This window comes from Aedes aegypti, chromosome 1 (genome assembly GCF_002204515.2).
Source record: "Aedes aegypti strain LVP_AGWG chromosome 1, AaegL5.0 Primary Assembly, whole genome shotgun sequence".
Classification (NCBI taxonomy): Eukaryota; Metazoa; Arthropoda; class Insecta; order Diptera; family Culicidae; genus Aedes; species Aedes aegypti.
The window spans coordinates 171,176,795-171,320,973 of NC_035107.1; the positions used below are offsets into that span (position 1 = coordinate 171,176,795).

At 36.0% G+C, this 144,179-nt stretch overlaps 3 protein-coding genes across 6 annotated transcripts; 1 reads left to right on the forward strand and 2 right to left on the reverse strand.

Moving 5' to 3' along the window:
- Positions 1-212: 212 nt before the first annotated feature.
- Positions 213-111,574, reverse strand: LOC23687431 (mucin-5AC). 4 transcript variants are annotated; one of them, XM_021853495.1, is made up of 9 exons: positions 110,986-111,573; positions 101,721-102,303; positions 10,844-11,013; positions 10,539-10,781; positions 10,073-10,477; positions 3,585-10,009; positions 3,245-3,482; positions 1,789-3,172; positions 213-1,380 (listed from the first exon to the last, which is right to left on the reverse strand). In XM_021853495.1, the coding sequence occupies exons 2-9, from the start codon at positions 101,758-101,760 to the stop codon at positions 797-799; spliced, it is 9,489 nt and encodes a 3,162-aa protein (XP_021709187.1). In that variant the 5' UTR covers positions 101,761-102,303; positions 110,986-111,573; the 3' UTR covers positions 213-796. The 4 variants fall into 4 exon arrangements, with proteins under 4 accessions (XP_021709187.1, XP_021709177.1, XP_021709172.1 ...); XM_021853485.1 differs by having other exon boundaries at positions 213-3,172; positions 101,730-102,303; positions 110,986-111,574; XM_021853480.1 differs by having other exon boundaries at positions 213-3,172; positions 110,986-111,574.
- Positions 111,575-136,610: 25,036 nt separating this feature from the next.
- LOC110674297 lies at positions 136,611-137,198 on the reverse strand. The gene has a single exon (XM_021838578.1). It carries the CDS (start codon positions 137,196-137,198, stop codon positions 136,611-136,613), a length of 588 nt encoding a protein of 195 aa, XP_021694270.1.
- A 5,080-nt stretch (positions 137,199-142,278) lies between these two features.
- LOC110679265 (isochorismatase domain-containing protein 1-like) lies at positions 142,279-143,813 on the forward strand. The gene is made up of 2 exons (XM_021853508.1): positions 142,279-142,527; positions 143,244-143,813. The coding sequence occupies exons 1-2, from the start codon at positions 142,396-142,398 to the stop codon at positions 143,712-143,714; spliced, it is 603 nt and encodes a 200-aa protein (XP_021709200.1). The 5' UTR covers positions 142,279-142,395; the 3' UTR covers positions 143,715-143,813.
- Positions 143,814-144,179: the final 366 nt, after the last annotated feature.

The window sequence follows — 144,179 nt, forward strand, 5'->3', positions numbered from 1 at the left end:
CCACAGAATTAACCGTGTAGAACTAGGACAAAAGCAGCTTGATTGTGTGCAAAACTGCAGAACCGGGCGATCATTTCAATCATTATTGGTAACCACGAGAGAGTGATGGATTCCCATGTATGTTGTTGAATATCATGCTTGAAGGTGTTATGTGTAGAACCGTGCTTTACAGCCGGGGTACGATTTTCACGAGATCCGATCAATTTGCTTGCTTCGCGGTAGACATGGATATTATTCGTATTGAATTTCAAACGCTTTATTACGTAGGTTATGCAATCAGGAGTATCCTAAATATTTTGAAAAAATTTACGCTATAACATTACTTAGGAAGAAACAGTCAACAATTTACGTGAATTTTAAAATCATCATACCAACATGCTAGTATTTCTTATTAAAGGAGCAAGTAAGTTGTGTTTTGGTTGAAATACCTATTAATATCTTGTATTGAATTTGCCAAATTCCTAACATTTTGACTTCGAATAAATTGAAAAAAAATCCGAATAAAATGATGGAGATCTCAGAAATGCACCATTTTTCTGCACTTTATCCAGAACAACTAAATATAAAAAAATAAACGAAGCACCTATTTTGTTTCACTGGAGATCATGAACCCTCCTTTGTTCCGTTAGCACTGTGCTTTTAAAATATTCAAAAGTTAATCATCATTAATTGATGGTCATAACTTGAACACACAATTGATTCAAACCGCCGCCGTTGGTGCTGATGCTGGAGCAATAGAAGGAGCAGTAACCACAAGCATGCTACCTCCAACACTTCCGGTTATCGACGAAAGTTGTCAAGATTTGATGATCGTCTTAACTGGAAGGTCCGTATTCGCTCTACCATCGCCAGTCGAAGTGCCAGCTTCGTCGACCACTGGAGATGCTCCTTCGGTTTGCGCTTGATGATGCTGATGGTGATGAAGTAGCTGTTGATGATTGTGCGATTGATGGTGTACGTGGTTGAAATGGTTCTGGAGATGCTGTTGTTGTTGCTGTTGATGATGGTTATGAACACCGTGATTGTCACCACCGTCATCCATTACCGCACTGAGGCAATCATTGATATCGTCCATTCTGTTGATATGATGGTACTTTCGTTTATTTGACGACGGAGGTCGCTGAACAGATTGTGGACTATCAGCTAGGAACGATTGATCGAGAGAAAAGTGCAGAGCTGCCTCGGAGTCGTTGCTTTGGAGATTCAGAATTGAGTCGATTGCATTTTGAACCTGGCGATTTATGTCATCGTCGAAATTTAGCTGACCACCACTTGCATCGAAGTTAATGTGACTTAGTTGATGTTGGAGATCATTAGCCACGGAGTGCGGCATAGACTGTTGGTGGGATGATTTGGAAGTGTCGTTTGATCCATCAAGTCCTAAAATATCACGATCGATATAATTTAGCTTACTGCTTTGACTATGAGAATGACTAGAATTGTTAAGACCACCACCAGTGCCGAGACCAATTAGATTAGTATCATCACAGTTTTCTGCACCGAGAACCGGCGAATGAAAGCAATTTTTAGACGATTTGATAGATCCATGATGCGACGAAGGGGCGTCGCTTGTCATAATACCCACTGAGCCACACATACTGTTGAGATTATTCAGACTAAGACTCAGGTTAGTATCGAGCATATCAAGATCACCGGTCGCCGAAGCGAGAAGAATATCACCATTCCAAGAAGTGCGCTTTGTGTTAGTTGAGCTACCACTAGTACTTGTATTAGTGTTAGGTATGTGCCCGTTACCATTACCATTATCGTTAAGAATGTGATTATTACCTGCATTGAGTGCATTGACATCCTGTTGAACCTGTGTATGACCCCGAAGTCCTGCAATATGATGATTTGAATGGGATTGATTCTGAGCCTGAGTGCATTCGAGTAACCATCGGTGATCATCGTCGTGAGCTCTACTGGGGTTCCCAGGCAGACATTGTCTCTTACCGGAACTGCCACTATCTTCCCAGTCACACTCTGATGTGTTCCAATGTCGTTTTTGAGTTATTTGTGTCTGGATCATCTCAAAGTTATTGGTTTTGTGTAGGAAACTAGAATTGTCCAAGGCGCTCTCTCCAGATTGGAACAACGCTTCCAATCTAGTTTCCATCAAATTGTTCTGTTTTTCATCGACTGCTTCCGGTGAGTTGTCCTCTGAACTTCTGTTATGCAAAGGTGTGCTGCCGAACAATGCCTCTAATCGATTCTCAACAGACTTATCTGAGGGCACGCTTGATCCCCCTGCGCTTCCACCAACACCCGAATCCTGTTGATGAGCGTTGAAGAAATCGGCGAGAGGAGAATCTACTTGACTACGACTAACTTCGCTATCTTTACCCTCACTCGAAGGGTTGAACAGATCATCTAGTTGCTTTTCTATGATTTCTTCCTCTGGGCTTTTTATATTCTTAGCCAGGTGTTCCCGCCTCTCACTAGGTAAGTTGAGTTCTTTTTGAATACATAGCCACTCATCGTAAGACTCACTAGCTCTGTTCACATCTATCCTAGCTGAAGGGTTCTGATTCACGTTGTGACTTTCCCCAACATGGTTAAAATAGCTCAGAGAAGGTGGTGCAGGAGGAGCTTGTTGTGCAACTGTTACAGGAGGCACACTATCACATTTTTTCATTATGAAACTCGGAGTAATCTCACTCTCAATATCATCGAAGCTGTCCATCTCTTTCTTGAGTATCTCGGATGAAGGTTTCATTGCATTGCTTTTGACTATCGTTGATGCCAGCTGGACAGTATGATGCTGTGAAGAAGAACTATGATGCCTGTATGCTACCAATTCGTCCGTGGGATTCCCTTCCGATTTTATTTCTGTTTTTATCGCTAGTAAGCTAGTATTTGAAGTACTTGGCTGCATGCTACAGGAGTTGGATCCTTCCGGTAGATATTGTGGTGCATGTGGAGAGCCGATATTTTGAATTTCTTCCTTTTTAACTTTATATTCTTCAACCGTCACTGGTATTGGGGGTTGCTGCAATGCTTGGCCTTGTAGGTGCATAGGATGTGCCTGTTGAGATTCAACGTTCATATGGAGCTCATTCAAGCTTGGGTTCATATACTCGTTGATTTTCAATTGCATTTCGAGTATCTCATTCTCAACATCCGAGTTGAGCATTCGGTCAACCATCATCAACTCTGCGGTTCGAACATGACGCTGAAAATAGAAACATAATTTGTTTAAGTACACGCTTAAAACAGATAGCGATGCAATATTGTTGATCCTTACCATTGATTCCTGCATTAACAGGTATTGGTACTTGTTGACCATGTTTCTGTATATGACTGGAAACTCTTGCGCCATTGCCTTGAAAGCATTTTCTTCGTCCTCGTTTTCCTCACATCGTTCCTCGTACATGCAGTGATACCTAATCAATCGTTTTACTGCATCTTGCTTGTTCAAAAAAGGCGTCGTTGTGTCAGGTCTGGTGCAAGCATCTTGATCTACCGAGATTTGTCTTTCAAATCTGATGAAGAATAAAAAAATACAAAAAAGGTATATTAGAAATCACGTTCATACGACGAATGCACTACATTGATCAATGAAAAAAGTTCAATATCACACTCACAAACTTGATCGTGCTACTACCACTACAGGCTTGTGGTTGCCTGGAATGGTCGTAGTGACTATTGGTGGCGCTGATGGTGTCACCGTGCTGCTGCTGAAACTGCTGCTTGTGGTGGAAGTGCTGGTAACACTACACGAAATGGGAACTGGAATACTGCTGCACGGGACGGATTGTTCTGGTCCAGATATTCCATTGTTAGAAGCAGACGTCGACGGGAGTGTTGAAACGGGCGTGACCATAACGCTACTCGATGCTTGCTGGATACCAGCAGTAGTTGTTATCACCGAAGACGCAGCCATGGCGGGAGCTGAAGCCATTGTTATCAGAGGAGGTGGAACAATATTCATCGGTTGTTGTGGTTGCTGCAGTTGAAATTGGAGCGAAGGGTTTGGCTGTACGGTGACGTTACCAACCGATGTTGGAATTATGGATGTCTTAGAATTGATACCGACACCAGTGACATTTTGTGGCAAGGAGTTAGTCAATATCGCCTGAGATCCACTTACTATTACAATGGATTGGCCGGTGAAGTGTTTGTTCTGGTTGTTTATCGACATGGACGTTGGTACCAGAGGAGGTGGCACTGGAGTATTTGAGCGATTTTGGCTGGACAACAATGATGGTGGAGGTGTCGGTGGAAGTTCGATTTTGGTAACGCTCATAGACTGAGGATGATGAGGTTGTGTCGGAACCAATGAAGGCATCGGGATGTTACTGGGCGTACTGGTAAGGGTGATGTTTTTGTTGTTCAAGATTATTTGATGTTGAGGAGGTGCAATTTTTGCATTTGGTTTCACAATTGATGGGCTCACCATCTGAGGAGCTTGTGTGATAGTAACGCTTGTTTGGGGTGGCAAAGCAGTACTAATAGGAATGATGGAGGTACCGGATGTACCAGATAGCTTGGGCTGAGTTCCTCGCGCTTGCTGGATTGGCAGACTGTTAGTGATGGTAATCGACATTGATGAATTGCTACTGGTAACGATTGTACTTGCATAGTTTGATGCCGATGTAGTAGGAATCATCGTATCTTGTTTCACAACCTGCGGTGAACTAATCTGTATAGGCGATGGAATAGTTTGTATGTTGGCTCCACCTTGGTAAACAGCTGCATTAGCCGATGTTGGTGTAACGGTTATTGGGGAAACAATTGCTTGATGCGGCTTAAGGTCATTGCTCATGACAGCTCCTCCGGAATTTGGCGCTCCAATGATTGGAGTAGGAGGAGGTGGAACTGGCAGAGCATGCCCTGTGGTTATTGTTGGAATGATCTTTCCTGTTGCAAGTATCTTTTGCTGCTCTATAAACAATCGTTGAAGTGCCAGCGTGATTTCTGAATCTGTCATACCTTGGATGTTTGAAAGTATCGGCAGTGGTTTGTTGTAGGTTGGGTTATTATTATCAAAATCTGCTGGAATGTTCAGCGTCGAAAGCAAATTTACATTTTGCAGTTTTGCTGACAAAATTTGAATCTGCTGTTGCACGTTTTTCAGGAGTTGTTGTTTTTGTGGTGTCAACTGGATTGTTTGAACTCTGGGAACTAAACTGGGTGCTCCGATTGTTGAATTGGTGGTTGGTATCGATCCCGAATTGACACTAACCAAGGGAGGCATTTGGTTCATCATCATCGATTGCGTTGTTGGTTGAGGATGGACTTTTCCTTTTTTACTACTAGTAGTACTTAAACTGCTACCACTTAAAACATTATTCGGTTGAACACACACATTTACACTACTGCTACTACTGCTGCTATTGTTGCTGCTAATACTAAGGTTACTGCTGTTAATAGCGGTTGTACCGTTGGCCGCATTACTAGCATGAGTCACAATAAGATTATTGCACTGGATTGCTCCCGCAGCACTGACTACCGATGTGGTCAAGGTTTTATTGTTCGTTATTTTGGTACCGATTTGAATTTGCTGTTGAGGTTGAACCTGTGCAATAGGTGGTGCCGACGCTGTAGGAACTGGATTCGTTACAAAGTTGTTCGGATTCACCATTCCTACTATTTTCGTTCCAATTTTGGTGCCATCTTCGGCCAGAATTGGCTGGGCATGTTGCCCTGGTTGAAGTATTACGTTGGGCGGTAGGCCACTGCTCACCGGATTTACTTTAACCAAACTAGTCTTAGCTGGTTGTTTGTCAGATTTCTTGGATCGACTTCGTTTTGGTTTTTCCGCCTTGATTTGGTGGTTGACCACTTGTTTGTTGGCGACGGCAGGCACAGTTGATGGAACTTGATTCGGTTTAAAATTTGGATTATTTTGAATCACAAGCTGTTGTTGTTGCTGCTGCTGCTGACCTTGGAATATGGGTTGCTGCATTGGGGGAGGTTGTGGTGGTAAAGGTGGTGCTGAATGTAGCTTGGGATCACTGGATTGCGTTACTGGCCCAATATTATTGAAATGAATTTGTCCCTGTAGTAGACATTGCGCTAATTGTTGGGAGTTAATCCCTGTTGGAACTATCAGGAGACGCTCCATTGGTCCTAGAGCAGCGGTAGTTTGACCTGGGCTTAGCTGGGTTATTTGATTCGTTAGAGTATTTAGAGAGAACAACTGTTGATTGGGTTCAATTTTAGGCAACTCCACGATTTTTGGGGCATTCGAATTTATAACTATCGTCTGCTGAGGAGGTGGAGGTTGAGGTGCCGGCTGAGGTGGCTCAACAGGAATAGACTCATGTTTTCGCACTTCTTTGAGACTTTGAGTCACATGTGATGGTTGGGTATGGATTGCATGATGCTGATGAACTAGTTGCGGTGGTTGCTGATGTTGCTGGGGTTGTTGAATAATTGGTGTTGAACTTGACGACGTAACAATGCTTGATGACTGGGGACTGAAAGATGGCATAAACTGACCGCTGGCGTTCGGATGATTCTGCGTATTCGTAACAATAACATTCTTCTGCTGTATTTGACCGCTAACAGCAGCAATGGTTTTGGGAGGTTGTTGAATTGCTGTTACTGGTGCTGGCTGAGAAACCATTGGAGCAGGATTCGATGGCGGTGTGGGTTTCGATGGTTCATTCACCAAACTTACGTTTCCTAGCGCTCCGGATAGGATTGCTTGAAGTATCATCTGAGATTGACTGTCCTGAGGACTGTTTATGTCATGCTTGAGTATTAAATGGTTGTTTTCTGCAAGCGACAAACTCAAAGCCCCCGTAAGTTGCGAAAGAATGCCTTGTGCAGACGGTTGTTGTATTTGGGGAGGTGCTGTTGGTAACTGCAAATGTTGAGGTTGCAACGTAGAATTTTGTTGTACTGGTTGAGGTAAGGTCGATGCTTGATTAGGAATAGTTTGTATTGGCTGCGTTGGTTGCACAATAGATGTTGGGTTTATCTGAACCGTGTTTGTTGATTGCATGTGTCCTTGAAACTGATGCCCAGGAGCTTTGTTATCCAGTATGGGTGTTATTTGAATCTGATTGTTAATTGCTCCTTTGGTTGTCTTGTTATTATTTACCGTTGTTCCATCTATTTGTGAGATTTGAATGTTTCCAATTTGTGTTGGAACTGAAGTGTTGATTGTTTCGAATGTCTTATCAACCAATTTTTTGCCATTCTTCTTGCTTCCCCCAGATTTCTTTTTAGATGGTGTAACTGACGGTTTGCTTGGTGAAATAATCATAGAAGTTGTGACGGGCGAAGTGATGGTAGTTGTCACAATTGGTGTAGTTATGCTGGACGTCGATATCAGCGTATGTGGGTGAGTAGTCATATAGCTTTGACTTATCACAGGAGCAGAAGTTGGTGCTAGAGAGACTGAAGATGCTGCAGCTTGTATCAATTGGTTTTGAATTTCATTGATTTGACTCTGTAAGTTTGGAGTTACTTGTGTATTCAATACGTTGTTCATTAGGCTGTTTACACAAAACGTGTTTTGCGAAGAACTTGTGATCACTGATGTGCTTGAAGTAACCGTTCCGGCAGTTGGTGTTGGAGCAACAGTAGCAACACTAATCATTTTTGTTTCTTCTGGACTGCCTCCAGATACCCGAGGTATTGAGATCGTGTATGGTTGAGCTGAATTGGGATCATTGGAAGGATCGATTGTTATCATGAAAGGTGGAGGTTCCTGTCCAGACTGGTGCAGCACTTGCGATGGTGGCAGCTGCAGTGGCTGTTGAGAACTTAGTGATTTTGGTTGAAGATCATTTGACAAAGATGTCTTTGATTGCACATCTTGTCCATCAAGCCCAGAAGTGGGAATCGATATAGTATAGGGAAAATCAACATTCGACCCGGCAGCACTGGCTGGAATTGTAATCATAATATCGGTGGTAGTTGGCGGCAATGGTGCAGGTGGGGGAGACATTAATTGTTCTTTAACCGACGATTCATTCTGCATCACAACGTTAGAGTAATCTGGAGGCTGTTGGTTCGTTGTGGTTTGCACCAAAGGTGGAGGCGGTGGTACAGGTGGCGGTTCATCAGTGTCCATAAAATCGTCGTCTTCAATGCCAATACCCGATATTTTCATCAAATTAGCAAGATCTAATTTTCCAGTAGAAGTATGAGTATTTGTTAATGTGGGAGATGTTGGAGGCGACGTCATTGGTTCGGCGTAGGACATTGAATTCGAAGTAGAAGAGATCGTTGAAGAACTGATTATTGGAACTTGACTCGTGACCATAGGGCTCGGAGTAACAATAATGGGTGCTGCTGTAGCTATTGGAGGTTGCGTAACTTTTTTCTTTTTACTTTTACGCTCTTTTTTGGGCTTTTCAGTTTCAAACTTTGGTTGGAGTTGCTGAACAGGTTGCATCTGTACAGGTTGCTGTTGGATTGCGCTTCCGCTAAAATAATGTTGTGTTTGGGGCTGATTTTGTATTTGGTGTTGCTGCCCTTTTGAATCTGTTACGAAGACTTGTTGCCCACTTGCCGTCGTCATAATTGGTGTTGGTTGACGAATTGGTTCGGGCGTTACCGAAGTATTAATTTGCAAATGGGATGCCAGTTGTCCTTCTACAGATGAATTTCCAAGTATTTGTCCTTGTGATGAATGTTGTGTCGCAGAACCTACAGGTTGTGCCGTTGTAAATTGTATACTCTGTGTGTTCACAATATCGCCTTGATGGGTAGATGTTTGGACCGTTGGTGGAGGAGGTGAAGTAAACGTAGCTCCACTAGCTGCAGCCGCAGCTGCAATTTGTGAAAAGTTCGCATTCCCAATCTGATTAAGGTTGATATTTTGATTTTGCAAACTGAAGCTTCCAACACCTTGTTGAAACTGTGCAGGTAAAGTTGTCAACAGTTGCCCATTCAATCCATTTGGCACCTGAATTTGGGTTAAATTTCCATTTAACTGCAAATTTTGAATTTGAGCTACACCCTGACTGAGCAAATGTTGATTAATAGCTGCCGTAATTTGCTGTGGCTGCCTTTGTCCTTGTAGTCCTTGAATTTGAGCTAACGGTACACCTTGGTTAGTTTTCAACCCTGGTATATTCTGTTGCACTAGGTTTCCCTGAGAAGACACGATGAAGGTTGGAGCAGCAGCCAATTGCATTGCCCCATTAGTGTTCAATATCCGTAAGACTTGCTGGGGTTGTGCTTGCTGAAGTTGTGGCCTAGTGTTATGAATAACCAAGCTAGGGGCAGCTAATTGTGGTGTGGGAGGTCTCAATATCAACTGGACACCTTGTGGAGTGTTCTGCTGTACAATTACCGGCATTTGATTGAGCAGGAGAGGTTGTGCGTTCAAATTCCCAGTTGGTAGAATAATTGAACTTCCATTTTGTGGTGCTGCTGTTGGAGCTTGTGTCGGAGTAGCAGTTGGAGTTGTTTGTGGAGTAGCCACCAACTGAGGTTGCTGTGCAGAACCTTGTTGAGCTTGTTGTTGGCCTGCCTGAGTCACAAATTGGCCACCAGTTGTTGTTTGTGTTACTTGTATTTGGGTTGGCATGTGATTTACCATCGTAGTTTTGGGCTGTGCCATCATTGGTTTATGAATAGAGGTACTCAGCGATACGGGACTGAATGTTGGTTGCATTTGTTGTTGCGGACTCTGGTGTGCCGATCCCGGCGATGGAGATACTGAAGGAGTCACTGGTTTAGGCAAGATCTGTTGATGAACTTTCGACTGTTTATGCCCTCCGATTATGACTGTTCCTCCTGCAACGCTCATCGATGCAGATGACGACGGAGATGTATTAGCGGACGGAGAAGACGTAATAATCTGCTGTATGAACTGCTGCTGTTGTGTATGTTGATGCTGAGACGTATGCAACGGCTGAGAAACTATATGCTGCGGTTGTGGGGATTGCGATATGATCGTTTGACGATTTTGAAGTTGTTGGGATTGCCCTTGCGCAGAATGTTGGTGTTGTGCCTGATTTTGTGACACAGCAGGTTGTTGAGTAATGAATTGAGAACCTTGGAATATTTGCACTATTTGATTGCCGGCACCCATAACAGGATACTGAAAATAGAAACTATGTTGTAGACTTTAACGTTCATCATATGCTCTTCAAATGTTACATACCTGTTGTATCACAGGCTGTGGCGTAGGAGGCCTTAATTGTGCTGATGCCCCAGGGCCAGCCGACGTTGATGCTGTTCTGCCGGGAGTATGTCCAGCGCTGCCAACAATAATACTACCACCCAAGCCGCCGTGGCTACTTGTTGTAACCAGAATCGATCCGTTGGGACTCGCAATCGGACTGGGGCTCGCAATCGGGCTTCCAACGAAGGAAACAGTTTGCGCTTGTTGCTGCTGATGTTGGATATGCGGTTGTAAGGCTTTTTTCGCCGCTTTCGGGCTACATGCAGGAGCACCGATAGTTGTCCCATGTCCATGACCTGCATGTGACTGGATAAAGGTATGTTGCTGCGACTGGATAAGCGCAGGTTGATGGATCACACTCGCTGAGGAAGATTTGCGACCCTTCTGAGAAAATGAGATAAATCATGTAGAAAATGTTGGAGAAACTGGTTATTCTGTAGACTACCTTATTTAGCGAGATATTATTGGACCCTACAAGTGTAGTGTTGAACTCATTGCCAGGTATAGTTGTAATGCTATAGGTTGCCGCTCCAGCCGGCGACTGCGTTGGGCTCGGACGATAAACCACCGTGCCAGCATTAGGACTGCTGTTACTGAACTGTTGCTGCTGCTGCTGGAGTGGCTGTTGCTGCTGCTGAGGGAACTGATTGAAAGATTGACGTCGATTGGTGATCCCAAGCTTCCGGTCCTGGCGATCAAAGAAAAATAACAGTTATCAAAATATTTCAAATAATTTTGCTAAGTTATTACCGGCTCCTGAGTCAAGCTGCCTACAACGTTGCTGTTTGTTACCAGCAGGACATCTTGCGGTTGATGTTGCTGAAATGGTGACTGAGATGGCGAAGGTTGCAACCTTGGGCTCGCTGGTACCGATGGCGATGGACTCGGCGTTAAGAATGGACCCGGAGGAGACAAAATACCTGGAAAGGGAATAGAAATAGGGAATTTTGAATAAAAAATAATGACCAAACATAATCAAATGTGCTATAATTTTAAAATAAAGGAGTGTATCGAATTACCATATATCATTTTCAACTCAGATGGTCCATTAGATAAATTTTAGCTGATGTACGCATAAGTCATAACATCCTCTTTGATCTGAACGTACATTATGGTACAAATTACTAACAAGCATTCAAAGTTTATTTTTTTAGATGCTTGTGTTGCTGATTACTCTAGAAGAAAAATCAGAACTTGCTTCATATACTTTGAGCATTTGAAATAAATTTAATAGATTTTCGCCCGCAGATTTCAAATATGTCTATAAAAATTTAATGACACGTAAAGCTTTTGAAAAAAAAATAGTGTTTTTATTTACAAAATGAAATATAATCATAGAAATTCAACTATTCTGTCCCACAATAATTCATTAAATCCAAACACTCGAACATTTTCTAAAAATTAGTTCAAAACTCTTTACTTATATCATACGCGCCCTCTGAAAATAAAAACTTCAAATAGTTGTAAAAGATAATGTGTTTTATTTTTTATTCTACAAATCTACGAGAGTCAAATTTTGAATAAATAAAAATTTAGCTAAGTGATGAAAACAAAAACCGTAATCTTGCGAAAAGGTATTCATTCTAACGATAACGCAAAGATTCCTAATGGAAAGCTTGAAGTTTAACGAGAAAAACAGTACTTTATGTGTATGTCAAAATAACCTGTGTCAGTTTTTATCATTCTGTTTTTGTTTTCTGAAAAACAACTGCACATGATACACACAATTGTAGGAAGTGTATTTTCCTGCTGGATATTAAGGAACAGAGTTAAAATTTCTACTTGTATAACAAAAAATAGTTTTTTTTTTTTGACAATATGGAATTTTCTGATAAAATCACACTTTTCTAAAAAATAAAATGATCTAAAAATGTTGATGGTTTCAGTAGGTTAATCAAAATCTATGAAAAACTTTCTAAGCATGGATTTCTATAAGCAGATGGAATCGATGTTTGTGGAGCGAAAACGTTTCCATGTATAAATATATACCGTAAAACGGAGTAACTTTAATAGTTTTTTTCGAAGAAAACTTCAATATTTGTGCATGCTGTTTCAAAGAATTACAATTTATGTTTTTAAAACAAGTACTAACATCTTAGCTATCGATTGCACTTGATAGATTGCCAAAAGATTTATTCTGAATGGATATATTATTTTTCATACAATCGAAAGTTGGTTTTCTGTTTTGGGGTAACTTTGATAATGGAGTATAAATCGAACAAAATGGAATGAACTTCTGAACATTTATAGGGCTTTGCATACCTCTAGACGTTTAACGCTATATGGAAATTTCTGACTTAGATAACAAAAATGTTCCCAGTTTGTAAAAATGGGTTTCGCTAAGAGATTTGAGACCGAATTCATGTTCTACTATAACTAGGCTGTCAAGGATAAGTGACGAATTCATTATGACCTCATCAAATATTGATCGTAGAACAGATTGTTTGTAAGCGTTGCAAAAATGCTAAAATCTTGTATTTTTGCATATAAATGCTCAAATTCACTTGATTCCAACGAAAATAGCATTGACATGAAGTGTAATCCTAATACTCTTCACTTATGCATTCGTTTTGCCTAACTGATTAACAGAAACTTCGTTATTTCGTTTAATATGTTGTGGGTCTCAAACTATCAAAGTTACCCGCATTATCAAAGTTACCCCGTTTTACGGTATGTAAATAAGTGAAAAATATTTTTTTTTATCAAAACCTAACATTGCTAAGGTGAATCAACCTCTGTAAATCGAAGCTTTTTCAATTCACCTCAGGCGCATTTTTACTAATTCTCAAACATTTTCGCCACTCTTAGATATGATCTGATTCTTTTCCACCTGTTAACGGTAAAATCCTTTGAGAATCCCACGAAATGCAACTGAAGCGAAGAGATTGAAAGGTTATCAAAGCCAGTTCCCCTTTTCACGTGTTAGTCTAGATTCTAAAAATAATAAATTTATTCACATAGTACATCCAAATGCAACTAAACAACATGTTCCAACAAAAGGGATGGACATAATTTATTAAAATCAATTCCCGAAAACACGGGAACAGGACACGGTCTTATTCACATAGCGTAACCGCAAAGCAAAACAGCCACGCCGTGTTTTTTATCTTTGGTGCGACTCTTGAATCTTCGCCACTCATCACCGCACAAAAATCCACGAGCAACACATTCCACGACATTCTGTCTGACTTTCTTTGTTTATCGATTAGATTAGAAGGTGATGCTGTGTGGTTGTATTTGAATCTTAATAAGTTTGTGTGCGCGAGAACTATATGGTGGTTGTTGATTTCGTTGTTGCTCATAGGTCAACCCAGGAAGAAATTAAGCTTGGGGATCCCTTTTTGGGCTGCTAGTTTCGTCTTATCATTGGGTTTGAGGGAGACTCCGTTTGTAGTTGAACAGTTGATTGAACCATTTTTTTTATGATCTAACAAAAGGCAACATGTACACTTTCATCTTCTAGTATGCATCATTGAACATAGATATTTTTTTTTTCAACATGACAAACTACTATCAGGCAGATTCTAAAATCTTTCTATGTTATTACAATGTTGATTGAATAATGAAAAGAACATAAAAATCGTCGCATATCCATCAATGAGCTTCGTTATCGTGATATTAATTAACTTTTCGATGATCAGTCATAGAAGTTGTCCCGAAAAAACTTGGGTTGAACGTCACATTTTCTTTGTTTGTCACTCGCGCCGAGCTAATTTGTCATGAAAAGTTTTCCGATCCGTTTCAGACGGATTCTGTTGCACTTGGAATCGCACAGTCATTATTTTGCTCTGTGAGCGCCGAAATCTTATATGGTCCGCCGTCTATCGAAGCACTCAAATCCGTCTATTGAGATTATTTTTAAAACTAAAACCTAATTTCACGATTGTCGCGGCGACATTTCTTCTCACGCGGGCAAGCTTCAACTTTTTACTACCGTCGCAGCACCGTCAAGTGTTTCACCACCCACCATCATCGAAGACACTGCCATAAAGACTACAGGATGAAAAAAGGGCGCCGCAGAGAGTGCGGAAATTTGCACGCACGCACTCACTGTCAGCAAATCGTGCCGCGGCTGGCACTCCGGAAAAAATGACCCATCAACAATGTTCGGAAAATATGAGCGTGAGAAAGAAGAGAACGGCGTGTGACCGACCGGTAACGATGTGTTGGTGGAAGCCACAGCGCGGGATCCTAGAGGACGAAGTATGGGTGAGAGGCACTGGCGGCGGTAGGCTTGGAGTGTGTGCCGTCTCGCGTAATCGCATCCTGCCAGGATCTCGAGAAGTACATGCCGATCGGACGAGAGAATAAATGTGTTGCTTGTACAAGTGTTGTTAATATTTTTGAATGAACTTGAGGTGAATCATAGATTGCAATGTATTTAGAGCTGTTGGAGTAGACTCTCTGTTTCATCGAAATGCTACAATTTCATATTCTTTCTACAAACTATTGATAACATCACGTACATCGGGACAAGATATGTAGAGTTCCATATCCACAGAAACCACAATTGATAATCATTAATATGAAGATGTGAGCATGAAGTCAGGATTCTGGCAACTCTTTCATTCAATTTTCTCATCATTAGGGTGACCCAGAAAAAAAAACATTGTTCGAAAAGCCATACTGCTCCACCCTAGAATGATAGATATGCTTTTTCAAGCAACAATTTCAACCCATTCAGTTCTTCAATGTAATTTATTGAGGTTTTATTAGAGGTGCAATAAGTCATAACCACTTTAAAATGCTTCGTAGATATGTACATAGAAATGCTTCTGCTAAAAAATATGCGTCAGCCAAGTTTATTCATAATGAATTTTCGCTCAACTTTTCTAAAGGACCTATCTAACATTGAGAGGCTCTCTTTGTTTACTTTCTCTTTAATCAATAACTAAGTCACATTAACCTCCTCTGTTGCGTTTTTTGTATGAAACGCTAGTCAAGGAAATTGCCTTTCGATCTAAAGTGAAAAACTTCCCAAAAGCTTTAGTATTCCACTGTTATAATTGGAAGAGAGCGAGAGAGGAGAGAATCTCTCATTTGTACATAGGTCCTTTAGTAATGTTTAGCGAGAATTGTATTTTGAAAAAGCTGTGTAGTGCTTAATTGAATCTATCCCTGAAATCTCATTTTGCTTGTCTTAGAAATACAATGATGAAGCTCCTAACACTGCATTAAGTAATGTTAAAGTCATCTTAAATCACAACTGTCAGATATAGGAATGCAGTCTGCATGTGGTTATCCAATACCATTATGTCGATTGATGATCACAGAGAAAAAAAAATCATTAGCATCTTGACGGACAAGCGTACCGAGAGACGGGCTCGGCCAAGGTACATGTGAGATCTGAGCGGCCGCGTTCGGCAAGGACGCCAACAGCGACCAAGGTGGTGAGGGTGCGGGTTCGCCGATAAAAGAACTGCTCAATCCGGAAGATCGCTGCTGACCTGGGCGTGTCGATCGGGACTGCTCATACCATCATGACGAAGGACGTGGGATACAGGCCGTACAAGAAACGCAAAGTTCACGTAGTAACGGAGGCTACAACAAAATAGAGGCTGGACAATCAGGAGGCCGCAGGTCAGAAGTTCGTGTTTTCTGATAAAAAAGCTCTTTGTTTTGCAACAGCCGCACAGTGTCCAAAATGATCGGCTGTGGGCGCCGACATTCGCCAGAATCCCCCTGTCCCTCATAAACATCCCGCAGTTCAAAATCACCGTATTATAAGACCGAGGTTCTGGAGAAGGTTGTGGCCCCGGCACTTCGGGACCTGTATGGGAAGGATCATTAGGTCCTCATTAATCGATTTTATCATTAATCCCCTGGCCTTTCTATATGATCGTATATGCCAGCCAAGTTGAGCACTATGAACCAATTTAAGGAAATGAAAAATATTTGTAATCTCAATTTTCTTCGAAATATGTAGTTTAACAATGGTCGCAAAAACATGAAAAATTCAAAGCATTGTAAAAATATCTCTCAAAAAAATTGACAAATCTGTCAATGTGAATCAATACCAATGTTAACAAATAGCACTTTAATTCGCCTTGCGTGCTCATACAGTGCTGTTACAAAACTCACATGCCCTATATTAACGGTTTAGCCCTATAAGTCTAAAAACGTGAATTAGCGGGTTAGTGGTTACTTGGGTACAGGATAAGGCAGCGTTTTAATGTGAACAGACAGACATGTGATTTGTTTGTCGAACGATTCTGGGACACCCTACTTATCATGCTCCCGTACGAGAATATGTAACCCGTTCTCTCCATCCACCTCTGTGCGACTCTCAAACTACACGCTGGCACTTTTCATTCTCTCGCCGGGAAATTCTCACATCCTCCACCGTAACCGACCGCATGAATCAGTGAGTATCAATCTACGTAGCGGAAAGACAACAAAGCCTTCCGAAGGCCCAATTCGAAAAATAGTAGCCCGGAGTCCAACCGCTATCGCAGGGATAGGTTGGATGCATCGACAATGGGTGGTGAGTGGTACTCCTAGAAGCGAGAACGGATTTTACACACCTACACAGAGAAAGGAGATTGATTTTCTCGCGCATTCGGACAGATAAGGTGAAAGTTCTAGAGCACTGTGGGAAAACAAGGAAATGCTTGCCTCCCACTATGCAAAGTACACTGAATGATAGAGCTGCTTTCGTGTAGTCTGTTGGGATGTTTTTCTTTTATCGGTTTTTTCTCTTGTTCAATCGGGTTGAACTGTCGCATAGTCTGGACGACGGAAACTATGTATTCGGAAAAACGGGAGGAGACTAATGAATCATTTAGTATTAGAGATTAAGTGATGTTTTACCACAACCTACTTGATGGCAAGACGAATTTGCCGGGGCCACTAGTCTTAAATATTGATCATACCAGAAAAAATAAACACTTTCTGTAGTGTTCCACATTTTATTGCATTTGTAAAAAATGATGAAATTTTGGGTAAAACTAGCTAAGAGCATATTATTCACATGTGCAAAACTTCGTCGCATTCTGCCAGAGCTAGTATCACAGGTGGGTTGTGAAACAGTGGGGAATGGACAATTCGATCGTTTCCCTTCTGGTAAAACCGTTCAAAAACATCTAGACCACCTAGCGGACAAAAGAGACGATATGCCATCCCTTGAAGGCAAATAATATGAAAAATAATTTCAAGCGTACAGCGAACCTTTTAATTCAAGACGTGACCAAGAAAGCCAATTCTGTCGTCTAGTTCGTTCAGCAGACAACGGAGGGGACTGAACTTATTTTCAAGGTAATGTACCGAATCGAACCTAATGCACTGCTTCAGCATTCGGATCAAAAAGCGCCCTGGAAGAGATGGCATGCCAAGTGTCGTTCTCATTAAACGCGGAAGTTCTACCAAAAGCTCAACGCATCACTAATTGGCTTCGTGCTTGGAGCGGGAATATGCGGGATAAGGATGTGAGCATCTTGACGGAAGGGTGAAAAAATCGAAAGGTGGAAGCAGCACTACGATAAACACCAGACACACAGACACAGAGGGTTCGAAATGGAAAACAGCCAACTCCTACTATAGCGGACGTTAAGGTACCATTTAGCTTAAGAACAACTACGACACAAAAGATGGTATCAAAGTCGAACTCGTAAAGATGGGTTTGAAGAGGTTGGCAGCAGTATGATAACGATAATTCAGAAGACAGAACAGAAGGAAACCCGTCACAAATCATACATTCATCATCAATGCGGCAATGTATGGTACCATAGTCCTACTGTAGGCACCTGCGGTACTGCGTACGGTTCTGGAAATTGATTCAAGGCTACAGGAAATTTGTCTAATGTTACGCTCAGAACGAGAGTACGATGCGCAGCCTAGCCTTGGAAATTGTTTTTAAATCTTGAGATATCTGAGTTCAAAATATTGCCTGCTTAATAGATATAGCTGGTGGCAAAATATTCAAGTTCAAAAATAGTTCTTGCTCAATAGTTTCGCTTGTTGGCGTAATTACCATTTTTTTTTCTCTGGTGATTTTTTTTTCGAATGTGTCACTGAGCGCTGTATTTTAGTCTGTTGTCAAGTATGGTGCTTCTCTTAAATCGCCTACTGGGAGCGTAAACGTGTAAACGTGTTTTTTATTTCTTTTGTCAAGCTGGTAATCTTCCATACCAACAGGATCACGATCTTCCCACTTACAATATGCAGCTTCCCGTGGTGCATATGAAAGGATATTATATCTGACACTGTCTTAGGTAGGCTTCCAATTAATTCAATGTATAGAACGATTGAAGTAAGATAAAACGGGGAGTTGCCATGGTAAAATTCAATCATAAAGAAATATTAAACTACGAAATCACAAAACCAATCTGAAAAATACTCTTAGCTCGCAATTTACATCAATCAAGCAACATCAACCACCATTCCAGCTCCGCAAAACAGACCCGACAAAAGAAAACGTATTAGTGCTTAGAGACTAACAAAAGAGTACAGTCACCCAACTCCTTTCTACATTCTCTCATCCCAATCGCCCGACAGCAGGAAGTGAGCAGATCTCAAGCCAAAGCCGCGAAAAACAGCAACACCCATCTGATGAATCTGATACACCTTGCCACCGCACAACCGTCATCGTCGGCGAGTCCTTTTGGTCATGTGTATAGTTTCCAGCTCAAAACGCAAATAAAAATGGTATTTTCAGACTGACTGCTTTCAATGAAATAAAGATTTGCGCATTTTCAATGTAAATAAACCATGACATTTCTACTTATAGTTGTGATAAATTTCCTATTCTACTTTTTGACGAGGACGTATCAAAATATACGAAATATCAATTCTTTTGGAAGTTCATCTAAGATTATAAATTGAATCACTTTAGTATCAAAAAAAATCCACAGCTCTCTGGGATTCTTCTGAATATCCTCTTGAGATTCTTCGGAAAATCTCACTGAGATTCTCCCTGGGGGTCGTCCATAAATGACGTAGCTTTTTAGGGGGGAGGGGGGTCTTCGCGAATTTGTGACGAAGTGTGACGTGGGGGCGGGAGGGGTCCTAGCTAGTGGACGTAGCATTTTCAATCAAGTCCGTAAAAAGGAAGGCGCTGAGAAAAATTGCATACAATTATTTTTTATGACACTTCTTTTTTTTACTTATAAACTTGGGTTATAAAATTATGATTAAGCTTCAAAACATTCATATGACAAGATTGAAAAAATATCCATGAAATTTCAGATTTTCTTGATAAATGCAATCAAACAGATGTTTTGAAGCTTTAAATAATTATGTGAACATTATATTATATTCGTGTCCAAATTAATAAATTTATAAATGAACGAAATAAGTTTAATGAATTGAATAAAAATCAATGCTCTAATTACTTGGAGTACATTTTTTTGCCATTTGTTAACATGACATAAAGTTAGCCGTTTTAGTTTTATCCATGTTTTCGGTTGGGGCTTTATTTCTTCAAGAAAATAATATATGCTCTTCTTGGCAAATATTACATTCAAAGCAAGATATTTATTCCGTGAATTATGCCTTCAATGTTGCAGGAGATCTCCACCCAATCAACTCATCATTTGTTTTGATATATCAATGCTCTTGATGTAATGGCCTGACTATTAATGGGGATAATAGATTCGAGTGTTAATAAAATTGCCTTATCATTAAATTTTGTTAAGAACTCGGTAATTTGTAAGATTAATTCAGTATGGAAACGATAAGGAAAATCAACTGAAATATTAATAGAGATTATTGTATTTGTATAATAATCGCTAAAATTTTCTAAACATTCCAAATATTTCAAGTTTAATCTTTTATGTACACTGTTTGCTAAAATGATTTGAAATTGGATAATATTAACGATGATTCATTTCAAATTAATATATTTTCTTGATCATCTTCATTGAAATCTATTTCCTTACAACGAATAATAAAAAATACAATCCTCTAATATAACGAAATTTTTGTTCAATATATTATAAAATATAATGGACCCTAACTCGACAGTAACGAGCTTCATCAATCCAATCAATTTGTTTTCACATTTTCTATAGTAAACTTGTTTTATATGGTAAGAACAGCAATAGTAATATAATTTAGTCTTTAAGAAACTGGAAACCAAAACCAAGGAAAATGTTTATTTAAAACTTTTCCAAATCACTTTTGAGCGCTACTGTATATCAAACTGTTAGAATAGATTATCCCTTCATTTCAGTCAGTAATCAATATCAAACTTTGTATTGAACTTCTCAATTCCAATTTTTTGTTTCAACCCAGTCACTATGGAAATTAAAAAAAAATGGGGGGGGGGGTGCTCGATATGCTACGTATTTTCAAGGGGGGAGTACCAACATTTGTGACGAAATGCTACGAGGGGGGAGGGGGGTGTAAAAAATCTGTGGAAAAATGCTACGTCATTTATGGACGGCCCCCTGGCACCCCTCATAAATTCTTCCGTAAATTTCTTTGGAACTATCCCAGATATCCCTGAAGTTCTTCCGGTAATCCTCATGAAATCCTTTATTTCAAATCCTTCTGAATTTTATGAGAAAATCCCTCTGAAATTTATCAGGAAATCTCTCTGTAGTTCTTTCATAAACTCGAACAGTTCCGTCCAAAAATCCTTTTTTGGTTATTCCGAAAATGCTTCTGGAATCCCTCTTGCAATTTATTTATGCTACTACAGAAAATGGGGCCTTCCTAAGCCGACTGGTTAGAGTTCGCGGCTACAAAGCAAAGCCATGATAAAGGTGTTCGATTTCCAGTCGGTTCAGTATGTTTTCGTAATGGAAATTTTCTTGACTTCCCTGGGTATAGAGCGATAGGCGTGAGTTTCACTGGCTTCGCTGACTGTGATCGGCTTTGTTTGTAGAGTGAATTTCAGATTTTTTCCCAACCCTGATAGAGATCCTCCTCTCCCACTGATCCACATCTGTGGGGTGGACATTTTTTGAAATTTCTATAGAAATCGACACTTTTAGGTTTAAAACCGGGAATTTTGAGGTGTATTCTCCAAAACAATTATATTCTGCAGTGGCAGGGAGGTAATTTCCTTTGGTACAGCGTCACCATGATTTTTAATCATATATTGTTCTGAAAAATGAACCTTAGTTGATCCATAACTGTGGGGTGACTGTAGTATATTTTCTATCTCTTGGCGTGTTCAAGTTATTGCCAGTTTTTGAGTAAATTGTACATGTTTGGACCAATTCGAATGTTATTCGAGATGTCCTTGCTTAGATTGCGCAGAACTTCGTTGTAAGCACTATACAACCATCCTTGGTTGTACTCAAAAGTATGAGCAAGGATTTAGGCTTTCTACTAGATTAAAAAATAATAAAAAAATAACTTGGAGGATAAAGCATTGAAAAATCTACTTTCTATATTATCCTTCGTAGTTTTACGAAGATGTGTTCTCACAGTGCATATTGTTTCACCTAATTTAGTATGAGGCTCAAGCGCATAAAAGCATGACGGAGCCGATGGCTAGTTTTTACTAACCTACACTTTAAGGGAGTAAATTAAGATGAAAATCATTCTCCCAAAATTTGAAATGAATTGGAACAATTTGGTTTTGCACAAGCCATGTGATGTTCATATGTAAATAACTATGGAAAAGGCAAACCTTTTGTGTTTAGTCTTCTAAAAGCTCATCATAATATTCTATGGAAAAGTGAACAAACTCTGCTCATGTAAAATCTTCCTAGCTACAACTTTATCGAAGACCACATTTTGATGGGACGAAAGGATAATTTGTTATTATTGATAACAAAGTCTAAATTAAGCTGAGATGATCATTCAATTACTTTCAGAGTAACACTGATTGTTTAGTTGTAGAACATAGAAGCTTGGATTATTTTGATCTCTTTTTCTCGCCAGGAGCACCACTGTTGTCTGCTGAATAGTTGGTTAACCAAAATGTCCAATCAAAATGTGTTTTTTAGCAAAGTTGTAGCTGGAAGGTGAAAAAATGAAATTGATCTGAAACTCCAGAAAAAAAGAAGAAGAAAATATGTTTTCTGTTCAAATAAAAACTACACTGAGAAAATTATATCGTATCCTAGTTAAAGATTTTGTTGAGTCGATTTTTTTATGTTAGACAGCATAACCCTTGCCGATATTTTCAAATCCATTCTATGATGTTTCATCAGTGCTTATAAATCAATATAAGCTCAGCACAAACTTGTATGCCTCGAATAATAATCGAAGTGGAACAAAAAGTTTAAATATTTTGTGGAAAGTTCACATCAACGCGATTTGCGATTTGAGATGGAAATGCTCCATAGTAATTCCAAATATCCCTTTCGCCGCACGGTGTTTCTAGATTTCGTGGTAACGTACGCGCAGTTATATTGATCGATACGGCTTGCTCTCGCCTTGTCGCGTTTTGGTGCGCCGTCGTTTCCGCCCGTCATGGCAATCGATGTCCTGTTTGCCCGGTTTTAGCTCTGGCCTCGGTAGGTACACCTATCCATTTGGTTGAACTCTTAAAAATTCCACCCAACGACGTATGATGACGCGGATTTGGCTTTTTCCAGTTTCGGTTGTCGTCATCATTGTTTTTCTTTCTCGTCAATGATGATGAGAATTAGTTAGGAGTCTGAGAGTTTAGAAGAGAGAATCGTGGGAGATTGCTTTTTCTCTGAAGAGCAGGGCTGATGTAGGTCATTGTTCTTGCCTAAAACGTGGAGTATACTAAATGCATCCCATTTCTGAACGCAAGATACTGTCTAGTAAGACTGCCTTGTGCGCTCAAATAAGACTTCAAAAAATTAGTTTCAGTTAAAAACTTTGTTTTCAAGGTATTTTTTAATAAGTCTTCACATAACAATGAATATTGAATTTGTAATCCGTAATGACATTTGAAACCAAACTTTCACGATGACTATTTCCGTATCGTGGAATTGCCTGTTGAAAGAGAAGTGCGTTGATACACTAGTCATTCATGAGCGCGTGCAGAATTCCGACCCACACATACACATAGAGAAAAGTTTGGTTGGTAAACAAGGCAAAATACAAACGAAGGAAGGAGGCACATCCTTGGTGTGAAATTACGTTTTACCTATGCCAGACAATGAGATGTCCATGTTTTGTGCCGATAAGTCTGTTTTGCTCGATGTTTGGAATCAAATCAACATTTCACATGTCTGGAGCAATGTTTGGATGTAAAAAGGAACTTTCTTTTTTCAGAAAATCAAGAGGGAATCCTTGAGAGAGTCCTTTTTGACGCATCAGCATGGACATGATTAAATCAAAGGAAAAGCATGAAAACGTTTCAAGAATTTGATATTTGGATGCGAACTCATTATCATTGCGCGAATATTTAAAACATAAATCGTTTTTATATCATCTTTTATTTCTATATTTCTATGAGGATGTAATTTATACTAAGTAAGATATATCGATATTTATATTGGTACCAATATTTGCCACTCTGAATAATAAATTAAATACTTCTCTATGATTTTTCTGTATTCGTCGCCTCCCGTGAAAATCGATGTAGGTAGCAAATTCGAAAATAAAAATTACAGTACTGAAAACATTTAACTTGAAGATTGATATAATCAAATCGTATGGAGCCTGATCCAATACAATTGTTTAGAAAAAACGCAGCACATCAAGTTTCATATTAATACCACTTTCAACTCCAACGTATCTTAAAGAAAGGCAGATAAATAATCTGAATCTGTGTCATCTTCTTTTACTTAAGTTTACCTAATACTTAAGTTTATTTACGTAATATTACATATGAAACTATGCAGCATCCGTTCAGTACATTCTTATGAATGTTTTATAAGCTTAGAACATTGAAGATTACATTGCAATAAAAGAACATCTAAGCCCATGGCGAATAATTTTGTATATCCTCATCAAGATATATTTATCAAATGTTTTCAGTTGTTATATTTTCCAGAAAAAAAAATAAAAGAAATACCATAATTAGACCTATTTTAAAACCGGACAAAAATAATGCTAAAGCCGGCTCTTTTAAAAAAGTTGAAAAAGTTCTTTTCAAAACAATAACGGCTCACATGAATAACATTGAGGCGGCTGGTGGTTGTTACCTATGTGATAGGTCGCAATAATGCATTTGCCTTTTTTGTATTTTTCTTTTTTCGTTTTGTTGTATTTTTTCCTTTTTTTTGTAAATAATTATGCTTAACATTAGTTCAAATGTATATTTATAAATATGTAAATAGTATTCCTATATTCCCTATCCTAAAATATCAATTACCCTTAATATAAAATCAATGAAATAAAAAATAAATTAGATAAAAACAATTTGTAAATAAGACAAATTTAAATATTTGAATTCAAATCCCCGTCCTATAAAACCCTACATCATCATTCCTTCCTTATGCACTGCATCATGGCGCCTTGTACCAACTGTACGGAAACAAATCCTTCCCATGGGTTTTGCTGCATCATCCTAAGCGAATTAAAAAGGATATGCAGGCCAAGGAAAAGGATCTATTGGTAACTAAATTTCTAATGGTCGGTTCGTTCAAGACCTAAAACCGCAATTTTATCAATTCAGGAACTAAATTCCTAACCGTGTCTCGTGAGTGCAACCGCCGATCTCTCATACCAGTGCCGAAATAGTGGAGTCATCATCCAAGTACGCAATTGAGCGGAACGAAGGCGTCCAGATCCGGCTTCAGGTGGCCCAGACACGAAGTGACCCACATCAGACGACCCAGAGGTCGGGTAAGCCCGCAAAACGTTGTAATCAAGTGAAATTAAATGTGTACATCCTGTGCTTCCTATGAATTCCCCTCCAAAACAAATAAATTTATTGTTTAAAATTTGAATTTCCAAGTTATAGTGTTTAAGCTTAATTATTTAATACTAGTGCAATTCCTCTTCTCTATCTTTTGATGTGATTACTTTTTCTCGCGCAGCAAGTGAGGGTTGTGAGTCCGCCCTGAACGATTCTCCCGGATAGACCCTGAGAGAGCTAAAGTGTAAATAGTTTTTAAAAATTTGCTTGATTAATTAGTTTTTTTTTTAAATTTTGAATTGAAGTTTTTTCTTAGTGTTAATTTTCTTAGTTTTCTAGTTTTCCGTTTCTTTGTATTATTATTCTTACATTTTAAATACCATATGAATTAATGATTAAATGAATTAGATAACTGAATTAGTAACATGGTTTAATGACTATCGCTCCCGTTTTATAAGCCGAAAGTCATGGGTTCAATCCCAGGTACTACACTACCCTCGATCTGTTGAATCTATTACATGGTCCTAACTTCCACTCTTAATATATCACACTATTCTGGTTCATGACAATCGCAAGAGACAAACAAGAAACCCTTTCCCTACATTTACATTCTTCCGTCTTTACAGCACGCCTTTTTGTACGCCTGATTGAAATGCAAATTTCAAATGCGGGAACACCAAACGCGGTAAGATTTTTGACAAGAAATGCGATGTCAAAGCTAGATTTTTCTTGCTAGGGCGACGGTGATTTATGAAATTGTTGCTAACTGAGAGAGACTTTCGAAGCGGAAAAATATCAACGTCATATGCAGCCCAGATTCCGCTGTCACGAAACGTCAAATGCAACCCGTCGTTTTTATGGCTGAAAAAGTGAAAAGTATTGTATTCAAAATAAACTATTATTAAAAACCTCAGTCAGCGGAGCAGTTTTTCCAAAGATGCTGATAAATCCAAACACAAGACAAGTTATTTATAATGTCTGCTGACATGAAATTTCACTCAAAATGCCGTTTATGTTTCGGTGTGATGCAATCGAAATAGTTTTTTGCTAAAATGGTCATGTGAGAGCTTGAACAGCTTACGCAAGATTTATGTAAACACTGAGTAAAATAAGAAAAAACTCAGCAACCGCAGAAAAAGAAAACCGACTCCGCGAGTCTCGTCGCAGGTTGCTAGGTGTCCTTTGATAGTTTGTGTTACCGCATTTGGAGAACCGTTTAGTCAAGATTTGTATCTCAAATGCAAACAGCAATATAAGCAATCTGCTAAACTAACAAGCTTTTCTGCTATAAATAATCTTACCTCAATATACTTATACCCTCCCGCATGAACTGGCGTAGATGCAGTGGTATATACGGTCTACAGTGGGCTAGCTTTAAATGCAGCATCAATTCCTTCCCTTCCGCACATTCGTCCACAATCAATAATCACACCACACCACTCATCAACAAAAGAGAAAACCGCAAACGGCGACCAAGGAGAATCCGAAACCGAATTTAGGCAAAGCCCTCGCTATCAAAACGGAGGAGGCGAAATACGCCGAGGTTCTAAAGCACGGAGAATTAATCGCCATTGGGTGCAGATGTACGGAGCGGACTAGGATTGATGAAATGACCAAAGTCTTAAAGAAAGACGCCAATGTGATATGATGTGATGTGATATCCTTCGACGGCGAAGTATTCACGGAAGTCATGGAACACGCTGGACCTAAACGGTGAAGATCTACTTGCTGTGATATTACGAACGTGTGATGCTTCCATGGCGAGAAAAGCCCCTCCCAGAGAGAAAAGGCCACTGATGTACTGGTTGTGTGAATCAATTGCAAATCTTCCGGCAATCTGCCTTCGGGCTAGACGAAGAATGCAACGCGCACGCACAGAAGTCGAGTATGTGGTGTGACGTCTACAAAGTGGTTTTTTTTTTTTTTTTTTTTTTTTAGATTTCTTTATTAGTATCATTCCAAACATTACATTCATTATTTCTTATATCTAGGTGTTCTGTGTTATTAGACAACACTATCATCCTAATTTGGTAAAACAAATCTAAGATTTTTTTAACATTTTGTTAACAACATTTTACATTTCATTTGCCGTAGCAGTTCAGATTTTTTACAGGTGAGTTGATTTCATCTGCTTATAAGAGAAAAAAAAAACGCTATGAATATACTTAACCTAACTTAACCTAAACATATAACGCATTAATCGTGGCAATAGAAGATTGTAACGATTTTTGCCTGAAATTATTGATTATTTTATTTGACATTTGTTCCAATGTTTCAACATTGGATATTCTATGTAACTCATTGGTACTATACCAGGGAGGAAGCCTCAGAATCATTTTCAAAATTTTATTTTGAATTCTCTGCAGAGCTTTCTTCCTGGTATTACAACAGCTAGTCCATATTGGTACAGCATACAACATGGCTGGCCTGAAAATTTGTTTGAATATCAAAAGCTTGTTCTTAAGACAAAGTTTTGATTTTCTATTAATAAGGGGATAGAGACATTTTACATATTTATTACATTTGGCTTGAATGCCCTCAATGTGATTTTTGAAAGTTAAATTCTTATCAAGCATGAGCCCTAGATACTTAACTTCATCTGACCAATTTATTGGAATCCCTCTCATCGTGACAACATGTCTACTTGAAGGTTTCAAATAAAGAGCTTTTGGTTTATGTGGGAATATTATTAGTTGAGTTTTGGAAGCATTAGGAGAAATCTTCCATTTTTGCAAGTATGAAGAAAAAATATCCAAACTTTTTTGCAATCGACTACAGATGACACGCAGGCTTCGTCCTTTGGCGGAGAGGCCTGTGTCATCCGCAAACAAAGATTTTTGACATCCCTGAGGTAACTCAGGTAAGTCAGATGTAAAAATATTGTATAATATTGGTCCCAAAATGCTGCCTTGAGGAACACCAGCTCTTACAGGAAGTCTTTCAGATCTGGAGCTCTGATAATTAACCTGAAGTGTACGATTTGACAGATAACTTTGAATTATTCTAACAATGTATGTTGGAAAATTAAAGTTTTTTAATTTTACAATCAAACCTTCATGCCAAACACTGTCGAATGCTTTTTCTATGTCTAGAAGAGCAAGACCAGTAGAATAGCCTTCAGATTTGTTGGAACGGATCAAATTTGTTACACGTAAAAGTTGATGAGTGGTCGAATGTCCATGGCGGAATCCGAACTGTTCATTGGCAAAAATTGAATTTTCGTTGATGTGGGCCATCATTCTGTTCAAAATAACCTTTTCAAAAAGTTTACTGATGGAGGAAAGCAAACTGATTGGACGATAGCTAGAAGCTTCTGCAGGATTTTTGTCTGGTTTTAAAATTGGAACAACCTTAGCATTTTTCCATTTGTCAGGAAAATATGCTAATTGAAAACATTTGTTAAATATATCAACTAGAAATGATAAGCTACTTTCTGGAAGTTTCTTGATGAGGATGTAGAAAATTCCATCATCGCCAGGAGCTTTCATATTTTTGAATTTTTTAATAATAGTTCTCACTTCTTCCAAATCAGTCTCCCAAGCATTTTCGAAAACGTTCTCTTGATTGAGAATATTTTCGAACTCCTGAGTAACTTCATTTTCAATTGGACTAGTAAGTTCTAAATTAAAATTGTGCGCACTTTCAAACTGCATAGCAAGTTTTTGAGCTTTTTCGCAATTAGTTAGTAATAATTTGTTTTCCTCTTTCAATGCCGGTATTGGCTTCTGAGGTTTTTTCAAGATTTTAGATAATTTCCAAAAGGGCTTAGAGCCGGGGTCCAATTGAGAAATTTTATTTTCAAAATTTTTGTTTCTTAAATCTGCAAAACGTTTCTTGATTTCTTTCTGCAAATCCTGCCATATAATTTTCATAGCAGGATCACGAGTGCGTTGAAATTGCCTTCTTCTCACGTTTTTAAGACGGATCAAGAGTTTAAGATCATCGTCTATAATCACGGATTCAAATTTTACTTCACATTTTGGAATTGCAATGTTCCTGGCTTCAACAATGGAATTTGTTAAAGTTTCAAGAGCATTGTCAATATCAATTTTAGTTTCTAAAGAAATGTTAACATCAAGATTAGAGTCAACATACGTTTCATATATATTCCAGTCGGCTCGTAAATAATTGAAAGTGGAGCTGATAGGATTGAGAATCGCTTCATGCGATATTTGAAATGTAACAGGGACATGATCAGAATCAAAATCAGCATGAGTAACTAATTGGCTACAAAGATGACTAGAGTCGGTTAAGACCAAGTCAATCGTAGATGGATTTCTAGAAGAGGAAAAACATGTAGGACTATCAGGGTATTGAATTGAGAAATATCCTGAAGAGCACTCATCAAATAAAATTCTGCCGTTGGAATTACTTTGAGAATTATTCCATGACCGATGTTTGGCATTAAAGTCACCAATGACAAAAAATTTTGACTTATTGCGAGTCAATTTTCGCAAGTCAGTTTGGAGCAAATTAACTTGCTGTCCAGAGCATTGAAAAGGCAAATAGGCAGCTATGAAAGTATATTTACCAAACTGTGTTTCAACAGAAACACCTAAAGTTTCAAAAACTTTAGTTTCAAATGACGAAAACAGTTGATGTTTTATACGCCTATGAATGATGATTGCAACTCCCCCACATGCCCCATCAAGTCGATCATTACGATAAACAAAAAAGTTAGGATCTTTTTTTAGTTTGGATCCAGGTTTTAAATAAGTTTCGGTAATAACTGCTATATGCACGTTATTAGCTATAAGAAAATTAAACAGCTCGTCCTCTTTACCATTCAGAGAACGAGCATTCCAATTTAAAATATTTAAATTATTATTTGGATCCATTAGAAAAACGTAATCCAATAACAATCTGATTTGTAAATTTTACACCTACTTGGACTGCTTCAGTCATAGTGGTGGCTTTGAACATTGCATCAATCATTAGATTCAATTGTTCAGTTAGAAAATTAAAATCAGAGGCAGACATATCATCTGATGATTTCCTATTGGAATTTTCGGTAGACGAAGAAGCGGGGTAGGAGTTACCTGTGGCGGTAGGGTTTTTTCCATTTGATTTGAAACAAGTAGAATGGGTACTCATGGAACGAATAGGGGAAGAGTTCAAATTACCTGCTACGATATCGGCAAAGGATTTACCGTGGGTAGATACATTCGAAATTGAAAGATTCGAACGGCTACCCGACGGATTAAAATTTGTTTGTGAATGAGCATGATTATGATCTTCCTGGTGGGTATGATTCCTAATCAAGCGATCGTTAACTGAAAAATGAGCATTGTTCGATACTCTACCAGGCAAATTTCGGAAACGACCGTTATCGTAACGGATATTATCCTTCATCTGCCTGGCACGAGCCTCAATGACTCTTTTGCGTGAAATGCATTCCCAAAAGTTAGCTTTGTGAGGGCCCTTGCAATTGGCGCATTCAAACTTTCTGGTATCTTCTTTCACAGGACAGTCGTCCTTAGCGTGAGAAGAACCTCCGCAAATCATGCATTTAGCATCCATGCGACAATTTTTTGTACCATGACCCCACTTTTGGCACCGACGGCACTGAGTGGGGTTCTGGTAATTTCCTCCAGGTTTCTGGAAATGTTCCCACGTCACACGGACATCGAACATAAGTTTTGCTTTTTCTAAAGCTTTAATATTATTTAGTTCTTTTTTGTTAAAGTGAACTAAATAATATTCTTGAGAAAGCCCTTTCCGAACAATGCCAGATTTGGTTCTCTTTTTCATAATGATTACTTGGACTGGGGAAAATCCAAGTAAATCATTTATTCCATTTTTGATCTCTTCAGGTGACTTATAGTCACTTGAGAGACCTTTCAAGACGACTTTGAACAAACGTTCAGTTTTGTCGTCATAAGTAAAAAATTTGTGCTTCTTCTCTTCAAGATATCTGAGAAGAAGTTCGCGATCTTTAAGAGTTTCCGGCAAAACGCGACAGTCTCCTTTCTTTGCGATTTGAAAGGAAACCTTGATTCCCCTAATGGAGTTCAAGATCTCCTGCCTAAATCCCGCAAATTCGGAACAACTGACCACGATAGGCGGCACTCTTTGCTTCCTCACTTGAATCAAAGAGCCTGGGCTAGAGGCTGCTTCGATTTGGTGTTCGGAAAATTTGTCTAGAGCATCGAACTGATTGCTCATTTCGATACAATTATTCATTTCACCCTTGGAAGAAACTTCGCATTCCGGGGAAGCGTCCTTTCTTCCATTCTTGCCACGTGTAGTGACAGTTTTAAAACCCACTTTTTTGGAAGGAAGTAGTGAATTCAGAGATTCACCCTTCCTTTTGTTAGTTGTTGATACCATGTTTAGTTAATAAACGAGAAAGACGTGACCTTCGAGAGGTTTTTTCCCTAGACGGTGTCCAAGAAGGATTACCACCGCTAGCTTTCGCCAACGGGTCCAACGAAAAATCGAAGGCACGGGTCCAAACAAGGATCGTAAAGGGATCAATAGTAGAAAAAATAGTACTGAAAAGTACTGTTTAAGTAGCACTGAAAAATACCGTTTTTAATTTTAGCACTGAAAAGTACTGTTTGTGTAGCACTGAAAAGTACTGTTTTATTGCTTAGGTAGTTTTTAAGAAAACTTCCAAGAGCAGAGAGAATTCGTGTACGCACAGCACGAAGGTACGATGCGCACTGATCTACAAAGTGGTAATGGCTCAGACCAAAGGTGCCATAGCACCCCAAAAGAATTCGCTCGAATTTCTGCGATCGATAATCTATGTACTCTTCCCGCATCATCCCACAAGCCCATGGCCCCCAGCGCCGTATGCGGCAGACGAAGGAGAAGAAGTGTCGAGGGTGACGAATGCGCGGTTTTCACTCTGGATGTGGAGAATGCGTTCAACAGTACGAATTGGGAAGTGATAGTCAACGCACTTTATCGCGTCAGGGTACCGGCGCAGTTGTGTTAGCTTCTAGAAAGCTATTTTGATGGTACGATTCTAATGTTTGGCACAGAGGAGGGGCAGGAAAGTGTTCGAATTACCGCGGGAGTACCTCAAGGTTCAATCCTGGGCCCGATGTTATGGAATGAGATGTACTATGACGCACTGAAGCTGCCCCTTCCGATGGGTGTTAAGATTAATAGCTTCGCCGACGATAGCACCTTAGTTGTCTATGACGAATCGATGGAGGAAGTAGAGTTGACAGCAGCTCACTCTATTTCTATAGTTGAGGAATGGATGAAGTCTAGGAATGGCCTGCCACAAACCTGAAGTGGTTGTGATCAACAACCGCAAGTCCAAGCAACGGGCGCTTATGTCGGCGATTTTATCATAGAGTAAAAGCGATCTCATAGGCATCTTGGGATAGTTTCGAGGATGATGCACGCTATGTCTGAGCCAGCGGATTAAAAAAATCGAATGTACATCGGATATTTTCTTGCTAAAGATCAGCATTCGGTCCATATTTTCATAATCGGAAATTTTCAAAATATTCTATCGGTGAAATTTTTTGAATACATTTTGTATGGGCAGATTTGGGTCACAAAACGGGATTTCTATAGATTTTAGTATGGAAAATAGCTTAAAAGTGGAAAAAAATAAAATTTCAGAATATTTTAAAACCTTCTGATAATGGAAACCTAGACCAAATACTAATCTCTAGCGAGAAAAAATCCGATGTACATTCGATTTTTATAATCTTATGGTTCAGACATAGCGTGTGATGTCTAACAACATCTCTGCTGGAATTGTCAGCAAACGCAAGCTACTGGCATGCGTGGCGCTATCCATACTAAGATATGGCGGACGAATCTGGTCAAAAGGGCTTAAAACGAGTAGAAATCTGAAGCGGGTGGAAAATACGTATAGGATCATGTGCTTAAGAGTAGCAAGCGCATACCGAACGGTATCTGAAGAGGGCGTGTGCATCATAGAAGGGTAGTGTAATCCTTCAACTAAAGAGGTACCAGAGGAGTCCGCGACACGTGCAAAGAGGCAACGCTCACAGCTTGGCAGCAGGAATGGGATAACTCCACTAAGGGCATATGGACCCATCAGCTAATACCAAATGTGTCAGATTGGTATGGAAGAAACCATGGGGAAAAGAACTTCTACCTGACGCAGTTTCTGATAGGGCATGGTTGCTATAGACAGTACCTGCATAGGTTCTGGCACTCAGAATCTCCTGCGTGCCCCAATTGTGCTGGTGTGGAGGAAACAGCAGAGCATGTCGTGTTCGATTGCCCCCGTTTCATTTCTGTGTGAGATAACATGCTCGCTTCATGCGGAGGGGACACGTCCCCCGAAATTATAATCCAAAGAATGTGTGCGGATGCCGAGTGTGGAATGCAGTAACTACGACTGTCACTCACATTATGTTAGAATTTCAGGACTTTCGACGCGCCGATCATGAGTTGGCTGCAGAGAATTAGCCCTGCCGAGACTGGTGCCTTATAACATTGTTGAGGTCGGCAAGGAAAAGCAATTTGCCTAGGCTACTTCTACTGCATGTTTCAACCCGAGCAAAGTTGAATAACAACAGTATAACATAGTGATAACAAGATGTACATCATGATTTCATTTTGTTATTTTTTGTTATCAATACGAAGAATCTTGTTATCAACGAATTTTGAGCTGTCAGATCGAGGATGCCACCGACGGGTGAATGACGTCAATTGTTTGTTATCATAATTCGGTCTATATAATGAATCTATGACATTTGATCGATAGACATTTGGTCGAATGACATTTAGTCGAATGACGTTTGGTCGAAAGTACATTTGATCGAACGGACATTTCGTCGAATGGATATTTGGTCGAAAAGGTTTAGTTGCAACAGATAGCATATGATATTTGGTCGAACCGACATTTCGTGGAAAGGACAGTGGTCGAATCTAAAAAGTATTAATAAAAGGTTTACGTTTAGTCTAAATATCGTCGAAAGTAGTATTATGTCGCTTATGCAAAAGTGATGGAATAATTGGAAAAGTATCAGTCAATTTACCAACAATCTATATGCGATAAGCTAAATTTTTTAGGGGGGTCTGTAGCCTTGAGGTTACGCTTTCGCTTCATAAGCGGAAGGTCATGGGTTCGATTCCCAGCCCCTCCACAAAAAACCCGTCCAGCCACCAGAAGACGGCTCACGGAGGACCGTGCTTTGGGGAGCACATCCATCCTCCGTCAGTATCAGATGGTGACTGAGACAAACTGACCCTCTTCGCAGGCAGCTAGCCTCACTAACAACAGAGCTCTCTCCTACCTGCTGAGTAAAAGAGTAGGAGAGAGTGAAAATAAGATGTAAATATAGATAAGTTGAAAAAATATCTGTATCGGGAAAAGAGTGCCCTAAAAAAAAAAATTTGTTTTTCAATTTGATGGACGTTCTCCCACCATATTGATCATCAACCTCTTGCGTTTTTTGACGTTGCGTGCTGCTTTTTCGTTCAGGCATGTTTTTTGATTCGAGATAAGCTGATCTTAAACCAACGTTTGTCGCCTCAGTCAACTCTTTTCCCCGATACATAGAATTAGCACAATTTTAATTTTTAATAATCCAAAGCTTTTACTGCAAACTCTGTATTTTACCCAAGGTTATCAATACTTTCAGCAAAGCCATATATTTGCTTGAGGAATATTATCAAGCTGGAAGTCACAATAACCCAATTGGCCATAAGTAGAGTTACCGACACCTTACATTCACTTCACCATACATGTTTTTCTTGAAGTAAATTTTCCCTGCCGTTTTAATTCTTGTTTCTGCACTCAAAAATATTACCCACGTTCGTAAGCTGCAAGACCCGGAATTCAAAGAAAGATCCCGAGCACTTCCTCCGAATGCTTCCATCAGATGAAGATCAGCAGTTCATTAAGAAGAACGATGACATTTCAATAGAATAATAAATAAGAAAAACATTTTCTTCACATCGTTGAGTAATAAAATATAATTTGTTGAGCTGTTTTTAAAGAATGATGATATTTTCAAAGAATAATAAATTCACTAGAGCTAAATACTTTAGTCAATGTACAAAAACCTGCTTCTTAAAAATTAATATGAATAACCATCGAAATCCTTGATTTTGACATAAATTCAAATTACAAGTAAAAAGATGTTTGGAATTTAATAATAAGACTACATAAAATGGCTTTAGGACATTTCGTCGAAAGACATTTGGTCGAATGACGTTTGGTCGAATGACATTTGGTCGAAAGTACATTTGGTCGAAAAGACATTTGGTCGAATTGCTTTGGAATATTTATGTTGGTCGAATGACGTTAAGTCGAACGGAAATTTGGTTGAAAGCTTATTTTCAAATGGTTTCTTGAAAGATCATTTGGTAAATTTGATCAGTGTTTCCTAAGTTTTGCAAAGTTTGTAAAATAACGTAGTGTTTTGAATCATCTTCTTCTTCTTTTTGGCGTTACGTCCCAACTAGGACAAAGCCTGCTTCTCAGATAGATTCTCAGAGTGTTCTTATGAGTACTTCCACAGTTATTAACTGAGAGCTTTCTTTGCCGAATGGCCATTTTTGCATGTGTATAACATCGTATGGCAGGTACGAAGATACTCTATGCCCTGGGAATCGAGAAAATTTCCTTTACGAAAAGATCCTCGACCAGCGGGATTCGAACCTACGACCCTCAGCATGGTCAAGCTGAATAGCTGCGCGTTTACCGCTACGACTATCTGAGCCCGTTTTATATCATATATGTTATTAACTATTGTTAAATAAAAAATGGGACATTTGCTGAAATTTTTGGCTCAAGTGAATTTATTATTCTTTTAAAGTATCATCATTCTTCGAAAAACTGCTCAACAATTTATATTATTGCTCAACGATGTGAACATAATGTTTTTATTAATGATTATTCTTTTGAAATGTCATCGTTCTTCGCAATGATCTGCTGATCTTTATCTGATAGAAGCATTCAGAGAGAGTGTCCGGAATCTTTCTTTGAATTCCGGGTCTTGCAGCATACGTACGTAGGTAAGATTATTACATGCGGATATCAGAATTAAAATGGTAGCAAAATATTAAGGAAAACGGTAACTCTACTTATGACCCATTGGCTTATTGTGACTTCCAGCTTAATAACATTATTCAATCAAGCATGCTGGTAGTGTTGATAACCTCCGGTAAATAACAGAGTTCACAGTAGAAGCTTTGAATTATTAAAAATGAAAATAGTGCTAATTCTATGTATCTGGAACGAGAAGACGAGTTGACTGAGGCGTCAAAAGTTTGCTTGCTTCCATTTAAGATCAGCTAATCTCGAATCGCAGTACATGTCTAAATGAAAAATCAAGATGAAACGTCAAAAATACAAGAGGTTGGTAAATATGTTGGGACAGCGTCTATTAAATTGACTAACATAAATTTGCTAGTCTATATAAATAAAAATGGAATGGTGTTTGTATGTCACGAAATGGCTTACGAACGGGTCAACGGATTTGAATGATTCTTTCTCAGTTTTGTTCGTCAGGGGTTCCGACGTGTTCGTGTGTATAAAAATCCCAGGATATTCACCGGGAAAGTTGAAAAAACGAGCGCGAACGAAACTGTCATTTTATATGGGACGATCAAAAAAGTTTTTCAACAGCCTACTTGATGGCAAGACGAAGTTTGCCGGGACCACTAGTCGAATATAAAATAACTGATACTTTTTTCGGCTTTAGGACACTTCGCCGAATGACATTTGGTCGAATGACGTTTGGTCGAATGACAGTTGGTCGAAAGTACATTTGGTCGAATCGGTTTGGAACATCTATTTTGGTCAAATGACGTTTAGTTGAACGGAAATGAGGTTAAAAGCTAATTTTCTAAGAGTTTATTGAAGTTTATTTGATAAAATTGATTGTTTTCTAAGTTGTGCAAAGTTGGTAAGATAACGTATTCTTTTGAATAATCTGAATCAAAAATTGTTGTTGAATAAAAAAACGGGACATTTTTTGTGAATCTATGACATTTGGTCGAATGATATTTGGTCGAAAGTAAATTTGGTCGAACGGACATTTCGTCGAATGGACATTTGGTCGAAAAGGTTTAGTTGCAATACAAAGCATATGATATTTGGTCGAACCGACATTTCGTGGAAAAGATAGTGGTCGAATCTAAATAGTATGAAAACGAAAGTTTACGTTTAGTCTGACAATAGTCGAGAGTAGCATTTTGTCGCTAATACAAGAGTGATCAATTCATTGAAAATGTATTAGCCATTTTACCAACAATCGATATGCGATAAGAAAAATTTTGTTATTCAATTTGATGGACGCTCTTCCAATATATTGATCAACCTCTTATGTTTTTTGACGTTTCATGCTGTTTTCGTTTCGGGCATATTAGATTCAAGATAAGCTGATCTTAAATGAAAGCAAGACAACTTTTGTCACCTCAGTCAACTCGTCTTCCCTTCCCCGATACTTAGAATTAGCACAACTTTAATTTTTGATAATTCAAAGCTTTTACTGCAAATTCTGTTTTTCACCCGAGGTCATCAACACTGTCAAAGGCATACATTTGCTTGAAGAATGTTATTAAGCTGGAAGTCACAATACATAAGCCAATTAGCCATAAGTAGAGTTATCGACACCTAACATTCACTTCGCCATAAAGGTGTTCCCTAAAGCAAAGAAAGATCCCGAGCACTATCTCCGAATGCTTCCATTAAATGAAGATCGGCAGTTCATTACAAAGAACGAGGACATTTCAAAAGAATAATAAATAATGAAAACGTTATGTTCACATCGTTGAGCAATAAAATAACTTGTAGAGCAATTTTTCAAAACATGATGATATTTTCAAAGAATAATATATTCACTAGAGTTAAATATCTCAGTCAATGTACAAAAAATACTTCCAAATATTTTATTTGAGTAATTCTCGATTTTGACATAACTTCAAATTACAAATAAAAAGATGTATGGAATTAAAAAAAAATACATAAAATGTTCCGTTTTTCATTCAACAACAGCGAATGATTCAGATTATTCAAAAGAATACGTTATCTTATCAACTTTGGAAATCTTGGAAAACAATACTCAATTTTACAAAATGATCTTTCAATAATCCATTTGAAAATAAGCTTCCAACCAAATTTTCGTTCAACTAAACGTCATTCGACCAGAATAAATGTTCCAAACCAATTCGACCAAATGTCCATTTGACCAAATGTCCTTTAGACCAAATATACTTTCGACCAAATGTCATTTGACCAAACGTCATTCGACCAAATGTCATTCGACGAAATGTCCTAAAGCCGTTATCAAGTGCTTCTTGTCGGATAACACAACTTGTTATCATTTTGTTACCCAACTTTGCTCGGGAAGTGCTATATGCACTGGATCCTCCCCGAAGAAATACCGTAAGATGGTTCCGGGAGATAAGGGTCTGAGGTCAAGGGTAATGTCGGTGCACTCTGTACACCACTTAACTACCTATAACTGCATATTTGTAACATTCGACAAAAGTAGGCATTGAGTAAATGGAATACCAAGTGTGCATTTTATGGCAGTATGGGAGAAAACTAATATTTCTAAAAATTACCAGGAGCTTAAAAGTGCTTATTTGAGGCTGATATTTTGTACAATTCTTATCGCATACTAGACAAATAGTCAGAAAATAATTCCAATAGAAATTCCATCGCTATTACATTACGAGGTTCATTTATAATCTCAATGTGACTGTTATGCGGTTATAATAGCCAATGTGACAAAACATCTTGGTATTTTTTTTTTTCGAATTTTCTAGAACAACCTCACAGATTTCAGTAAGTTGATCGAAAGTATTTATCATTTGATGACTCTCCTTGGTATTAACTCCAATTTGTCAAAAATGTCGAATGTGACTATTATGCAGTTATGGGCAGTTAAGCAGTTCAACAAAAATTTGCTGAAGTACAGTGCTTGGGCTGGTTTTAGTGGGTCGTCGTTGGTGCGGCATCCCCACCCACCTTCTTACCCTGAGTCTGTTAGCAGATTTCTCCCATGTAAAAAAAAATAATTATCAGAACTCCAAGTCCTACACGCAACTTTTTAAAATAAGTATTTCTCAAATCAGCATTCTGTGAACAATGTTGTATACATTTTTTCATGTATAAGTTATCTGAGTTTCTTGTCAAAACACTGTTTGCGAAAGACTACCACAACAACACAACAGCCTTCAAGTAGACATCTTGGCACGAAGAGAAAGGCTCCAAGAAATTGGTCAGATGGAATGTATCTAGTAATCATGTTAGATAAAAATGTAACATTCAGAAAACACATTGAGGGTACTAAAGTTCAATGTAACAAATATATAAAATATTTGTATCCACTTATTAACAGAACAATTATACTTTGTTTTAACAACAAGATTTTAATATTCTAAAATTCTCAAATGTTGTATGCTGTACCACTGTGGACTAACCGTTGTAATCCGAGAAGAAGGCTTAACAAATGATTCAAAATAAAGTTTTGAAGATTATTCTAGAGATCCCTTCTCACTAAAGTACAAATGAATATCATAGATCCCTTCTCACTAAAGTACAAATGCATATCATAGATCATCTAATGTTGAAACTTTAGAGTGCATGTCGCAATCAGAATCTTTAGACACTTATTGTTGCGAACTTCTTTTGCCACGATAAGTGCTTCATATATTTAGGTTTAGTAACGTAATTATAAAGAGGCTTTTTATCTCAAAAGCTGATAAATTCAATTCACTTATAAACATTCTGCACTACAATGTAAAATGAAAGTATATTATTACCAGAACTTCAATAACGTCTTCATGATAAAAGAATAAAAAACAAAAGCCGTAAATAATATTTACTACCAAGTATCTAGCACATTTGTTCACAGCATATGAACATTTTATTTTATCAGCAATACAATGAAGAAGAAACCTTATCTGCTACTGGTTTTAATTGTTATGCATATTCATTCATTTTCTTGGAAACGGTGATCAACATCCTTGGTTGCCTACGGCTTTTCCGTTTTTATCATAGGCAATGCGCGATATGTTTACCTAATTAGTAGCTTTTATTCATGTTTGTTTTTTTTTGTTGTTCTCATTTCTCCAAATTCTAGAATGTTTAAAAGTTTTCCACTCTACCTAGTGTCCAACAGGTGACACGCTTGCTCCTCTCTCTCTCGGTCGTGGTCTCAAAAATATCGATTACTTCTCATTACACCGCCCAAGCCCACGAGTGTGCACGTTCGACTCTTCAATTGTGCTTCGATAACGCCACCGACAGCGGCGCGACTTCCCTGAGAAAGAACGGGAAAAAGGTTCATCATCCACCGTCTCTACCGGAGTCATTAATTGCGCATGTATGCAATTTTCGGGCTACTCGTCACCCCCTTCCCAGTGGGCGAGCTTTGGTATTTGATTTAATTTGCTCTCTTCTGGATCCTTTTAGCGTCGGCAAATGGTCAGATTTGTCATGTAACGACGAAAGAAATATGAGCGCTCTTGTTAGGAACGGTTTTACTATGTGTCACAGGTAAACTTCAGTCTAAACACTTTTGAAATTGACATATTTATTGACAACTCTCAATAAAAATGAAAGTTTCAAAGGTTGCCAACCAAATGAAACAATTATGAGAGCCGCTAGTTTATTGAGTATACTAGTTCGCAAGGACCTAGATAGCTGTAGCGGAGAACGCGCAACTAAATATTCAGCTTCACACACTACCAAAAAATCATGTGATTTACGTCTGTTGGGATTCACATAAAAGAAGCGAGCCAAATGACGTAAATTTCTGTTAAGTTTTGAATACGTTAGTGTCTGATTCGGGAAATGACGATCACAGTGCCATCGTTTTCGTGTCCTTTAACATGTAAAATTACATTTTTTGTCCAAAACATCTTCAAAGACACGTTTTTGTGTCGTTTCATCACTTACATTATGTGTCATTCAGTCATTACGAGAATTACGTCCACAGTAATTTTCATTTTTTTTTTAATTTCTTTATTAGTATCATTCCAAACATTACATTCAGTTCTTATATCTAGGTGTTCTGTGTTATTAGACAACACTATCATCTTAATTTGGTAAAACAAATTTAAGATTTAATTAACATTTTGTTAACAACATATTACATTTCATTTGCCGTAGCAGTTCAGTTTTTTTACAGGTGAGTTGATTTCACCTGCTTATAAGAGAAAACAAAACGTTTTTAATATACTTAACCTAACTTAACCTAAACATATAACACATTAATCGTGGCAATAGAAGATTGTAACGATTTTTGCCTGAAATTATTAATGATTGTGTTTGACATTTGTTCCAATGTTTCAACATTGGATATACTATGTAACTCATTGGTACTATACCAGGGAGGAAGCCTCAGAATCATTTTCAATTTCGATTTTTGCCTGAAATTATTAATGATTGTATTTTACATTTGTTCCAATGTTTCAACATTGGATATACTATGAAACTCATTGGTATTATACCAGGGAGGAAGCCTCAGGTCATTTTCAAAATTTTATTTTGAATTCTCTGCAGAGCTTTCTTCCTGGTATTACAACAGCTAGTCCATATTGGTACAGCATACAACATGGCTGGCCTGAAAATTTGTTTGAATATCAAAAGCTTGTCCTTGAGACAAAGTTTTGATTTTCTATTAATAAGGGGATAGAGACATTTTACATATTTATTACATTTGGCTTGAATGCCCTCAATGTGATTTTTGAAAGTTAAATTCTTATCTAGCATGAGCCCTAGATACTTAAATTCATCTGACCAATTTATTGGAACCCCTCTCATCGTGACAACATGTCTACTTGAAGGTTTCAAATAAAGAGCTTTTGGTTTATGTGGGAATATTATTAGTTGAGTTTTGGAAGCATTAGGAGAAAACTTCCATTTTTGCAAGTATGAAGAAAAAATATCCAAACTTTTTTGCAATCGACTACAGATGACACGCAGGCTTCATCCTTTGGCGGAGAGGCCTGTGTCATCCGCAAACAAAGATTTTTGACATCCCTGAGGGAACTCAGGTAAGTCAGATGTGAAAATATTGTATAATATTGGTCCCAAAATGCTGCCTTGGGGAACACCAGCTCTTACAGGAAGTCTTTCAGATCTGGAGTTCTGATAATTAACCTGAAGTGTACGATTTGACAGATAACTTTGAATTATTCTAACAATGTATGTTGGAAAATTAAAGTTTTTTAATTTTACAATCAAACCTTCATGCCAAACACTGTCGAATGCTTTTTCTATGTCTAGAAGAGCAAGACCAGTAGAATAGCCTTCAGATTTGTTGGAACGGATCAAATTTGTTACACGTAAAAGTTGATGAGTGGTCGAATGTCCATGGCGGAATCCGAACTGTTCATTGGCAAAAATTGAATTTTCGTTGACAGTAATTTTTATTATTTTTAAGAGTGCACCACGCTATGGTTCGTGGGTTCGAATCCTGCTGGTCGAGGATCTTTTCGTTATAGCAATTTTCTCGATTTCCACCGCATACAGTATCTTCGTACCTGTTAAACGATATACACACGCAAAAATGGTCAATTGGCAAAGAAAGCTCTCAGTTAAAACTGTGGAAGTGCTCATATGAGCACTTATCTTACAAGTAAGCTCTGTCCCAGTTGGTACGCAAGGCCAGAAAGATTATGTTATTCGCAATATACAACCAAAATTTAACCTGGGTTTTTTTTAGGAATTACCCCAGAAAATTTCACCAAATGTCCTCCAACATTTCATCCAGTCATTGTTATATCAACTTCTCTATGATGTCTAAGAATTTCCTCCAGAATTGTCGTTAATTCACGATGTCAACCAGAAATTTATCTAAGTTTGCCTTCAAAAGTTACTCCAGACGTTCCTCTTACGGTACCTTCAGAATTCATCCAAAGAATCTTGAATAAATTTTCCACAGAATTCCTCAAACAATTTATCTAAGACAACTAGAGGGACCCCATGGTGGAATTCCGATCTATCTAGACTCAGGGAACAATGCAAAAGGAGATGGAACAGACGCCGTTCAGCTAGATCAGAGTCGTTCAAGTTGGGTCGCAAGGCTTACAAGAAGGCTCTTCGTTCTGCTGAACGAGATTTGAATTTGAAAAACCTACTTGTAAGTAGTTTTGCTACTGCGTATATTGCCACACCCTGGTGTGATATTATTGTAAAGTTTATCCAGAAGGGATAACATCACATCCGTGATGTTTATTTGGCAAACATGCCTCTGCGTGTGAATCAACATGCTTACCAATCTATAAAGTCCACAGTGACTCTTTTACGCAAAGTTGTATACGATATCGAGAAACCATTTGCTAACAGCAATCCTGCTGAGGTGTGTTTTGGAAATTAAGGTGCTTTGATAACGTGCCTTTCGATAACATATTGGAAGCTGTACGAAATCATGGGCTACCTACAATGATTACCAATTGGATTCATCAAATGCTCAAAAACCAACATCTCTTCTCCATATTGTGTCAAGCAGCGATTCGAAAATTGAGTGTTTGCGGATGCCCCCAAGGGCAAGTCTTGTCACCGCTTTTGTGGAAGTTCGTAGCAGATACGCTATTGGGTCAACTCAATAATAGCGGTTTTCCAACTTATGGATTTGCCGACGACTATCTAGCATTGATAGTTGGTATGTGCATAAGCACCCTATTCGATCTGATTCAAAGTGCTCTTCAGTAAGTCGAGAGCTTGTATCGCCAATTAACCCGAATAAAACATCTTTTACGAAAGACAAAACCGTGATGAAATTCGAATTTTACTGGTTATTTTGACTGATCAAGTAATGTAGGTCGGATTCATACTAAATTCCAAACATTGATGGACACCTCACATTGATTTCAAAAAAGCTTGCATGGCCTTTGGTCAATGCCGGTGAACCTTTGGTAAAACTTGGAGCCTCAAACCCGATTCTGTTTTTGCACGGGGATGCGTACCGTGCAAAAAAAGTTTTCAGTTCAAAATTTCAAAAACCGTGCACAAAAGAAACACCAATTCTCGACGTTTCATGCAAAAATAAGGTTTTGGTGAAAAAATTTGTATGGAAACTTTGTAACGTTTAAAAAAAATCCGTGCAAAAACAGAATCGGGTGTATATCAAATGGGTTTACACAACAGTTGTCTGGTGCGTTCTCTACGGCTCCCACGGCAGCGCTCGAGGCCCTTTTCGACGTTGTGTCACTACACATACATCTTAAACAGGAAGCACTTTCTTGCTCTTACCGTTTATGGGTACTAGTTCCACAGGACACAAATCCGGTGAATCGTAAATCTACACACACTTTATTGATTCCACTTTTGGTGATTTGGGACAAGATTGTCCTTACTCCAAGTGATCTCACAATTGCTTGTCACTTTCCTTACAGGACATTTCCCACACTACTCCCTTCAAGGGAAGAGTGGACGTCTGGATATTTGGAAAAAAGTATATAAAACAATATAGTATGTTACACTGATGACTCCCTTCTTCAAGGTAGAGCTGGTGCTGGTGTATATTCTCGTGAGCTAAGGCTGAATCCGTTTTACTCACTTGGTAGAAACTGCGCCGTTTTTCAGGCGGAAATATTTGCTTTTATGTGTGGAGTGCAATCAGCACTACAACAGCGCGTAATGGGTAAAGTCATTTACTTCTGTTCAGATAGTCAGGCTGCTATAAAAGCTCTTGCTTCGGCCACCTCAGCTCGAGGCTTGATATCGCATGTCGAACTCAAATTAAGGAGCTGAATTCAGTCAACTCTGCAAACCTTGTATGGGTATCTGGCCATTCTTCCATCGCTGAAAATGAATTGGCTGATGAGCTAGCCCGCGATGGAGCATTGTATGCCTTCATTGGCCCTGAGCCAGCTACTCCAATTTCGAAGCATCAGATAAATTCTTGGGCGGCAACTCAGCACAAGTAATATTGGAATAGTTTGGAGTCGTGTCGTCAAACAAAATTGTACATCACTGAGCCATCTCCAAGGGTGGCGAATTATTTAACAAATCTGTCAAAGTAGAATTGCAGTCTCTTGGTCAGAGCGTTGACAGGCCACTGCCGACTCAACTATCACATGGCAAATATTCAGCGTGCTGACTCATTTGTGTGTGATAGTTGTGACTCCGATTATGGATTATCGTATCACCCTTTCCTCTCCCATCGGGTAGATGATGAAATAGGCTCAATTATAGTGATGGTACAAATCTCTCAAGTGGTTGGGAACCGGGGAGCCGGCCTTCTGATACTGTTTGGGTCACTGTCAGACTAACAACAAGAGAAATCGGTGAAGGATAAGTTAAAAAAAATCTGCAGAATTTTTTTCGTGAGATTACTATGGAAATCATTGGAGCTTATAGAGATGGAGTGTTCTAGAGTTTTCTGGAGAAATTGTAAAGAAATTCCTCTAGGAATTCTTCAAAAATCTCTGAACAAATTTCTGGTAGTATTGCTGAAAGAACCTCTAGAGGGATTTTTGAAGGAATCCCTGGACTGTATTGCTGATGAAATGTCTGTAGAGATGACTAGCAAAAATTGAGCAGCATTACTTTGGCGAATCTTTGAAATTTCGGATGAATTGTTAACATTTAAAAGGCAAATGCCACTGATAGAGGCCATTTTGGTTAAAAAAAAATCTGTTTGACCCGGTTATACCGTAAAACCATAATGCTACAGTGCCTAGCCCATAAATTGGTCAGAATCAATTCAATCGATGTGTTAGCTGAAAACTATAGTTTAAAAAAATGTTTACTATTCTATATTCAATTTACAGTCTGGCTGGAAAAAAAATCACAAATTATAGGTATATCATACATTACTTTATCAACAACATTTTGTTTTCCCTGGGCATAGAGTATCATAGTGCCTGTCACACGATTTACGTATGCGAAAATGGCAACTTTGGCAAAGAAAGCTCTCAGTTAAAACTGCAAAAGTGCTCGTATTCTAGTTGAGAAACAGGCTCTGTCTCCGTGAGTACGTAATGCCAAGGAGATGAGATAAGAAGTTATCGACCAAACCTTTCTACAGCGATTCGCTCCCACCAACGCAAACAGGCTGCACATGTTCCGTCTCAATGGTGTCATGCAGTGAACTCCGTAAATGTTAAATTCAATTTATATAACCAATCCCCGATACACGAACCGGTTCGCGACCCTCCGCAATGTGCTCGCCGTGTTATCCATCGCCTGCCATGGACCAGTGAATGGACGCCAAATCTATCCACTAGAGAAGACAGAAATGACCAAAGGGAATGCAAGCTATTGATGAACAGAATTACCACTAGGGTAATTCGCTAATTGTTGAACGCTACCCAAATGTTGAACGATCTGTACAAACCATGTTAAAACAGGAAATTGAACCATTTTAAAACCGTTTCAATAAATTATACAGATTATTTTGTAAGTTAGCTGTACTATTGGACACAATAAATTTAATTAGCACATCAATTTCTGAAACGAAATACTTATTGAAAATTTTTATCGATAGGTGGAACGAAAATTCAATTCTCTTAAAAAATAACTTAAGCTGGGGCTGCTTTGAAATAAGCTGTGTGGTAAAACATACTACGTATATTGGGTTAAGCACCTATTCACGATATCAGTAAAAGTCTACTTTAGTTATTTTCTAATCATCCGTACAATTTACTCGTATCTATTAATTACATAAAATCATTATCAATTGCACTTTCGTTTCACGTACATTTTCCATTTGTTGAACACTAGCATAACATGAAAGGCTTGGTTCTATCAACAGTATTGCCAGATTTTTTATTTTCGTACCAAACACCTATATTGAAATGGAATATTGCATTACACAATATAGTATTGTTTTTTGCTTTAAATATCTGTTGAATAATTATTATAAAAAATCCTATAATGGTGTATGTTGCAATGGCGAAAAACGCGATTCAGAAAAGTATAATTAATTGCATCCCATTCCCATAGCCATTATGATTCTTTTTTTTTTTTTGAATTTCACTATCTTCACTATGGCATCAATGCCATCACCGTTTGTTTGTTTACACCATGATTGAAATTACGCATCGGCAGCCGATTTATCCGGAGTATAACCTCAATCTCGCGATTGATGCTGTAATGTCGAAAATAATGTACATTAGGAGAAGCCGCTAAAGTCTATGGAGTGTCGTAGGGGACGATTCACTTCCGTTTCAGCCCAGAGTGGTCAGGGAAAGTGCTTCGCGGACCTAACCCTGGCCTCACAACCGACGAGGAGCGCGAACTTGCAAGTTGAATGAATGCGGGAGTAAAACGGTCAACATTTAGCGACAATCGTTCAACATTAGGATAAGATGGGTTATGTATGTGTTCAACAATTGGGTAAAGAACTATCTTTTTAAATATATATTTTTTTCAATTTTAAATGGACATTACCGTGCTAAACATGTTACAGAAACAATGTTAAACAATCGTCTACGGTGTTGAATGCTTTTTTTGCAACCTTTCTATCAAAATTTCCATGAAAATCAAATAACAAAAAAACGTCTATCTTAACCGTTCAACATTTGGCGATTTACCCTACCCGATTATGAAAACAAATTCCACAACCGATTCGATGAACTCTGTTATGGTGCTACGCTAGGATGGCTTATTAGATATGCAAAGATCTATGATTTTGCTTGTTGTTGATGTTCATTCACATAGGGGAAAGTAACCTATAAACTAATAAATGGCGTTTCATTTACCATACACTGGGACATATATTAAATAGTTCGGTGAGAGATGTCTATAAGACTCTTGCTTTTTCATATTTTAATGATATATTTTTAATTGAATAAAAGATCAGGGAATTCAATGTGGGATAGTGTGACTATCAATTATAACAAAATGGCACATAATAATGTAAGCATTTTATAAGCTTGAATATTTTTGTTATGATAGGTACATCATTTATTAGTTAAGCATTACATTTCTTCTCACCATTCACACATTCCCCTATATCTATTTCTGTGTCAATAATAGTATGCCTGTTATCGAATCAGGTGCCTATCAAAGAGGTAAACAACAGTGAAAGCAGTTTGTGCCACTTAATGTTGTCAGCGTGTGTGTGTATTATAGTAGACGCTGTCTCAGCTGTTGACTGTTGCATTTTGGTGTTCATCGAATAAGAAGAAAATGTACTAAAAATGATGAACTGTATTTGAAAATAAACCAGTTCTATTAAAGAATGTCTGATATAACCTAGGCTTAACATTGAATCGACGATACAAATATACATAACAATCATTTACATAATTATTTCTTAAACGGAACCATAAATTGCTTGCTTGCTTCTATTACGTCCCAACTGAGGTAAGAACCTGCATCTCAGCAATTATTTTCATTCCGGTTTGGGTCAGTGTGCACAGTTTTGTCTTCTACAAGTACTTTAACAGTTACTCTCTGAGAGAATTCATCGTCACAAACTCGGCACTAGTTCACATTGTAAATATATTGAAGTTGAAAAATGCTGATCATTGGTTCAATGAATGTCACCTCCTCAGTGTACACATCGCCAGACTTGAACATCTGTCTGCATAACAAATGATTTCACCTGAGATCGCTACGGCTTTTTCTTTTGCTCGCTCTTTCGTCACTGACGATGAACAGCAACAGCCAGCCGTATCTTCATCGTCAATCAGTTCATGCGAATACACGTGCAGCTCACCGCAAAGCGGACCCCTTCAGCTGATAGTAAGGTATGATTCAAGTACGTAAGTAAAACATACAGCAGGGTAGATTTGGTAGTTATTGATGCCCTTTGAAAAATTATATGGCTGCATCATTTGAAGCCCCAAAGGTTCAATATTAATATTTGCTCAAGAAAACAAATTGATTTAGGGACACAATTTCAATAAAAATTATCATGACAATAACGGAGTACAACATTGTTGCAAACTTGTCAACTCGTCAGTTATGATAAACACGAAATCCAATTAATATTATGGTTCTTTCTCAATAATGTAGCCACTGACGCCACCAGTCCAAAACATTGCCCAGGCTCAAAAGCAAGCTACTGGCACGTTAAGCAATCGTATTCTGACATATTCTGCATAAGTTCAGAAAATCTGTTGTCATGGAATATGATTCTCACGACAAGTACAGAAGAAGACAATGGGCGGTATGAATAAAAAGCTTTGAAGGATTCCAATTACTTTTACAAGCGAAAAAATGTCAAACCAACATAAGAAGCCGGATACTGTTCTTGGGACATTTTCCATGATCCATTACTATGCAGTAGATGTTTGATGATGTACGGGGACTGCCCCTTCCGGTGGGTATTAAGATTGTTGGCTTCGCCAAGTAATCAACGGCGAGTCGATGGAAGGAGTAGATCACTCCATCTCCATGTTAAAGGAATGGACGAGGCCTAGGAAACTGATACTGTCTCATAGTAAGACTGAAGTAGTGTCGGTTAACAACCATAAGTATGAACAAAGAGCGCCTATCGCGATAGGAGATTGCACTATAGATCCAAAACAATGCCTTAAAAGTCTCGGGATAATGATCGATGAACGTACCGAAGAAAAAACGGACGAGAAACGATCATCGATCTTACATGGTATAGCCCATCGCTGGCGGACAGCATGAACTGGAGGATCAGTAACAAGTATATCCATAGCGATAACCAGGCCTTCGACATGGACCTTTTCGTCGAAGCACTTCGTGTAGACAGTGAAATCCCGGATCTTGATGCGGTGGAGCTGACAAGGACCACTCTTCGCGCTGCTTGTCTTTAAGCCAGGAGACGATATCAGAGAGCGAGAGACGAGGTAGTCCGAAAAGAGCGGAAAAATGTATTCCAGCAAGGCAGAGCGACTTTCACACAAGAGATTAAGCTGAACAAGTCTAGTTGTTTCACAGAGCTGTGCCGAGCAGCTGATGCTAATCCTTGAGGGGACGCCTACCGAGTGATAATGGATAAAATTAAGGGTGCGTCGACGCCGGTCCAAACGTGTTCGAACAAACTGAGAGTCATCCTCGAGGCTCTATTCCCAAAGCGTGATTCTATGTGGCCGGCCACACAATATGGCTATGCTGAAACTCGTCAGATGTCAAACGATGAGCTTATAGCAGCGGTAAAAGCGCTGAAACTGAACAAGGCCCTGGGTCCGGACGGAATCCCCAACGTGGCACTTAAAGCAGCGGTCCCTGCGTATTCAGATATGATTAGGAGGGTTATGCAAAAATGCCTGAACGAAGGTCAATTTCCAGAAATATGGAAAATTCAGCAACTGGTACTGTTACCGAAGCCAGGAAAACCACCCGCGGATCCAGTATCATACACTCGGTAAACTCTTGGAACAGGTTATCTTCAGCAGGGTAATGAAATGCAGAGAGAGCGGGAACGGGCTATCAGAAAGGCAGTTTGGCTTTCGGAAACGAAGGTCGAAGGTGGACGCAATTCGAACAGTGCTGGAGAGGGCCAAGAAAGCATTGCAACAAAAGCGTAGAGGGAATCGTTACTGTGCCGTGGTAACGACAGATGTGAAAAACGCGTTCAACAGCGCCAGCTGGGAGGACATTGCAACAGCGCAGCACAGAATGCGGATTCCCGACTATTTGTACCAGATTTTGAAGAGCTACTTCCATAACCGATTACTGAAGTATGAAACCGGCGCCAGCCCGAAGGAGTTAAAAATAACGGAAACAAGGCTCCCTACTGGGTTCAACTCTGTGGAATGCGATGTACCACGGGGTCCTGTCACTGGAGCAACCCAAGGAGGCCGAGATCGTTGGCATCGTCGATGACGTCACCCTAAGGGCAATAAGTGAGACGCAGGAGGAAGTGGCAATGCTGTCAACCGAGGCAAATGGCCTGGTCGAATATTGGATGGAGGGAGTAAAACTGAAGAACCCATCACAAAACGAAGGTGCTACTAGTTATCAACTGCAAAGCACTCAAAGCGAAGGCGAGCAATGCGCTTACAAAAATTATGCCACCTATGTCCAAGAAGCAGTCAGAGGAGTCTTCTGACTGGCGTATCAACATCGCTACTAAGATACAATGCCCCAGCCTGGGGCGCGGTGATAAAGTCCAAGCGGAATCGGGCTAAGTTAAACAGCGCGTTCTGACTCATTACCATGCAAGCGGTAAGCGCGTACATGACTATATTGTCGGAGGTAGCATGCGTAATCGCTGGAATGCTCTCGATCTGCATCATCCTGTCCGAAGGCATCGACTGCTATCAGCGAAGAGAAAATAGGCAGGCAGGAATTCGTTCGGCTGCTTAAAGCAGTATCTGTATCGATTCGGCCATGCGTTTTCACCATTTTGTCCTGAGTGTATCTGTATCGATTCGGCCATGCATTTTCGTCATTTTGTCCTGAGTGTATGGAGATTGAAGAAACGCCAGAACATGTTGTGTTCGACTGCCTGGTTCAACATAGTGTGAAACACGGTGGTGGCTGCTTTTGGTGAATACTTCAGCGTAGACGGAGTTGTACACGGAATTATAAGCGATCCGGATCTTTGGAATCTGATGACCAACATGGTAGTGCAAATAATGTCTGGCGTACAGCATAACTGGTGAGCACAGCAGTGACACAGAGACCCAAAGATGCCAGCGTCGGGTCATCGGGGCGCCGATGAACCAGAAGCCAACTTTGCTCCGGAATTGTCGGATCGACCTTGGCACTCGACAAGTCAGTCTGTTGAACAGAGCGCACAAATGACCATCGGGCTCGATCGGAGTAGACAAGATCTTCCGTCGGGGACCGTTGGAATCACCCTCTAACCGGAATTTCAGAACCCACACTGACATTTAGCCGACCACCATCGAGTCTTAGTAGACTAGACTCTCCGCCGGGAACTAGCTGAGTAGATCGCGTAATTGAACCGGCAAATGATCGTCGGGGCGCTTGTGATCCGAAAGCTTTTTTCCACCGGAATAGCAGGACCTACCTTGGCTTTCTTTCGGCCAACAACAGAGTTTGAACAACGTGTAACGTTTCAGGTTTCGGGAAATATCCCTCCGTTGAGGAATCCTCCATGGGAGTAGGCTAGCTTCACCATCGGGAACTACGCCGAGCACGACGAACCGCTGGCTTTGGGTCGTCGAAGCATTTGCAAGCCGGAAGTCAACCCTCAATCAGAATCGCAAGACCGGCCTCGGCATCCAACCGGTCCGCCCATAGAGCATGACGAGCAGAGCAATGGAGTCAAGCGTACCAACAAAGTGTCAAAATTGTATAAAATAAATAATAAGTAAGTGAAACTCCGCAAGACGCACTTTATGTCCGAATATGATTGCTAGAGGTTCAGGCACGCAGAATTTCCAGCGAAGTATGTGGAATACGATACGTGTTCACGCTTCATTGTTGTGAGAGACCGCAGTTTTAAGTGGTTTAAGCGAGTCGATGTCAACCTCACCAGTTTTTTGAGTTATTGTCTCAAGTGTATGTCTACGATACTAAATAGATAAAAATGACGGAATTTTTTATATGCTAAAACGGTTTTGGGACCGTAGAGCAAATCATAGTAAAATAAATAAATCACTATTTTTAAAGCTAAATACGACAAAATATCGAAAGAAACATAGATCATAAGTACCGGTACACCATTACTGAAAAAGTTATGCTCTCCGCAATTCACTGATGAAGTTTAACAGTGCGTACAGCAAAAATAAAACAAGTGAAGAGATAATCGACCAACAGACCAACAGGCGTCTGTCCACACGACTGTGCATGTCCTACAGAGCCGTGCTTTTCAATAACGCTTAAGATCTATCAGTTAAGAGTATAGTTAGTAGAGTGTGTAATCGTAAACGGTTATGGTTATGGATGTGGTTTTCCCCATACGTTTGTCATGTGGAACGTTCATTGTACAATTTGCATGCAATATGTACGAGCGTAACACTGCATGTGTGCTTGTTCGTTATCTAGCATGTTGCTGGTACATAAAAGTTGGTGGGTAAAAAAAGGGAGCACCCCAGTGGAAAGTTTGCAAACCTTTTGAATGAACCTTTGCGGCAAGGTCAACCGCAACAGCTGACTGACGAAAGGCCACGCATGATATTACTCTTCATGTTTCATTTGCCATTAGGTCATGGAAGAGGGTTATGGCCATGAATTTGGACGGTTTTATTGCTTAATAGTCGGTTGTAAAATCTAATCATGTGGAGCAGAGGGAGGAGGTCGTTGTAATAAGCTAAGGGTAACTAGTGTATGTTTCGTTATGAATGAAAGCCTTATTTCGTCACTATTTCATTCATAAATAGGAGGTAACGTGACAGCACACTGGCATGACAAAGTTTCACATCACATAGCAATTGCTGGATGTCATTCGTGTCATTCTTGCTTAAATGCTCACATTTTAGCAGATGATATACGCTCTAGCAGAAATGACAAACGAATAGGAAGATGCTGATAGATCCCTGAAGTTAGAAAATGTCTTACCCACAGAGCTCTTCTAGCATAATCATAATTTCAAGATATTACTGTAAAGTAATACTGAATATTACTGTAAAGTAATTACTGAAGTCACACATTCGATTCATATATGAGTTTTTCAAAAGTAAATGTATTGTATATAGTCCGCTCTGAATTATGTTCTAAAAAGGCATCATTACATGAGGGATGTTAACTATATTCAAATTTGTTAACAAAGCTATTGGAATAGTTCAAAACATCAGTTTGGAACCAACGACCAAAATTCACGTATTGGTTTATGTATACTAGTATGCTGCATACACGGTGCTTCAATTACCGTTATTATCAAATAAAATATACTATCCAAACGGCAGTAGGCAGTTGATTCCTGACGTTGTTCTGCACCTTTGGATCGAATTTGAAAAAAATCTTTAGTCAGAATTTTGAGTTACGCCCTTTTGAAGTTAATATAATAGAAATCACATGCAATATGCCACTTTGACTTGTTTAAGAGATTATTATAAAATTTTGTAGTTTTTTTATATGGTTTAAGATATTAACAAATACATTTTTCTAGTCCGACATTTGAAAAGGACCAATGTTATGTTCAGTTATTACTATAAGCTAATACGCGAAAAATTATATCTACCAATTTAAGGCCTGATAGTGATTTTAGGCAATTGTCCAAGGCATTCAAATACGTATGAGAAATTCTTGGACAGGATATGCAGATACGCCCTTTTGAAGTGTATGAAAAGAATATTGCATGGTGAATTCCGTTTCATCTATAATCACCGGTTAGATCAGAGGTTCCCAAACCTTCTCAGATCGTGGCGCACTTACCAGTTTTCTGGAAATGGCGCGGCGCACCAAAATATAAAACGCGAAATTTGAAAAGCTTTTTCATTTATGATAACTAATAAAATAAGTTTTGTTTTATTTGTTTTCTCTATATCTCATACTTGACATATATATACAGGTATGTTCCGTTTTTATCAACACGATCGGCAATTTTCAGTTGACAAAAACGGAACCGTGACAAAAACGGAATAATTTTCATAGACAAAATATTTTACAAATTTGAAAAGAAAATTGCAGTTCTGTCAGGATAATACACATTTTCATCAGAAAAAAGTACAGAATTGATGTTCAGGAGCTGTGAGGAGCAGTTAGATTGTTCATACTTATAGGTTCGTAATGAAAGTTGATTGCAGACTCCTACCAATCAATATATTTTTGTAATAAATCAATAATAGTTTTAGTTTTCTTAGTTAAAATTTCAATAAATGTAATAAAGAATTTAAATATGAGAATCACAGAAATGTAATTTGCATTATATGGTGCGTCATATTTGTAAAAATAATTACAAGGAAGTGGGTCATCAAGGTGATTATTGTTCTTTTTTCAAGAAAGATTAAACAAAAAACAACTTCTTTTTCTACTATTCATCCTCATCTTTCTGCTTCATCTTCTTTATGGCACTAAATCTCAACTGAGAAAGAGTCTTCTTCTCAGCTTAGTGTTCTTATAAACACTTCCGCAATTATCAACTGGGAACTTATTTGTTTTGTGATTTTTTTGCATTTTTGGCCACACCTGATTGGCGATTGAATGCGGAGTTATGTTGAGAAAAACTGAGAACTGAAATAAATATTCACGGTTTCCTGTGCCAAAATCTTATCAGTAAAAATATTGTGGTAATCCTTCTTCTAAAGTTATTACTACCAACCAAATCGCCAATCTAGAACAGCGTCACCATTGCCTTTTAGCTTTACCGTAAGATAACGAATAGACTTGCAATGAACTAACCTTAACCCTCTAATACCCAACCCCGCCTTTAGACGGGGTACACTTTGGAATTTTGTGTATTTTTTCGTAGCTCGGAAATCATATTCTTCTTCTTTCTGGCATTACGTCCCGACTGGGACAGAGCCTGCTTCTCAGCTTAGTGTTCTTATGAGCACTTCCACAGTTTTTAACTGAGAGCTTTCTATTCCAATGACCATTTTTGCATGTGTATATTGTGTGGCAGGTACGAAGATACTCTATGCCCTAGGAAGTCGAGAAAATTTCCAACCCGAAAAGATTCTCGACCGGTGGGATTCGAACCCACGACCCTCTGCTTGGTTTTGCTGAAAAGCTGCGCGTTTACCGCTACGGCTATCTGGGCCCCCTCGGAAATCAACATGATTTTATTTTTGGCTTAAACCTTGACTCATAACACGCATATATAAAAAAATTATGACTTTTGGAACTTTTTTGTATTTTTGAAAATTGTTCAAAAAATTGTATTCTTATATAACTGTCGAATGCCTGGGGTTCATTTAAGAGCCAGTTCGCGAGAACCGCAACCCCCTTTCCAAGGGAAGTTGTATCGATGTTCTCCGATCAGGCTGAAATTTTCAGGGATTGTTCTTCTATATAAAAGATGATGTTTTGCAAAATATTATATTTTTATATTAGGGGGAAGTGGGACAAAATGACCCCCAATGATTTCATGTCACTAAACATGCAAAATCACAAAAACTTATATAACTATAGTAAAACTGCACGGATTATGTTGAAATTTGGCATGAATACTCTACGTTATATAAACTTTGAGATTGGCATGGTATATGGATTTTGAAAGTACTTCAAATCGAGAAAAATGAATTTTTCATAAAAAATTTAGTGATTTTCAAATCGATATTTTTCCTACCAACCGAACTAGGTCAAAAAACTAAATATGACGTTTTGTAGGGTAACTCATGGGCTTTCATTTGAGGTGTAATCCGGATATGCCGTTTCAAAAATTTTCGAAAAAAATTTTTTTTTCGGGATAGTGTTTGAACTTGAGCCATTTTGCGAGTACCGCAACCACCTTGTCTAGAGAGGTTGTATTGATGTTCTCCGATCGAGCTGAAATTTACAGGAGTTGTTTTCCTATATAAAAGAAGATATTTCGCAAAATTTCAGATTTTCATATTAGGGAGAAGTGGTACAAAATAACCACTAATGATTTAATGTATAAAAAATTACAAAATTAATTAAACTGCTATAAAAGCGATAGAAGAGGCCCAGATAGCCGTAGCGGTAAACACGCAGCTATTCAGCAAGACCAAGCTGAGGGTCGTGGGTTCGAATCCCACCGGTCGAGGATCTTTTCGGGTTGTAAATTTTCTCGACATCCCAGGGCATAGAGTATCTTCGTACCTGCCACACGATATACATATGCAAAAATGGTCAATCGGCATAGAAAGCTCTCAGTTAATAACTGTGGAAGTGCTCAGCTGAGAAGCAGGTTTTGTCCCAGTTGGGACGTAACGCCAGAAATAAGAAGAAGAATAGCGATAGTACCCGACCAGAACCACATAACAAGATTATAACACATTCCTATCAGCAGCAGTTAAAAATAACAGAAGTTGATATAATTTTGTTATCAAAATGGCTTTGTTCTCAACTTGTTATATTTTTTGTAACAAATTTATAACAAGATTTGTTATATTTTTGACATCGCATTTATAAGTTCGTTGCAAATATCATCCGATGTCATAAATAGTAACATAGTTTGTAATAATTTTATTATTTTGTAACATCCTTGCAACACATTCTGTGATAATTTTGTTATAACTTTAATAGGGTTTGTTATATTTTAGTTTCATTTAGAGCAAATTTTGTTAGAATTTTTGTTATTTTAACTACTAACGGTACATGGGTTATAACAACTTGTGATATAAAAAAATCATATCAGGGGAACACAATCTGTTATAATCTTGTTTCTTCCGTCTGGTCGGGTAAAAATGCACGAATTTGTATGAAATTTGGCATGTTTACTTTACGTTATATGAATGATCATTTTGGATAAAAAAATGTATCAAATCGAGAAAAACCTGTTATTTTGTAAAATTAGTTTTATTTTTCAAATCGACTTATTTTTGGTCAACCGAACTAGGTTGAAGTTTTGTAGGACAATTCAAGGGCTTTCATTCGCGGTGTACCGTGGTGAATCAAAATCCGGGCGGTATGAGCAGCGTATGGAGGCCTCTTGTAGGTAGTTGTAATACCGAATATATCATACCGTGTTGCCGCTGCCATATCTGAAAGAAATGTCACTTTCTTGCAAAAGTGATGATGTGGATAACAATAAGTCATTGCACCAATGTTTTCGTTAGCAGCTTCGGCGGTTCAGTAGTAAGCGTTGTTTCTTCTCACGCTGTTTAGATGGGAATCAACTACCGCATTTTTTTTAATTTGGATAATGTTTGATGGGTTTGATTAGGAGGGTCACATGTATGTGTATATGATGTTATTTTTGCTAGAGATCAATTTGTAAATAATTGAGTTTAGCTTAGTTTAGACTGACTGTTCATATGGCTGCTATGAGACACTGTACTGTTTAAATCTTGAATGGAATTTTGACTTTTACTAGCCTTGATGTTTGCAAATTTCTCGAAAGAGTAACTTTGTGTATTATTATGTTACAATCACTACTGCTGCAACGATTGCCTCCATCTAAGCGCCCCTCGAATGCATATATACCATCCATGCGAATTAGTGGGGGAAATGCCAAGTGTGGGAATGTCAAGTGGGGGAATGAGAATTGAAAAAATTACCTTCTCATTGTTGATTGAACGATGTGAATGCAAAATCGTTTATTAAGTGAATTTTAATTCATATATTATTACTATATGCTTATTAAAACTGAATAATTACAGATAGCGCTCTGAACTACCCTATATTAAATTTAAAAATTTGAATTTGTTTGCCTAGTAAGAGACCAAATGTAAGTAATAAAAATATGCTATACGATTATCTCTAACCAATAAATGTATACCTTTGAGCTGATCTCATCGGGGACATTGATGAGATTGTTGAACAGACCTCCGTAAGGCCAATACGTCGTAATAACTACAAAAACAGCTATTTTTTTCATTCAATATAGTTGTATAAATGTTTCATTCAATATAGTTGTATAAATTGGTACCGTCTGAATTTTGATTCACTACGGTACACCGCAAATGAAAGCTCCTGAGTTTCCCTACAAAACTTCATATTTAGTTGTTTGACCTAGCTCGGTTGACAAAAATATAAGTCGATTTGAAAAAAAAAAAATAATTTTATTAAAAAAAATAAAACTAATTTTTTTATCAATTTGAAACTTTTTTCTAATCCAAATACTATGTTCATTTTGAAGTTTATATTACGTTAAGTAAACTTGCCAAATTTCATGCAAATTCGTGCATTTTTACTATCGCTATTATAGCACGTTAATTGATTTAGTATGTTTTTATATATTAAATCATTAGTGGTTATTTTGTACCACTTCTCCCTAATATAAAAATCTGAAATTTTTCTAAATATATTCTTTTATATAGGAAAACAACTCCTGCAAATTTCAGCTCGATCGGAGAACATCAATACAACCTCTCTAGACAAGGCGGTTGCGGTACTCGCAAAATGGCTCAAGTTCAAACACTACCCCGAAAAAAAAATTTTTTTCGAAAATTTTTGAAACGGCATATCTGGATTACACCTCAAATGAAAGCCCATGAGTTACCCTACAAAACGTCATATTTAGTTTTTTGACCTAGTTCGGTTGGTAAGAAAAAAATCGATTTGAAAATCACTAATTTTTTTATGAAAAACTTGTTTTTCTCGATTTGAAGTACTTTTAAAATTCATATACCATGCTTATCTCAAAGTTTATATAACGTAGAGTATTCATGCCAAGTTTCAACGTAATCCGTGCAGTTTTACTATAGTTATATAAGTTTTTGTGATTTTGCATGTTTAGTGACATGAAATCATTGGGGGTCATTTTGTCCCACTTCCCCCTAATTTAAAAATCTAAAATTTTGCAAAACATCATCTTTTATATAGAAGAACAATCCCTGAAAATTTCAGCCTGATCGAAGAACATCAATACAAGAAGGGGTTGCGGCTCTCGCGAACTGGCTCTTAACGTGTATTATAAAAAATCGTACCTATTATATTTTTATACTATCAACCTATCACAGAAGAAGAGCTTGGTGATATCAAAATAATTTCAAACCTGTGTTTCTGTTTATTAAAAATTAAAAAAAATAAAAATATTCCCAGAAAAATATTAGAAATTTAATATTTTCAAAAGTTTTGTAAGAACTTAAATCATTATAATTGCCAAAAATCAGTAACTAGGAAAGGCTTAAAAAAATGAAAAAGGATAGGGATGTTCAAAAATGAAAATTATAAAAATCAAAAACCAAAATTCATTAATTTGCGAATAAAAATGAATCATTGTCCTGTACGTGCTTAGAACGATTTTAGATATCTGAAAATGATGTTGAGACCGAAAATAAAAATTTGGGCATTAGAGGGTTAAGTTCTAGTTTTTTTGTTAAGTAAAAATAATATTAAATACTAGTGGTCCCGTCAAACTTCGTTTTGCCAGTCTATTAGTCCGTTCTTAAGCCATTTCGTGACATTCAAACACCATTCCATTTTTATTTATATAGAAGATCATCGGAAACACAAAAACTTTTTGGTAAGACAATCTATTGTAAAGTTTTATGAATAAACGTATGACTTTTGGTTTAAGACTCCTAATTAAACTTTTAGTCTCCATGTGGGGAAGGGGTTCTGGTCTTTTCAAAGATTAAGGTCCCAGCAAATTTTGGATGTGAACGTGCGTGACGTGGGAACGCCCAGTACCAACAGTTTCTCAAATTGTCAGCCACTTCAGCCCTTTTCCCTCTTCCTCGATGCAGACTGATTATATGGAGGTTACAAAATGTTCTATAGATTGCTAAGTTTTGCTGGACATCTTCTCCTACCCCTTGGAACAGGATCTAAACAATGGATGTTTGCTATAATTTGTGTAATACTATCAAGCTTGAGAGATAGAAAATAATGTCCAAAATATTACGGGGTCGAAAGTCTTATCATAAATAAAATGAACTCGATCACGGCTCTTGCCGTTGCTCAAACATTCTTGAGTTCATTCCCAAGTACAAAAAACTGAACATATATGGGATCGTCTATTAATCACGTAAGGGGTTATGGGGGAAGGAGGGGTTTGAGATATCTTACGTGTCATACAAATTATTTTTTAATCGAGACGTTAATAATGGAAAGCCCCTATGTCTATCATATTTACATAGGAAATTCTTTGATGCCATGTTATATAGAACAAGCAGAGGTCTTTGCAACTCTATTAAGTACGTATTCAACTAGTCACAAATTCTGGTTGTTGCTAGGACGTGACACAAAACAACTCTCGATTGTTGAAGGGTGGGACAATCTTGTCCAACAGACTATGCTAAGTTTGTAAACTCCAATTGATTTGAGGATAATAAGCAGTCGAAGCTTATTGAATCCTATATGACTTGACACCTTACCATGTAAAGTATGTGCTCAACATTAACATAATGTCGAAAATTCAACTCTGAGGTTATTGACAAGTATTTTAATTGCTTCAAAATAAATACGTAGTTTATATTCTAAGCATTTTGAAAATAAAAAAAAACGATTTTGGTGTGTTGATAAAAACGGAATAATTTGTTGACAAAATCGGAACGTGACAAAATCGGAGCGTGACAAAATCGGAATGTGATAAAAACGGAACATACCTGTATATATATATATATTCTGACTAAGGATTTTTTTTTTTCAAATTCAGCCCAGAGGTGCAGAACCACGTCGGGAATCAACTTCCGACTGCCGTTTGGATGGTATATTTTATTTTATAATAACGGTAACTGAAGTACCGTGGCATAGTTTCCTGAACTGTGGGTGGAGATATTCAGGGCGGTCGTGAGCTGGTATTTGGTGGATTACGAAAAATATATTTAGATGACTGCTCTGCAGGTTGTCTGTAGATTGTGCCAACTCGATATTTTCAATTTCTTGGATAACGGCCTCTACTATTTTACGGAATATGCAGCATCTATTTATTACGTAACGCTTAAATTTGAAATTTTTAATCACTTTCCGTACCGCTGTTTGTATGGACTTTTTTATTTATTTTATTTTGTGTAAATCTGCTAGGGCCTACTACCTCTCCCTTACGAGTATTATTTAAGTTGTGGATGGCGCTTAAAATCAGTTGAAACTTATGACAAGACTCTAGAGTTGGATGGTTGAGATTGCAGCAACATCTAAATGACTCTTCTTGGAAAATATGATCATTTTAGAAATCTTCTAAGTGCTTCAAGCAACTGTTCGCACTGCTGACAGATCCTAGCCAAACATTTGACACCATGCACTGGAACTAAAGTGTTTGAAATTTCTGACAAGAGTTACAGAATTTATGTATAAAATTCTGTACTATATTGCTCTGGGTCACGAAGAATACACCTGACGGCTTGCTGGGTCGTGCACCCAAAAAGTTTGAGAACCTATGGTGTACCAGTATACCACTTTCACCTATTGGAATGGTCTTCCCATAATCTCGCACACGCCGTCTGGGGACCATCCACAGCCAGCATTGCCATCGCATGGTTATAACGGCAACAGTCAGACAGAGCACAACGTATAAATAATAGGTTAAGGAGGAATGGCATTCAACTTGCACTTTCTTTGGCAATGGCTCTCGCACCGTCATTTGTTGTTTGGCCCATTCACCTCCTGTAAACATTGATCATGATGCAGCTATCATACAGACGGGTACGGAATTTGGAAGAATTCCAGCGCAATGCAAAGCTCTAGCCAAGGGGAAGGACCTGATGTAGTGGTTAGAACAAACGTCTCTCACGCCGAGGACCTGGAATCGAATCTCATTCCCGAGTCACTTATGACGTAAAAAGTTAAAGTTACGACTTACTTCGTAAGGCAAGGACACCAGTTAGTCCCGAGATAAACTAGCCTAGGGCTAAAAATCTCTTTAACAAAGTTAGAAAAAAAAAGCTGTGATATGCTTAGCATGAAAGGTTTTTTTTATCATATGAATATGGTTTACATCATTTATATAACTGACTTTCAGTAACAATGGATGGTGGGAACGAAAACACAAATTGGTCATGCCGTACGTCATCACAATTTGGCATAATGCGTAGGCAATTAGATTCTGACATTCGGATCATTATAGCTCTCAAAAAATTGAATAGATGGTTGCATAGCAAATAATGCAGTGATTTTGTTTACATTTCTCCCATGTACTGTTGTTTTGTTAGGCGGCTACTTAAAATCTGATGGTATGACAACTTGGAATAATGCAATTTCAGTACAGTATCAAAACATTAATAACACAAATCTCATAGAAGGAACTTAACGTGAATCTAAGCCACCACTACTGGATTTCCCAAGAGTACAAATCTAGCTCTTTAGCCAACTGTTTACTCTAACAATTCGATCGATTGCCAGTTGACTAAATTTTCAGCGCAACAGGTTGTCTGATTGTGTAGATTAGTGTGACTTGTTGGTTAATTATTTCTTGATTACTTTTTCAAATCGACTTAAGTAACTTTCATACGGTTTTGAGAAAACTTAAAAATAAAAAGAAGAATCAAAATCTGTCTTCTAAAACTTTTTTAAAGTGAAGATGAATCCAAGTCAAACCTCAAATTTTCAAGAACACAAATCTGGAGAACCAAACATCCGTTTAAGCAGGAAACTTAATAGATTAGTGAGTAGCTGGTGGTTCTCCAGATTTGTGCTCTTGAAAATTTGAAGTTTGGCTTTGATTCATCTTCACCTTAAAATGAATCACTTTTATACATTTTTTCGCCGTGTACATCGCTATAATTTTGCATACGATCAGCTCGCGTTCAGAAATTTCTTAATTTCTATTATTTATCACGATTTTTTTTCTGAAAAAAATATAAGCCGTTTTATTCAGTTTCTTGCGACGTTTTTGTACCAGTGTAAAATCGACTCAAGCAGCGTTCTGTTTTAATTCGTGGTTAAGAGCCAGTTCGCGAGAACCGCAACCCCCTTTCCAAGGGAAGTTGTATCGATGTTCTCCGATCAGGCTGAAATTTTCAGGGATTGTTCTTCTATATAAAAGATGATGTTTTGCAAAATATTATATTTTTATATTAGGGGGAAGTGGGACAAAATGACCCCCAATGATTTCATGTCACTAAACATGCAAAATCACAAAAACTTATATAACTATAGTAAAACTGCACGGATTATGTTGAAATTTGGCATGAATACTCTACGTTATATAAACTTTGAGATTGGCATGGTATATGGATTTTGAAAGTACTTCAAATCGAGAAAAATGAATTTTTCATAAAAAATTTAGTGATTTTCAAATCGATATTTTTCCTACCAACCGAACTAGGTCAAAAAACTAAATATGACGTTTTGTAGGGTAACTCATGGGCTTTCATTTGAGGTGTAATCCGGATATGCCGTTTCAAAAATTTTCGAAAAAAATTTTTTTTTCGGGATAGTGTTTGAACTTGAGCCATTTTGCGAGTACCGCAACCACCTTGTCTAGAGAGGTTGTATTGATGTTCTCCGATCGAGCTGAAATTTACAGGAGTTGTTTTCCTATATAAAAGAAGATATTTCGCAAAATTTCAGATTTTCATATTAGGGAGAAGTGGTACAAAATAACCACTAATGATTTAATGTATAAAAAATTACAAAATTAATTAAACTGCTATAAAAGCGATAGAAGAGGCCCAGATAGCCGTAGCGGTAAACACGCAGCTATTCAGCAAGACCAAGCTGAGGGTCGTGGGTTCGAATCCCACCGGTCGAGGATCTTTTCGGGTTGTAAATTTTCTCGACATCCCAGGGCATAGAGTATCTTCGTACCTGCCACACGATATACATATGCAAAAATGGTCAATCGGCATAGAAAGCTCTCAGTTAATAACTGTGGAAGTGCTCAGCTGAGAAGCAGGTTTTGTCCCAGTTGGGACGTAACGCCAGAAATAAGAAGAAGAATAGCGATAGTACCCGACCAGAACCACATAACAAGATTATAACACATTCCTATCAGCAGCAGTTAAAAATAACAGAAGTTGATATAATTTTGTTATCAAAATGGCTTTGTTCTCAACTTGTTATATTTTTTGTAACAAATTTATAACAAGATTTGTTATATTTTTGACATCGCATTTATAAGTTCGTTGCAAATATCATCCGATGTCATAAATAGTAACATAGTTTGTAATAATTTTATTATTTTGTAACATCCTTGCAACACATTCTGTGATAATTTTGTTATAACTTTAATAGGGTTTGTTATATTTTAGTTTCATTTAGAGCAAATTTTGTTAGAATTTTTGTTATTTTAACTACTAACGGTACATGGGTTATAACAACTTGTGATATAAAAAAATCATATCAGGGGAACACAATCTGTTATAATCTTGTTTCTTCCGTCTGGTCGGGTAAAAATGCACGAATTTGTATGAAATTTGGCATGTTTACTTTACGTTATATGAATGATCATTTTGGATAAAAAAATGTATCAAATCGAGAAAAACCTGTTATTTTGTAAAATTAGTTTTATTTTTCAAATCGACTTATTTTTGGTCAACCGAACTAGGTTGAAGTTTTGTAGGACAATTCAAGGGCTTTCATTCGCGGTGTACCGTGGTGAATCAAAATCCGGGCGGTATGAGCAGCGTATGGAGGCCTCTTGTAGGTAGTTGTAATACCGAATATATCATACCGTGTTGCCGCTGCCATATCTGAAAGAAATGTCACTTTCTTGCAAAAGTGATGATGTGGATAACAATAAGTCATTGCACCAATGTTTTCGTTAGCAGCTTCGGCGGTTCAGTAGTAAGCGTTGTTTCTTCTCACGCTGTTTAGATGGGAATCAACTACCGCATTTTTTTTAATTTGGATAATGTTTGATGGGTTTGATTAGGAGGGTCACATGTATGTGTATATGATGTTATTTTTGCTAGAGATCAATTTGTAAATAATTGAGTTTAGCTTAGTTTAGACTGACTGTTCATATGGCTGCTATGAGACACTGTACTGTTTAAATCTTGAATGGAATTTTGACTTTTACTAGCCTTGATGTTTGCAAATTTCTCGAAAGAGTAACTTTGTGTATTATTATGTTACAATCACTACTGCTGCAACGATTGCCTCCATCTAAGCGCCCCTCGAATGCATATATACCATCCATGCGAATTAGTGGGGGAAATGCCAAGTGTGGGAATGTCAAGTGGGGGAATGAGAATTGAAAAAATTACCTTCTCATTGTTGATTGAACGATGTGAATGCAAAATCGTTTATTAAGTGAATTTTAATTCATATATTATTACTATATGCTTATTAAAACTGAATAATTACAGATAGCGCTCTGAACTACCCTATATTAAATTTAAAAATTTGAATTTGTTTGCCTAGTAAGAGACCAAATGTAAGTAATAAAAATATGCTATACGATTATCTCTAACCAATAAATGTATACCTTTGAGCTGATCTCATCGGGGACATTGATGAGATTGTTGAACAGACCTCCGTAAGGCCAATACGTCGTAATAACTACAAAAACAGCTATTTTTTTCATTCAATATAGTTGTATAAATGTTTCATTCAATATAGTTGTATAAATTGGTACCGTCTGAATTTTGATTCACTACGGTACACCGCAAATGAAAGCTCCTGAGTTTCCCTACAAAACTTCATATTTAGTTGTTTGACCTAGCTCGGTTGACAAAAATATAAGTCGATTTGAAAAAAAAAAAATAATTTTATTAAAAAAAATAAAACTAATTTTTTTATCAATTTGAAACTTTTTTCTAATCCAAATACTATGTTCATTTTGAAGTTTATATTACGTTAAGTAAACTTGCCAAATTTCATGCAAATTCGTGCATTTTTACTATCGCTATTATAGCACGTTAATTGATTTAGTATGTTTTTATATATTAAATCATTAGTGGTTATTTTGTACCACTTCTCCCTAATATAAAAATCTGAAATTTTTCTAAATATATTCTTTTATATAGGAAAACAACTCCTGCAAATTTCAGCTCGATCGGAGAACATCAATACAACCTCTCTAGACAAGGCGGTTGCGGTACTCGCAAAATGGCTCAAGTTCAAACACTACCCCGAAAAAAAAATTTTTTTCGAAAATTTTTGAAACGGCATATCTGGATTACACCTCAAATGAAAGCCCATGAGTTACCCTACAAAACGTCATATTTAGTTTTTTGACCTAGTTCGGTTGGTAAGAAAAAAATCGATTTGAAAATCACTAATTTTTTTATGAAAAACTTGTTTTTCTCGATTTGAAGTACTTTTAAAATTCATATACCATGCTTATCTCAAAGTTTATATAACGTAGAGTATTCATGCCAAGTTTCAACGTAATCCGTGCAGTTTTACTATAGTTATATAAGTTTTTGTGATTTTGCATGTTTAGTGACATGAAATCATTGGGGGTCATTTTGTCCCACTTCCCCCTAATTTAAAAATCTAAAATTTTGCAAAACATCATCTTTTATATAGAAGAACAATCCCTGAAAATTTCAGCCTGATCGAAGAACATCAATACAAGAAGGGGTTGCGGCTCTCGCGAACTGGCTCTTAAGCCATTTTGTCTCTCCATACAACGGAGCGGTGAAAGTAGCGGTTAGGTTGCAAAAGTTGAAAATCTTGCTCACGCCGTTTTATAAATCCGGAAATTAAACGTTCTAAATGTAAAAAATCGAGTTGGTTTCGAGTGGAACGTGTAGAGTTTAGTCTGCGAAACACATAGGGTCGATAAAGTAAGTTTCTTTTTTTTTTGACTTGAAGCCATTGAAATGTGAATAGAATCTTGGAACTGCGGAATTGTTAATGAACACTTCTGGATCTCATAGGCATTCTGAAATTCTCCCATTTCAATATTTTTGTTTATATGGGAGGCTCGGACGTCATATAATATATAAAATATATAAAATAAAATAAAAAATATATAAAATCATTTTCTACATTATTCAACTTGTTTTATCTTAAAACTTTGTAAGTAGATGCCACAAAATTATGGTTACGAATGACATTCTCATTGCAAGAGCTATTAAGGCTACTAAATTGATGAAGCTTGAGTGAACAGGTTATCTAGAATGCCAATGGAAATGAACAGATACCGTCTTTGGGAATGAGAATGGGTCAAAAAGGATATGTACGAATTATTTATTGAATAACAACTGTTCAAAAAATTTAAAAAAATCCAAGGTGTTTCACAATTACGATAAATCCACTTCAAATTGCGATTATACCTAAAAATTGAGGAGCTATCTGCCAAAAGTAGGTAAAGCCAGCATTTATCGTCAATTTGAAATAAATTTGTTTGTACTTACGTTTAACTGCGAGATGTTTCTATGATATGAAAATTCTAATGCATATTGAATTAAAAAAATCCATTTGATAATTAGTTGTTTCCATAGATTATTCTGCCTTCTTAAAAACAAATCACTGTTTTTTCCTATAGTACTTTTAAAAAGGTAATTTTTACTAGTATTGTATGTTTTATTGCTGTTTGCGTTTGACGTGCAAACCTTGGCTAACTGGATTTCAAATGCGGTAACACAAAGCAATTAAAGGATGCTTAGCAACCATGAGCCATATCACCGCATCCCTAGCAAAGAAAATCACTGCGCCTTTCTTGTGAAAAATCTTACCGCATTTGATATTTGCGTTTCAAACGCACACAGCAATATATTCTCAAAACAAATTGATGTACCGTAATCCGGGGTAACATTTATCATGTATTTGAATATTTCTTAAGAATGTAATTTAAAAAACATATGTTGCAGGTTTTTTTTTTATTTTTAAAACAAGCACTGACACCCATTGCTTGTGTCTATATGCTTTTTTTTCTATTTCTGAAAATATAGAGCATGTTTAAAAATATGTTTTAAGTGATTTTTTATTAGGCTGTTATGGGGTAACATTGATCACCCATGAAAACAAGGTTCGGTAATATTGGAAATATCATTAGGCTGATACAAATATTTATTTTCTTTTATGTCCGAGACCACTTGGAAGGTACGAGGGGGGGGGATAAAAATGAAAAGGAAAAAAAAAATGGAAAAAAAAGTTATTTTTTCGAATTTTATTTTTAACGATAGTTGTTAAACTTTTCCAATTGTCATCTGGATCATTATTTTACCTGATATTTACCCTAAAAATTAAAATAAATACTTACCGATTAAAAAAAATATGAATCTCTTTTTTTCTCCCCTTCCAAATTTTCGGATTTTTGAAGGGGAGGGGGGGTGACATAAAAGAAAATTAATATTTGTATAAGCCTTACTTACTAAAAGCATGGTCCCTAAAGCCGAATATGAAGGCCAATCTCTGACAAGTCGTTTACTTTTTAAGTTTTTTTCCAAATTGAAAACACCTTGAATTGTGGAATACGCCTAAACACTTTCCTAAAGAAATTCTGCATTCTTTGTAGAAATTTGTAAATTATGCTTAACTGAACAAATTTATGAATGTTTTGACCACGGAATCGTTTTTAATGATGTCATTATTAGTAACAGCTGGCACGATGGCGCTCCGGCGAGACAGAAGTGTTGGCGTAGGCCAACAACCGATTACCGAACTCATGTGAAACATGATTCTTCAACCGTGTCATCCATATTCATGAAATTCATTGTTTCCAAAAGTTGGAAAATTTACGCATCAACACAATTCAATTTTCGCAAAAATCAATATTTATTAGCTCATGAATAGAAGAAAGTGAATCACCATTCAAGAATTGAAAATATTTCATTGATAAATGTTGATTCGAACCTTTGTACGAGGAGGGTCATTGCAATCAATGATACCCCAACTGATCAATATTACACCAGATTACGGTAATTTGTTTTGATGCTTTCATAACATATTCTCACTTCTTTTGAACATTGACTGGTCTTCCTAGGTTTATTTTCTTCGGCTTATTAAGAGTAATGAAACCTAATTACACAAGAGAGGTCCGCTTCCCTTTTATAAAGTTTTTTAGAAGATTTGCAACAAAAAATATGTGAGCCACCCTCATATTGATCAGACTGCAACAATCTTACATCCTCCGAATTTGTTTAGCTTTTGGAGGTCCAAGAAGCTACTGTGCAAATTTGAGCGGAATCCATCAACTCTACGAATTCGAGTAATCGGATTCTGGGATCCAAATGAATCAATTTGGAGTGTAACTAACTCGAACATATTTCAAGTTGATTTTGAGTTGATATAGAAATGGACCATCCTAAAAGGAATTTGAGTTCCAGTTGAATCAATTTTCTTTTTTGTCATTTTCCGACTCTGCACTACAAGGAAGATCAAGAGCCATTGAACCTCAAAGTCGGAAACCTGATTACCAAGTGTGGATGTTACGAGATTCTTCAGACGGAGCACCCCAAAAGCCATCCTCTCCCCTGGTCGTAGGCGTAGATAGAAATTTTCCCATCTTCTTCCAACGAACTTTGACAGCAATTTGAAAATTAGGGGGCCCAGATAGCCGGAGCGGTATTCGCGCAGCTATTCAGCAAGACCAAGCTGAGGGTCGTGGGTTCGAATCCCGCCGGACTAGAATCTTTTCTAATTGAAAATTTTCTCGTCTTCCCAGGGCATAAAGTATCATCGAACCTGCTAAACAATCTACGCATGCAAAAATTGACAAACGGCAAAGAACCCAGACAACCAGAAGTCGCATAACAGTAAACGAACAAAGTCGTTAACTTATACAAATTGCATCACTCTCGCTCTACATGGTGGATGAAATCGCTTGATCGATGAGTTTCCTCGCATAAAACGCTATTTTATGAGTTCATGCGTCCATTTCGTTTCATGCAAGGTAAGGGATGGTACACAAATTATATCACGCTAAATTTCAACTTTTTTGAAACCAACCCCCCCCCTTTTCACGTTTTTTTGTATGAGTCCTCCGAATTTTTTGTCACGAAGACTTGTCACGCTTGTCTTGACCCCTCCCCCCTTCGGAGCGTGACGTAATTTGTGCATGACCCCTAAGTCAGATCAATCCGTAGCAGCTGTCAAATCAATTTTGTTATCATAAATTAAGTCACATAAAGGTACAGATTAGTACGCAATAAAATCTGCGCAATCGCATTGCATGCTATTTTCCATCATATATAATATGCACGTATATCGCCTTCACTTTTGTCACTTGTATAAGGCATTTTAGTAACATCTTATACGTTAAACTTTACACATGTAAGCATCGCATTACGCAAAAGGCGATTTCGTTATACGTACATTCTGATTGTCTGGGAAAGCTCTCAGTTAATAACTGTGGGAGTACTTTTAAGAACACTAAGCTGAGAAGCAGGCTTTGTCCCAGCTGGAACGAAACATTAGGTAGAAGTGAAAAAAAGATTTCTTTTTTTTTTCAGGCAAAGGATCCTTGCTAATGCCTGCAAAAAGAGAAACCTTATTTTCACATTGCTTCAAAAGTTAATTTAATATAAACATTGATAAAAATGCATAAAATTTGTAGTAATTTTGAATTTTATTGTGAAAATTAATATACAAAAAAAATCAAAACATTGAACGAGTCAATGAAAATAACTCACTAACTTTTTCCGCACTGAAGTATCAAAACATTACCAATACTGCAAGACACTGTTGCAGATCTCACGGCTCACTAAACGTACGTCGGAGGCTTGATTCGCACTGCTCGAAAGCGTGAGAAACAACTGCTGCAGCAAAGCAAATGTGTATAATAACAAAACTCACGTAACAGTGAAAAACCTAAAATTTTCCTCTGTTGTGTTGGTGTCTGCATCTGGGCACTCCGACAAAAGCCCTATACCTGTATGAGTTGTTGAGATATTTCCGTATGGGTGTTACCCTTCATCTCATCGTAGTCAGATTGCGTCGACAAGCGACGGCCATCCGACGGTCTTCACCATCATGAGGCAGATAGGTATAAATTCCGTTCAACCATTCCGGTGTTGTAGACTTGGGGTGTGGGACGGGACGAACTAATCATTTGTAGCAGGAAAGTAGAAACGAGCGCACGCAGCAGAAACATCAAAAGCGAAGGAAGCAAAAATCGCGCTAACTATATTGTTGGAGGTTCCACCTGAGAAAACCTGTCCGTTGTTCATGTGTTGTGCGGCTACGGTCGTGCTATCGAGTTATGGGAATCAGCCATAGAATCAATTTTGGCGAATCAGTCAGTTACCTGGAGGCGATGGTGTTTATTTTGGGTTGTATTTATTATGCACTATGGAAAATGTGAATGGTAATGGATTATTTAATTATTACTCGTTTCATAAAATACATCGATGGGACTTAAGAATCATATTATACATTGAATAAATGAGTAATTCAAATTCAAAATGCATTTTTTTAGGATCTTCAACTTCTTGGCATTACGTTCTCACTGGGACAGAGCCTGCTTCTCAGCTTAGTGTTCAATGAACACTTCCAGTTATTAACTAAGAGCTTGCTTTGCTAAAGTTGCCATTTTCGCATCCGTATATCGTGTGGCAGGTACGATGATGCTCTATGCTCACGGAAGTCAAAAAATCTCATTATAAAAAGATCCTGGGCCGATCAGGAATCGAACCCAGACACCTTCAACATGGCTTTGCTTTGTAGTCGCGCACTCTAACCACTCGGCTAAGGAAGGCCCCTTTGATTTGGTTGCATGATATTAATTCTGCATTAAAATGTTACAAATATTGTGGAATACTTGGATATTTCACATATATACCTTATAACACCCAGGGTCTTATAAATAGGTGAGTATTTGAAGCGAAATATCTTGAAAATGAAGAAGTTTTAGAGAAAAAATATCCTCTACAAAGTTGATCACAGGACTTTCACCTGGTAAATGTTTTAACTCAGAATACCCTCTACTGGTGACGCACAGACTCGGAATGGAATATGGACCCGGGTAGAGGTGAATAACAAAATAATGGTAAAATAAGAACACATTTTGCAATCATATCTTGTTTGACCAATATTATGTTATTACTATATGACACAAATATCTCATCAATAGCAAAACATACACTCATAGCAAAATTTTTCATTGGTATGTTATACTTGAAAGTCATGTCATAGCTAATCAATAACAAAATATACTATCATGGTAAAATTTGTTATTTGTGCAAAAATACTAAAAAACATTAAATATCTAAAGAATAACAAACATCGCCATCACAGTAAAATATGTCATTATTTTGATATTTGAAAACTTTATTTTTGCTATTCCGTTGCCAATAGCCTACTTTTCATCAATTGAATGAGCAACATAATGGCCTACTTTTCCTAACAAAAGAAACAGAACTGAAAAGTGCTACTTTTCAGCACTGTTTTGGGTGCTGAAAAGTAACACTTTTCAGCACTCTTGAGAATCGCCAACTAAATATCTGAATGGCTTATACAGCCATCCTTCGAATGGTTTTGTATTTTCCTATGACAAGCAACTTGCCCTACATGCATTGGACCATCCGAATCCCACTCGTGTGTGCAATTCTGTTTCGGCATCGAAGACGAAGATGAGGTAGTAGAGTTATCTAGTTCATAGCTTCCCAAACTTGAATTTCGCGACCCCTTACCGTCTCACCAGTTTTTATTGATAAAACAAGCGAGGTGACGAAAGGTCGGGGATCACGAAAGCCAAGTATGAGAAACTGATCTAGTTAATTCCCAAAAAATCCGATGCAGACAACTTAGCACATGAATAGTGAGTGTACAATTTAGTATAAAATTGCAATCAGCATCTTACCTGGGTTGCCCTCGAATATCTTGACCACCTCCACGCTTCTACCTATACAGCGTGAAAATGTGTGACAGTCATGTAGTACGTATATGTATCACAGCCTACCTGATTGAAAAATATTGAGCCTGTACGACGCATGGATGGCCACGTGGGTTATTCTGAAATATGATTGTGATCCTAGATACAACTCGATTAAACGAGTTTTTCGTAATAGCAAAAAATGTTGTATTCAACTCGTTGTAAAACTCGATTTTTTCAGCACTCGTCGTATTTATCCAACTCGACGAGCCTCGTTGGATAAATGTACGACTCGTGCTGAAAAAATCATCATTTTGCAACTTGTTGCATGAATAACTATTATATAATTCATGAGAACAAACCAATATCAAATTTTTCCATTATTGCTCATTTTACAATTCGTAGGGGGAGATCCCCCAGTGCCGGACAGCACCCAATACCGGACAAAGTCGAAAAATTGAGAAATCATGGTCCAATCAAGATGGTGTATAAGAAGAAAAGAAAGCTATTATGGAGACTAATGTTAACGTAGAATAACACATCCTTGAAATATGCATGCCTTTTTTAAAAATGTAGAAAAGTTTGAAAATCTTAAAAACATTGACGTATCGTCTTAATTTTGAGCCTATTTAGTAAATATTTTGAATATGAAAAAATACTTTGGATCAAGCAAGCATGATCGAACATAATCCTAATTTGATAGCATGACTGTATTTTGTACCATAATTGAACTAAATATAGACAAATTACAATTTTGGTTAAGCGACTCCGGTCCCCCAGTTTCGGACAGCTTGATTTGTTATATGATGTCTTTGTAATTATTGCACCAGTGTCTCAAAATACATTAATTTTTCATGTATTTCGTCGATCATGGTATCAAACATGCAATAAAATGAAGAAGAATGAACATTCAGAACAACATTGTAAAATGTGCTATTTTTTCATCATATATGAAAGAGGTTTTTGATGGACATCTTGCAAACTAAGAAAATCTCAAATTGTTCTTGTAAATGTTGCAAATGCATTGAATTGGCAATTACATACTATTCCTATAGTAAACGCATTCGATGATGTTCAAATTTACAGAATTCGAGGCATTTCCAGATCGTGTCCGGTATTGGGTGCCACCTTTCAAGATCGATCAATTTGGTACTAAAATACATCATCAAAATGCAATGTCAAAATTCATATTTATATTTTCAAATTTATTTTTGTACACTATAAAAATGATAATATTTATCATAAATGGGTAACACGAGCACATAAAACCAATATTTTTAGACTTATGAATTTAGTGGCTTAAGTGTCCGGTACTGGGGGATCTCCCCCTATGATATTCATTGAAGATTTAAAAAGCAAATGTTTTTTTTGCAGGGAAGCAAAAAGTTTATTTTCCAATCATGTCAAAGAACTAAAATTTCCATTATTTTGATCTACTCGTGAAAAGCTTATTTTGTTATTATTTTGTTATCAATATCTAAATAATAACATATTTTATTATTTACAGTTGACTATATTTTTGCTATTATTTTGTTATTACAATGGCAAAATATGACATTATTTAGTTTTTATGCCATATAAACTTAGTTATTATTTTTGTTATTTTATCTCTAATTTCAAACAAACAAAGATCAAATTTTGCTATTCAAACATTCTATTTTAATGGTAGGTTTTGTTATTCTTTTGCAATTCTCCTCTACCGGGGAATAGCCTTTCGACGTACAAATTGATTGATTGATTGATTTGACTTTATTAACGAGATTTTTAGCCCTGGGCTAGTTCATCTCGGGACCAACGGCTTTACAAATATTTTATCAGTCCAGCGATGAGATATAAAATTGGTGTCTTCGACAAGAGTGATCAAATGTGTGAGACCTATCCGCCTAAAACCATATTAGTTCGGAAAACACTCAAAAGATGGTGCTACTGAGAAAACATTTCATTTTCCTGTATCACAGCCCAGTGATTGAATACAAAGTTGGTGTCTTCAATAAACCTGTTTACTCAAACCTATAATAGTTCGGAAAACAATCCTAAGATGGCGCTAGTGGGCGAACATTTAATTCGCTTTTATCATCATCCAGTGATAAGACACAAAGTTTGTATCTACTCTACGACAATGTTAATCAAATAAGTGTGACCTATTTGTTCAGAAGTGAACAAAAAGTCCTATTTATTTGATTAATTTTGCCGAAGATACTATTACATTACATTTTGTGCGAGATATGAGTAATGAGTAATGAGATACAAAATTAGTTTCTTCTACAAATGTGTTCAACTAATGGATCATTGAATGTGACTCATTCGGCACTCACCGCATCCAAACAACGGCGCCCCTGTATATGGGATTTAACATTGTGACCGCATTACTGTTCTGTCAAACACCTTAGGACTACGGTGGCGCTATCTATGTATTTCATAGCGGCCGTTTTGGTTATTTTTATGATCCATTGAGATCTATTCAGCTAAAATCATAATAGTTTGGAAAACACTCCCAAGGTGTCTTTAGCATTTATAGGCCAACATTCGGTTATTGCTCAATGAGGCTCTGCACTGTTTTGATTTTGTATGGGATTTTGACGTTTACTGGCCTTGTTGTTTACACATTTTGCGAAGGAGTGTAAGAGAGAGGAGAGTTTTTATGCAGAGCCTCATACTAACGAAAATATCAATTTTCCAGGCCTACTATGTTCTGGAGAGTTTAAGATATGAGCAAAATACATATTTTCTCCGAAGACGTCATACCTCTATAATTTTCCTATGAAAAGATTTAAACGTTTTTGTAGTTTTTTCAGCCACTATTCCAAGCGTCAAAATGGCGCAAGGGAAATCAGAATCTTTCCCCACTACTTGAATAAGCATATCTTAAAGTGTATTTTAAAAAACTTTGGTGAAGGTAGTTTTTGATTTTCGCTAATAATTGTTTTTTTTAAATTATTTTTTAAATTTTACTTAGAAAACAGTTTTTTCAATAACAGTCGAATATTTTATAATACATTCATAAATAAATAATCACTCGAATCGCGAACAAGAAAATTGTAGACGTTTATCAAGCCAATTTTTAGTCACATCGGCAAGAATTTTACTTAATAGAAAAGTTCGGCCATAAAGTTGTGTTGACGTTTAAACAACGTTTTTAAGTTTCATGATAACGCTGCAAATGCAGTGCAAATAATGCATATTGCTGATTATTTTCCTAGTTGGAAAATATGCACGATCATTCAAAGTGTGCTAGTATAGCGTGTGACGTCTAACCCTGATGGTGTATTCGGTGCACTTATTCCTATCGAATTGGAATCCCTGAAAAAATCTAATAGTAAAATTAAGGAATAATTCAAAACATATTTGTTAAAGAATATCGAAAAATACCTTCACCAAAGTTTCTTAAAATACACTTTAAGATATGCTACTTAGGGAAAAGTTATTGATTTCTCTTGCGCCATTTTGAAATGTTTCGCTTTGAAAAGTGGATGAATAAACTAAAAAAACGCTTATATCTTTTCATAGGGAAATTATAGCGATATAGCATCTTCAGAGAAAATGTGTATTTTGCTCATATCTAAAACTCCCCAGAACATAGTAGGCCTGGAAAATTGATATTTTTGTTAATATTGAGGAATAACCGAATAATAATGTTCTAGAAAGTTTTCATATTTTCAATTATCTACAACATTGTAGAATATTTTATTGTGCTATCGTTTAAAATAAAAAAAAGTTTGAGCAAGAGCTTCTACGACAACGAATCGCTAGCTAAGAACAACTAGAAATCAATAACTAAACTAAGTCTTAAAAGTCTAGGAAATGTGCCAAATATTGCTCCGAAACTCCTCTATCTCAGATTCTGGCATGCACTTGTTATTGATTTTTCTTGGGATTTGTTCAAAAATACTTTGTACATTTCTTCGCTGATTATTTTTTTAATTCTTGTAGAAATTTCTCTTATGATACTAGATAGTTGAAACGCCTGCTATGTTGTAGAGAATTCTGCAGGTTTGCATGCATGGATTCCAACAGAACTTTTTCCAGAGTGATTTTAAGCAATTCTTTTATTAAACCCACATGGTAATCTAAGACAGTGAAATTCGTTTTTGACACGCTTCGTTTTTGGCATGCTCCATTTTTGGCACCCCCGATTTTGACAACATTTTTAATACCATTGAAATTTCGTATTTTTTTGTAAATATAGTTGTTTCTTTTGTCTTAGTTGTTTGAAAATCAAGTCAGCTTCGCGCCTACCGCATTCCGGAGCTAAATTTTTATCGATATTTCTCCAAATCGCACTAACTTCTAGGGATCTCGTACGTGCCCTTTCTAATTCTAGATGGTCGTGAGTTCGTAAAAATAAATAAATAAATAAATAAATAAATAAATAAATAAATAAATAAATAAATAAATAAATAAATAAATAAATAAATAAATAAATAAATAAATAAATAAATAAATAAATAAATAAATAAATAAATAAATAAATAAATAAATAAATAAATAAATAAATAAATAAATAAATAAATAAATAAATAAATAAATAAATAAATAATAAATAAATAAATAAATAAATAAATAAATAAATAAATAAATAAATAATAAATAAATAAATAAATAAATAAATAAATAAATAAATAAATAAATAAATAAATAAATAAATAAATAAATAAATAAATAAATAAATAAATAAATAAATAAATAAATAAATAAATAAATAAATAAATAAATAAATAAATAAATAAATAAATAAATAAATAAATAAATAAATAAATAAATAAATAAATAAATAAATAAATAAATAAATAAATAAATAAATAAATAAATAAATAAATAAATAAATAAATAAATAAATAAATAAATAAATAAATAAATAAATAAATAAATAAATAAATAAATAAATAAATAAATAAATAAATAAATAAATAAATAAATAAATAAATAAATAAATAAATAAATAAATAAATAAATAAATAAATAAATAAATAAATAAATAAATAAATAAATAAATAAATAAATAAATAAATAAATAAATAAATAAATAAATAAATAAATAAATAAATAAATAAATAAATAAATAAATAAATAAATAAATAAATAAATAAATAAATAAATAAATAAATAAATAAATAAATAAATAAATAAATAAATAAATAAATAAATAAATAAATAAATAAATAAATAAATAAATAAATAAATAAATAAATAAATAAATAAATAAATAAATAAATAAATAAATAAATAAATAAATAAATAAATAAATAAATAAATAAATAAATAAATAAATAAATAAATAAATAAATAAATAAATAAATAAATAAATAAATAAATAAATAAATAAATAAATAAATAAATAAATAAATAAATAAATAAATAAATAAATAAATAAATAAATAAATAAATAAATAAATAAATAAATAAATAAATAAATAAATAAATAAATAAATAAATAAATAAATAAATAAATAAATAAATAAATAAATAAATAAATAAATAAATAAATAAATAAATAAATAAATAAATAAATAAATAAATAAATAAATAAATAAATAAATAAATAAATAAATAAATAAATAAATAAATAAATAAATAAATAAATAAATAAATAAATAAATAAATAAATAAATAAATAAATAAATAAATAAATTAATAATAAATAAATAATAAAAGCACAGGCATTAACGCAAGGCAACAAAAAGTCTATGAGTCACTAGTGTTTCTATAAAAAAAAAAAATACCGTCTCGCCTCTTCAGCTGTTCATTTATTGTGGAATATCATGAATTGCTTATGTAAAAGCACATCACAACGATAGAAGGAATCAACTAAAAGTTGGGTCTACTTTATTGTTAAAAAGTTAATTTCAATAAGAGTCCACCTATAATATATAACTTTGACTATAACTAGAGAAATAAATTATTCACCGGCTTCTTCTATTTGCCGTTTATAGCGCCATCATGACAAATACAAATACTTAATTCTCAATAAGGTAATCAACCCCTCTATCGGCAGCTTCATTTTTAACCGCCAAAAAATATTCAAATCGCGATAACTTTTTTGTTTCTCGATATTTCTGCACCATTTTTTACAAGATCTTAAAGAACTCTTCTTGTTCGAGAATCCGTGTCGATATAAATAATTGGTGATCTAGTTTTTAAGATATTCCGATGTCCCTTGGGGGACCGACAATCTCCATATACAATGTCTTTGGCGGCCATTTTGTTTTTGGTCAATTGATCAAAAAAAAAAAAGAAATGTGTACTATACAATACCAGGTAATAAGGAGCTACCCTGAAAAAATCATACAAATCGTATCAGCATTCTTGGAGAAATCTGAAACTTACGGTTAGAGGTTTTTTAGAGTTTTCAAGATCTTTATTTGTCCAGCGTGGTACCAAAAACATAAATGCTCATTACTCAAAGACGGCTGCACCAAATTGCTTCATTTTTTCACAACATACTCGCATTAGTGTAGCATTCCGAGGAGTGAATATCCGAATACCGTAATCCGGGGTATCATTGATCAGCGGGTTAACATTGAAACATTTCCAAAGCATGAATGTTGCTTCTCTTTCTTATATTAATGAGCTATTGAAAATTAAGATTTCTGCAAAAATTGCGTTGACTCTTTGTGTTAATTCGTCAAGTTTGCAAAACAATGATTTGAATGGTTAAGAAGGACACTACCGAAGATTCATGTATCACATAAGTTCTGCATGCGATATGAGCAAGGAAAATGCGACTTTCACTAAAAATGGCATCGCCAAAAACGATTCCGCTGTCAAAACTTTTATAAGTATGTTCAAGTAGGCAACATTAACGAATTACTGTTTAGAATGTAGAATTCCCTAAGGAAATTGCCTACCTTCAGGCGTATTCCGCTGTTCAATATGTTTTTAATTTTAAAATAACTCAAAAAGTTGATGAGATGTAAGCGTTTGGACATCATATTCGGCTTCAGGGGCCATGATTTAAGTAAGTAACGACATTTTCAATATCCGAACGTTGTTTACATGGATGATCAATGTTACCCCACATCAGCTAAATGAAAAAATCACATAAAACATTTTTGTAAACATGCTTAAATCTTTCAAAAAACAAAATTCAGTATATAGTCACGAGTAATGGGTGGTAGTACTTGTTTTAAAAAAATAAAGTACAGTATATTTGCATTTTTTAATTCAATATTTAAGAAACATCCTAAAAACTGATCAATGTTACCCCAGATTACGGTAATTCTGTAGCCTGAGATATTTACGTGGGTTTTGGATACGCGTCGGTCCCCCTAGGAGTTTTGGAATAGCTCCGGATCCAGATGACCAATTATCAATATCGACACATATTCTGAAACTAAAAGAATTTTTTTCGAACTTGTGAAAGAATGGTAGAAAAATATCGAGAAACAAAAAAGTTGTCGCGATTTGGATATTGTTTTAGCTGTAATAAATAAAGCTGCCGGTAGAGGGGTTAAAGCGTGAATACGATATAGGCTCTGTATGACGTTCGAATTTTTAGGAAACGAACCAACTGACATAGAATATTCCAGTCGTGTTTAGGCTGGAGCATACTGCGTGTCATATAGGGTGACCATTTCCTGGAGATTCAAAATTAGAACAATTTGCACTTTTCACAATTTTCTTGAACAGATTCCATTTTGTCTCAAATTCTGAACAAGACTCGTATTTTGAACAGCAGCGATGACAAAGTATTTTTTTTATTTTTAACGTTGAGGACTTGTAGTGTACGATCTCAAGAAACTTGACTTGTTTTGACTTTTGTTTTTACTGACAATTATTTTCTCAAAGTTGTCGTTTGAAGTGTGTCAAAAACCACAGTACAAATCCTGTTTGTCAGGCTGTCGCCTAGATCAAGCATCTCGTCAGCAATATTTTAAGAATCTACTGACGGTCTCTGAACATCCATTCATCTATTAAGTCCAGGAAATCCTGCAACAATCTCGCCAATATTAATACTAACTTTACTGCAAGATCAATTGGTCAATACGCTCAACACAAGAAGAAAAAAACACTTTAATTGCAAATTGTATTTTTTGAGAACATCTTCAATAATGACAGCAATCGTACAAGCTATTTTTATTTGATATTTCTTTAAGTTCCAAAAATATGACAAAATAATGGGACCATTACGGTGCATCAATATTTTGAACAAAGATAGGAAACAGTTATAAATTCCCATGATTGCTACCATCTGTGATGAAACTAATAATGTAAGTTTCGGAGATCTCTTTCTTTCAGATAACGATATAATTTTGTGAAAATACTTCAAAGATGATAGCTTGAGGTTTAGTACTAGTTCAAATGGTTTTTTTTTAATATTATATCGTCAAACATCGACTGAATTTGAAGGTGTTGTCACACAGTATGAAAAGCATCACAAACTTTGGATTATGGATGATTCCATTTGAACATTCTTGCTGTTTTTTTTGGCATTAGGATAGCTTTTCCTAATCCTAAATATCTATGACATTCCAAGTGTTCGCCAAGCAGAAAAAGCAGGAAAAAATTTGAAATATGAAAAATAAATCAGAACGCCTCAAAAGAATCATAAAATCAGGACATGTCCTGCTAAATCAGGACGGATGGTACCCCTAGTGTCATATCAAGATTCTTATCAAGGATGCGGGTCGCAAGAAGTAGTCAAAATGTTACTCACGAGATCCTGGTGTTTCCTAGTTAGTCTAGGAGTTTTCTAACTGTATTCTAGAGATTTTTTACTTGACTACATACTCAGCTGCCATGTAGTTTGCTGATTTATTCCTTCTTTTCGATTATTTAGAAACATTCTATTTTATCAATCATCGATGCAATTCATTGCGAAAAATTATTTACGATCAATGATTTGTTGATAATTTAAGTTATTACTTTATTGTATTTGTTTACACCGTAACTATCCCACCAAAAGTATGCACTTTTTTGCATTTTCATAGCCCAGAATCATCAATCAACGTCATTCACCTTAGTATTCTGGGCCAAACAACGTCACAAGCTGTTGGCAGCACTGATAAAGCAAAAATCACTGTACAGTTATTGCTCGCGCTCCTCCGCGAACAAACACTGCTGATGGCTCAATTGTGTCGGTGTGAGTAATACCCTCTTATGTTTACACAAAGCCCAGGAGTGCGTAAAGAGGAAAATTGGAAACGGAATCATTTCTCGATTTTGGCCTACACCTACACGGTCGCGATCTATTCTGATTCTTCGTCTTTAGAGGATGGATGCTTGAAAACGTGATGACCACCAGAGTCTGTCTAGAACTGATTATTGAATGAAATCTTCGAAGCAATGTTATGCAGACAGCTCGCCAGACAGACAAGGCGTCGCGTACTTCCGTCTCCCCCTTCAGCCTGCTAATGGCTTTAACCAAATAACACTAATACTGTGTTGGTAGGACTGAAATCTATTTCGTTTTTTTTCTGCATGCATGGTCAAACCAGATTGTGTGCTGAGGAGCTGCATACACATATAATGGCCTACCTATCTGTATGGTTAGGCACGGGTAGTTCTCTTGCCAGTCATTATCTTATCACTGTCGAATCTATCTGTTATTGAAATCGTATCTAGGAGGCCTGTTCACAGCTTTCTCGGTATTTTCCCCTATCATGTTTGATCTCTGGCACGGAATGAGCAGTACCGAGCAAACCACCGCACCGACGTTTTTATCAGTTGATCACTTGTAAGCATTTCAGTTCATGGTCGTTCCTCTAAGTGTTATTTTTAGCACCAAGAACATTCCGACGACATCCTGTACTGCTTTCGATGCGCGAAAATAATTTCGAGGATTTTTTGTTTTTGAATCGTTGACGGTCGAGTTTTGTTTTCTGTTTTTCAAGTGGCAGTTTTGGAAAGGCTATGATGGGAACGCTACAAGTTTAAGTATGTTTAACCCAATTGAAGAAAGTGGAAGAAATTTAGGTACTAATCCTTATAAGGAACGAATGAAAGTCTTAGTTTTACATTCGTTGTGATATATAAAGTCAAAATAACGTGTCGTTAGTTATTCATATTGCTGTATACGCTATTAAAATTAAACTATGAAAAGCTAATTGAACCTTAACACTTCATTTCACTTTGCATGAAAGAAAAAGAGAATGAAAATACTTAAAAATCACTATTAGTAAGACAAGAAAATTTCCTTTAATTCTAATATTTTGCTCATTTTAAGAAAGAGCATTAGAAACTGGCAATGTCTGTACGACTAGAGTTGTGCGCGGCCGTGTCACGCTGCTGCCGCCGATCCATTTTACGTCACGCCGATGTGGATTGATGCATCGACGGCGCGCCATACGCCAATCAACTTCACGCCGCCGATTTTGTATTTTCGCGCTGATAAAAATTTCAGCTCAAAAAATTTGAACAACATTAAATATTTGGGTACCGCATTAGGAATTCTTATAGAAAATCTTAGATTGACGTTATGTGTCACGGGTTTCCTTGAAGAGGTGAAAAAATGTATCCAGTGGATCCTCCATCGAGTATCGTTTCATAGGATCTTTTGAGAATACCTTCCGGAGTGCGAATTCATTGAAAAATTATTCCTGAGATTCCTTCAGGATTTTGTTTCTAAAGATTTAGTCCTTTTAGCATTCCTTATGGAATTTCATTGAGAATTTCTGATGATTCCACCACGAATTCTTTCTATCAAGAAACTGTTACACCGAAAATCTCCAACTTTGCATTCAGGATTTTAGAAAGAAATTCATTTCAAGGATTTTTCTGATATTTTGTTTACAGATTCCAAAAATTTAAGGAGTTTCTTCAGGATTTTTAAGGATTCCACAGTGAATTTTTCGACGAATTTCTCGTGTAATTGCTCATTTTTCTGGGCTCCAAGTATATTTTTTCTTTCATGAATTTCTTCAACAATTCATTTAAAAAACGATCCAGTTAATATAGTTGCAATTTATCCATGTATTATTTTATGTGAATTCTGCCGAAGCAGAAAACCGACTTTCGATTATATGAAAAATTATACATAAATTCAGAATAAATCTTTTGGCAAACTGTCAACTGCAATTGATAGTTAGGATGCCAGTACTTGTTTTAAAAATATAAATTATAATTCTTTGAAACAGCATGCATAAATATTCAAATTTTCTTCGAAAAAACTATCAAAGTTACCCCGTTTTACGGTACTCAAGAAATCAAATTGGAAATTGCTGTTACATGTCATGGATATCACTGACTTTGATAATTGAGTATGTCGAATATTTTCCATCCCAGTGGAAAATGTTTTTCCTTGTAATCATTTCTGAACTACTATCAGTTGGCCAAATTTGCTGATGCTATACATTTCATGCTATAAACATTTAAAATTTTCCAATATTTAGACATTTTACAGCACTGATGAATGAAATAAAGTTGAGACATTTTGCTGCTTCCATTTAGATCAAATTGAAAACTCACTAAGTTGTAGATATGTTTGATGGATACTGAAACGAACCTGCAGCAAAATAATGGCTTAGTTTAATATTATCATAGTATTTCTACACGTTGTACCGAATATATAATATAATAATATATATATATATATATATATATATATATATATATATATATATATATATATATATATATATATATATATATATATATATATATATATATATATATATATATATATATATATATATATATATATATATATATATATATATATATATATATATATATATATATATATATATATATATATATATATATATATATATATATATATATATATATATATATATATATATATATATATATATATATATATATATATATATATATATATATATATATATACTACCTTTCCCAACGTGGCTAGCCACGTTTCAACAGTATTTGGAAGCCAAAAATCAGCATTGTAAGGTTTACGCACTTTAAAAATTTAAACAAATTTTGCAAATTAAAATTCAAAACATTGCATTTTATCTTGCCCCACCCGTTTCAATTTGCTCCGGTACCTATACCTTATGACCTTGAGCAATTCTCGCTGAAACCAGGCCGCCATCGGCACCCATCGTTAGAATTCCAATTCTATGTCACTGATCGCTAGTTTTCGATAAAACTTAAGGGTGGTCTTTTCTGTTTTCTCAAATTGGTGGACCCCTCGTACGCCAGCTAGCTGAACAGTTTGCGAAAAAGCCCATTTTTAGATAAATCTTGGGTACTTCTTCACGGGATATGTCTCATATTTCGCTTGGAACACATAGCAATCTTAGTGGCATCGTATAGAGAAAAGATATAGCTTTCATTTAAACTTGAAAAAATTTTGGCGGCCATTTTGAATTTGGCCGCCATCTTGAATTTTGTTAGAAAAATCGATTTTTCACCATTAGCGCACCTCTAGTTTTGAATTCTGAGATCACCATCAGAAAGCTGAGGAAAAATTGCGTAAGATAGGCTACAAAAACTAGGTGAGCAATGGTATTTACCCTATCAAATGAACGATTTTCTAAATCATGTTATACGATTTTGACGTATATGGCGAGTGCAATCAATACAAACATCATTTTTTGTACAACAAAGAAACAAGTTTTCAATCGTTGGTGTATTATTTGAGACAGATGAAAAATAGGAGTATTAATTTGAGTGAAAAAATCTGGCGGCCATCTTGGTTTTAAGTAGCAGAATGAGTTTTCACCTTGTTAGCACAATTAGCAAAATGGCCGCCAAAATTTTTTAAAGTTTAAATGAAAGCTATATCTTTTCTCTATACGATGCCACTAAGATTGCTATTTGTTCCAAGAGAAATATGAGACATATCCCGTGAAGAAATACCCAAGATAAGTGTTGCTCAGACTCATTCCCCGAAAATAACATTTTCCGAACTACGAAGCCACGAACTACTACAACCATGCTCTATCCTCCTAAGATAGAAGAGCAGATGGTTAAGCTTGAGTACTGCACACAACATCGATCAATTTTGATCCCAGAGAGCCACAATTCAAGTTTCGGTGAAATGAAATGAGTGAGTGAGTGAGTGCGAATCATTTCACCGAAACTTAAATTGCGGCCCACCGAAATCGAAACTGTCGGATCCCATGTGCAACGCTCATGCCCAATCACCTCCCCCTCCATCTCAGAAATACAACGCAAAATTACAACAGTTCATGGCTTCTAGAGATGGGCAAAATGGTCAAATAATGAGAGTGAATTGTAGGTGACTCACTCGCAAAAGTGAATCGACTCTTTTGATCGATTCAATTACTCGTTTTATAAAATCAAGAATGAATCATGTATCTCGCTCAAGAAACAAAATGTATAGCCATTTTTGAATGAGCACATTTTTTATGAAGCTACTTAAACTATTTATACATAATTGATGTTATTGGAAATGATAAGTCCTGCTCAAAAGAATTATCCCTGATGTTTTTTTTTAATCCAATTCCAAAAATGTTGGTGCTAGTGAATCGTGACTCTTTTGAAAAGAACGGTGATTCGTTCACTCAATTTCAAGAGTCGACTCTTTTGAATGATTCGCAAGTCAGTCGCCCATCTCTAATGGCTTCACAATTCGAATTTCGGGGAAATGAGTCTGGTCAACACTGCCCAAGATTTATCTAAAAATGGGCTTTTTCGCAAACTGTTCAGCTAGCTGGCGTACGAGGGGTCCACCAATTTGAGAAAACAGAAAGGACCACCCTTAAGTTTTATCGAAAACTAGCGATCAGTGACATAGAATTGGAATTCTAACGATGGGTGCCGATGGCGGCCTGGTTTCAGCGAGAATTGCTCCTTTCTAAAAAAAATCTACTAAATGTATGCACCAACCATACTTCTATTAACACATGTTGTCTTTATGCTGTTTAATGTTCTAATCTTGAATGATCACAACCTTCAATGCTGTTGTAGTGTTTCTTCTGCTGTGAAACGTTCCAAAAGTTCCAGAACATTGTACGAATTAGAGCGGAAAAAGATACCGAATATCCACGATTATTCTGCTGTTGTAGTGCTCAATGAAACATTTCAAAGCGTTACTGACAGACAGACAACTCTGGGATTTTATATAGGGTGACGGTGCCATTAGTGGACTACCTAAGCTATAAAATATCATAACAATATAACGAAAAGCCTTAACACTCCGGCGGCTGTGACCCAAAATCAGTAGGAACGGTATTTTCAACTCGCTATATCTCAATGAGTTTTCATTCGATTTCTAATCTTTTTTCACTTATCAATTTTCCCAGGTATCAAGATTACTGCAAAATGTTGAGAACTCAAATTTGTACAGTATTATAATCTTGAGAACTGAAAAACCCGAGGCAAGTCTTAGAAAAATGCTGTTTTTTGCAAATAACTTTCTTTTTATCGCGAAGATCTACACATATTTTTTGCTTAAAATGAGCACAATCTTATAAGACATGAGAATGTGAAAACTTTTTGGTAATTTATCTTGAAAAGAACCACACAATCATCACAAATTTACGTATAATACAGATAAAATGCTTATTTTGTTTGTAACTTGAAATTTATCGCGATGACCAATACATATTATCACCTTTAAATGTACATATGTATTTAGTGAACAACATTGCTGAACAATGTTGTAAGTTTATCTTTCAAGAAACTACAAAATTTTCACTAAAATACGTATAATACAAAAAAAATACTCATATTTGTTTGTAACTTGAAATTTCTCGAGATGGCCAATACATATTATCACCTTCAAATGTACATATGTATTTAGTGAGTAACTTTGCAGAACAATTTTGTAATTTAAACTTTCAAAAAACTACAAAATTTTCCCAAAACTACGTATAATACAAAGAAAATACACATTTCTGTTTGTAACATGAAATTTCTCGTGATAACCAATACATATTATCCCTTTAAAATGTACATATGTATATAGTGAACAACTTTGCAGAACAATGTTGTAAGTTTAACTTTCAAGACACTACAAAATTTTCCCAAAAATACGTATAAAACAAAGAAAATACACATTTTTGTTTGTAACTTGAAATTTCTTGAAATGACCAATACATATTGTCACCTTTAAATGTACATATGCAAATAGTGAACAACTTTGCTGAACAATGTTGTAAGTTAAAGTTTCAAGACACTACAAAATTTTCCCAAAACTACGTATAATACAAAGAAAATGCTCATTTTTGTTTGTAACTTGAAATTTCTCGAGATGACCAATACATATTATCACCTTTAAATGTACATGTGTATATAGTGAATAACTTTGCTGAACAATGTTGTAAGTTTATCTTTCAATAAACTAAAAAAAAATCACTAAAATACGTATAATACAGAGAAAATGCTCATTTTTGTTTGTAACTTGAAATTTCTCGTGATGACCAATACATATTATCACTTTCAAATGTACATCTGTATATAATGAACAACTTTGCAGAATAATGTTGTAAGTTTAACTTTCAAGACACTACAAAATTTTCTCAAAAATACGTATAATACAAAAAAAAACACATATATTTGTTTGTAACTTGAAATTTTTCGAGATGACCAATACATATTATCACTTTCAAATGTACATATGTATTTAGTGAGTAACTTTGCAGAACAATTTTGTAATTTAAACTTTCAAAAAACTACAAAATTTTCGCAAAACTACGTATAATACAAAGAAAATACACATTTTTGTTTGTAACATGAAATTTCTCGTGATAACCAATACATATTATCCCTTTAAAATGTACATATGTATATAGTGAACAACTTTGCTGAACAATGTTGTAAGATTATCTTTCAAGAAACTACAAAATTTTCCCAAAAATACGTATAATACAGAGAAAATGCTCATTTTTATTATCACATTCAAATGTACATATGTGTTTAGTGAGCAACTTTCCAGAACAATGTTGTAAGTTTAACTTTAAAGAAACTACAAAATTTTCCTAAAAATACGTATAATACAAAAAAATACTCATTTCTGTTTGTAACTTGAAGTTTGTCGATATGACCAATATATATTATCACCTTCAAATGTACATATGTATTTAGTGAATAACTTTTCAGAACAATGTTGTTAGTTTAATTTCCATGAAACTACCAAATTTTCCTAAAAATACGTGTACTAAAGAAAAAATATTATTTTTGCTCGTAACTTGAAGTTTTTCGCGATGACAAATACATATTATACATCTCTAATGTACATGTGTATTTAGTGAACAACTTTGCTAAAAAATATTGTAAATTTAACATTCAAAAAACTACATTTTTTCCAAAAATGCGTATAATACAGAAAAAAAAATTCTTGTTTGTAACTTGAAATTTCTCGCGATGACCAATCCATATTATCACTTTCAAATGTACATATGTATTTAGTGAACAACTTTCCAGAACAATGATGTAAGTTTAGTTTCCAAGAAACTACCAAATTTTCCCAAAAGCGTGTACTAAAGAAAAAAATAATTTTTTTGTTCGTAACTTTAAGTTTTTCGCGATGACCAATACATATTATACATTTAAATTTACATGTGTATTTAATGAACAACATTCAAGAACAATTAAGTAAGTTTGAAGCTCAAGAAACTACACAATTCTCTTAAAACTACGTATAATACAAAGAAAATACTCATTTTTGTTTGTAACTTGAAATTTGTCGAGATGACCAATACATATTATCACTTTCAAATGTACATATGTATATAGTGAACAACTTTCCAGAATAATTTTGTAAGTTTAACTTTCAAGAAACTTCAAAATTTTCCTAAAAATACGTGTACTAAAGAAAAAATATTATTTTTGTTCGTAACTTGAAGGTTTTCGCGATGACCAATACATATTATACATTTCTAATGTACATGTGTATTTAGTGAACAACTTTGCTAAAAAATATTGTAAATTTAACATTCAAAAAACTACATTTTTTCCAAAAATGCGTATAATACAGAAAAAAAATTCTTGTTTGTAACTTGAAATTTCTCGCGATGACCAATCCATATTATCACTTTCAAATGTACATATGTATTTAGTGAACAACTTTCCAGAACAATTTTGTAAGTTTAGTTTCCAAGAAACTACCAAATTTTCCCAAAAATGCGTGTACTAAAGAAAAAAATAATTTTTTTGTTCGTAACTTTAAGTTTTTCGCGATGACCAATACATATTAAACATTTCTATTGTTCATGTGTATTTAGTGAGCAACTTTGCTGAAAAATATTGTTAATTTAGCATTCAAGAAACTATTTTTTTTTTTCAAAAATGCGTTTAATACAGAAAAAAAATTCTTGTTTGTAACTTGATATTTTCCGCGTTGACCAATCCATATTATCACTTTAAAATGTACATATGTATTTAATAAACATCTTTCAAGAACAATGTTGTAAATTTAACATTCAAGAAACAGCAGATTTTTCCCAAATATATGTACATACAGGAAAAATACTCATATTTGTTTGTAACTTGAAATTTCACGCGATAACCAAATCATATTATCACTTTCAAATATACATATGTATTTAGTGAACAACTTTCCGGAACAATGCTGTAAGTTAAACATTCAAAAGACTACAAAATTTTTACTAAAGTATGTAAGATACAGAAAAAATACTATTATTGGTTGTAACTTGAAATTTCTCGAGATGACCAATCAATATTATTACCTTTAAATGTACATATGGTTTTGGTGAGCAATTTTCCAGAACAATCTTGTAATTTAACATTCAAGATACTACATTTTTTTCCCAAAAAATTCTTAAATTGAAATGAATGAAATGAAATTTCTCGCAATGACCACCACATATTATCAAATTTTAATGTACATATGTTTGAAGTGCATGTATTTAGCGATATCAAGATACGAAATATTGAGCAAGGGAGAAATGACTTGAACTTGTATTGGTCATCGCGAGAAATTATAAGTTATAAACACAACAAATTTTTTCTCTGTATTATACGTAGTCTTAAAAAAATATTGTACTTTTTTGAAAGTTATTCACACAACATATGTATCGGCCTCCAAAAAAAATGTTTCATTCCAGAATATTTTTTTCTGTATTTCACGTATTTTTGGACAAATATTGCAGTATCTTGGAAGTTAAAATAACATCAATGTTATTGAAAGTCTTTTACGACATACCAATGTATTTTTGGAAAGTTTTTATCACAGACCAATATATATTTGAAGGTGATATTATGTGTTAATTATCGCAAGATATTTCAAATTAAAATTTAAATTTAAAATTTAAAGTCACACTGAAGAAAAGTACATTTATATTACACGTAGATACTAAAGATAATATTTTAGTTAAATGATAGGTAAATTGACAACATTGTTTGAACAATAGTTCACTAAATACATATGGAGTTAATTATATGTATTGGCTATCGCGATAAATTTCAAGTTACTGTAAAGAAGAGTATTTTTTCTGTTTCATACGTATTTATGGAAAAATATAGTAGTTTCTTAAGAATCAAACTAACAACATTGCTCTAGAAAGGTTTTCACTCAAAACATATGAAAATATAAAGTTGATGATATGTATTGGTTATTGTGAGAAATTTCAAGTTACAAGCCAGGGAGAGTATTTTTTCTGTATTATACGTATTTAAAAAAAAAAAAAATCTTCAGAGTTTAACTTGCAGCATTATTCATAAAAGTTCACTAAATGCGTAAGTACATTTCTCTATAAATTTGTCTATAAATTATGATCTCGCTTTAAAAGCCATTGGTAACCAAATGAGTAGCTTGTAATCACTGAGCAAACAAATGGATTTACACGCTATTCAATAATGTTACGATGAAGAGAAGAACATCTTCTATCTCTCAGTGGTAATAGTTGCTCATTCATTTGCTTGAAACAAGGAGCTACACACTCGATTACCATTGGTTTTTGGGGTGAGATCATAAGTCTACGAGATTTTAAGGTTATAACATGCATTGGTCAAGAAATTGGGCTAGAAATTTGAAGCTACAAATAAGGAGGGTATTGTTTTGATATTATAGTTTTTTTTAAGGAAAAAAACTAAAAACATTGTTCTGAAGAGATGTTCACTAAATACATACATATACACATTTATATATGATTTTTATTGTGAAAAAATCCAAGTAATAAACAATATGAGTACCGTAAAACGGGGTATCTTTGATAATGCGGGTAACTTTGATAGTGCGTTACCCACTACATACTAAACCAAATATCATAATTTATGTTAATCGGTTAAGTAAAACGAATGCAAAACTAAAGAATATTAGTATGACACTTCATGTAAGAGCTGTTTTTATTCGAATTGAGAACATTTGAGGCTTTATATACGAATTTTAGAAATTGGAACTGTAGCTTTGTAGCTGTAGCTTTGTATAGCCGTGGAAAAAGTCGATTGTTTGGAGAAGAACCCTTCAACAGTTCATGAAAAATTTCCTAAAAAATCTGTTTTTCAATGAACTAATTAACTTGAACGCCAAACCGAATTTATGAAAATAAAGAGTAGCTATCAGGTAATGCCACAACTCAGAAATTGTGATAATTGAAATCGTGTCATAGCTCTTATAACATTCCATACATGTGGGTACGGGAATGATCAACTTCTCCCCGCTGATCAACTACACCCCGAATTACGGTACTTTTTTCTGTATTTCTGTATTTTTGAAAAACACATGGTATTTTCTTGAAAATTACACTCAGAACATTGTTTTTAAAAGTTATTCACTAAACACAGATGCAAATTTGAAGTTGTTCAAATCGATAAATTTCAAGTTACAAACAAGACGGATATTTTTGTAGTATTAAACGTATTTTTGGGGAAATATAGTAATTTCTTGAATGTTAAACCTACATATGTACATTTGAAAGTGATAATATGTATTGGTCATCTCGGAAATTTTCAAGTTACAAACAATATATATATTTTTTCTGTATTATACATGTTTTTGGGAAAATTTTGTAGTTTTTTGAATGTTAAGTTTACAACATTGTTCTGGTAAGTTGTTCACTAAACACATATGAACATTCGAAAGTGATAATATGTATTGATCATCGCGAGACATTTCAAGTTACATACAAAATAAGTATTTTTTCTGTATTATACGCGTTTTTGGGAAAATTTGGTAGTTTCATGAATGTTAAATTTTCAACATTGTTCTGGAAAGTTGCTCACTAAACACATATGAACATTTTAAAGTGATAATATGTATAGGTTATCGCGAGAAGTTTCAAGTTATAAACCAGAATGAGTATTTTCACTATTAGTATTATTACACGTATTAATTAATTAATTATTATTAATAACGTATTATACGTTATTCAACGTATCATACGTTGAATGTTAAATTTTGAACATTGTTTTGGAGAGCTGCTCACTAAATAAAAATGTGCATTTAAAGGTGAAATCGAGGGAAATTTCAAGTTACAAACAATATCAGTATTTTTTCTGTATTATACGTATTTTGGGAAAATTTTGTAGTTTCTTGAATGTTAAATTTACAACATTGTTCACTAAATACATGTTTACATTTGAAAGTGATAATATGTATTGGTCAACTTGAGAAATTTCAAGTTACAAACAAGGTAAGTATTTTTTCTGTATTATACGTAGTTTTGGGAAAATCTTGTAGTTTCTTGAATGTTGAATTTACAACCTTGTTCTGGAAAGTTGATCACTAGATAAAAATGTACATATAAAGGTGATAATATGTATTGTTCTTAGCGGAAAATTTCAAGTTACAAACAATATAAGTATTTTTACTGTATTATACATATTTTTGGGAATTTTTTTAAGTTTCTTGAATGTAAAGTTTACAACATTGTTCTGGAAAGTTGTTAAGTTGTTCACTAAATACATATGTACATTTGAAGGTGATAACATGTATTGATCATCGCGAAAAATTTCAAGTTACAAACCAGAATGAGTATTTTCTCTGTATTATACGTAGTTTTGGGAAAGTTTTGTAGTTCCTTGAAAGTTTAACTTACAACATTGTTCTGGAAAGTTGTTCACTAAAAACATGTTTACATTTGAAAATGGTAATATGTATGAATCATCGCGAGAAATTTCAAGTTACAAACAATATCAGTATTTTTTCTGTATTATATGTATTTTAGTGAAAAATTTGTAGTTTCTTGAAAGATAAACTTACAACATTGTTCAGCAAAGTTGTTCACTATTTGCATATGAACATTTAAAGGTGACAATATGTATTGGTCATATCAAGAAATTTCAAGTTACAAACAAAAATGTTTATTTTCTTTGTAATCTACGTATTTTTGGGAAAATTTTGTAGTGTCTTGAAAGTTAAACTTACAACATTGTTCTGGAAAGTTGCTCACTAAATACATATGTACATTTGAAGGTGATAATATGTATTGGTCATCTCGAGAAATTTCAAGTTACAAACAAAAATGAGCATTTTCTTTGTATTATACGTAATTTTGGGAAAATTTTGTAGTGTCTTGAAAGTTTAACTTACAACATTGTTCAGCAAAGTTGTTCACTATTTGCATATGTACATTTAAAGGTGACAATATGTATTGGTCATTTCAAGAAATTTCAAGTTACAAACAAAAATGTGTATTTTCTTTGTTTTATACGTATTTTTGGGAAAATTTTGAGCTTGAGCTTGAGCTTGATTGGCCGCCCGTGGATGCACTCCAGTATCGCCAGATCAGCTGCACTTACACAAGGAACCAACCGAATGACTGCTTGGGACTAACAGGCATCCTCAGTGTATAAGTGCTGGTGATCTTCTATTTTTAGGCAACAATGGCACCTGCCACGTCAGAATGCAGACCAATGAGGGGAAGGGGGAGGAATTGATGATGCATTGAACTGACTCCCACGTAGACCGTATATTCCACTGCATCCACGTCAGTTCATGCGGGAGTGTATGGGTTGGGGGAAAGGCATGGCAGAGAGGTTTGCTTTTGTGGTTAGCAGACTGCCTATGTATCAGGCGTAAGAAAGGCGTGCGCGTGGAACGCTTCCTACCGTTAGGGAAACGGTTTCTTGTCCGTCTCTGGTTCTAGCGTTTGCTATGAACGAATAGTTTGAGTGTGATATATTTAGAATGGAAGATAGAAGCAAGTGAGAGATATACAACTACAAAGTACGAGGAAAGGGACGGGCCTGGGATTGAACCCATGACCTTCTGCATATGAAGCAGAAGCGGTAGCCATCAGACCACCAACCCCGTCGTATTTTTGGGAAAATTTTGTAGTGTCTTGAAAGTTAAACTTACAACATTGTTCTGCAAAGTTGTTCACTTTATACATATGTACATTTGAAAGTGATAATATGTATTGGTTATCACGAGAAATTTCAAGTTACAAACAAAAATGTGTATTTTATTTGTATTATACGTAGTTTTGTAAAAATTTTGTAATTTTTTGAAAGTTTAAATTACAAAATTGTTCTGCAAAGTTACTCACTAAATACATATGTACATTTGAAGGTGATAATATGTATTGGTCATCTCGAGAAATTTCAAGTTACAAACAAATATGAGTATTTTCTTTGTATTATACGTATTTTAGTGAAAATTTTGTAGTTTCTTGAAAGATAAACTTACAACATTGTTCAGCAATGTTGTTCACTATATACATATGTACATTTAAAGGTGATAATATGCATTGGTCATCTCGAGAAATTTCAAGTTACAAACGAATATGATTATTTTCTTTGTATTATACGTATTTTAGTGAAAATTTTGTAGTTTCTTGAAAGATAAACTTACAACATTGTTCAGCAATGTTGTTCACTATATACATATGTACATTTAAAGGTGATAATATGTATTGGTCATCGCGATAAATTTCAAGTTACAAACAAAATAAGCATTTTATCTGTATTATACGTAAATTTGTGATGATTGTGTGGTTCTTTTCAAGATAAATTACCAAAAAGTTTTCATATTCTAATATCTTATTAAATTGTGTTCGTTTTAAGCAAAAAATATGTGTAGATCTTCGCGACAAAAAGAAAGTTATTTGCAAAAAACAGCATTTTTTTAAGACTTGCCTCGGGTTTTTCAGTTCTCAAGATTATAATACTGTACAAATTTGAGTTCTCAACATTCTGCAGTAATCTTGATACCTGGGAAAATTGATACGTGAAAAAAGATTAGAAATCGAATGAAAACTCACTGAGATATAGCGAGTTGAAAATACCGTTCCTACTGATTTTGGGTCACAGCACTTCGTGTAAGTGAAAGTAGTCACAGCTGCCGGAGTGTTAACCAAGATCTTTTGGCGTCAACAGAAAGACTTCAACCTCTACTATATGGGAAAAATATAAAAAGAGTGATAAAACTAATTGTTTAACATAAAATCACTTGAGCCACTATTGGTACACGTGTTCCAGTAGTTGCGCTAGTGCTCCAGTAGTAGACGTTCGGGAATGAAACAAGGAATTTTAAACAAAATGGTTAATTTTTAAATAGGTTTAACATTTTTCCCTCGGAACAGCAATTAATATCTTTCGAATGAAGCATAAAGATCATCTCTAGGGCTTTTTTTCTTTTTTATACATCCATTTTAAAAACTGCTTCCATCCGTTGATCCACTACTGGAACACGACGGCCACTATTGGTGCAAGGGAGCAAATTTTTTGCATAAACTTTATTATTTATACGACTTTTTGATAAAATAATAAGCTGAAATTTGGCAAATCGACTTAACTAGAGTCTATCTATTCACAAAAAATAGCACATGTCGTTTTTATCGAAAAATGTTCGTTTTGTTCCATAGTCCAATCTACTGGTACATTACAACCATTGGTACCGACACCCTATATGATAACTATATAAAATTTGTAACTTAAACAAAAATTCAAAAAGATTCAAGAACGAAAACAAAATATGATATCGAATTAGATAATAAAAAAACAACAATTATCAATTAAGGATATCAACTAGCTGTTTAAACAATGGGCAGTATGAATAAAATGTAGTAAAGTTGAGATTACTACATTATCAATAGTAAACGCTATATGTGGAACACGAGTGGAACATTTTTGTGTCATTTCTCTGTCTACATCTTTCGTTGCTATGAATAAAGGTAGCATTTACTACAAAGCTACTAGTAGTTAGCTTCAGAGGTTGTTGTTGTTGGAGTTTCGTTTTCCGTTTGGCCCGAGGAGCTTCAGAGGTTGCTACTCATGCTTTGAGATTGTTGCAATGAATACAAATTTTGATATTTCAAAAATAATTTTGAGATTCCTGTACGGAATTTTGAATTTATTTGAGAGATCTGGTATGCTCTGGTGTAACGTCCAACTGGGATTGAGCATAATTCTCAACTTCTTATGAGTACTTACACGGTTATTTACTGAGAGCTTTCAATGTCAATTGACCATTTTGCATGTGAATATCGTGTGGCAGGTACAAAGATACTCATTAAGATAATTATGTTCAATCTGGCATTACAATAATTATGTTGTTTCTTAGAAATTCTCGGATGTCAGATGGATTTCAGCCATTTAGAAAGTAATTCTTAATTTTATTTGAGAATTCTGACATCCCAGATTGTCTGATTTCTTTTGGAATTCTGGAACCCCTATAGTAGTTATGGATTTCCGATAGGAATTCTAGATTTGTTATAGCAATTCTGGGATTCTGGTAGCCATTCTGGGATTCTTTAAAGAATATTGTAAATCCGGTGTTTAATCTTTTGAAATTATTCGGGTATCTTGTTCAAAATGTGATTTCAAACATTTTTGTTGTTGTATTTTGTTCGCAAATTTTGGTGACATAATTTATATTTTCGAAATTTTCTTTAAGCCGATGTACGCTGCCACCACCGATATTTTTCAACGGCGTGACGCCGATCAGAAATATTTCGGTGCTGCACAGATCTATGTACGACGCAGACTTAGGCCTATGTGTCTTAAGACAAGCCAGATTTTAAAGTTTAATCAAAGGTTTAAGCTGGTCCTTCAATCATTCATTAATAAATTCACTTAGTTTTAGTCCTACGTTTCACCAGAAATCCATGAGTTTTTTAGAGGATTTGTTAAAAGCTTTCAAATGTGTGGATGATAGCATTCCAAGATATTTATAAACAATAAGCATAATTATATTCCTGAAAATCTTTAAGGAATAATCCAGGCATTTCACTTCAGGGAATTTTTGTAAGACTTTATCTAATAGTTTTAAGAAACTTCCATGAAAATTATGATAAAAATGCCAGATGTCTAAACATGTTTTTATTTTGCACAATTTGGATTGTTTGAGTCTTTAAGAATTTTCATCGGAATATTGGGAGAAACTTCTGAGACACTTTCAAAGGATTTTATGGTGAAACTATTCTAAGACATCTGTAAAACAATCTTCCAAAAGAAATGTTATGCGAAATGTTTATTTAATTGCTTGAGAAATTTCTGACGGCATGAAAACTTCTTAAGTAATTTTTGAACACTACTCATAAAAGCATAACTGTCCCATATGGAATAAGTAGGCATTGAGAAAATACCGCTCGAATTTTCTAGTTTGTCTTTCCATACAAATGTTAATAGTTTTCTAGTACATTTTTGCATGCTATATTCATTTGGGATCACCGCACAGATAACTCATTGTACTCATCAAAAGATCAGCAAAACATATAAACATGAGCACAATTCTCGTTTTGCAGTTGCTATTCTGGTTGAAAGCTCATATAGAGACAGTTATGCCTTTATTTTTAAATATGGGACTGCACCAACTTCATATTTTTGCACAACATTTTCAAACAAAGTGTGTTAACTTTTATATGCATAATAAAGTATATATAAATATATATATATATGCATAATAAAGTATATAGAAAATAGGTGTGGGTTCCAAAATCAATATGGGACAGTTATGCTTTTACAAGAGGAACTTCATAAAAATCCTCATTCTGCAGAATTACTTTCGCAATTTATGAGAGCAAACCGGCGGTAAAATAAAGAAGATTTCTTGGTGAAACTCGTACCGATCTTTGACAATTTTTGGTATTTTTGATGTTTTCACTGTCAGGGTTCAGCAAGAAATTTAGAGATTATGAATTTAGATTGTACCTTCTTCCGACATATCCTGGTAATCTTTTTAAGTTTAATATCTAGCCTGTTAGTTATAATTATACACCGTAATCTCAATAGCTGAATATTTCCATGAAGTAAAACACCGTAATTCCTTCCAAATTTTACAGGGTTCGGTGTTTTTTTTTTACCGAAAATTGTAAAAATTCACCGTACTTCGTTAATTTATTTTACCGAACTGCTCAGCTGTTGAGATTTCACAGGAATCATATTTTACTGATTCCTGTGAAATCTCAACAGCTGAACAGTTAAGTGTGGAATGTCAATAATTCCTAACGGTATATTCATTAGGGTGAATTTAACTAGATTCTGTCATATTTTGTGGTGAACTCTCTGAGCATATTTTTGCTGCAAGTTTCGACAACCTCTCTAAGGAAAACTCATTCGTAAGAATGCCAGGTAAAATTGAAGTAATTAAATTCTAACAAACCTCCTCTTCTCAAAAACATCTAATGTTCTCTTTCTAGAAATTGCCTCAAATATTCCACCAAGCTTTTCTTCATGGGTTATGCTGAAGTTATGATATGGAATTTCTCATCCAATTGATAACCAAATCATCCAAAAGTTTTATCAAAATCTCCATTCATATTCATTCAATCATTTTTCCTCTAATGCCCAAGTGCAACAAATTCATCAGGTATTACCACAAATCTTGATGTTTTTGCCAGTAATCTTACCTTGAACTTAAGAATATAGTTCAGAATTCTGCCAGAAAGTCCTCTAAGCATTCTTTACAATACAAATTGTAATTTTCAGTAGTGGGCAGTACTTCTGAAAGTTTTATCCATCTGGGCTTTTAGACGGAATAAGTTTTCCGGCATTTGTGTTCTTCTTCTCGGCATTACATCATCAATGGGACAGAGCCTGCCTCTCAGCTTAGTGTTCTTATGAGCACTTCCACTGTTATTAATTGAGAGCTTCCTATGCCAAAGATGCCATTTTTGCATTCGTATATCGTGTGGCAGGTACGATGATACTCCATGCCCAGGGAAGTCAAGGAAATTTCCATTACGAAAAGATCCTGGACCGACCGGGAATTGAACCCAGCCACCTGCAGCATGGCTTTGCTTTGTAGCCGCAGACTCTAACCACTCGTCTAAGGAAGGCCCCAAGTTTTGTGTTGCAATCCCCTTGCAATTTCATGACGAGAAGACAAGATAAGTTTGATGAAATTCTTCGTAAACATTTTAATGATATTTCGGGGCTTTATTCGAACCAGATCGCATGGTTGATGAAATACATGAAATAATTTGTAGTGTTAAGAAGCGATTTCTGTGGAAGTTAATGTTTCACAGAATTAGTGGAAAAATTTTCAAAAGTTTCTGGTGACACTGTCTTATAAAAAAATAAATAAATAAAGCGCTCTCATCCAATATGAATTAACATCGCTTATCTTTAACAGTAAAATTGAGAGAGTTCTGGAGATGACTTATTATGCATACAACACAACGTATAAAATTGCTTGCATGAATAAGTTTGTGCAATTTAAATATGGTGTAGATGGTTTTGAAGACAAGTAAGAGTGGATTTACAAAATATCATGTTTAGCCAAGTTAAATATCTTCGCAGAAAAAAACGATCTATTCATAAAATTCAGCGTTATATCATGCACATAAAAGGAATGCTAAAAATGTCGCAAAATTTCCGTTACGCATAATGCGAAACTACATCAACATCATGCATGCGAATTGTTCCGTAATCTTAAGAGTCCATGATCGTTTTCATGATGTCGAGCGGAAATTTACATGCTGGTGACGTAATTTTGCACGATGTGCGGTGTAAATTTGCGATAAAACTGGCATTATGTGTTTTTATGCTGTAATTTACATGGGTTTTTCTACCTCTGCATTATCTAACTAATATACTGTTTTCGTCACCGCAATTTCTACTTGACTAAACATCGAAGCCTGTTGACGTTCATGATATCCAAGCAATACTCACGATCAAAATACCCTGAAATCATTCGTCCAGCATCACTAATTACCCACACAATTCCCACTTGCTACCCGTATGATAGGGAATGTTTTTGCTACTTCGTTTTGCTCACTTGCTTCGGTTTTCATTCATTCAGTCAGCCGCTTATGCTCTCGTTTATTTTTACTGAGGTAAATTCTGTACTCTAAAACTGTAGCTACATCTCACTCGACGTTTTCTCAGCTCACTTTTCATTCTGCTCATCTTCACAATTTTCTGACTGTGTGATTCAGGTAATAGCCAATAAATTGAATGAAACGCAAAGTAAATATTTGTCTATTTCATGATAACTACCTACTGCCATTGTAAGACGGATTTATAATAATTATATCAACAGTTTATATATATATATATATATATATATATATATATATATATATATATATATATATATATATATATATATATATATATATATATATATATATATATATATATATATATATATATATATATATATATATATATATATTATATATATATATATATATATATATATATATATATATATATATATATATATATATATATATATATATATATATATATATATATCTTCTTCTTCTTCTTTCTGGCGTTACGTCCCCACTGGGACAGAGCCTGCTTCTCAGATTAGTGTTCTTATGAGCACTTCCACAGTTATTAACTGAGAGCTTTCTTTGCCGATTAACCATTTTTGCATGTGTATATCGTGTGGCAGGTACGAAGATACTCTATGCCCTGGGAATCGAGAAAATTTCCTTTACGAAAAGATCCTCGACCAGCGGGATTCGAACCCACGACCCTCAGCATGGTCTTGCTGAATAGCTGCGCGTTTACCGCTACGGCTATCTGGGCCCCATATATATATATATATATATATATATATATATATATATATATATATATATCTGAAAGGATTGTTTGATTTTTGAACCTCATTCGCAACAGTGAAATTGATCTGTCTCATGGATCATTCTTTTCACAAAACAAAGAGTAGCCATTTAGTATCAGATAATGGGAGTACGGTGCAGACAGGAAAAGAGAGCTCATGTTTTTTTTTTTTTCATTCTGTAAAATCAGTGGGCAATACCAACTACCTTTACCATATAGAATCCCAACAAAAAAAAAAAAGTATTAAAATTTTCACCTTGCTCACCTGGCTTGTCCAATGATTGCCGACGATTCATTGGCGTACGAAGACACGGATGTCAGCCAAGGCGGACGCAAAAGTGCGACGGCCTCCGGCGGACTCCGGGGAAAATTCGGGATTCCTTCGGTTTTACTTTCGTCAGTTTTATTGGCCTCTCTTGGAGACTGGTGATTGTTTCTTGCCTCAGCAGTCAGCCACGTGAGCTGCTGCTGTTGATGTTCTTTTTTCGTACACGATGGGTCAACGCATTTGATCCGATTTTTCACTTCTTGTTTCGTTCCCACACTCGATGATTCCGTTTGAAATTTACATTCACGGTTTTATACACTCAATATACACACCGACGAGAGAACAAACACACGGAGTTAGCCAAAATCCGAATTTACTAATCACTTGGCTTCACCTTTTTTTCTCACTTTTGCATTCTTTCGAGCACAACACTGCTTCGGTGCCTGTGCTCTAGCTGAAGTCAGTTTTGACTATATATTCACTTGTTTTTGTGTACAGTAAGTTTCACTTGGATGTCATAGGTACAGATGTTAAATTAAATTGATTTTTGTTTGCTTTCACATATTTTTATCTGAAAAAGAGAAGATTAAAAATAGAACATTAACGTGTGCACATTTTTTTTTTGGAAGCAAAGCATAGATATTTTATAGTGAGTAGTAATGATAATCTATCACAATTTCATATAAAGAGTAATGCGGAGTAAGGGATCGCGCCTAACTTTTTGCTTCTTCTTGTTCTTCTTAGCATTATTTCCTCAATGGGACAGAGCGTGCTTCTCAGATTAGTGTTCTTATAAACAATTGCACGGATTTTAACTAAGATATTTCTCTGCTAAATTTGCCATTTTCGAGTTTGTATATGTATATTCTATGCCCAGGGAAATCAAGGAAATTTTCATAACGAAAAGATCCTGGAATCGAACCCAGATACCTTCAACAGGGCTTTGCTTTTTAGCCGCGGACGTTATCATTTGGCTATGGAAGGCCCAATAGCGCACTATTACTTCCAAACCATATACCTAACTACATATTGTTAATTGTTTCCTGTATTTCAATGAATGAGCGGCCCAAACAGTGTAAGTGACATTTTGATCGGTTGGAGTTGAATTTACTGAAAAACATACTATTTCCTAGCTTTCTCACGATTATTTAAGGTAATTCATAATGATTGGCTTGTTTTTGGTTTTCATACAAATTGTATACAGCGGGGATTCACTGGTTGGAACACGACTGCCTTCCATCTAGCGAATCCGACCCGTTAGTTGGAATGACTGGCAGCTGGTGAAAATGTTCCAGACTAACGCATCTGGAGAGCAAATCGTCACGAAACGCACATATACATACACATTTGTTCTATATATGGAGACTTCAATGCGATGCACAGTGGTTCCATTTGTTCTACGAAGCGGTCATAAATCATTTTACTTAATATTTGGTGGCAAATACCATCAGAAATTGCCAAATTTATTATTTTTGACTGTTTAACCTCCGTCTAGGTTGATGTCGTAATTCATATCACTTCAAAAATTCTTATAAGTATGCGGAGATCATAATGCGAAGGCTCTGTTATATGAATGATTATATGTCCATAAAATCGACTTTGCAATTATCTCTCCTTCCGTGTCCAAAATTAGCTTAAGTATTTAGTATCGTGAAAAGAACCATGAAATCTAAACATTAAAAGCAATATATCAGGATTATTTTGTTTTTTAAACTCGAGAAGATTCCCTGCTAATAGTTGCTTTACATGCTCAAAAGCCTACTTTCTAGTATGTGGATATAAGAAGCTATTGAACACTTTTCTAAATGCCGGAGATGTATATACCAAATAAATACTTGAAATATTTATCATTTGATTAAGCCAATTTCACATAAAATCTCTACCAAAACCAAATAACGAACATGTCACCTAATGTAATTAACCTTATGTTTCAAATACTTTTAATTATGAAATAATTAAGTAATTACTTGTTTATATATTGTTGCTTCTAAATATATTTTTTATTCTCACAATTATATTTTTAAGCGCTGGATCTATAGATACTGGAATTTTGTTGAAGGTCTTATTTAGATGCACAAAATAAATAACACGTTCATGTTGTTTCTCCCACACTTTGGATAGTCATGTCATATATATTAGAATTGCTGTTATACCATTACTAATATATTAGGGTTTTTTTTTTGTCTAAGCGCCGTCACTAAAACTACTCATTAAATCAAAGTACAATGTTGCAAGTGTATTCATATTGAATTGAAGTATTAGTAGTGCAAAATTTTATTATTTTGTGCATTCATTTCAGTTAGCTACAATTATACTGGTATGTAATAAATTCTATGAATATCTTTATCATTGCCTTTATTGGTAAAAACTAACAACTTCGAAGGCACGCTGCTATCTTATTTGCAAATATTTGCAGCTAAAACCTTCACAGGTTCATTTTCCTACTCAAATATGATTATGTGATGGTAGAAGTTTGATTAAATGTGATTAAGAACATGTTCAAAAACGTACTTCAAAAAAAGTGATGTAGTTTCCAAGTGAGTATATTTCTATCCTCATTACTCACATCAATACTGACTCTTAGATGTCACATAACTCTCTAAAATGTATTGGAAGTGATAGATATACATCTGTACTAAGGTTCTGTAATCTAAACTGATTGATAAATCAATTGATTTTGGTTTGCGAAGACTATTAACAAAGTGCTGAAATCGCTCAATTTTCAACATATTTTTAAGACATGAAAAATACACTCCATCATTCATAGCCGTACTATGAATATTATACAGGAACGGCATTAATGTTTATGTTTTTACAATCTTGAGATCATAATTAATCCATGAAAAGGTAAAAGAGTGACAAACACGACATTTTGTTTTTTTGATTTATGACCTATGGGCGGTACCACTGTGCGATGGTACTCAGACGCAAAAGTCAGTTTGACATCTTCTCTTGACATTCAAATGCTTTTTAGTTGGCATTTTTTACAACCAGTGAACATCCAACCATCGAGTAATTCCATGTAGCGGACCCCCAACGTGTGAATCCCCAGAATGGAAAACGAGGAAAGGAAGTTCAGAATACTAACTTGAGTATGACGTATAGCTTTACTACACGAAAAAATACTCTTGTACTTGACAAGAATATTCAGAATTACAGTTCTTTTTTCCAAATTTCAGTTAATATCTACTATATTAATATTTTGACAATATTTTTTTCCTATTTCATCTATTGCCAGTAATTTTCTTTTATTGATATCCTAAATTGATGTAGTTAAACATGTTTTAATTCTTTTGCTTTAAAAATGTATTACCAACTTTTGCCTCATGGTGGCTGCGAAATTTTGCTCAAAAGCCTCAGTTCTGTCTTCTACATCACCTAAATTTTGCATAAAATTAAAACACTCTGCAATCAGTGGAAATTAGGGTTCCTAGTACCGACCCCTTTTGACGAGTACCGGTTCTACGCTACTGTTACTCTTAGTACTTACTTTATAAGTTTCCCATTAATTCTCAATTCAAGAACACTGAAGGTTCAAACGCAATGATAGTTGAACGGCAACGGAAAGCGGAACAGGTTCGCCAGAATAAATAAGAATATGCTTGTCTTTTTACGACGATTTTGTTCATTGATAGAGCGAACCTAGTTTCTCGTACTAACAGCTGGCAAAATGTTTTTTTCGCTCCAGGTTCAACCCAAACACAACGAAATGTCAAAAATGGATTGTTTACATTTTTGTAATTTTCAAAAGTGGAGTCGATGGTGTAGTGGTTAGTGTGATTGCCTCTCACCCCAGTCGGTCGGGTATCAATTCCCGTCGACGCCGTCGGGATTTTCTGAGGGATTAAATGGCTGAATAAGAAGTCAAGCCGTTGGTCCCGGCCCATGTGTTGAGGTGGCTTAGTACCAGAAATAAGCGGCCGTAAAGCTACAATCGATGTCAAAAGGTGTCAGTTGACCGGAAAAAAACTGAAAAGAATAGGTTATTATCAAATTTAATAATTATAGAAATGTATTGGTAACAAGCCACTTTCAATGTCATACTAAGCTAGTCACTGGGGTATATATTCTAACCGTTGGCAATAAATAAAATAACGAGAGATGTTTACAAAACCATTTGCCATTATTCATTAGATTATTACCAAATGAGTCTTCGACTTTGTCTTTTTGTACTCAAAGAAGTAAGCATTGATAAAATTGTGTGGCTGACAGTTCGAATATAGGAATGACACAGTCATTTTCGTTCATTTATTGCGAGTCTAAGGGTCTAATCTGACCCCGGGTATAAAATTAAAAATGCCAATAGTGTCGGTTCACTTTCATTCGTTGACAACTCAGTCCATTCTGGTCGAACCGGTTCCGGTTCTGTTGCTGTTAGGGCATTTTAAAGTGGTCCGCTGGTTTTTGTAAAAAATCAAAGGGTTCGCAGCTTCATAAAGATTCGCTCTAGCCTATCTAACAACTATCTTATTTAGTTGATCCGATAAAGTTGTGATTCAATTAAACTAACAATTTTGTTGGAATTGGTTATGTGCTGTTGAGCGTGTAGAAGAAATGCACAGTGTGATCACCAATCAAAACATCGTGATTTTAGTTGCGTAGAAGTGCAAAAATCTACAATAAGTTATATTCAAAGTGTTTGAGAAATTGTGTACACCAGTTTTTTTTTGCAAAAGTTCATGTTGCTTTTAGGTTAGGGGGTGTTCTAAACTTTTGCAAGAAACACGGTACTACGCTTTTTCAAAAACATGCAAAAGTGGTTTGTTCATATCTCTGTTATTACACGTAGTAGAAGCATTAACCTAAGAATGCTTATGTCGCTGCTGTTCGTGTTACCAACATCTAGTTTGCCACGAACTGACAGCGTGAGTACCGGGCCTCAAAGCGTCAGATTAATTTTAAGAACCAAAACAACGTCATGGTATTGAACAAACAATAAAAAAACATAATTTAAAGAAATAAAAATTGAAATCAGTTTTGTAACAACTACGCCACTAGCGTTCAACTACTAATATTTCTATTTTACACGTCTAGTTGATGGTTAATCTTAATTCTTAGATATTTTGGCTTTTTTTTTCACTAAATCGTGCAAAAGCCCAAACCCAAAGGTAACTCCTTAAGTACGGTGCATGTTTCGTGTAATAGCTTTAAGTCTCCTCTGACACATGCATATTATTTTTGTTCCATAAATGTCAATAGTTTATGAAGTTGAAAAAACTAAATATTGCAAGATTTAAATTTTTAAAACGTGGAATGTCACCTATCGCTCGTAACTTTATACTATGTATTGTTTTTGAATGCTTTAAGCATGTTTAAGAATTTTGATTAAACTGATATGAGGCAGCATTAAGAGCCAGTTCGCGAGAGCCGCAACCCCTTCTTGTATTGATGTTCTTCGATCAGGCTGAAATTTTCAGGGATTGTTCTTCTATATAAAAGATGATGTTTTGCAAAATTTTAGATTTTTAAATTAGGGGGAAGTGGGACAAAATGACCCCCAATGATTTCATGTCACTAAACATGCAAAATCACAAAAACTTATATAACTATAGTAAAACTGCACGGATTACGTTGAAACTTGGCATGAATACTCTACGTTATATAAACTTTGAGATAAGCATGGTATATGAATTTTAAAAGTACTTCAAATCGAGAAAAACAAGTTTTTCATAAAAAAATTAGTGATTTTCAAATCGATTTTTTTCTTACCAACCGAACTAGGTCAAAAAACTAAATATGACGTTTTGTAGGGTAACTCATGGGCTTTCATTTGAGGTGTAATCCAGATATGCCGTTTCAAAAATTTTCGAAAAAAATTTTTTTTTCGGGGTAGTGTTTGAACTTGAGCCATTTTGCGAGTACCGCAACCGCCTTGTCTAGAGAGGTTGTATTGATGTTCTCCGATCGAGCTGAAATTTGCAGGAGTTGTTTTCCTATATAAAAGAATATATTTAGAAAAATTTCAGATTTTTATATTAGGGAGAAGTGGTACAAAATAACCACTAATGATTTAATATATAAAAACATACTAAATCAATTAACGTGCTATAATAGCGATAGTAAAAATGCACGAATTTGCATGAAATTTGGCAAGTTTACTTAACGTAATATAAACTTCAAAATGAACATAGTATTTGGATTAGAAAAAAGTTTCAAATTGATAAAAAAATTAGTTTTATTTTTTTTAATAAAATTATTTTTTTTTTTTCAAATCGACTTATATTTTTGTCAACCGAGCTAGGTCAAACAACTAAATATGAAGTTTTGTAGGGAAACTCAGGAGCTTTCATTTGCGGTGTACCGTAGTGAATCAAAATTCAGACGGTACCAATTTATACAACTATATTGAATGAAACATTTATACAACTATATTGAATGAAAAAAATAGCTGTTTTTGTAGTTATTACGACGTATTGGCCTTACGGAGGTCTGTTCAACAATCTCATCAATGTCCCCGATGAGATCAGCTCAAAGGTATACATTTATTGGTTAGAGATAATCGTATAGCATATTTTTATTACTTACATTTGGTCTCTTACTAGGCAAACAAATTCAAATTTTTAAATTTAATATAGGGTAGTTCAGAGCGCTATCTGTAATTATTCAGTTTTAATAAGCATATAGTAATAATATATGAATTAAAATTCACTTAATAAACGATTTTGCATTCACATCGTTCAATCAACAATGAGAAGGTAATTTTTTCAATTCTCATTCCCCCACTTGACATTCCCACACTTGGCATTTCCCCCACTAATTCGCATGGATGGTATATATGCATTCGAGGGGCGCTTAGATGGAGGCAATCGTTGCAGCAGTAGTGATTGTAACATAATAATACACAAAGTTACTCTTTCGAGAAATTTGCAAACATCAAGGCTAGTAAAAGTCAAAATTCCATTCAAGATTTAAACAGTACAGTGTCTCATAGCAGCCATATGAACAGTCAGTCTAAACTAAGCTAAACTCAATTATTTACAAATTGATCTCTAGCAAAAATAACATCATATACACATACATGTGACCCTCCTAATCAAACCCATCAAACATTATCCAAATTAAAAAAAATGCGGTAGTTGATTCCCATCTAAACAGCGTGAGAAGAAACAACGCTTACTACTGAACCGCCGAAGCTGCTAACGAAAACATTGGTGCAATGACTTATTGTTATCCACATCATCACTTTTGCAAGAAAGTGACATTTCTTTCAGATATGGCAGCGGCAACACGGTATGATATATTCGGTATTACAACTACCTACAAGAGGCCTCCATACGCTGCTCATACCGCCCGGATTTTGATTCACCACGGTACACCGCGAATGAAAGCCCTTGAATTGTCCTACAAAACTTCAACCTAGTTCGGTTGACCAAAAATAAGTCGATTTGAAAAATAAAACTAATTTTACAAAATAACAGGTTTTTCTCGATTTGATACATTTTTTTATCCAAAATGATCATTCATATAACGTAAAGTAAACATGCCAAATTTCATACAAATTCGTGCATTTTTACCCGACCAGACGGAAGAAACAAGATTATAACAGATTGTGTTCCCCTGATATGATTTTTTTATATCACAAGTTGTTATAACCCATGTACCGTTAGTAGTTAAAATAACAAAAATTCTAACAAAATTTGCTCTAAATGAAACTAAAATATAACAAACCCTATTAAAGTTATAACAAAATTATCACAGAATGTGTTGCAAATATGTTACAAAATAATAAAATTATTACAAACTATGTTACTATTTATGACATCGGATGATATTTGCAACGAACTTATAAATGCGATGTCAAAAATATAACAAATCTTGTTATAAATTTGTTACAAAAAATATAACAAGTTGAGAACAAAGCCATTTTGATAACAAAATTATATCAACTTCTGTTATTTTTAACTGCTGCTGATAGGAATGTGTTATAATCTTGTTATGTGGTTCTGGTCGGGTACTATCGCTATTCTTCTTCTTATTTCTGGCGTTACGTCCCAACTGGGACAAAACCTGCTTCTCAGCTGAGCACTTCCACAGTTATTAACTGAGAGCTTTCTATGCCGATTGACCATTTTTGCATATGTATATCGTGTGGCAGGTACGAAGATACTCTATGCCCTGGGATGTCGAGAAAATTTACAACCCGAAAAGATCCTCGACCGGTGGGATTCGAACCCACGACCCTCAGCTTGGTCTTGCTGAATAGCTGCGTGTTTACCGCTACGGCTATCTGGGCCTCTTCTATCGCTTTTATAGCAGTTTAATTAATTTTGTAATTTTTTATACATTAAATCATTAGTGGTTATTTTGTACCACTTCTCCCTAATATGAAAATCTGAAATTTTGCGAAATATCTTCTTTTATATAGGAAAACAACTCCTGTAAATTTCAGCTCGATCGGAGAACATCAATACAACCTCTCTAGACAAGGTGGTTGCGGTACTCGCAAAATGGCTCAAGTTCAAACACTATCCCGAAAAAAAATTTTTTTCGAAAATTTTTGAAACGGCATATCCGGATTACACCTCAAATGAAAGCCCATGAGTTACCCTACAAAACGTCATATTTAGTTTTTTGACCTAGTTCGGTTGGTAGGAAAAATATCGATTTGAAAATCACTAAATTTTTTATGAAAAATTCATTTTTTTCGATTTGAAGTACTTTCAAAATCCATATACCATGCCAATCTCAAAGTTTATATAACGTAGAGTATTCATGCCAAATTTCAACATAATCCGTGCAGTTTTACTATAGTTATATAAGTTTTTGTGATTTTGCATGTTTAGTGACATGAAATCATTGGGGGTCATTTTGTCCCACTTCCCCCTAATATAAAAATATAATATTTTGCAAAACATCATCTTTTATATAGAAGAACAATCCCTGAAAATTTCAGCCTGATCGGAGAACATCGATACAACTTCCCTTGGAAAGGGGGTTGCGGTTCTCGCGAACTGGCTCTTAACAAAATATGAATGGAAATGGTGTTTATTATTCGTCAATTTATTGCTTGAGTCGTTTGAATAAATCTCAACAAGTCAATGAATTCGTTTTGATGATGAGACTAATTCAACGTTTTTCAAACTTGTTTCACGATTTCAAGGTAATATCAACTAAAAGCAAGCCGAAACAAAAATATTAACACGAAAACATTTTGGTTTACCAAATCAACTTGTGTTTGAGTGTAGGAGTGTACCTTACAAAGTTTTCATTTAAAACAAAAATGCATCAATGTAGTTAAAAACAGTAAACAAACCTTTTTGCTTATGACACTTTGCTATTGAAACTTTCTCGTTTCTTTGCTTTCATTCACCTCGTCACTGATACATTCTCACTGGGTACCATTATAATCGGTTGGTTGGTATTGGTAGCAACCCTGGCATTTCTCAGTGCTCATGGCTCACGATACTCACTAATCACTTCACTTTACCCTAGCTCTACGATATCTCTGCTCACTTCTCACTGCTCTCTATCATTGCGCTGATGTGCTCACTTTCTCACTGATCAGAGCTGCTTTTTCTTTTCGCACACACAAAAAAGACGAAGTGAACCTGGTATTCTAGCACAATGACAGTGGAAAAGATGCATTTTTCTGCCACTTTCGGTATCGGAAAACGGCCAACTTCACGCACAATCAACACTTTGAGCACTTAACTACACGCCGCGATGAAAATCGGATCACAAACCACCGGATTACAGGGTAATATTGCCGATAAATCTTCGACTGCTGCTCGGAACCTGTTCAACTCTGGGAACTCGCACACGGGGCTATTATGGTTGTATGTGGCACAGACTGTCAAAACGGCACATAGGTACCTACTTCGTTTGCTTTCTCTTCGTTCTCTGTGATACTGTAATTTGCGGAGGTTGGCAATACACTGTAGGCTTTACGAGAGTATGAGTTCACAGCCTAGACAAGCGGCGCCATTTTGAATTTACCTAAAGCAGGACAGTTTTTGTAGGCAAAGTTGGTACTAGGATGCTCTGCGTGTAGCGTGCATTCAGGAGTTTCTAGTACAAGAAAGTGGTGCCATCATTATTGATTGTAATATATAAAAACAAAACTTTCGTAGAGGTACGACTGTTATGTTGATGTTTGAGGTTATGGCTTTCAGTCTTAAATAATACTCAGAAACGGATTTTTGCTTGCATCCGACGTTTCGGACACATGTTTTGAAAAAGGCACAATACATGTGTCCGAAACGTCGGATGCAAGCAAAAATCCGTTTTTGAGTTTTATTTAAGACTGAAAGCCATAACCTCAAACAATAAAAACAAAACATTTGAATTATTCTAAAAAAAAAATGCGAATGTGCCGATGTTCTAGAATGATGATAAGTGTATCCCAGTCGACACACATTGACGCCAATAGTCGTAAACATACACACCAAACAAATCATAGATTTACAAGTCACGTAATGTTGACTTAAATCATGTAAAGCCATTCATAATGTTTTATTCAATGAAAAATCCTAGAAACACAGCTATTATATCCAACATTGTTAATAAAATCTTAAACATTTTGCGCAAAACGTCTTCTCTTAAAGAATATTGCCAGAGTCTATAAATGGAGAGTTGCGCAAAGACTGAAACCAAGTCTACCTATTGAACCGTCAAATCGTCTATCTATCGAGAAAAATAAACAAACACGTTTTGACGCGAGAGTAGCATTGTTATCGCGACGAAAAAAAATTTTTTTTATGCTATGGTTTAAGTAGCGGTGTATGACCAGTATGTAACTAAACAAGCCTATATTTTGTGAATGAACTTCCTTCTTGTTACATGTAATATAACGGTAATTTAAGTAATCTCCCTCCATCAGTGGAACTATGTAAATCCATTTCATAGTTGAACTGCAACTAAAATTAAATAAACTACCGTCGATGGGGGTGACAATGGGTCTAGGGGGTGAGATTGGGTCTAAACGGAAAAATATGTTTTATGAAATATTTCAGCTAATAATGCTGATATTACTCAAATTAATAGTTCACATGTTAGGGAACATATTATTACACATAATTCTTCACAATATACATTTTTAGAAATAGTAGTTTATGTTTACAATATCAATAAACTTGTATGTTGAAACTAGATAAAATTTACAACATTAAATTTCTCCTGTGCAAAGTACCACGCATGTACTTTAACCTCTATCGTTATATTAGTAGAAGGTTGGAAGTCTTTTCATTGCACTTCACACGTAGGGTTTCAATGCTAGTAATGGACCCCTTAGTAGCTGACATTCATTCTAGACGCTTTTCCGCAATGATATCTCAGACGCATTTACGTTTTGTGGAGTCTAACAACAAATTCAATGTCTTTACTTTATAGTACGTCTATGAAACATACAAAATCATTCGATTTTTCCAGCGAAATATGCATATGAAAAACTGTTGTCCGAATGCCTATAATGGACCCTCCCGGGGTCCATAATAGGATTGTTTACAAATTTGACGTTGCGTATTATGGACCCTCCATTTGATTCCCATGTAACCCGGCTCGCTGACGACGAGCCTATTATGGACCCACCTGGGAATGCGTATTAGGGACCCTCTTGTGTGGTTTCATTTGCAAAACTGTTCAAATATCTGTATTTATGCGTCTCAAACCAAATATTTTGCCTGAAACTGCTGACTAACAATGTAATCGAAGTTCCCCCGGTGAATTTTCATAGGAATAAAGTTGCTTTGAGTGTTAATTTTATGTTTTTCTGTAGGGGGTCCATAATACGCAAAGGGTCCATAACCGGCATCGACTCCCTATTTTCCGGAATCTATTTAATTTTTTTTTTTCGGTACGGTGTCTAAAAGGTTAGAAATGGGGGTGAGATTGGGTCAAGCAAGAACGATAGTAAATGAAATTGCAAGACCACTTTTTTTACATTTTACGGTGCCGGGTGTTCTCATTACACATTAAGATGTGTTTATTCTTTCTAAATACAGCATCTCTGAAACATCAAACAAGTCTACTTGAGGATTCCGTGCATGGCATAACAATGCAACGCATTTTGACAACCTCTTAAACCAGCAACTGTGTTTCGTGCGCAGCACCATCGTAAAATTTTATCAATTGTTTTTTTTTTTAACATTTAATTATTTATTAGTGTTAGTGTATTATAGAAACATCTCACGAAAGTACGAATGAGTTGTATCGCTGAAATACTGATACTATGACGTCAAAATCTGCCTGAAATTTATTGATCGACGAATGTCGCACCGAAGGGTGCGAGGGTTTAAAATAATCACTGTTTCAGTACACCTCTGGGAAAACTGAATAGGCTCTATGGCAATGGGGATGAGACTTTGAAGATAATTTGAGGGAAACAAACAAGAAAATTTATGTAAACTTGACGATAAACGTTGGGTCTCATATATTTTCTCATAGCTCTTCAAATTTTTGGTATAATCGTTTTTTTAAGTCGGTTTATCATACTTGTGAAACATCTTAGATATCCTTTCGTCTTATTTGCATCATATTTCATCAATATACTTCAGCTGTGAATGAGTGATTCCAAGCAACAGCACCAAAATTTGGTAAATTTTTTAATTCATTTTTTTCTATTGAGCTGAAACTTTGCACAGTTTTCCAGTTCCATCTAAATCGTCATTTTCCGATATCAAATCTTCAAGTTGAGTCACGACTAACTTTTCAAAAGGGTGTATGTGAAAATGGTTCAAAAATATTCAAAAAGCTGCACAGCAAAAATTGTTGTTAGACAACTAAAGAAACAAAGTTAGACAACTAAATAAAGATTCCAAAAAAATACACACAGTAAAAACAAAATTTTTTTTGCATTAAAAAACATAATTTTTGACACAAAAACTCAAATATCTCAAAACCCTATCGGAATACCAACGTAATTTTTTGAGGGAAAACGGTCCATTATATTAGCTATCTACCATAAAAAGTTATGACATTTCAAACATGTCACAATTTTCACATTTAGTAGAAAACAAAAATTTTTTTCGGTGTAAATTATTACGGGAACCGCAGTTTGTTGCTGATTTTTTTGTTAAGGGCCTTGCGTGAATTAAACAAGTCGTTTTCATGTATTCATTAGTATTATGTATAATATATGGGGCCCAGATAGCCGTAGCGGTAAACGCGCAGCTATTCAGCAAGACCAAGCTGAGGGTCGTGGGTTCGAATCCCACCGGTCGAGGATCTTTTCGGGTTGGAAATTTTCTCGACTTCCCAGGGCATAGAGTATCTTCGTACCTGCCACACGATATACTTACTTACTTACTTATTTGGCTTTACATCAATTATCTTGATAAAGCCTCGCCAACAATATTTCGCCAATTCCCTCGGTTCATGGCCGCTTCTCTCCATCCTCGCCTGTGACCCACGCTCTCCAGGTCCTGGTGTACCTGATCAATCCACCTAGCTCGCTGCGCCCCACGCCTTCTTGTTCCGACCGGATTCGTGGCGAACACCATCTTTACAGGGTTGTTGTCCGGCATTCTTGCAACATGCCCTGCCCAGCGTATCCTTCCAGCTTTAGCTACCTTCACGATGCTGGGTTCGCCGTAGAGTTGAGCGAGCTCGTGGTTCATCCTTCGCCGCCACACGCCGTTCTCCTGCACGCCGCCGAAGATCGTCCTTAGCACTCGGCGTTCGAAAACCCCAAGAGCTTGCAAGTCCTCCTCGAGCATAGTCCACGCCTCATGCCCATAGAGGACTACCGGTCTTATGAGCGTTTTGTACATCGTGCATTTGGTGCGGGGGTGAATCTTTCTTGACCGCAGTTTCTTCTGGAGCCCATAGTAGGCACGACTTCCGCTGATGATGCGCCTTCGTATTTCCCGACTAACATTGTTGTCAGCCGTCAACAAGGATCCGAGGTAGACGAACTCGTCCACCACCTCGAAGGTATCCCCGTCTATCGTAACACTGCTTCCTAGGCGGGTCCTGTCGCGCTCAGTTCCGCCAACCAGCATGTACTTTGTTTTCGACGCATTCACCATTAGCCCGACTCTTGTTGATTCGCGTTTCAGGCGGGTGAACAAATCTGCCACCGTTTCAAATTTTCTCCCAATAATATCCATGTCGTCCGCGAAGCAAACAAATTGTCCGGATCTCGTGAAAATCGTACCTCGACTGTTAAGTCCGGCTCTCCGCATGATACCTTCAAGCGCAATATTGAACAACAGGCACGAAAGTCCATCGCCCTGTCGTAGTCCCCGCCAAGACTCGAACGAACTGGAGTGTTCGCCCGAGATCTTCACGCAGTTTTGCACACCGTCCATCGTTGCTCTGATCAATCTTGTGAGCTTCCCGGGAAAGCTGTTCTCGTCCATGATTTTCCATAGCTCTATGCGGTCGATACTATCGTATGCCGCCTTGAAATCGATGAACAAATGGTGCGTAGGGACCTGGTACTCACGGCATTTCGGGAGGATTTGCCGCACGGAAAAGATCTGGTCCGTTGTCGAGCGGCCGTCGATGAAACCTGCCTGATAACTTCCCACGAACTCGTTTGCTATAGGTGATAGACGACGGAAGAGAATCTGGGATAGCACTTTATAGGCGGCGTTTAGGATGGTGATTGCACGATAATTTTCACACTCCAGTTTGTCGCCCTTTTTGTAGATAGGGCATATAACGCCTTGCTTCCACTCCTCCGGTAGCTGTTCCGTTTCCCAGATTCTGACTATCAGCCGATGCAGACAAGCGGCCAACCTGTCCGGGCCCATCTTGATGAGTTCGGCTCCGATACCATCCTTGCCAGCGGCTTTGTTGTTCTTGAGCTGTTGAATGGCATCCTTAACTTCCCCCATCGTGGGAGCTGGTTGATTTCCGCTATCCGCTGTGCTGACGTAGCCATCGCCTTCGCTGTCCTGACCTTCTGTGCCTGTGTTCTCTGCGCCATTCAGGTGTTCATCGTAGTGCTGCTTCCACCTTTCGATCACCTCGCGTCCGTCCGTCAAGATGCTCCCATCCTTATCCCGGCACATCTCAGCTCGCGGCACGAAGCCTTTGCGGGATGTGTTGAGCTTCTGATAGAACTTCCGCGTTTCTTGAGAACGGTACAGCAACTCCATCTCTTGGCACTCCACCTCTTCCAGGCGGCGCTTTTTGTCCCGGAATAGGCGGGTTTGCTGCAGCATTGCAGCCCGCGCTGCATTCTTCTCCTCTAAAACCTCTTGGCACTCCTCGTCGAACCAATCGTTTCTTGAGCTCCGTTCCACATATCCGACAACGCTTTCGGCAGCGTCGTTAATGGCTGCTTTGACTGTCCTCCAGCAGTCCTCAAGAGGGGCCCTATCGAGCTCGCCCTCATCCGGCAACGCTGCCTCAAGATGCTGCGCGTACGCATTGGCGACATCCGGTTGTTTCAGCCGCTCGAGATTGTACCGGGGCGGGCGTCGGTACCGTACATTGTTGATGACGGATAGTTTTGGGCGCAGTTTCACCATCACCAGGTAGTGGTCGGAGTCAATGTTGGCGCCACGATAGGTTCTGACGTCGGTTATGTCGGAGAAGTGCCGTCTATCGATCAAAACGTGGTCGATTTGCGATTCTGTCTGCTGAGGTGATCTCCAGGTGTACCGATACGGGAGGCTGTGCTGGAAATAGGTGCTACGAATGGCCATGTTCTTGGAGGCGGCAAAATCTATCAGTCGTAGGCCGTTCTCGTTCGTCAGCCGGTGGGCGCTGAACTTTCCAATCGTCGGTCTGAACTCCTCCTCCTGGCCAACCTGAGCATTCAAATCTCCTATGATGATCTTGACGTCGTGGCTTGGGCAGCGGTCGTACTCGCGTTCGAGCTGCGCGTAAAATGCGTCCTTGTCATCATCAGTGCTTCCGGAGTGTGGGCTATGCACGTTGATTATGCTGAAGTTAAAGAATCGGCCTTTGATTCTTAACTTGCACATTCGTTCATTGATCGGCCACCACCCGATCACGCGCCTTTGCATATCACCCATCACTATAAAAGCTGTTCCCAGCTCGCGTGTGTTGCCGCAGCTCTGGTAGATGGTATGATTACCTCTAAACGTTCGCACCAATGCTCCTGTCCAGCATACCTCCTGCAGCGCTACGATGTCGAAACCGCGGGTCTTCAGTACATCGGAGAGTATGCGAGTACTTCCAATGAAGTTGAGAGATTTGCAGTTCCACGTACCGAGTTTCCAATCGCTAGTCCATTTTCGTCGCTGTGGTCTTTGCCGATTGTTCCGGTCCGTATTCTCTCGTTGACGTTCCTGTGCTGATGTGTTTTTACGGCTGGCTCGCAGGGCCTGACACCAACCCCCTAGATTTCCGGAGGACCATTCCCCCTAAATGTTCGGAGGGCCATAGTGCGCAGTTTAGCTTAGAGTCCTTCTCTGGCACTCGGACGATGATCAGCCGCCCCTGACATGGGGAACAGACGCTGTTGTGAGCCGCTCCTAACGTGGAGTACAGACGCTCCAGGTTTGCAAAAGCAAACCCCCCCTTCCCTGTCAGCATACGACCAAAGTTCCCACCGGGGGTTGGTTACCCGATCTTCCCCAAGGTTACTCGTACCCCGGCCAGTACCACGAGGAGGTAGGGATAGGAGTTGCTGGGCAAGAGGCTAAGGACCGCACAAAGGGGTCTATTTTATTCCTGCAGGTACGCGAGGTACCAATGGTACGCCATGCCCAGCCATTTACCGCGCCACACGATATACGCATGCTAAAATGGTCATTGGCATAGAAAGCTCTCAGTTAATAACTGTGGAAGTGCTCATAAGAACACTAAGCTGAGAAGCAGGCTTTGTCCCAGTGGGGACGTAACGCCAGAAAGAAGAAGAATGTATATTATATGTATAAATATTATGTATATGTATAAATATTATATGTATATGTATATATGTATAAATTAAAATGAATTAACAGATTACATGAAAATAACATTTTTTTTTACCAGGATATTTTTTTTATATAAACTTTAAAAGTTTTGGATTTGGGTATGCGTTATGAGATCATGAAAACATTTTATTAATACTTATTTATTTATTAATTGTTATTCAATTTTTTTACAATATCGAACACTTTTGCATCATTATCAGTACAGTTCGAGTATAGTTTTGCTTTAATTTTATTTTCTGACAATGGAATGAAACAGTGAAATTTTTGGGTTCCTTGGATCGTTTTCGCGTTATTATATTGCTCGCTGAGCTCTGATGCCGTACTCTTCAGTAGTACCGTCGTTGGGGGTGACAATGGGTCAAAAAGGGATATGTGCGATTTATTTTTTGAATAACTATCGCAATTTAACTCCAATAAACTTCAAATTTGGTGTGTATGTACTTTGATGGTACATTAACAACTGTTCAAAAAATTAAAGACAAATATTTATTCACAGCGGCACCACAAGTGAATGAAAAATGACCCAATCTCACCCCATAGAGGGGGTGACATTGGGTCACTGTAATTGAAATAACTTGTTTTTGAGAATATGATTTCAAAACCATTCACAACTGAAAAATATTGATAAAAAAAACGATGCAAACAAGACAAAAAGATAGCTAAGATGTTTCACAAGTATGATAAACCCACTTAAAAGAAAGATTTTACTGAAAATTGAAGAGCTATGAGAAAAAATATGTAAACCCAACATTTATCGTCAAGTTTACATAAATTTTCTTGGTGTTTCCCTCAAATTGTCTTCAAAGTCTCATCCCCATTGCTAGAAAGCCCATTCAGTTTCCCCAAAGGTGTACTGAAACAGTGATTATTTTAAACCTTCGCAAATAGTTAAATTTCGGTGCGACGATCAATAAATTTCAGGCAGAAGTTGACGTCATAATCCCAGTACTTCAGCGATCCAACTCATTTGTACTTCCGTGAGTTGTTTCTATAATATGAAGACACTGATAAATAATCAAATTTAGAAAAAAACACCCTTTTGATAAAAATTTACGATGTTGCTGCGCACGAAACACAGACACTGGTTTGAGAAGTTGTCAAAATGCGTTGTATTGTTATTCAATGCACGAAATACTCAAGTAGACTTGTTTGATGCTTCAGAGATGCTGTATTTAGAAAGAATAAACACATCTTAATGAAAAAAGAGAACACCCGGCACCGTAAAATGTCAAAAAAGTGGACTTGGAATTTCATTTAATATCGTTCTTGCTTGACCCAATCTCACCCCCATTTTCAATGTTTTAGACATCGTACCGAAAAAAATGATTTGTTTGTGGGAAAATCAAACAGATTCCGGAAAATACCTGTGATGTGTAATGAAAAGACTTTCAACATTCTACTAATACAACGATAGAGGCTAGAGTACATGCGTGATACTTTGTACAGGAGAAATTTATTGTTGTAAATTTTATCTAGTTTCAACATACAAGTTTATTGATGTAGTAAACAAAAACTACTATTTCTAAAAATGCATATTGTTATGAATTATGTGTAATAATATGTTCCCTAACATATAAATTATTAATTTTAGTAATATCAGCGTTATTAGCTGAAATATTTCACAAAACATATTTTTCCGTTTTGACCCAATCTCACCCCCTAGACCCATTGTCACCCCCATCGACGGTAGTAAAACAAAATGATAATTTTGTTAAATCTTCTTCTTTTCTGCGATTCGCCCAATCAAATAGTTCTTTTGCAGTTTTAATTGGATGCTCACGTTCTTTGGCTAAACTTGCTCTTGTGGCCATGCGCTTTATGGTTCCTCCAATAGCATCACAAGGACCTTTGCCATGTGACGTAGCAAAGAAATGCCATTCTGCATCAATTCCGTACTTTGATTTAAATTGACATAGGCTCGAAAAATTCTTACGGTTTTTGTACTGCGATGCTGCTCCATCAGACATGAAATATATCTTTCTGATTTCTTTATCCTTATCAACGCGTAAAAAGTTAATCATTTTGGCAATGAACAAATTTACAGATACTGAGTCGTGTCTTAAATCTTCGGAAATTACAATAAAACTAAAATGTTCAATTTGCGTACTTCCATTGAAATAAATAACGAATGGATGAATTGTAGCTTGTTGTACGTTCCAGTGATGGGACTGCACTTCATCTTGCAATACAAAGCTATAGTTTTCAGAAAAATCACAAATGACTAAAAATTCACCATCTTGTAATGTATTTTTCGTATTTTTTAAAAAGCGGGATTGCTCTGTTTTAATAAAGTCGTGAGGAATTAAACTTTCTAATTTCAAGCAAAAAAATGACACAAACTCATCTTCAGGTTTTACAATAGTTTCTAGGTCACACCTATCCGTGGTCACCCATTGCTCAAATGATAACTGATCAATATAATTTTCTTCAAACTCAGCGAATAAAGTATTTTCCAATGATGAAGAATCTGGACAATCCGAACAAGATCGTAGATAGCAATTTGATGTTGTATTTTCACACAAAAGACTACCAGTTAACATTTTAATATCCTTTGATAAATTGATTCTTTTCAAACTATGTAAGATTAGGTTAATATTTTCGTGTGTTGTGCACACACAAACATTATGTGTTCCTGAATTGGATAGAAGCTTGCATTGCCTTGGACGAAGGCTTGCAAATGAGGAAAAACCTACCTTAATATTTTCGTTAATTTCCTTGAAGCGTGTATACGCTTCTTTCAAAGTAGTCATCATTAATCGTTTTTGGATTGCTTGACGCTTTCCATCTTTTTTTACAGATACATAATCTTTTTGGCCAGGCATAGCTCTTCTTACTTCATCGTCTTCAAAATATTGAATTATTTTTTCTTTTGTCTCATCTGTTAATGAAGTACTCGACCTAGCATTTTTGGTTGCAAGACAGTTATTTTTGAATTGTTTTGCCTCTTTTGCTGTATTTCTATTGGTTTTGAACTCATCAATGGCGTCTTGAATAGACCACGAGCTTGGCAGCATCGACAAAATCAATAATTTTTCTTTCCTTGTCGTGGCTACATTCGAGAACCTTTCCTTCATATTCATAATTACCTCATCGTAGTCTGTATTTTCCACATCCTCAGGCCCTAACTTGAAGAGGTTTCTTCGTACAGCTTCGTTGATTTCACGGTATTTTTTCTCGGGATAATTGAAGTAACCCATCTTCGTCCATTTAATCGGAGTCACTTTTATTCCAGCTATCCCTTCGTTGAAGCGTTCGATGTTGACCTTCTGGATGCACTCATCTTCTGATTGATTTGTTGAAACAGATGTCGCTGATGGTACCGTGGCAAGACTATCTGCACTTGGTACTTCTGGTAACTCCTCAGTTGTTGTCGGTGCATCTAGTAATTCCTCAGTTGTTGTTGTTTTCGAACTTCCTGCAACCTGATCCACCGATGATGTACAGATTGCCCGTTTGTCAACGTTTAAACGGCAGGACGTACAAATGCGTAAATTTGTATTCAATGTAGACATTGGAGCATAACCAGCCGCTTTCAGTTTATCTATGGTGCTTTCGGTGAGATTTCGTAGCTCTTTCGAACACTTTTTTTTCTGCAAACGGCCTGCAACAGTTGAGAAAGCGACTACTCATGTTGCTCGTTAGATTTTAATAAACAAAATCACTTTTAAGTTTTTACTGACTAGTTTGGTGTCGTTTGCTTGACTGAAGAAAAATTTTACAATTAAATCTTTTATAACCATAGTGGTAGTATATTTTTCGTGAGTATGTTCATGGTATGTACCTATCATGTTTTTGATGTTGTTGAAGTTACTCGCTTTCTCCCAAATATGATTAACAAAGTCTATTCTCTACCAAGGCGGGTCTATACCCAGGTGTAATCAGATTTTAACTTTGTGGAGAAAACCAGCGCCGAGAAAACCGACCTGCTTTACGTATACTAGATCACCTGGGTATAGACCCGCCTTGGGCGGCATCCACAAATTACGTAACGCTCTAGGGGGAGGGGGGGAGTAGGCTCAAGCGTTACGGCTCATACAAAAATTTAAAAAATTTCATACAAAAAGCGTTACGGAGGGGGGGAGGGGGTCAAAAATTTCCAATTTTAGCGTTACGTAATAAATGGACGCCGCCTTGTTCTCTACGAGGTAAACTTTTTGCAGGTAAACTAGTCGTATACCTGCATAGAAAACTTTTTTTGTAGCTTTTGTCTTCAATATTAGATTTTTTATAGGTTTCTTTTATCAAAAGGTTTCAACACTATTGAGAGATTTTTTCTTCAGTTACGTACAATAAAAAATATGACACTATCAAGACTTTAGATCACAACACTGGATCGCGTCTAACTTTCTAATAGATGCTATAATAGTCATGAATAATTAAATAAAATATCATGAAAACAACTTGTTAACCTCATGTGGTGCCCTTAACAAAAAAATCAGCAACAAACTGCGGTCCTAAAAAAAATTAACAATGAAAAACAAAAAAAAAATTTCACTAAGTGTCAAATTTGTGAAATATTTGAAATGTCATAACTTTTTATTGGCTTACCATCACCAAATTTTTATGGTAGATAGCTAATATAATGGACCGTTTTCCCTCAAAAAATTACGTTGGTATTCCGATAGGGTTTTGAGATATTTGAGTTTTTGTGACAAAAATGATGTTTTTTAATGCAAAAAAAAATTTATTTCTACTGTGTGTATTTTTTTTGGAATCTTTATTTAGTTGTCTAACTTTGTTTCTTTAGTTGTCTAACAATCGAACGAACCGTTTTTGCTGTGCAGCTTTTTGAATATTTTTGAACCATTTTCACATACACCCTTTTGAAAAGTTAGTCGTGACTCAACTTGAAGATTTGATATCGGAAAATGACGATTTAGATGGAACTGAAAAACTGTGCAAAGTTTCAGATATTTTTGAAATGGTCGATCAGAATCGACTTGCATGCCTCCGTGGAATCCCTCGAATGGTTTTGCAATCATATTCTCAAAAATATGTTATTTCAATAATAGTGACCCAATGTCACCCCCTCTATGGGGTGAGATTGGGTCATTGTTCATTCACTTGTAGTGCCGCTGTGAATAAATATGTTTCAATAATTTTTTGAACAGTTGTTAATGTACCATCAAAGTACATACACACCAAATTTGAAGTTTATTGAAGCTAAATTGCGATAGTTATTCAATAAACAAATCGTACAAATGCCTTTTTGACCCATTGTCACCCCCAACGACGGTATACAAAATTATTTAGTTTGAAAACTATGTAATAGTTATTCAACCCAAACTTACGCTACATATGCAAATGTTTTCGGTTAATTCCCAATGGGGCGGCAGATGGCAAAAAGAAATTCACTGTTTTTTTATCAGTTGCTCGTCGTGCGGAAACCGAAAAAGATCAAATTTTTGGGCTCAAGCTGTTTGTCGAATGTGTTAATGCAATTCTCTATTAAACATTGAATTGTGATTGCTTTATAATTACAAAACCAGACATCAATTTCATTTTTGTTCTTTGCGACTTTGTAAAAAAAAATCGAATGGTGAGTGCATTTGAGTGAAGTCACTGGAAAGCGCACAAAGTGAAGTAAGAGGCCAGCCGAAGCTCCAATCACTTAAGTTTCAAATGACGAAAACAGTTAATGTTTTATACGCCTATGAATGATGATTGCAACTCCCCCACATGCCCCATCAAGTCGATCATTACGATAACAAAAAAGTTAGGATCTTTTTTAAGTTTGGATCCAGGTTTTAAATATGTTTCAGTAATACTTGCTTTATGCACGTTAAAAGCTGTAAAATATTGAACAGCTCGTCCTCTTTACCATTCAAAGATCGAGCATTCCAATTTTAAATATTAAAATATTTTTTTATTGGTTCCATTAGAAAAACGTTACCCAATAACAATTTGATTAGTAAATATTACACCAACTTGGACTGCTTCAGTCATAGTGGTGGCTTTGAACATTGCATCAATCATTAGATTCAATTCTTGACCAAGCGATCTTTAACTGAAAAATGAGCATTGTTCAAAACTCTACCAGGGAAATTCCGGAAACGACCGTTAGTCGGGTTGTTCATATGCCTGGCACGAGCCTCTACGATTCGCCTACGCGAAAGACAAGCCCAAACATTTGACTTATGATTACCCCCGCAATTTGCGCATATGAACTTTTTGGTATCTTCCTTCACTGGACAGACGTCCTTAGCGTGAGAAAAACCTGGTTGCAAATCATGTATTTAGCATCCATGCGACAATTTTTTGTAACATGACCCCACTTTTGGCACCGACGGCACTGAGTGGGTTTTTGTAAATTTCCTCCAGGTTTCTGGAAATGTTCCCATGTCACACGGACATCGAACATAAGTCTAGCTTTTTCCAAAGCAAAAATATTGTGCTTCTTCTCTTCAAGATATTTGAGAAGAAGTTTGCGGTCTTTAAGAGTTTCCAGCAAAACGCGACAGTCTCTTTGGAAGGAGACCTTGATTCTCCTAATGGAGTTCAAGATCTCCTGCCTAAATTCCTGAACAACTGACCACGATAGGTGGCACTCTTTGCTTCCTCACTTGAATCAAAGAGCCTGGGCTAGAGACTGCTTCGATTTGGTGTTCGGAAAAATTGTCTAGAGCATCGAACTGATTGCTCATTTCGATACAATTATCAACAATATCCATTTCACCCTCGGAAGAAGCTCACATTCCGGATAAACGTCCTTTCTTCCATTCATGCCACGTTTAGTGACAGTTTTAAATCCCACTTTTTTTTAAGGAAGTTGTGAATTTAGGGATTCACCCTTCCTTTTGTTTGTTGTTGCAATCATGCTTAGTGAATAAACGAAAGAAGACGTGACCTTTGAGAGGTTTTTCCAAGACGGCGTCCAAGAAGAATTACCACCGCTAGCTTTTGCCAACGGGTTCAACGAAAAATCGAAGGCACGGGTCCAATCAAGGATCGTAAATGGATCAATAGTAGAAAAAATAGCACTGAAAAGCACTGTTTTAGTAGCACTGAAAAGTACTGTTTTATTGCTTTCAGCGGTTTTCAGATCGTGCTCCGCGGAGCACTTGATGCTCCGCGAAGCCTTAGTAGGTGCTCCGCAACATTTTTTTTTTATTTGTACCAATGCTTTAAGATAACTTGACTTTTTGCTTGATATTAATTTGATTATACCAAACAAAGCCATTCCTAGATTTTTTTTTGGAGTGAAAATGTAAAAACAACACTACCAATTTCAAAGAATATTTGATCGATTAGTAATTCGTTGATAGCAACCAATCGATCGAATTTTCATTTAAGACCACTGTTTGACGAAACACGGTTCAACGAGTCTTATACCCATGGAGTGATAATCTCGTTCATAATCAAACTTTCTTGTACCTCGGATATTTTTTTACAACGTTATGAACATTTCCGTGAGTGTTGAACATGTACTTAAATCATTCAAAAAAATTAATTAAAGCTCAAAGAGTCTCATTCAGTAGTTCAAACTAAAAACACAATTCAGTAAAATTTTTATCATAAGAATTCTACTGAATTATTAAAACATTTGAAGAAAAAACAAAAATTGATCCATATACATTAGCCTGGGACACGGTTATATGAAACATTTAGATTCTCGCTCCAGTCCACTTTTTAGATTGCATTTAGCTCCCATAACAACTGTGCAAAATTTGAGCTCGATCGGAGAAACTATATTTTAGCGCCAGCCGTTCAAAATTTGTATGGGATTTACTATGGGAAAACTTACTTTTACAAAGAAAAATCGCCAGAGGTCGCCCATTGTCTACTTGAAGGTTTCAAATAAAGAGCTTTTGGTTTATGTGAGAATATTATTAGTTGAGTTTTGGAAGCATTAGGAGAAATCTTCCATTTTTGCAAGTATGAAGAAAAAATATCCAAACTTTTTTGCAATCGACTACAGATGACACGCAGGCTTCGTCCTTTGGCGGAGAGGCCTGTGTCATCCGCAAACAAAGATTTTTGACATCCCTGAGGTAACTCAGGTAAGTCAGATGTGAAAATATTGTATAATATTGGTCCCAAAATGCTGCCTTGAGGAACACCAGCTCTTACAGGAAGTCTTTCAGATCTGGAGTTCTGATAATTAACCTGAAGTGTACGATTTGACAGATAACTTTGAATTAATCTAACAATGAATGTTGGAAAATTAAAGTTTTTTAATTTTACAATCAAACCTTCATGCCAAACACTGTCGAATGCTTTTTCTATGTCTAGAAGAGCAAGACCAGTAGAATAGCCTTCAGATTTGTTGGAACGGATCAAATTTGTTACACGTAAAAGTTGATGAGTGGTCGAATGTCCATGGCGGAATCCGAACTGTTCATTGGCAAAAATTGAATTTTTGTTGATGTGGGCCATCATTCTGTTCAAAATAACCTTTTCAAAAAGTTTACTGAAGGAGGAAAGCAAACTGATTGGACGATAGCTAGAAGCTTCTGCAGGATTTTTGTCTGGTTTTTAAATTGGATCAACCTTAGCATTTTTCCATTTGTCAGGAAAATATGCTAATCGAAAACATTTGTTAAATATATCAACTAAAAATGATAAGCTACTTTCTGGAAGTTTCTTTATGAGGATGTAGAAAATTCCATCATCGCCAGGAGCTTTCATGTTTTTGAATTTTTTAATAATAGTTCTCACTTCTTCCAAATCAGTCTCCCAGGCATTTTCGAAAACGTTCTCTTGATTGAGAATATTTTCGAACTCCTGAGTAACTTGATTTTCAATTGGACTAGTAAGTCTTAAATTTAAATTGTTTTTCAAGATTTTAGATAATTTTCAAAAGGGCTTAGAGCCAGGGTCCAATTGAGAAATTTTATTTTCAAATTTATTGTTTCTTAATTGAGCAAAACGTTTCTTGATTTCTTTCTGCAAATCCTGCCATATAATTTTCATAGCAGGATCGCGAGTGCGTTGAAATTGCCTTCTCCTCACGTTTTGAAGACAGATCAAGAGTTTAAGATCATCGTCTATAATCACGGATTGAAATTTTACTTCACATTTTGGATTGCAATTCCGGGCTTCAACAATGGAATTTGTTAAAGTTTCAAGAGCATTGTCAATATCAAGTTTAGTTTCTAAAGAATTGTTAACATCAAGATTAGAGTCAACATACGTTTCATATATATTCCAGTCGGCTCGTAAATAATTGAAAGTAGAGCTGATAGGATTGAGAATCGCTTCATGGGATATTTGAAATGTAACAGGGACATGATCAGAATCAAAATCAGCATGAGTAACTAATTGGCTACAAAGATGACTAGAGTCGGTTAAGACCAAATCAATCGTAGATGGATTTCTAGAAGCGGAAAAACATGTAGGGCTATCAGGGTATTGTATTGAGAAATATCCTGAAGAGCACTCATCAAATAAAATTCTGCCGTTGGAATTACTTTGAGAATTATTCCATGACCGATGTTTGGCATTAAAGTCACCAATGACAAAAAATTTTGACTTATTGCGAGTCAATTTACGTAAGTCAGTTAGGAGCAAATTACTTGCTGTCCAGAGCATTGAAAAGGCAAATAGGCAGCTATGAAAGTATATTTACCAAGCTGTGTTTCAACAGAAACACCTAAAGTTTCAAAAACTTTAGTTTCAAATGATGAAAACAGTTAATGTTTTATACGCTTATGAATGATGATTGCAACTCCCCCACATGCCCCATCAAGTCGATCATTACGATAAACAAAAAAGTTAGGATCTCTTTTGAGTTTAGATCCAGGTTTTAAATACGTTTCGGTAATAACTGCTATATGCACGTTATTAACCGTAAGAAAATTAAACAGCTCGTCCTCTTTACCATTCAGAGAACGAGCATTCCAATTTAAAATATTTAAATTATTATTTTGATCCATTAGAAAAACGTAACCCAAGTACAATTTGATTTGTAAATTTTATACCTACTTGAACTGCTTCAGTCATAGTGGTGGCTTCGAACATTGCATCAATCATTAGATTCAATTGTTCAGTTAGAAAATTAAAATCAGAGGCAGACATGTCATGTGATTTCCCATTAGAATTTCCGGTAGACGAAGATGCGGAGTTACCTGTGGCGGTAGGGTTTTTTCTATTTGATTTGAAACAAGTAGAATGGGTACCCATGGATCGAACAGGGGAGCAGTTCGAATTTCCTGCTACGATATCGGCAAAGGATTTACCGTGGGTAGATACATTCGAAATTGAAAGATTCGAACGGCTACCCGACGGATTAGAATTAGTTTGTGAATGAGCATGATTATGATCTTCCTGATGGGTATGATTCATGATCAAGAGATCGTTAACTGGAAAATGAGCATTGTTCGATACTCTACCAGGCAAATTCCGGAAAATTTTAATTTTTTTTTTATTTCGTCAATCAATAGTAGACTACACATTTGCTTAATTCTATGTTGTATTATATCTTAAGGAATTAAAATATTGTCTTAGCTTTGTTCGCGACATGGTCAGATCAATTTCTGTGCAATGCTGATTATAAAGAGACATCATTCGATTCATTGGGCTGAATTTTGCATAGTTAGTTCGATGATTATTTGATGCAAACAAATTCCGATTTCTTAACTGTCTAGCGGGCGTGTAGAAATTCAAACATGATAAAAGACTGGTGGAATCAATACGCTGCGATACAATATCATTGATAAATGAAATCATGGCTATTTCGCGACGCTCATTGAAGGTTTGAATATCGATAAGCATGCATCGAGCCTCGTATGATGGCAGTGGAAACGTTGTCCAGCCTAATTTGAGTAAGGCATATAAAAGAAATTGCTTCTGTACTGATTCGATTCTATCACCATGTATTTTTATATGCGGAGACCACACAATACTACAATATTCTAGAACTGATCGTACATAAGCAATGTACAAGGTTTTAATCGTATATGGATCCCGAAAATTGTAGCTAAAACGCTTAATAAAGCTCAACATATTGGTTGCTTTATGGATAATCGTATTATAATGATCAGTAAAGGTAAGTTTAGAATCTAATATGACACCTAAATCTCTAATTTTATCGCACTTTTGAACAATTTGATTTCCTAAAGAGACAGTAATCTGTGGTGTATTCCGTTTTCTGCTATATGTGATTAAATTACATTTTTTGACGTTTAATTGAAGTAAGCTTTTACTACACCATTTATCAAATATACTTATTTCATTCAGATAAATGTCACTATCTTTGTTGCTATTGATTTCCATATAAAGTTTCATATCGTCGGCATAAATCAGAATTTTAAGATGTTTAAGCACATATGAAATATCGTTAACAAATAATATAAATAACAATGGACCTAAATGCGAACCTTGGGGAACTCCTGATGTAACGTGAACAGGTTTAGACATTTTTCCCTCAAATCTAACTATTTGTTGGCGATCTGCTAAATAAGATTCAATCCAGTTGAGGAGTCTCATCGCAATTTCCATTTTATTGAGCTTGAAAATCAACATAGGAATGTCTAGTCTGTCAAATGCCTTACTAAAATCGGTGTAAAGTGCTTCGACGTGGTTACCTCTATCCATTGCATTCAAAGTGTAATTTACAAATTCCAAAAGGTTTGTTGTAGTAGAACGACCTTTATAGAAACCGTGTTGTGTATTCGTTATTCTATGTTTTATTTGGCTGAACACATTTTTATTTATAATTGATTCAAATAGTTTTGGAATGGATGAAATAATAGCAATTCAACGATAATTTCGAACATCAGATTTTCTACCATACTTGTAAATGGGTATGAGATACGATCTTTTCCATTCTTTTGGAAATCTGCTCATTTCAAGTGACTTGTTGAATAGCCAAAATAATGGTGCTGTAAATTCATTAGCTAAGTTTTTCAGTAAAATAGGTGGGATTCCATCTGGCCCTGATCCTTTGGTGGAATCTAAATTCTTCAGTCCTGTTAAAATGTCCTGTAAAAGTATTTGACTTACACCGATATCGCTTGTAAAATCAGGAAAACTAGAAAAATATTCAAAGTCACGATCTTTATCCGAAAAGTTAGTAAAAGTCTCTTGGAAAAAAGTAGCAAAAAGATTGCACATACCATCTGGATTGTCAGCTGCTCTATCATCCAATGTAATTTTAGATGGAAAATTGTTAGACTTCATCTTCGATTTAGCATAATTGAAGAAATTCCTAGGGCAAGATTTTAAATCATTTTCTATTTTTGTGTTGTACTCTTCAAGCGCAGCGGATATTGCTTGATTAAGTTGGTTGACAATATACAAATAATTTTCTAAACTTTCTCGAGATTTTTGTTGCCTGTAAATTTTATGAGCCTTTTGCTTACGATTTTTTAAATTAGTTATTTGCTTATTAATCCAAACAGGGTTTTTCGACCCATTTCTACGACGTCTTCGCAATAAAGGAACTTCCATTTGAATAATTTCCGACAAAATTGAATAAAAATCCGTCACTGCGATTTCTAAATCTCCCTGGTTTTTCAAAACGGATTGCCAATCTATTCTATTTAATTTTTGTTTAATTCCGTCATAATTAGCGTTTTTATAATCAAAGAAATTCTCAAAGTCACAGTTGTCAGAATTGTGATTATTGTGAACAAAAATTGAGTACTCAATAGCTGTGTGAAATGCTTCATTTTTCCATAGTGGAGAAACAGATTCATTCACACAGAAATCATCCATAATGTTTGAGAATAAGAAGTCCAAATAACAGTTTTGCCGGTTTTTCACATGATTTATTTGATTTAAACCTAAAAATGCAGCTTTTTCAAAAATAAATTGTAATGATTCATTTTCACCGACAACCGGAAGCAGAATGCTTTCGTTTTCGGAATCACGAATAAAATCAGCATTACGCTGATTAAAGTCGCCATAGATATGCACTTTGAATTCTGGAGATAACTGGGATACAATTTCATCAGCAGTTTGAAAGAAAATTTCAAACGGCCGTTATCGTAACGGATATTATCCTTCATCTGCCTGGCACGAGCATCAACGATTCTCTTGCGTGAAGGACATTCCCAAAAGTTAGCTTTATGAGGGCCCTTGCAATTGGCGCATTCAAACTTTCTGGTATCTTCTTTCACAGGACAGACGTCCTTAGCGTGAGAAGAACCTCCGCAAATCATGCATTTAGCATCGATGGGACAATTTTTTGTACCATGACCCCACTTTTGGCACCGACGGCACTGTGTGGGGTTCTGGTAATTTTCTCCAGGTTTCTGGAAATGTTCCCATGTCACACGGACATCAAACAAAAGTTTTGCTTATTCTAAAGCTTTATTATTTAGTTCTTTTTTGTTAAAGTGATTCAAAGAACATATTGCTGAGGTAAAAAAAGCGGACAAGGAATTAGAAAAGGGATTAGCGTATGATTTTAAATCAAAAGTGGCTGAACATGTTTTCCAGGATGGACATCAAATGACAAGCGATAACATAGACATCGTACGAAGCGTATCTTCATCTTGGAAACTAGACGTCGCTGAAAGTTTAGAAATTTACAAACAAAAACCTTCACTACTTCTTAATAGGGATCAAGGAAACGGACAATCAAGGCTGTTTAAGTTTGTACCTAAGAAATATAAACGAGCTTGAATACATAGGTAGACAGTTAGGGATTTGTATAATTATTATTATCCCCCCCTTTTCAATTTTTGACCAAGACATGACAGGTATACTCCTGTCGAAATTGTTTCCTAGGTTGTTTGATTGTGTAGGTACTTATCTGGTGTTAGTATTTAAGGTAGAGAGATGCGACGATTTCTTCAGTGGATACGAGTAACTGACACTGAAGAAGACTGCAAGTGGTAGTCGAAATACGCGTATCTGTCAAAGATAAGCATTTAGGAGCGGAATTAAAAGGTACACGGTACTCCATCTACTTTAAAGTTTCTCTATTTGAGATTCTGCTCAGAGGATTCGAACATTCATTAAAGAGTTATTCTTGAGAAAGCCCTTTCCGAACAATGCCAGATTGGGTTCTCTTTTTCATAATGATTACTTGAACTGGGGAAAATCCAAGTAAATCATTTATTCCATTTTTGATCTCTTCAGGTGACTTATAGTCTCTTGAGAGACCTTTCAAGACAACTTTGAACAAACGTTCAGATATGTCGTCATAAGTAAAAAAATTGTGCTTCTTCTCTTCAAGATGTTTGAGAAGAAGTTCGCGATCTTTAAGAGTTTCCGGCAAAACGCGACAGTCTCCTTTCTTTGCGATTTGGAAGGAAACCTTGATTCCCCTAATGGAGTTCAAGATCTCCTGCCTAAATCCCGCAAATTCAGAACAACTGACCACGATAGGCGGCACTCTTTGCTTCCTCACTTGAATCAAAGAGCCTAGGCTAGAGGCTGCTTCGATTTGGTGTTCGGAAAATTTGTCTAGAGTATCGAACTGATTGCTCATTTCAATACAATTATTCATTTCACCCTTGGAAGAAAGTTCGCATTCCGGAGAAACGTCCTTTCTTCCATTCTTGCCACGTTTGGTGACAGTTTTAAATCCCACTTTTTTGGAAGCAAGTTGTGAATTCAGAGATTCACCCTTCCTTTTATTTGTTGTTGCAACCATGTTTAGTGAATAAGAAGACGTGACCTTCGAGAGGTTTTTTCCCAAGACGGTGTCCAAGAAGGATTACCACCGCTAGCTTTCGCCAACGGGTCCAACGAAAAATCGAAGGCACGGGTCCAAACAAGGATCGTAAAGGGATCAATAGTAGAAAAATAGTACTGCAAAGTACTGTTTTGAATTTTAGCACTGAAAAGTACTGTTTTTGTAGCACTGAAAAGTACTGTTTTATTGCTTTAGGTAGTTTTTAAGAAAACTTCCAAGAGCAGAGAAAATTCGTGTACGCACAGCATGAAGGTACGATGCGCACTGTATGAGTTTTCAATATGGGATAATAAGTTTCTACTTACATTACAGTACTAGCAGGTCCGTCACACTCGAGCTCAGATTGGGTACCACTTCTAGTACTGCATTTGGTCCCTCGGTAGTGCAAAAGGTACCCAAGTTTGACATATCGCAGTACACTTTTCACTGCATTCTAGATTACCTTATGAGCCATAAAATTTTGGGCAACTGCAAGGGACATGGAGGTCTTTAATTTGTCTTTGGTACTAGAGTGATTGGAATATTTCTCAAATTTTTTCCATAGTAATTTGCATATAAACTTACATTGTCTTTGGGCCACCTTTAAATCACCACCTAGAAAGCTGGAAATTTCACAGAACACTATTTTATGGTAAGGATGGTAAGGAGCATATGGGGGATTGGACTTTCAAACTTTTTGAAAATTTGAATCGCCCTAGTGTCCAAAAGAATCTGTTTTAGTAATCATTGAGATTGTGTTTCGTCTCTAACATTTTGTCAACAGTATTTGTTCGATTTTTTGTAAATTTTATAGTGAAGAAAGTTATTGGAGGTATTTTTGTAAGAAATCTCATAAGTCATTTTTTATATCAAACTTTTTATTTTAATTAAACGTTCAAAGGATTAAAAACCTAGGGGATTCGGACTCGAATATTTAGGTCGTTCAAATTGTACACAATCTTTTCCACGAGTGCTAACCGTTGTTTGTTTGCTTGTCTTGCACTGCATGCACATGCAAAGTGCACTCTTAAAATGCTTCGAACAAAGCAGCATCAATTAAGTGCAGGCGATAAACCCAATAAACAGACTTCATCGGAAATTTCTAGACGTATGTTAATTGGAAACATTTTTGAGAAAAGTGGGAGAAGACTTTTGCATAATTTGGACCAAGCACAACTTTTCCTTAACAGTTGGCAGTCTTGGAAATTCAGCAATGGTCAGATATGAGGAAGATCTTCAAGCTCTTGGTGAGCCACTCAAAATCAAGCTGCGGGCCGTAAATTGGGCATAAAAAGTTGAATTGTAGGGTCGATTTAAGCATATAAAAATCTAGATTTCAAACGGAGTGCGGATGAAGAACAGGTGCTCCGCGCAAGAATTTTATTTCAAAAAGTGCTCCGCAAGTCAAAAAGGCTGAAAACCCCTACTTTAGGTAGTTAAAAAAAATATCCAAGAGCAGAGAGAATTCGTGTACGCACAGCACGAAGGTACGATGCGCACTGTGAGGAAGTAAATATTTATGATTAACTCCTGACGCCAACATGTTCAGTTCAAAATGTTTACGGAATATCCATCTGAATTCTACCAGAAAGTTAGCCAGGAGTCTCTATCTTTCTTAGTACATTGATTTCCAAATCACACTTTATTTGTCTTCATAATAACGAATAACTATATCTGTTTGTGTTTGAAAAGCTACTCCAGCCTTAAATTTCATCATCATTACAGCCGTGAATCGCAAGTCAGCCACATCTGTAAAAAAGTAGGCATTGAGAAAATGGGCTGTGAAGTTTCCAAACTCGTTCTCCATGCTTTTATTCAAAAATCCTGGAACATGTTCAAATTTACGACATTTTAATGAAACTTTCACAATTTGCTTTGCACTACTATTCCTGTACAGTTAACTCTCCCTTACTCGATATTCCGTATCTCGATATCGAGTTAGAGAACCTTTTTTTTTCTTTTGTTGGGATTTGAACTACCATAGTAAAAGTTGGTTTTCACGGCTAACTCGATGGTCCCTTGGATCGCAGTTGCACTGATTTTGTGTTCTGTAACTCGATACCTCCCTAACTCGATGGTCCCTTCAATATCGAGTAAGGGAGAGATGACTGTATTTACGACAAAAATATAAAGATGATTAAAACACGGTTCATTTTTGTGTTACACGGTGCGGAAATCTGTAGTGGGACTGATATGCGATTACTTTTCATTATGGGATTTGACTTGCTGTTTTTTTTTCTATTTTTCTGAACAATTCATATTATCTCATTAATGCAGCTTGGAAGATATGTTGAAAACTGATCTCATCTCAATTTTGACGAAAATGCAGATGGGATTGACTTGCGATTTACGGCAGATAAGATCACGAAACAAGTGACTTTAGTGACTTTTTGTTGTAAATAGTGACTTCTTAGTGACCAGGTCAAAAAAGTGACCATGTCACTCAAAAGTGACTTGCTCCTAGCCCTGCAATACTAGCATCCTTTTTAAACACAACCCGGGTAGAGGAGAATTGCAAAATAATAACAAAATTTACCATTAAAATAGAATATTTAAATAGCAAAATTTGTTCTTTGTTTGTCTGAAATAAGAGATAAAATAACATAAATAATAACTAAGTTTGTATGGCATAAAAACTAAATAATATCATATTTTGCCATTGTAATAACAAAATGATAGCAAAAATATAGGCACCCGTAATAACAAAATATGTTATTATTTAGAAATTTATAACAAAATAATAACTAAATAAGCTATTCACGAGTTGATCAAAGTAATGGTAATTTTAGTTCTTTGACTTTAATATCTAAATTTAGCATGAATGAAAAATAAACTTTTTGCTTCCCTGCTAAAAAACTTTTGTTTTTTGAATCTTTAATGCATATCGTACGAATAGTAAAATGAGCTATTATGGCAAAATGAGATATTGGTTTGTTCTCATGAATTAATTAAATAAAGTTTTCAAATATCAAAATAATGATATATTTTACTGTGATGGCAATGTTTGTTATTCTTTAGATATTTAATGTTTTTTAGTATTTTTGCACAAAAAATAAATTTTACCATGATAGTATATTTTGTTATTGATTAGTTATTACATGACTTTCAAGTATAACATATCAATGACAAATTTTGCTATGATTGTATGTTTTGCTATTGACGAGATATATAATGTCATAGATTAATAACATAATAATGGTTAAACTAGAAATCATTGCAAAATTTGTTTTTATTTTACCATTATTTTGTTATTCACCTCTACCCGGGAAGGTTGGCGCAAAAGTCAGTACAGGAAAAGGAAACTATTAGAAAACACCCTCACTTAACAGCCAATATGCATGGACATTATTTGTTGGATAGCTTAATCAATAAAAATGTATGTACGGTATTTCGATCGATCAAATCTTTATATTTTAGTTCATGAACATATATTTCACTATTTTTTCATTTACAAAGAGCATCACAATTCGCTCATCGATGTCACTGACAAATTTTCTTCTCCGTCAGGCAGGTACATTCTGACCGGGGTGGAGGCAGAAACGGAAATTTGAAGCATTCCGAAAACGAAGGAAACGGTGGCTTCGCTCTGATGCAATCTCGGGCCACCTTTTTCGGTTCGCAACGGGGAGGAATTCTAGCTTTCCCGCAGCCGGGCATCGAAGTTCGCGGGCAGAGCTGGGTTTTCACTTTGAAGCAATCGGGAGCTTGCAAGGTAGGTGGGGGTTCCATGCAAGGAGTTTTGGTCGCGACTTGAAGCTTCGATCTCCGTGGGACCCGCTGTGGTTGGATGTCATCGCAGGAGAATTTCTTCGGTTTTGCAGGTTCCGGACAGGTGTGCCACGTTTTGGATGTTTCACTGTAAGATTCAGGCTTCTTTTCCAGGGGTGGCTGGGGAGGCCGTTGCCGGCAAACTTTTTCTTTACAAGCTTTCTTCTTGCTAAAATCGGTTAGGCCGTGATCCTTGCTTGTGGATGACGACGACGAGGGACGCACTTTTGCGAGCTTCCCGAGCGCTTCTAAATTTTTCACAGAAATTCCCTTGGCAGCTTCACTTAGAATTTTATACATCTTGAAAAAGATTCGTTGGTATGATCCGAGAAAAGTTTAACCCAGTATAGGAAAAAGATCAAAAATAAATGGCTATTGAACTTGTAGAGATTTTGACAAATTTGTTACACAGACTACTTGATCAGTTAGTGGCTTTGTTGCTTGGATCATAAATTTAAAGCTAGGTATGCTGTTCCTCTCAAGAAAAGTAAAAATTTCTGCTCAAAAAATGGTCAAGAAATTTCCTACAGTGAGCTCCATACGAACTGACATTTATTTTCGACTGCGTACTGCGATCAAAGAAAAATAGTTTTCTTGAGCATTTCTTGCAAGAAATTTCCTACGCATCGAGATAGGCGATTACTTTTCTGTTAAAGTGCATACTTCGCTTTACGCAAATCTGCAATTTTTGGTATTCTTTGCACCAATAGAATTTTGATTGATATTATCCATTTAGTTTAGCTTCAGACCGAATTTCTTGAGAGAAATGAAACATCTACAACAAAATTTCGCCGACGTTTGGCGGCCATGCAACTAGTGCTACACCGGCAAATGCAAACTTTGCCGAAAATATTGATGGTAAATGAATTTTGGGTCCCGATAGCCGTAGCGGTAAACGCGCAGCTATTCAGCATGACCATGCTGAGGGTCGTGGGTTTGAAACCCGCTGGTCGAGAATCTTTTCGTAATGGAAATTTGCTCGATTCCCAGGGCATAGAGTATCATCGTACTTGCCACACGATATACACATGCAAAAATGGTCAATCGACAAAGCAAGCTCTCAGATAATAACTGTGGTAGTGCTCATAAGAACACTAATCTGAGAAGTAGGCTTTGTTCCAGTTGAAACGTAACGCCAGAAAAAAGAAGAAGTAATACATTTTCTTTTAATTCCTTTATAAGTACTTTCAATCATTACATTTTTTCTGGTATCTAGGTGTTCTGTGTTTGGTATCTGGTAAAAGTGAATTATCCTTTTGATTGGCTTAAACTTAATGTTTATGTTGTTAACATTTTGATATCCCAATATTACATATAATTTGCCGTAGCTGTACTGAATTTGTATAATGAATTACATTTACCTTCTTAAGCAAAGTATGCACTTCAACAGAAAAGTAATCGCCTATCTCGATGCGTGGGAAATTTCTTGCAAGAAACGCTCAAGAAAAGCATTTTTCTTTGATCGCAGTACGCAGTCGAAAAGAAATGTCAATTCAAATGGAGCTCACTGTAGGATTTTTCTTGACCATTTCTTTCGCAGAAATTTTTACTTTTCTTGAGCGGAACAGCATACTTAGCTTTATAAGAGAAAAAGTTTTTTAATGATCTCAACCTGCTATTTATTTATGTATTAAGCCTGATTTGCTGCTGGAAAGGAATCGCTTAAGAAATTTCTCGCCGATTCCTTGCAGAAATTTTCAACAGCGACTCCCATTTGAACTGACATTTCTTTTCAACTGCGTACTGCGATCAGAAAAAAGCGCATTCTTGATCGATTCCTTGCAGAAATTTCCCATGCATCAAGATAGGCCAAGAAATTACTTGTCAGCAGCGAATCAGGCTTTAAGCGTTACAAAAAATAATTTGATAAACCCTCGTTAACGATGTTACACCAATTTACTCGGTCCATGGCTGTGTCCCTCCAGTTTCGATTTTGGCCCACGTTCTCCAGATATTGTTGCACCTGATCAAGCTACCTCGCTGGCTGTGCTCCACGCCTTCTTTGTACCAAACGGATTCGACGCGAACACCATATTTGCAGGGTTGTTGTCCGGTAGTCTTCCAACATGCCCTGCCCAACGCACCCTTTCGGCTTTCGCCACCTTTTGGGTACAGGGTTCGCCGTAGGGGATTTTTTTTTATTATCGTACAAATTGGGCCGAAGGGTCTCAGATTTTCATGAAACTTTTTCCACAGGCAGGGCTCATGGATATATGAATAAAAAAAAATTTAGAAAAATTCAGGGTCGCCTATTTTTCCGGAAAACTCAGGTGGAAATTTTTTGTTTTCCCTTGACACTACTTACTTTGAAAAATCATAACTCAAGAACGAAGCATCGTAGAAACAAAGTTTTTATATGAAAATATAAGCAAACTTTCTCAGAAATCCAAAAAAAATATGAACTGGAAAAAGTTTTCCACAAAATTTTCCACCGTTGGGAAAATTCGTAAAGAAAAGCCGGAAAAACTATGCCCAAACTCGTGGAAAATTTTCAAAAAAATATTTTCGAGAAGGTAATTTTATAAGCTTTAATCACTGAAATTTTTGGAATGCACTTTTTTTTCGTTTTTGAGTTATGGCCAATTTTGTGAAAAATGTCCAGATGTGCCATATAAGACTTTTCTTTGAAAAATCATAACTCAAGAACGAAACATTGTAAAATTTAAAAGAAAAGCTGGAAAATCTATGCCCGAACTCGCGGAAAATTTTTATTAAAATATTTTTGAGAAGGAAACTTTATAAACTTCAATTCTAGTAACTTTTAGGATGTACTTTTTTTTTGTTCCTGAGTTATGGTCAATTTTGTAAAAAATGCAAAGATTTGCCATACATGCCTTTTCGTTTAAAAATCATGACTCAAGACTCATCATGACTTGTCGAACCGGTAATGGAGCACTTCACGCAAATTTTCATCTTTTCCGTAATCCACCAAACTCCATTCGAATGAAGCTTACTGATGAGGCCTTGGCTGATCGATCGTAGATTGCTGATTTGTGGCCGTCCAGTCCGAAGGGGTTACAGCATAAAGAATTGTATTCGTAATATTGAACTTTGTCCATTTCAACAGCTTCGGGAAAACTTTTTTCACTTTCCAAAAATTAATAACGAGGAATATACAGCTGATAGACAACACTTGCACTTTCTCACTGCTCTTTGTTAGTTTTTGGTAAACTTATGATTCTCAAGCCATTTCAACGCTTTAAACTTGAATTGGTAAATACCTATTTGTCATATTGTCTACCCATTTATTTAACTGTCAATTTTATAGTTACCCAACAGGAAAAAATTGCCTACATTCTGATTGAAGAAAACTTTGTTTCTATGTAGTTTCGTTCTTAAGAAATTTTGTTTATGAACTTATAAATTTGTAAATATATAATTCAAACAGCAACATAACGAAAAATGAGCGTATTGAAAAATATTGGAGGATTGGATCTTATTGATCGCTCTTTTCAAATATACTTTGTTTGAAAGCTGGAATAGCTAATCGGGTTTTCATTATTTGTTTTCATAAACAGTGAAAAATGTCCTGGGAAACTGATTCCATTTCAAAAATTTCATATTTTTGAGATAATTTGAGTCCGGTTCGACAAGTCATGATGAGTCTTGAGTCATGATTTTTAAACGAAAAGGCATGTATGGCAAATCTTTGCATTTTTCACAAAATTGACCATAGATCAGGAACTAAAGAAAAGTACATCCTAAAAGTTACCAGAATTGAAGCTTATAAAGTTTCTTTTTTAAAAATATTTTATTAAAAAATTTCCGCGAGTTCGGGCATAGATTTTCCAGCTTTTCTTTGTGAATTTCCCCAACGGTGGAAAACTTTTTCCAGTTCATATTTTTTTGGATTTCTGAGAAAATTTGCTTAAATTTTCATATAAAAACTTTGTTTCTACAATGTTTCGTCCTTGAATTATGATTTTTCAAAGAAAAGTCTTATATGGCACATCTGGACATTTTTCACAAAATTGGCCATAATTCAAAAACGAAAAAAAAGTGCATTCCAAAAATTTCAGTGATCAAAGCTTATAAAATTACCTTCTCGAAAATATTTTTTTGAAAATTTTCCACGAGTTCGGGCATAGTTTTTCCGGCTTTTCTTTACGAATTTTCCCAACGGTGAAAAATTTTGTGGAAAACTTTTTCCAGTTCATATTTTTTTTTGGATTTTTGAGAAAATTTGCTTTAATTTTCATATAAAAACTTTGTTTCTACGATGCTTCATTCTCGAGTTATAATTTTTCAAAGTAAAAAGTGTCAAGGGAAAACAAAAAAATTCCACTTGAGTTTTCCGGAAAAATAGGCGACCCTGAATTTTTCTCAATTTTTTTTTATTCATATATCCATGAGCCCTGCCTGTGGAAAAAGTTTCATGAAAATCTGAGACCCTTCGGCCCAAACTCGTACGGTAATAAAAAAATCCCCCGTAGAGACTAACGAGCTCGTGGTTCATTCTTCGCCAGCACACACTGTTCTCCTGCACACCGCCAAAGATGGTCTTAAGTCGTCGTTCGAACGCTCCAAGTACTTGCAGGTCCTCTTCATGGCACTTAAATATGAAGTGAATTAGACCTGGATCACTTAAATATGGAGTGTCGTAAACCTAATTTTTTTGAATATGCAGTGAAACGGTTCTGGATACGAAGAGAATCAGATCTAAATTACTGTAATATGGGTAAAATAAATCATACTGCATCGACCTAAAACTCTTAAATGTATAGTTATTCAGGCATGAATTAATTGAATATCAAGTGATTCAGTGCTAAGTTACTAGAATTAGAATATGAAGTGAATCAAATTAAATTTACTTGAATATGAAGTGAATCAGATCTTATTCACTTGAATATGAAATAAATCAGATCTGAATAATTTCAATATGAAGTGAATAAGAGCTGAATAACTTGAAAATTCAAGTTATTGTCTATTGAAGACAGCTTTATAATTAAGACAAGTAGGTGAATCAGATCTTATTCACTTGAATATGAAATAAATCAGATCTGAATAATTTCAATATGAAGTGAATAAGAGCTGAATAACTTGAAAATTCAAGTTATTGTCTATTGAAGACAGCTTTATAATTAAGACAAGTAGGTACCAGAGAAAAAAAAACAATTTAAATGTTGACAAGAAATACTAAATTGAATCTAAATAAATACGTACGACTTTTAACATTGAAAACAACATATCCCGGAAAATTGCAGCCAAATCGGATGATATCGCCATATATTTAAAATCTTAAAATTATTGAACACATAATAATCAGATTAAATATTTAAAGTTTGAAAATTAAACAGCTGGAAACAAATGAGAGTAAATTCAGTTTCTTGTTTCCATTTGTAAATTAAATTCTGCTTCCAACACTGCTTAAAAACTGCATCATTTGTTTGTCATTTTGCACCGACGGCACTTGGTGCGGATTGTTAAGTCATAGTTTTATTTTAATATTTTGTAAGATTCAATTTGAATATTCTAGATTGTTTCCAATTACGATTAAATGGCTCGTCAAATCACTAAGCTTGGTTATTTGGACGCCAAGAAAACCCTGTTTATGTTATGCGATCTGCAGGATAAATTCCGACCCGGCATGAAGATGTTCGACCCTGTGATTAAGAACACCAGCAAGTTGGTATGTATTCAGTGATTATTGTAGTTGAAATTCTATATTAAGCAAATCAAATAGGCTATCGTGGCATCCAAAATTATTGTACTATGTGATTATGATAATATATCATGCGAAATTCGTGATTTTGAGGGTGAAGGTCAATTAAATTCCATGGCATATCAAGCGTAGCCACGAACCTCCATTATTAAAAAGAGGTCACGCTAATAAAATGCTACTAATCGCTCTTATATTATTTCTCGTGTTAAGTATCATAAAGGCGTAACTGCAGTGATCGATTTCCTTTCATCGATTTTCTCTTTAGCTAGTTACTTGGCCGTGGAATGTATACAACTAATATTTTTGGTTCAATTGAAAGTTCTTATCATCTTTCGTAATACTGCATCGTAAAATGTTCCGAAAATCGATTGAATTTTTAGTATTAATGCAAAGACAGAAGTGATGGATATAATTCGATCACTGTAGAAACGTCTGTATAATTCTAATCGCGAGATATGTGTTTTTTTTTTGCAAAATTGTATTTTAGTCATTCGATATCATCAAAGGTAACACAACACATGGCAATTTATTAGCGTGGAACAAAACATTTGGTAATGAAAAGTTGGTACACATTTCCATCGACAGATTCTTATTGGAGTTGAACCAGTATGACTGTTATACAAAATGGCTAACACGCTTATAAAATTCTATTATAAGTAAAATTAATATTACCTATGTTTTAGCTTCAGGCTGGAAAAGCATTGGACGTCCCATTGATTGTAACTGAACATTATCCGGAGAAGCTGGGTCATATCGTTAAGGACTTGGACATCAAACATGCTAAAGGAATTTACGCAAAGACTCTATTCAGCATGATGACTCCAGAAGTTCATAATAAGATCAAGGAACTATTCCCAAACAATCTGGAAACCGTTGTTCTCTTCGGACTGGAATCGCACATTTGTGTGGAACAAACGGCTATGGATTTGCTGGATAATGGATATGCCGTCCATGTGGTGGCCGATTGTTCCTTGTCACGCACACTGGAGGACCGCAAATTGGCGCTGGAACGTCTGAAGCAATATGGATGTTTCGTGTCTACTAGTGAAAATGTTATTTTCAAACTAATGAGAGACAAGCAGCACCCAGCCTTTGACAGTGTTAAGGGTTTAGTACGTGAGCCATCAGTAGATACCGAACTATCGAAATTGTGAATGAAACGGTATGATGAATGGGACTTCACATGGCATTTATATTTTTGAAAAGCGTTACATATGTTTTGTATAATGAAATTATATGAAGATATGGATGAAGTTTGTGATCTTCTTGGAATATATATTTTGCTCCATAATATTGTTGTAATTTTTATTTCTACTTCAAACATTCTTTTGTTCCGAAATCCAGTTCAGTCATAAACATCACTTTTTGTCAACAATATATAACATTTCATTTGACATAGCAGTTCAAGTTTCATAAGTGAATTCAATTCACCTGCTTACATGAAATAAAAAGCGCTTTTGATATATTAAACCTCACCTATCCGAAACACAAAAAGCACTTATTCTGACAATAAAAAAATGGATTAATTTTAAACTATTTTTTTTACGACATTTGTTCCAAATTAACAACATTAGATATTCTATGTGATTCATTAGTACCAGTGAGAAAGCTTCAGACTC

Coding starts and splice junctions, on each gene's coding strand:
- LOC110679265 (XM_021853508.1), top strand. CDS start 142,396: ATGGCTCGTCAAATCACTAAGCTTGGTTATTTGGACGCCAAGAAAACC. Junction 142,528..143,243: donor TTAAGAACACCAGCAAGTTG/GTATGTATTCAG, acceptor CCTATGTTTTAG/CTTCAGGCTGGAAAAGCATT.
- LOC23687431 (XM_021853480.1), bottom strand. CDS start 101,760: ATGAATCGTCGGCAATCATTGGACAAGCCAGGTGAGCAAG. Junction 10,782..10,843: donor GCAGCTTGACTCAGGAGCCG/GTAATAACTTAG, acceptor TTTGATCGCCAG/GACCGGAAGCTTGGGATCAC. Junction 10,010..10,072: donor CACAGCCTGTGATACAACAG/GTATGTAACATT, acceptor TTCTATTTTCAG/TATCCTGTTATGGGTGCCGG.
- LOC110674297 (XM_021838578.1), bottom strand. CDS start 137,198: ATGTATAAAATTCTAAGTGAAGCTGCCAAGGGAATTTCTGTGAAAAAT.